This window comes from Oryctolagus cuniculus, chromosome 5 (genome assembly GCF_051225735.1).
Source record: "Oryctolagus cuniculus isolate XC-2025 breed Fujian yellow rabbit chromosome 5, ASM5122573v1, whole genome shotgun sequence".
In the NCBI taxonomy this organism is placed as follows: Eukaryota; Metazoa; Chordata; class Mammalia; order Lagomorpha; family Leporidae; genus Oryctolagus; species Oryctolagus cuniculus.
Window position 1 is genome coordinate 131989792 of NC_142871.1, and position 121896 is coordinate 132111687.

At 53.4% G+C, this 121896-nt stretch overlaps 2 protein-coding genes across 5 annotated transcripts; one reads left to right on the forward strand and one right to left on the reverse strand.

The window, feature by feature from the left end:
- The first annotated feature begins 52871 nt into the window (after window positions 1-52871).
- Window positions 52872-67738, forward strand: CCDC167 (coiled-coil domain containing 167). 2 transcript variants are annotated; one of them, XM_008262861.5, is made up of 5 exons: window positions 52872-53020; window positions 65143-65237; window positions 65330-65382; window positions 66326-66425; window positions 67358-67738. In XM_008262861.5, the coding sequence occupies exons 1-5, from the start codon at window positions 52979-52981 to the stop codon at window positions 67368-67370; spliced, it is 303 nt and encodes a 100-aa protein (XP_008261083.3). In that variant the 5' UTR covers window positions 52872-52978; the 3' UTR covers window positions 67371-67738. The 2 variants fall into 2 exon arrangements, with proteins under 2 accessions (XP_008261083.3, XP_089189385.1); XM_089333259.1 differs by lacking the exon at window positions 67358-67738 and having other exon boundaries at window positions 66326-66628.
- Window positions 67717-117380, reverse strand: CMTR1 (cap methyltransferase 1). Of its 3 annotated transcripts, XM_051854781.3 has the most exons (24): window positions 117173-117380; window positions 114885-115019; window positions 106053-106204; window positions 103821-103979; window positions 101460-101552; window positions 100057-100128; window positions 98854-98948; window positions 98682-98754; window positions 91637-91835; window positions 90785-90903; window positions 86942-87038; window positions 86110-86242; window positions 85207-85386; window positions 76937-76993; window positions 76139-76196; window positions 75296-75364; window positions 74274-74405; window positions 73299-73421; window positions 72596-72687; window positions 71974-72042; window positions 70707-70754; window positions 69899-70011; window positions 69451-69559; window positions 67717-68922 (listed from the first exon to the last, which is right to left on the reverse strand). In XM_051854781.3, the coding sequence occupies exons 2-24, from the start codon at window positions 115012-115014 to the stop codon at window positions 68790-68792; spliced, it is 2505 nt and encodes an 834-aa protein (XP_051710741.1). In that variant the 5' UTR covers window positions 115015-115019; window positions 117173-117380; the 3' UTR covers window positions 67717-68789. The 3 variants fall into 3 exon arrangements, 2 of the variants coding, with proteins under 2 accessions (XP_051710741.1, XP_089189384.1); XM_089333258.1 differs by lacking the exon at window positions 85207-85386; XR_016234104.1 differs by lacking the exons at window positions 67717-68922; window positions 69451-69559; window positions 69899-70011; ... (3 more) ...; window positions 73299-73421; window positions 74274-74405 and having other exon boundaries at window positions 85207-85644.
- Window positions 117381-121896: the final 4516 nt, after the last annotated feature.

Below are 121896 nucleotides of genomic sequence, written 5' to 3' on the forward strand. Positions count from 1 at the left end.
AGGTGGGACTTCAGGTATCTCCTGGCTGTGACCCCTCTGCCTCCCCTCTCTCTATTTTTTTTTTTAAATAGAGGGAAATCTCCTGTCCAGAACAGAGCACGAGACAAATTGTCCATTAGTCACTTGTTTCAAAGCTATCCCCCAGGCAACCCCTACGCCAGCCAGGGCTGAGCACACCACCAGCCCCCGGACCTCGCTTGTCCAGCGGGGTCCCGGCCAGCCCTTCCCACGTCTCAGGGTCCGTTTGTGCGCTCCCTAGGTGCTGTGCTTTGGTCTGGCCGGTTTCTGAACGTTTTAGAACTAGAGTCACGTGTGTCCAGCTCCTTGGGGCAGACCCAGTGGTGCACATGGGGGGCTCATCGTGGGGCGGGCGTGGTGGCAGTTCAGTCACTCAGCGTCCTGGAGAGCTGCCACTGTCAGCCGCCCCAGCGTCCCTCTCCCCAGCACTGGGGGCACGAGCTACAGCCCCTCAGGGCTTCTGGCCACCTGAGCCCCAGGGTTGGGGCTGATCCTGCCTGCCGGGGGGGGGGGGTCCCCTCACGTCTCCCCTCTGGCGCCTCACCCCTGCATTGCTGGTCTGCTGTCTCTGATAAAGCCAAGTGCGAGCTTTTAAAAGGCAGTTCTCAACCCACGCCGCGCTTCCTAATACAGTCATGGAACGAGATGGTCTTGTGGGCATCCTGTTCTGAGCGTTTTGCATTTTTAACCCCTTTAACCTTCGCCACCAGCTCTGAAGTAGGCACTAGTATTATTCCCATTTTATAGACACAGGAGCTGAGAAATTAAGGGACATATCCAAGGTAGGGTTGCCAGATAAAATACAGAATGAGCAGTTCAATTTGAATTTCAGATTCAAGGAATTTTTAAAAATATAAATATATCCCAAATGTTGCGTGCTGCATTCAAATGGGCATCGGGTATTTTTGATTCCCCAAGTCTGGAGAGCCTAGTCGAAGGTCACATGGCAAGTAGAAAGAGTCGGGGTGAACCCAGCTCCCACCTCACAGCCCTGTGCCCATAGCCACTGGCCTCCTGCTACACCTGGGGGCTGCTGGGTTGGGGGTGGGGAGCAGATGGGTTTGAGACTGTTTAGTAAATCCGAGCGGCAAGGCTGGGAAACAGATTTGATGTGGAGGCTGGGGAGGGGGTAACATAAGCTCTCAGTTCCTGGGTCCAGGGGACGAGATTCCGAGAGGAAGCTCCTTGCTGGGAACTGCTCAGCTCAGCGGTAGCTGTGTGGAGGCCAAGGTCAGGCCACCTGGGCCCTAACTTTTCAATCCCCATCCTCCCGGTCACCCACGGGTTCAGCACAGGCACCTCGGTCCATCCGTCTGTCCCACGGCTCTGATTCCTAGCTTTATAGCTCATAGACAGGGTGGACGTGTGCCTCAGGGCTAAACTGCTGCCTGGAATGCCCACGTCCCAGAGCTGAGGGCCTGGGTTCGAGCCCCTGATCTGCTCTCCATTCGCCCTGCTAGTTAGGCCCCTACCACCAGCATGGGAGGTCCGGATGGAGTTCTAGCTCCTGGCTTCAGCCTGGCCCAGCCCTGCCCACTGCAGGTATTTGGACAATGAACCAGTAGATGGAAGATTCTCTCTCTCTCTCTCTCTCTCTCTCTCTCTCTCTCTCTCTCTCCCCCCTTTCTTCCTCCTCCTCTGCCTTTCAGATAAATGGAATTAAAAATTCTTTAAAACCTGATCCAATGGCCATTATCTCCCCGAGGCTGTCCTGGGATCTCTCGGGAGCCCCTGCCCAGGGCTAGCCGCCTTCTTTAGATGGGACACAAAGTTCCCCTACGGCAAAGGTTGCACAAACGAACAGGCTGGTGCGCACACGGACTTGGGCTGTTATTTTGCACGGACTGACTTCCGCAAAGGGAAGCCTGTTTTGCAGACTGAAGGCAATGCTAATAATAGCGCTTTGCACCCAGGGCCTCACAGGCAGAGGCAGAGCAGCGAGCGCGTCCCGGTTCTGTTGGCAACAACTTGAAAGCTTCCGCGAACACTCGCACCTCCTTCCTCCAGAGGCAGAGGGGACTGTGAGGAAATGCGGCGGGTTCTCACTGTTAACTCGCTACCTTGATCCTCTGCAGCTGTCAGCCGTGGACCCCAGAGAGACGGGGTAGGGAGAGCGTGCAGGTGGGGGCACACCTCCTCTCTTCCCTTCTTCTACCCTTCCTCCCATGGTGTTGGGGGGGCCAGAGGGAGCGCCCCCAGGATCACGCCTGCCCTGGCTGAGCCTCAGTTTTGCCGAGGTGGGCAAATTGTGCTCCAGGTCCGGGCCTTGGTTCTATCCTGCGTGTCGGGCACGTGCCTTAACTGCCCTGAACCTCATCTGTGAAATGGGCTCAGCATGACAGACAGGTTATGCACACGGGCACGGGGCAGCGCTGATGTGAGCAAACCTGCATGCCCTCGGCCACAGCAGGAGCAGGCACAGCTCCCTGAGCACTGAGAGGTTTGGGCCAGACCGAAGGCCGAGGAGGTCAGAGCGTGGGGAGCCTGGGCGGGAGACTGTAGGGAAAGGAGCAACCTGCAGCACACTTGGGCCACCCTAAGTCAAATGGACATTTTTCTCCAAGACCAACAAAACAGGTCTATGGGCCTCACATAGCTCCAGCGCCATCACTTTCAGCTGCCGGAGCCCTTATGGTTCCTTCCTGCATTAAAAATCCTTGATTTTTTTTAATGTATGTATGTATTTTATTTGAGAGACAAACAGGTCTCCCATCTGCTGGTTCACTCCCCAAATGCCTGCAACAGCCAGGAGCTCGGTCCAGGTCTCCCACATGGGTGGCAGAGATCCAGGCATTGGAACTGTCACCTGCTGCCTCCCAGGGTGCACATTAGCAGGAAGCCGGAACCGGAAGCAGAGCTGGACTTGAACCCAGGCGCCGTGGTGAAGGGCTGGGCATCCGAACTGCTGTGCCCGACGCCTGCCCCTAAATGTCTTTGTGATTTGAATCCAGGATCTCCCACTCAAATGCAGACCCAGAGGTGACTCGGAGCCCTTCAAGTCAAACCAACTCTTCGGCCATTTTACAGACAACAAAACTGAGACCTAGAAAGGGCAACTGTCCTTTGAGTCGTGTCCGTCCCGGGACTCCAGCCCCAGCAGTCTGCCACCCAAGCAGGGCACCACATCGTCTTGGCTTGCTACCACTGTACCTCCCTAGGGTTTGTTTTACTTTCCATGTAGGAAAAAAGTGACAAAAGGTCACTTATTGCTGACTACAGCCCTAGGGGGTGAGTCCTGTTATTATCCCCAATTTACAGATGAGGGAACTGAGGCCCTCAGAGGTGGAGCCACAGGCCCAAGGCCGTGCGCCTCTCAGGCTTGTCTCGGGAGGATTCAAGTCCACTGCATAGCCCAGCGCCCTGCAGGTGGTAGACTGGGTGCCCCAGGGTCCCTTCCAGGACTGTCTACCCCCTGCTCCCAGCCACTGCCCACCCCCAGCCGCCAGGAGGCCTTGTATGCACCATATGGCTGTGGAATGAATAAAGTATTGTAACCAAAGATTGGAAACGAGATCGGGGGCTCTGCTCCTGGCGTGGAGCTATTAAAAAGGAAAGCAGCCGCTCAGCTCTTCTACGGAGGGGCAAGAATAGGGCCCAGGCCTCCTCTTAATGCCGGACAAACACGAGGCGAGGGAACACCCCCAATCAGCGACATGGCTGTCTCAGCCATAATGGCTGGGCTTATTGGCACTGCGGTCATGGGAGAACCAGGAGGCACAAAATGACCTCTTTGGAGGCAGCTAAGGAGGCAGGTTTATTACCCTCCGCAAAGAGGGTAGCCCAGGGCGGGAGCCAGTCTCACCTGCAGAGGGCAGGCTGAGAAAGCCACGCAGGGCTCTCAGGGGCTGCCACCCCTGCCCATCACTGGCGCAGGCCGTGGGGAGGGGGACACTTCCCAGGGCCTTTGCTCCACCTGGGCCTGCTGAAGACAAGGGCAGAGGCCACAGTAAGCTCTTCGACTTTGGAGGTCCCATGTTGTCGCCAACCATCCTGTTCACACTCCGTCTGCCTGGTGCCTGACGTCTGTTGACGGCCTGGAATCTGATCCTGGCTCAGCCACTTCCTGACTGGGATGTGAACCTTGGGAAAATCATGTCACCTTTCTGGGCCCCAGTGTCACCATTTGCGCAATGGGGATGCTAACAGAAGCCACTCAGGCTGTTAGTGCAGGGCTCCAAAGACAGCTTGTCACCCTCGGCCCCGGGCTGTGATACCCAGGAAGTCAGCAATAGTTGTGCATTTAATGTTTATTTATTTATTTTAAAGGCAGTGTGATGGAGAGAGATAAAGAGAGAGAGAGAGAGAGAGAGAGAGAGAGAGAGAGAGAATCTTCCACCTGCTCGGGTGGAACAAAGACAAACAAAGGGAAAGCATCCAGGACCACGCGGCAGAGCTGGAATGTGACCCAGGGCCCAGGCGCTGTGGCATCTGAGGAAGCCACAACCAATCCCGGGGTTTGGGGGGGAGGTGGGGAGCAGGGAGCAGAGCCGGACGAAAAGAGCTCTGTTTCTCCTTGGGAATTGCAGGCTCCGAGTAGACATTGAGGAAAAGCCCAAGCGTGTGGGCCAGCTTGGCGGGGTCGCAAGGCGCAGATATCGGTCAAGGGCGCTGGCTCTGTGGCCTTGAACAAGGGACGGTAGCGAAACTGTAATTACAACCGTCTCCCCGACCCAGGGCTGGCATGAGGACTCCCTGAACTGCTGCCTGCGTCCTGGCGTGGGTGGGCAGGAGCTGTCTGGGGCAGTGAGGCTTTAGCCCCCCGCAGGCTCAGCCATGCTGAGGGCGCTGAGGGCCTGTCCGGGTGGTCCACTCCTCCTGGCTCACCTCAGGCCAGCTGGAAGCCAGCACAACTCACTGGCCCCTCTGGAGAGTGGACAGAGGGGAGGCTGACCCCGCTCACAAGCAGCTGAGCCAGAGCTGATGGAGCTTCCTGCCCCGACACGGGCTGCCCACTGTGCGGGGCTGGACAGACCAGCCAGTGTCACTTTGAGGGCCCTGTGGCTTCCTGTCCCACCCCAGCCTCTAAGCAGAAGGGACGGGGAGCAAATCAGAATCAAGTTCCAGCTGAACTCCTTCCCTCCTAGGGCTCGCCAGAGAACCGGCGCACAGGAGAGACCCACTTCTGTCAACTCACGTTCCCTAGGTCTACACCCTGGGACAGGCCAGGTGGTGAGTGGCAAGGGAGGGGCTCTGCAGCCAGCTGCCTGGCTCCCCCTGCTGGTGCCGCCCAGCTCTGCAGCCTGGCACAGGTGCTCACACTCCACCTGTCCCAGTCTCCTCGTCTCTGATTGGAGGCTGCCACCTGTGCTGTTGCTAGGATGGCTGTGAACAAGGCCACAGGTGGTGAGGGCTGGTCACCATTATCAGCCGGGGCTCACCTGGCTTCCAGAAGGCCCGAGGGGCAGGGCTCTGGGTGTTAAAAGCCACTGAGGCCACTGAAGTCCTCCCTGGGGGGAGGAGAGGGTAGAGGGAGAAGGGCTGCAGGGGTGGTGGGGGAAGGCAGCTACAGAAGTCTGGGGAGCCTGGGGCGGGGGGGACTTGACTGTCTGGTGGAGTCAGGCTGCCCTGTCTGCCTCTCCCACCTCCCTTCCCCCACACTTCTCTTCCTTCCTCCGTGGCTGATGGAGACGCCCAGGTTGAGAGAACTCAGCTGCAGGTAGGCTTCTCCGTGCTCACAGGGCTGCCCACCAGCCTGTCCTTGAGGGCCAATCGCCACCCCCTCCTGCACCCCATGGGCCGGCCCGGGGTCCCATGGGCACAGGGATGGCGCTGCTGTGGAGGGCAGGGAAGGGTGAGGAGGCTCCGTGACCCCACAGGGCCGTCTGCTCTGGCCTGGGTGTTAGCTGGGACCATGAGGGTCTGCCCCAGAGGCCCCTGTTAAAGGTTTGCTCCCCAAAGTCCTCTGTTCAGGGCACTAAGAGGGTGGGAACTTAGCTGTGGCATTGTGTGGGGTGGGGGCTTTGGGAGGTGGCTCGTGAGGGTGGAGCCCCTTGCAAGAGGCCACCGGACAGAGACAGGCACTCCCTCTAGCCTGGGGTGTCCTCTGCGCCACCCCCACTCTGCCACCAGGGGCAGAACCAGCCGGCAGCCCCATCAGGGACTGCGCACCCCCAGGGCCGTCAGCCCAAAGAAAGCTTTCCCTCTGTGAAGTTAGGCTGCCCAGGCACCAGCGTGCAAAAGCTGGCTAAGGCTCCTCGCCTCACTCCTCAGCTTCTGAGGAAAGTGTCGCCATATCTGTCCCTTCTTTCGGGGGCCTACACCACCAACTGGAATCATCCTTTAGGACAGGGCTGTGCCTCCCCCCTCAGGCTGGGGCTCCCTGGGGATGGGGGCTGTGCCTCCCCCTTCAGACTGGGCTCCCTGAGGGTGGGGCTGTGCCTCCCCCCTCAGACTGGGGCTCCCTGGGGATGGGGACTGTGCCTCCCCCTTCAGACTGGGCTCCCTGAGGACAGGGCTGTGCCTCCCCCCTCAGACTGGGGCTCCCTGGAGATGGGGGCTGTGTCTCCCCCTTCAGACTGGGGCTCCCTGGGGATGGGGGCTGTGTCTCCCCCCTCAGACTGGGGTCCCCTGAGCATGGGGCTGTGTCTCCCCCCTCAGACTGGGGCTCCCTGAGGACAGGGCTGTGTCTCCTTACTTGGTATCAGCTCAGTCTTTTCCTGAAAAATGATTTTGGCCTCTTGGCACTCTAAGAGAGAGCAAAAAATGTTCCAATTGTCTAAAAATTCCCTGAAGCAGGGGAGGGGGACGGGTGGGCACCAGGACAGGTGCTGGCAGGAAGCCAAAAGCCCTGGGGAGGGCAGTGGCGTCCCTGCTCTATGGTGGGAGCTGGGGGCGGCCGGGCCCCTGCCGGCGGCTGCAGGGGAAGCGGGGTGTGGGTGGCTCCCCGACACCCAGCTCTCCCCGCAGCCCATGAGGGAAGCTCCTTGCTGCGGGAGCCGGAAAGGCCATCTCTGCACTGAACCACAGGGTCTGCTTGAGCACAGGCCTGGCCCAAGTCGTGTCTGTTGAGTGACTATTCACCCAACCTGGACCATTCCCACCTCCGGCAGCCTCCGTCTTTGCAAATCCTCCAGCATCAAACCATGCTCCCCAGCCAGCCCCGCCGCACCCTCCCCACCTGCTCTGACACCCCGTGCACGCAGGCCAGCCCTGACCTGGGCACTGGCCACAGTCCCGGGGCCACCACCAGAGGCTCACCCAATCAGCAGGGAGCAGGGGCTCCGTTCTGTCTCTAGATCAGGCACCTGCACGGGCCTGGTTCCTAGCAGCCACTCAGTGTTAGTGGTGGCTTGTGGTGGCTGCCTGCCAGCCGGCCAGCCCCCGCCTGGAGGGAGCTGCAAGCCCACTCCTCTGCCGCAGGTCGGGCTGTGACGGAGAGCTCAGCTCCGCCGACTAGCACACCGGGTTCACATTCGCCCACTCCTCAGCCTTGGGTGAACTGAGCCTCAGTTTCCCCATCTGTAAATGGGGTTCCCAGCAGCCCCGACCACTGAGTGCTTTTGAGGATAGAGAACACATATCCATGAGAGTACTTCAAAAAGTCTGCAGAAAATGGAATGCAAAAATAAACTTATTTAGGTGCAAAAAAAAGTTGAAATCCATGCATACAAATGGTCTTCAAAAAGTTCATGAAAAATGTGTATTATGAAAAAACTGCATGTACTGTGACTTTTTTGCACCAAAATAAACTCCTCTTTTAATTCCATTTTCCATGAGCTTTAAAAGGTTTTTAAATTTATTTTCAGCTATTTGAAAGGCAGAGCCACAGAGCGATAGACAAAGAAAATGACACAAAGAGATTTGCCAGTTTCTGGTTCACTCCCCATGGCCGAAACAGCCAGGGTGGGGCCACGTCAAGACCAGGAGCCCAGAATTCCATCAGGACGTCCACACCGCTGTCAGGAGCCCGGGTACTGGAGCCGTCCCCTGCTGCCTCCCAGGTGTGCCCGAGCAGGAAGCTGGCTGGGAAGCAGAGCAGGACTCCATCCCAGGCGCTCAGGTCAGGGATGCGGGTGTCCGAGCAGCGCCTTACCCGCTGTGCTGCAAAGCCACTCGGTGCACTTTTTCAAGCATCCTCGTGTAAAGGCTTGGCTCAGGTGGTCTCGGTTAACCGAGTCTTGACAGGAAACAGGTGGTTCCTCCAAAACCCTGAGGGGCATTGATCTAAGGGAGACGGGGCAGGGCTGAGGGAAGTGAGGGGTGGTGCAGAAGCCGGGGCTGGCTGCACGGGGGGAGCACGGGGGAGCATGTTGGGAGAGGTCCCCGGAACCCAGGGACAGGGCTGTGCTGTGGGAGAGGGGCTGTGACAGACACCGTGAACCCGGACGCAGCAGCCATTGCCATCCCAAAATATCTCCTGGCCTCCCGTTGGGCAGCACCACCCAGAGGATGGCCCGAAGCCTGGGGTGCAGGCTGTGCAGGTTAGCTCGGCGGGCACGGTGCAGGGTGGAGAGGGCAGAGAGTGGGTCTGGGAGGCACTGCTGCGAGGCTCCCAGCCCGTGACATACCCAGAGTGGGCCTGGGCCTGGGTCCAGGCCCCAGTCTTCAGCAGGTGCCCTGCACACATGGGAGGGCGGAAGGACCCGGCCCTTGCAGCACAGCGCGTCTCCACGTGCAGCCACGGGGCGCAGCATGCCTGGCTAGCCCTCCGAAAGGCTTCGCTATACAGACTTCATTGAGATGGAAGTGCACTGCTCCGGTATGCAGATGGGGCCACTTTATTATTTTTTAATTTGTTTACAGAGAGCCCCCTGGTTGGTGTGCACCATCTTTGCAAATAGTAACACATGGGCACGTTTGCTGCCCCCCAAAGCTGCGGGGTCCCTGGGTAAGTAGGCCAAACCCACATGTGAACGCTGCTCTCACCTTTTTTTCTTAAGATTTATGTATTTTATCTGAAAGGCAGCAGCAGCAGCAGCAGCAGAGAGAGAGAGAGAGAGAGGTCTTCCATCCGCTGGTTCACTCCCCAGATGGCCACAATGGCCTGAGCTGCACCTATCCAGGAGCCAGGAGCTTCTTCTGGGTCTCCCACATGGGTGCAGGGGCCCAAGGACCTGGGCCATCTTCCACTGCTTTCCTAGGCCATAGCAGAGAGCTGGATCAGAAGTGGAGTAGCCAGGACTCGAACTGGCGTCCATAAGGGATGCTGGCACTGCAGGGGGTGGCTTAACCCACTATGCCACAGTGCCAGTTCCACCAAATGCCTTGTGAAAATGGTCACGTTGAATGAAGAATGCTTAACGAGCGTAGCTATGTGAGTGGCCGTTCAAATATTCAAGCACAGTGCAGTCCCTAAGAGCAACAGTGGGGACCCTTGGGGCTCAGTGTCACTCCCTGCTGGTTGGGCAGGTTCCTTAAGGTCCCTGTCTCAGTCTCACCCGGTAAATGGGGGTGCATTAGCTTTTTGTTACTACAGGGAATACCTGAGGCAGCTAGGGGAAGGAGGTTCCCAGCCCCAGACCCGACAGGCCCCCCTGCTGGGTGTTCTGGCCGGCAGAATGCAGACATGGTGCAGAGTGTCGCAGGGCAAGAGGGAGTGTGTCTCTGTCTACATCCACATGGTTTCCTAGAAGCCACCGGGATTGTGGGGGCTCCACCCTCGTGACCCAATCCCATCCCGTTACCAGCAAAGCCCCCCCGCCCAGTCCCAACACCAGGACTCAGTTCCCACCCTCTTAGTGTCCTGCACAGAGCCCTGGAGGACCAAGCCTTTGGGACAGTCCACGTCCAGACCGGCATCCGAGCCATAGCATGGAGTAGTAGGGTAGTGGTACCCCTGCCCCCGGGGTTGCTGGGGCTCATTCAACAGGGTGTGGCACTGTTAACCACTGTCATTATTATGTGTGGCAGCAGTGGGCTTTTTTTTCATTTTAATTTTTCTTATTTATTTTTTTGAAAGTCCAAGTTACAGAGGGAGAAACAGAGATCTTCCAGCCGCTTGTTTGCTCCCCAAATAGCCACAACAGCCAGGGCTGGGACAGGTGAAGCCAGGTTCTTCTGGGTCTCCCAAGTAGATGAAGGGGCCCAAGCACTTGGGCCATCCTCCATTGCTTTTCCAGGAGCATTAGCAGGGAGCTGGATCGGAAGCAGAGCAGCCAGGACCCAAACTGGCATCCATATGGGATACTGGCACTGCAGATGGCAGCTTTACCTGCTATGCCACAGCACCGGCTCCTGAAGTACTGGCATCCCATATGGATGCCGGTTCCAGTCCCAGCTGCTCCACTTCCTATCCAGCTCTCTGCTGTGGCCTGGGAAAGCAGTGGAGGATGGCCCAAGTCCTTGGGCCCCTGCACCCGCCTGGGAAACTCAGAAGAAGCTCCTGGCTCTTGGCTTCGGATTGGCGCAGCTCCAGACGTTGTGGCCATCTGGGGAGTGAACCAGCGGATGGAAGACCTCTCTCCCTGTCTCTCCATCTCTCTCTCTCTCTCTCTCTCTCTCTCTCTCTCTCTCTCTAACTCTGCCTTTCAAAGACACAGTGCACTCTGCTCTCCTCTGTTCTCCTTTTATAAACAAAACACCAGAGGCCCAGAGAGGTCAAGTGAGTTGCCAGAGGTCACAGAGCAAGTTGTCAGGAACTCCAGCCGATTAGGTCTAATGAATAGAACCGAGTTATGTTCTCTGCGTAGAAGCCAGGGCAGGAGCCCACGGCCAACTCATCAGCCAGCTCCACCCCTTCCACAGCCCCAGTCGTGGCCCAGGGCAATTTTCTGCCTAAGTGCAGCTGCTGCTGTGGGGTAGTCACTTAGAGAGTTTTAGCCCTTGGTTCTCCTCCAGAGAGGAAAAAGCAAAGGCCAGCCGCCTACTGGTCCTTTTGTTTGGGGGCCAATAAATCCCTTCCACCCCTCAGAAATGTCTAAATAACCCTCTTCCTTCCAGTAATTCTAGGAGAATGAAAATCCACGCCCACCTGCTTCTCCTACCACCATTTAAGCTAATGGCCCGGGGAGAGGGCCAGGGACGGCTTCTTTGTGTGCCTGGCCTCCCCCTTCCTCTCCTCCCCTCACACCCCAGGTCAGTGCCTGCGGTGGGGGTGGGGGCTGTCCTGCAGGGGAGCTGCCGCCAGGTGGCCAGGAGGAAGGCCAAGCCCCTGCGAGGGTCCACTGTGGCTACAGCGGCTTATTCCAGCTCATTCCGGTCCCTCGCGGGAGCCCCGGATCCACAGGGTGCGCGCAGCATATTTGTGTACCTGGCACTCTCAGCTCCGTCCCCTTGGGGACCATAAGAGCCGCCGAGGAAAGAAACAACATGGTCTTCCATAATTCCAAAGTCAGCGCTAGAGTTAATAATAAATTAAGAGCAGGGCATGGCGGAGGATTGGAGGCAGACACGGAACAGGGAGCCCTGTAGCCTGCGGCGCCCAGCCCAGGGTGGCCAGGCCTAGAGCTGGGCAGGGCCCAGGAGACCCTCTCCCCTTTCTTCTCTTTCTCCTTCTGCCCCCCGGCAGGCCCCAGCCCCCATGGGAGCATGGGTCACCCTGCACCCCGAGGAAGACTGTGCAGATACCTGGAAGACCTGAGACCCCCCCCCCCCCGCCCCCCGGCCTCCAAGGAGGTTTTCACACCAGGGCAGCAGCCACACCGGCTGGAAACTCAACAGCCCAATTCCCGCGCAGCCCAAATACCCATGGCATTTTGTTCTTTCCTCTCCTTTTGATCTCCCAGACAGGGAGCTCCCCGCAAACCAGGGCTCTGCCATCAGACTGAAAACTCCATCAGTGCCTGTCGGAGACGAGATCCGATGGGGCTGGGAGGCAGCGGGGGAGGACTGAGCCCCTGGGACCAGGCAAAGGGGCCATATGGAGTCCATTCTCCGGGGGCTGCTCCCAAGAAGGGGGGGAGGGGGAGGAGAGCTGGGAGCACTGGGAGGTGATACAGGGACTTGACTGGCTCTAGGAAAGAATGAATTTTCCAAGGGTGCGCTCAGCAGGAGGTGGTGAGGAGGCTGCTGCCAGGGTGGGGGTGGTGGCCACTTAGAGCTTTCCTGGCAGGAAAGGCGGTTTGTACGCGGCTATGACGCTGCTTGGGACACGTGCATCCCACGTCCGAGTGCCTGGGTTGAGCCCTGGCTTCTCCACTTCTGACTCCAGCTTCCTGTCAACACGCACCCTGGGAGGCAGCAGGCAATGGTCAAGTACTTGGGCCCCTGCCACCCACATGGGAGATCTGGATGGAGTTCCTGGCTCGTGGCTTCAGCCTGGCCCAGCCCTGGCTGATATAGGCATTTGGAAGTGAACCAATGGATGGAAGATTCTCTACCCCCACCCTGTCCCACCCCGTGTGTTTGTGTGTGTATTTCTTTTTAAAAATTTATTTATTTGAAACTCAGAGTTACAGAGAGAGAGGAGAGGCAGAGAGAGAGAGAGAGAGAGAGAGAGCAGTTGGTTCACTCCCCAGATGGCCATAACAGCTGGAGCTGCACCGATCAGGAGCCAGGAGCCAGGAGCTTCTTCCAGGTCTCCCACATAGGTGCAGGGGCCCAAGGACTTGGGCCATCTTCTACTACTTTCCCAGGCCATAGCAGAGAGCTGGATTGGAAGAGGAGCAGCTAGGATTCAAACTGGTTCCCATATGGGATGCCAGCACTGCAGGCAGCGGCTTTACTCACTAAGCCCCAGCATCAGCCCCAGTGCCTTTCAAATAAATTTTTAAAATAAGCTAAAAGATCCTCTCCAGTCCCAGAAGTCAGCCAGTGATGGGCAGAGGTTCCAGTCCCATCTACCCCGACTGGGCTGCCAGAGACCAATGTGCAGGCAGACGCAGAAACCCGGCCCCAGCCAGGGAGGCCACCAAACACCTACAGGCAGAGGGTGAACACAGCCCCCGCCCCACCTCCAACCCCTGGCTAGTGTACGCCTCTCCCTGCCCCGCCCCCACCCCACACGGCCTGGAAGATAGGCCCACTGCCTGCTGGCTGAACAGACAAATCAATAGGAAAATCTCCCTGGCTGAGCAGGGTGGGGATCTGTGCTCACCATTGCCTGGGAGTGAGGCCTCGCTGGCCCTGCACAAGGCAGGGGCCCCACTCCCTCTTCACAGGGGCACCTGGGGCGCAGCAGCCTGCCCACAGCCACGTGGCTCCAAAGGGGCAGGGGTAGGTGAGGACCCAGGGCTCCCACCTGGAAGCCGCTGTCTCTTCTCCCGCCCTTGGCTGCCCCCACAGCACCGACTGCTCCCGCTGCTACTGGGATTCCTTCCGGAAGTCCCGAGGTGGACAGGAAGATGAGGCACCTGTCTTTTGCTGGCCCAGGGAGAGCAGGAGAGTCTGACATTTCTGGGACAGCAGGGAATGCGCCAGACTCTGCTCTCCAAGCCAAGGGGCGGGGCGGTGCAGTGCGTGTGTCATCTTCACCTTCCAGGAGCCCTCCACACCCGCCCCTCCGCTGCTGCTGGTGAGCTGCTGCACACTCACAGGGCTGCCCCTCCCTGGAAGAGGCTCCACTGGACAGGGAGGCTTAACCCGGAGCCCAGTCCCGGGCACTGAGGATGATGGTTTCTGAGCTGCTGCTCCTTCGGCTGCTCCCTGGCTGGAGAGGCAGGTTGCGGTGAAGTGGGGACATCATCCAGGAGGGGGCAGTTCAGGACTGGCCCCAGCCCCGGGTGTCCTACAGGGACCAATTCCCTCTCCCTGACAGTTAATTAATCCTGAAGAACAGGAACTAGTTCTAGAACTATCCTGTGTCTGCGCAGACCAACCCAGACCCCTCTCTCCCCAGCTCAGTCCCCTCTACCAGCTCATCCCCACGCCCTGGGGGTGGGGGTGGGGCACTGGATGCAGTGGCTGCGGGGGGTCTCAGGTGGAGGTTTCCAGCTCCATCAATCCTGGGGCAGAGTGGATTGGCTGTCTGGGATCCCTGAGATCACCAGCGGCCGGAGCTCGGGAGCTCCACTGTTCACAGGCTGGAGAGCTGGAGAGCGGGCAGGTGGCTTGTCGCCCCTCCCCCTCCCGGGCCCAGGGCAATTTCCCCAGAAGTGTGCTCACGCTGCGCCCTCCAAGCCTCAGCGCCAATTGACTGGATTTCAATCAGAAATCCATCTCCCTTAAGGACCGCTTTGGATAAAAGCAGAAGTAACCTGCAATCTAGATGCTGACGCCGGGGCAGTAACAGGGGGTTGGGGGGGCTGGTGGGAGCCTAGCCAGGGTGACACCAGGCCTCAGCTGGGGCAGGCTCAACTTCTGCCACTGGCCCCCTGGCCAAGTGCCCCCCCCCCCGGGCTGGCACAAGCTCAGAGCCAGCCCTTGGGCAGCAGCCGGGAGCCTGGGCGCGCCCTTTGTGCAGTTCTAGGGCTGCAGGACAAGGGCTCTTAAGGGCCAGGAGAGTCAGGGGAATCCTTCAGGGCCACAAAGAATTGCGGGCTTCTCCCCACCCGCATCCCCAGCTCAAGGCCAGTTGCCACTTCTGCCACCCACCGGTTCCTGTCTGGACCTTTGCTGCGGTCAAGAGAGGGTCACTCCGAGGGAGCGAGGCAGCTCCGGTTCGCCCCTCCCCCAGGCCCCGCACCGCGGGCGGGGGAAGGGCTGCAGGGTCCAGAGGGACCCCGCGTAGCGCTGGCGGCCGCGGTGCCCAGCGCAGGCAGCCTCCCTGGTAAATAATGCACGTCTCCCGGGCCGCTCTGTAGCAGGTAGTGTATCAAAGTAATATCGCGCCGCGAATTGCAGTGTAATCGCCATAATTTAGGGCCCCAGGGGTGAGACTGTTTGGGAAAGGCTGCACACCCGGCCCCGCAAGGTGACTGGAGCCTCTGCGCCGGCTTTGACCTCTGGATTTCCTCCAAGCTAAGTGAGGCCATAAAAAATTCAGAAGCCCAGCCTGTCTCCGGGCAAATGGGGTGTGGGCAGAAAGATTGTGTTATCTATCCAGACCCTGCGAGATGGCTGCACGGGCCCGCGGGAGAGCGGTGTTCCTGCGCGCACAGCCGCACTCTGGGTGTGGGCGCACGGCGCCCAGCCTCTCCCAGGTGGCCCTGACGCCCGGGCTTGTGTCGGGGGCGCCCTGCCAGGAGCGAGGAGATGTTTTCATTAGGCCTTGGGCGGCCCCTGCCGCGAGCCGGCGCGTCTGTGCCTCGCGCGGGCTGCTCCGCCACCGTCTTCCGGGCCCTCCCAGGATCAGCGCGGGCTGCGGCCGCCGCTCCTCCCTCCTGCGCCGGGAAGTCGCGGGCATTAATATTCCTGTCCAGGCCCTCCTGAGGGGCCCGCGGCTTGCCTCCCCTCCCCCAGCCCCGCCAGGGAAAGCCGTTCTGGGGTGGAGAGATGATAACAGGAAATGTATTCGCAGGCTCCCTTCTAACTTCTAGATGGGAGCCGGCTGGAAGCGCAGGAGCAGCGTGGTCCCTGCGCGCTCCGCTCCCCGTGACCTAGAAGGTGATAATGATGAGCTCCTCTCAGGAAAGACAAAGAAATGGAAACACTTATCAGGCGCTGCAGCCCTGCCACGTGGCGTCAGCAGAGCTCCGGGGCCAGGGTGCCCGGGTGCCCTGTGTGCGTCTACTCCCTCCTCAATATCGGGACCCAGGAGTACCCGCGGCCTCCTCCCACCTCCTGGTCATCTCGGGAGACGCAGCGGGCAGCAGGCTTTCCCAACTGACCGTGGGCAGCGAGCCTCCAGCTCCCGCCCCTGCCTTGCTTCTCTCTCCCGGGGCAGTGGGTTGGGGAGCCAGCGGGACCGGGACGTCAGCAGTTGTGGTTAAACACGCAGTGGTGCATCGGTGCAGCAGAGCGTTCTTCCGCTACAAAAACCAGGGAGATTTGCGTGTGAGTGTGCGCGTGTGTGTGCCTGCGCGCGTGTGTGTGTGTGCGTGGACGTGGAGCGATGTCTGGGATGTATTGTTATACAGAAAAAGGCAAGTTGTGGAATTAACATGTAAAGAATGGTCTCATTGGTGTTACATTTTAAATAAAAGCTATATATACTCATGCTTGCATATGCATAGAAGATGTCTGGAAAGATTAAAAAAAAAAGCTGTTAATGATCGTCCCACAGGGTAAGGAGGAGAAAGGGACTTTAACCTCTCATTCTAATATTCTTGTACTGTTAAATTTTTTCAACAAATAATTGCATTACATTCATAATTTAAACGTAAATCTCTCTCTCTCAAAAAAAAAAAAGAAAGAATAAAAGAAATCTCCCAGCTCAGCCCCCTCGCGGGGAATGGTGGCCCAGAGAGAGAAAGGGCACAGCGCCCCCAGCCCAGCTTCAGCCTCCCCCTTGCCCTCTCTGAGCACCAGGATCAAAGGGAATTGTGCCCCACCCCCTCTTCCCAGAGCAGGAAGGGCCCCTGGCAGCTTCCGTACCTGATTGGAGGGAGCAGTGGCACAAAGGCAGGGACTCAGAGTTGGTCGCAGGTGTGGAGTCCGGGCTGGGTGGCCTGCCTCACCACCCCCCCACCGCCCCATCTTACACAGCTGGCTTCGGCCGGTGCAACCTTAACCGAAGTGGGGACTTGCAGGCCCACAGCTAGGGTGGCCGACATCTTGATTTGTCCAGAACAGAGAGGGTTCCCAGGAGGCAGGACTTTCACGAGGCACACTGGGGACAAGCTGGTCACCTTGTCTTGGCCGACATGTCTACAGCAACCCGCTGAGTTTGGTGTAGTGGTTAAGCTGCTGCTTGGGACTCCTGCACCCTCTGTCAGAGTGCCTGGGTTCGGGGCCTGGCTCCACTTCTGATCCAGCTGCCTGCTGTTGCACACCCCGGGAGGCAGCAGGGTATGGCCCAAGTAGTTGGGCCCCTGCCACCGACGTGAGAGCCGTGGATGGACTCCCGGGTTCCTGACTTCCAGGTCTCAGCCCTGGCTGTTTCAGACATTTGTAGAGTGAACCAGCCAATAAGAGCTTTATCTCGTGTGTGTGTGTGTGTGTGTGTGTGTCTACCTGCCTTTCAAATAAAATGAGTAAACATTAAAAAAAAAAAAAAGAATTAAAGGACAACTTTGGCAATTCAAGGGTGAAGATTCTAGAAGGTTGTCTCCACATGAAGAGAGCCAGCCCCTGCTCTGGCTTTTCTGAGAAATATGAGCTGTAGGAGTTAATTTATATCTTGTCACAGCCGTTCTTAGCCCTCGGTCCAAGCACACACACACACACACACACAGCCTCCCTACCTTCCCTGGTCCCCTTAGTCTATTGAGACACATCAGCTGGGGTCCAGCTGGACCACCCGGAGCCCATCGGGCCTCTTTGAGTGACATAATCCTCAAGAAATTCTAGAGCCTTTAATTACACACACGGTGCATCACAATTTCTCATCTCTCCCTCCCCACCCCAGGAGACAAAAAGGAAATTTCACACCCTAGTGAACCCAGCTCGTCTTTTCGTCTTTGATGCCAGCCCGGGGTTAAAAAGCAGGGACAGGCAACGCGTGCCTCCTCTGAGTCCCGATTCCTTTGCTGATTTTGAGATTCAAAGCATGCATCTTAAAGATGATAATCTGATTGTGCCATGCCCGCCTTCCCAGCGGAGTAATGCCCCCACGCCCAGCCTCTGCACTGCGGCACCCAGGGTTCTGCAGAAAGCCACCGCCTACCTCGTCCCCACCAGGCCTGCTAAGCCAGGGGAGAAAAGGCAAAGTTTAAACGGGGAGAGGGGGGTGTCAGAAAAAGAGCAGGGGAACCAAGTTCAAGTCCTGATCCCTTCACTAGCTAGCTGTGTGATGTTAGGTAGATTGTTTTCCTTCTCTGGTCTTGTTTTCTCATTCATAAAACGAAAGGGTGGGGCCTGCATTGCAGCTCAGCCAATTAAGCAGATGAGCAGCCAGTCTGAGTCCCAGCTGCTCCACTTCCCATCCAGCTCCCTGCTAATGGCCTGGGAAAACAGCGGAGGATGGCCCAACCCAGGTGGAGTTCCAGGCTCTTGGCTTTGGCCTGTCCCAGCTCCGGCTATTGCAGCCATTTGAGGAATGAATCAGCAGATGGAAGAGTTTCTCTCTCTCTCTCTCTCTCTCTCTCTCTCTCTAATTCTGTCTTCAAATTAAATGAATAAATCTTAAAAAAAAAAAAAAAAGGTGGGGTGGGGTTATCTTAGGTGGTGTGCAGGGCCCGTTAGGCCTTATAAACTAGACTGTCAGTTACAATCCTGGCCCCTCCTTCCAGCTGGGTGAACTTGGGCAAGTTACCTAACCTTTCTTCGCCTCAGTGTCATTCTCTAGCTGACTGTGTTGTAGTAAGGCTTAAGTGAGTTAATATTTGTGAAGCACTTAAATCCCGGCCTGGCACTCTCCCACATACCCCGGCACCGCCAGGCCCATGTGTGGCCCATGAACTCCAAGAACCTGCGGTCTGCCGGCTGGGGTTCTTTCTCTTAAAAAAAAAAAATAGTGATTTGAAAGGCAGAGAGAGAGAGAGAATGCTCCCATCTGCTGGTTCACTCTCCATACCCCTGAAACGATCAGGACTGGGCCAGGCTGAAGCTGGGAGCCGGGGACTCAGCCCTGGTCTCCCAGTCGGGTGCAGGAACCCAGTTACTTGGGTCATCCCCTGCTGTCTCAAGGGGCTGCATTGGCAGGGAGCTGGCGTCAGGGGCTGGGGCTGGGGCTGGGGGTCCAAGCCAGGTGCTCAGACATGGGCTGCAGGAGTCTTAACCAGTGACTGCTGGTTTCTTGGACTCCCCCACCCCCAGCCTGCTCACTCTGAGCTCCAGGCAGGGTACAAGAGTTGAGTTAGCCCTCAAGCTGATGACTGTGGCGTCCGTGTGCACACACCCCAGCTGTCCCTCTGCTGGCTTCACACTGAGGCCTGTTCTGCACACACTAGCAGACGGCCAGGGGACTGAGCCCCATATCCAGGGTGGCAACTGCTGGTTAGCACAGCCTTCCTGTTTCCTGTCAGTCTCCCTCACTCAGTGCTTCCCGGGACCACGCTCCCAATAAACAACTTGTGCGCAAATCCTTGTTATAAAGCCCTTCGCAAACACCACCTTCCCTTCTTCACAGCCATGAAATGGGTGCACTTGTCCTCATGCCACAGATATGAAAACTGAGGCCTACTGGGCTGAAATACCTTTGCCTGCCCAAGACAGCAGCTCAGGGGTGTGGCCCTGCTGGGACTCGAACCCAAGCTGTCCGAGTCTCCACCTCCACCGCCCTTCCTCTTTGCCCTCTGAGAGGCCAGACCCTGCTGCAGGATGGACCCCCAGCCGTTCCTGTGCGCCAGACAGGGAGAAGGGGCAGAGAGGTGGGGCTGTCTGTGAGAGCTCCACCTTTTCCAGTCATGTGGACAGATGGAGACCCCGTGGGTGGCACCGTCTCAGGCAAAGCAACCCAGCACTTGGCACCACAGGCGTAGTTTAAGTGCAAACATATTGGGGATCCTTGGGGGGCAAACGGTCTGAGTGACTGCCTGCCCAAGGCGGGCGCAGCACCTCCCGGCCCCAGCCGAGCCCTCCTCCTGGCCCCTTGAAGCGTGCGCTGCTGGCGAGGGCGGTGGACCATCTGCCGGAGACCCAGAGAGCTCCGCCTCCCATCGCCTCTCCAGCATGGAGGCCTGCCTTGCGATCGGGGCCGATTGCAGTTCCTGGTGTCTTGCACGAGGCTTTGTACCTACCCATAGCTTTTATGTGCACAGGGTCCCAAGTGCACAAATGCCTTGCTTCCCTGCTCCCTGGAGACCCCAGCTGCTGCTGCCTTCTATGGAATCTTCCAGACACATAGACAAGCACATACATGTCACCCTTCCAAGTACCCTCTTTTCTCCAAGCCGTTGTCTTGGAAATCCTTCCGCCTGACCACAAAGAGAATGTGCCCATTCCTTTTTACAGCTCTGTAGTGCTCCAGTGTCTCTGTGCCCTGTGATTGATTGAACTAGTTCCCAAGGGATGATTAATTTGAGATCTGTACATATGTTATTTTGCACACTTGGCAGTTTATCTATGGAAAAAATAACTACAGACAGAATTGAGACAACAGGTGTGTGCACTTGTGATTTTCAAAATTTTATTGAACAATTTGAGAGTCAGAGAGAGACAGAGCTCCCGTCTGTGGTTCACTCTCCAAATACCTGCACTGGCTGGGGCTGGACTGAAGGCTAAGCCAGAAGCTTAGCCTTAAGACCAGCCAGGAATGCAACCCAGGTCTCCCACGTGTGTAGCAGGAAGCCAAGGACTTGTGCCACCACAGCTAACTGCCGGGGGGGTGGGGGTCTGCTTTGGCGGGAGGCTGGAGTCAGGAGCTGGGCATTGAACCCAGGTGCTCCAGTGGGGGTCGTGGACATCATAACCTCTAGGCTGACCACCCAGAAGATGCTGCCAAGCTGACCGCCAAAGACCATGAATCATTACACTGCCGCCATTCCTGTACCGACTGAGAGCCTGCTCTTTGCCTAGCGAGGATGTCTCCCAGCTCTCCTGGGAGGGGGGCACCGGCGTCCCCATGTGATGAGATCACATTCTGTTTTGCACAGGATGACCCAATAAGCTGTTTATTGGGCCTTTCATTACTCTGTGCTCAGTGCTTCCTTTGCTGTCTTCTCTAACCTCCCAACAGCCCCAGGAGGCAGGTGCTCTTACCATCAAGGCTCATTTTGCAGCTGAGCCCAGCATTGGAGTTTGGAGCGGTTAAGCAGGCTGTTCCCAGCCTCACACAGCTTGGGAGTGGCAGAGCTGGGTGTGGAATTTCTCAGCGTGGCTCTCTGCTTGCTGCCTTGTGTTCCCAAACTCCTCCAGGCACTGTGGGAAGGCGCAAAAGCCGGGTCCCCTGTCAGAGCGAGGAATGTAACTGAGGAGTCGGAGATGGGTAGAAGGTCGGAGCTGGAGAGGATCAGCAAAACACCCCTGGAAAGGGACTCCCTGCCGCCAGCAGGGAGGAGAGGGCTGCAAAGAGGGGGCGCCGTCTGGCTGTCTCCGTGCCTGGGTTGGGGGTGCCAGTGGGATGCCAGACTGCCTCTCCTTGGGGGAGATGGTCTCACGCAACAAAGGACTGTTCCCCAGAGCACGACTGCCAAGGAGAAACTCTGGGACTGTTTCATTCTGTAGATGAAGACACATGACAGGGACGCCCTCTGGGGAAGGGACCGGTGTGTGGTGGGTCGCAGGCCAAGCCAGGGTTGGATATCTCACTGCTGACTTCCAGACCAGTGCTCTGAACTCTGCCCGGCACTGCCTCCAGCACACACTTGAAACAAAGAGCGCTGTACTGAGTGGCTCAGGGCGTGTTGGCACAGGAGACGGATCACTTATTAAGCCCTTGCTGTATACGCATAATCATTTAAGTTCCAAGATAACCCTGTCAACTTCCAGAAGGGGAGAGAGGCTCTCAACACCCCAGCTAAAGAAGGGGGAACGGTGCTCGAGCTGGCAGGCATGGGGTAAGTGGAGGCAGATTTTGGGAGAAGCCTGGAACCAAGGCAGAGGGCTTTGTAGGGACTATTTCCGCAATGCCAGTGAACAAACAGGCCTGACTCTTGAGCCAGGACCTGAATTCACGACCTGGTCCAGTTCCTGTTTTGGGTCCAGTTCATGAATTCATCACCTCGTGGCATGTTCTGCATCTGCTCTTCTCCTGCTTGCAATGTCTTTCCCAGGCTTGGACACCCCAAGAACTGGCACCCAAGGCTCTGTCTGTGGCATTCCTGGGAAGCTTTTCCCCTGATGGAGTGCAGCTCCGCCCCTCGACGAGACAGAGGTCCCCTGAAGGCGGAGGCTGAGCCTTACCTTTGCGTCCCCAAGCTGGGGTCCAGTGTCAGGCACACAGTGGGAGCTCACCAGATGTTTACACAGCGAATGGCATGAAGAAGGCATGACAGGCTGAGGTAGCGGCAGCCCGAAAGACAAGGAAACACAAAGGTGAGTGGAAGGAAGATGCACAGGGCCTCTTGACTGCTTAGATGTGATGAGAACAGCACACACTTATATATACACTTACTGTATACCAGCACTTACTGTATACCAGCCCCCATAAGGGAGTGCGATTATTATTTACATTTGACAGATGGGGAAGTCAAGGCTTGGAGAGATTACCCAGCTCTTGTCCTCTGGTCTGCCTTTAGAACTCAAGCGTTGGGGGCTGGCACTGTGGCATAGTGGGCTAGGCCTCCACCTGCAGTGCCACCATCCCATACGAGTGCCGGTTCGAGTCCCAGCTGCTCCTCTTCCAATCCAGCTCTCTGCTATGGCCTGGGAGAGCAGTGGAGGATGGCCCAAGTGCTTGGGCCCCTGTACCCACATGGGAGACCCGGAAGAAGCTCCTGGCTCCTGGCTTCGGATCGGCCCAGTTCCAGCCATTACGGCCATTTGGAGAGTAAACCAGCAGATGGAAGACCTCTCTCTCTGTCTCTGTCTGTAACTCTGCCTCTCAAATAAATCTTAAAAGAAAAAAAAAAGAATTCACAAGGACTGAAACAGGTGAATGCGGTCAAAGTCATCCGTCCGTCCTTGGCAGACGGGGACGCGATGCAGAGGTCCAGATCTGCCCGCTCAACTCCTTCCCATTCATCACCTCCTTGAACCTGACGTCCCACACACTGGGCAGCCAGGATGAAGGCGCAGAGCCCTCCTCTCCTGAGCGGTGCCAACACAGGGGCCGGGAGAATGTGGGGGGGCGCGCCCCCAGGCCCCGCCCGCTTTGGCCTTGCCCGGGTGGACTCTGGGCAGGAAGCCAGTCCAGGCTGTGGTGCCCTCTCTCTGCTGTGCCTCCTCCCTCACCCAAGTCACACTCCACACGCTCAGGCTCCTTTGTGGTGGGTGTTTTGATTAATTTTATTCTAATTAATTCAGTAATCTCAAGCTGTTTGCAAAATCTGCACCAAGCGCTGCTCTGTGATGGATGTGCAGAAGGCGCGCCGCGTTTCCCCGCCGGCGCTATATATATATCCGCGGCGGGAGCGGGCGGGCTGGGGGCCGGCGCGGACGCGCTGCCTCCTGCCTGCCGGCTTCTCACTGTCCTTTCCCGCGTGCCCTCGGCGTGCCTGGGCAGGGGCTTGGCGGCTGTGTTTGCAGGACGGAGACCCGGAGGTCTTCTGGCAGGTGGCTATTGCGCTTTGTATCCCCACTTCTCTCCACCTCTTTTTGGGGAGCCTTGGGTGCTTTGCCTAACCAACCTCAGCATGCACACTTAGAAAACCGAGATGAAATGCCTGCCCTGGCCACCCCGCGGGCACTCACGACCAGCTGGAGTGTGGCACAGGCTTGAGAAAGCGGAAGGCTCCTCGGGAGCCGATGACACTGTCAGAGAGCTGGTGGGGTGTGACGCTGAAGACTCGACCGGATTTCCTGGGCTTCACGTCCGCCTCAGCCTCTCACGGGCTGCGAACCTGGGAGCTATCGCTTCATCTCGCGGTGCCTGCTTTCACATCTACACCATGGGGGTGGGAAAGCACTCACTGCACAGAGGGTTAAAGCCCCGGCCTGCAGTGCCGGCATCCCATATAGGCACCTATTCAAGTTCTGGCTGCTCCACTTCTGAACCATGTCCCTGCTAATGTTCCTGGGAAAGCAGTGGAAGATGGCCCAAGTCCTTGGGCCCCTGCACCCACGTGGGAGACCCAGAAGAAGCTTCTGGCTCCTGGCTTTGGCTTGGCCCGGCCCCAGCTGTTGCCATTTGGGAAGTGAACCAGCAGGTGGAAAATTCTCTCTCTCTCTCTCTCTCTCTCTCTCTCTCTTTCTGACACTCTGCCTTTCAAATAAATACAATAAATCTTTAAAAGGGAGAGAGAAAGAAGAAGGAGGAGGAGGGAAGGAAGAAAAGGCTGGGTTTGCTAAGTATACATGATGATTTTACCGAAAATCTAAATAATTGCAGGAAGATTTATAAAAATCTACTTGTCTATAGGAAGGGTTGGCTTTGGCTTATGTGGAGGGACATTGAGAGACACAAATGGAAACAGAGCGAGGGCATCCCCCAAAGGTCACCCCTGGGTCTGCATTAGCTACGTGAGGGGGAACCCGCCAACCAGGGAATGGAGAGGGGTGGTGGTGCCACTTCCCGTGGAGGCACAGAGAAGGCCTCCCTGAAGAGGTCTCCTTTAATCCAAGCCGCGGGAAACCGGAGGAAGCCAACCGTGTTGCCATCTGGGTAAAGAGGTCTCCAGATGGAGGACACAGCCACACAGAGGCTTGGGGCGGGAACGAGCTGGGGGCAGCTAGGAGACAGGGAGCAGCGAGTGAGGGGGACAGCAGGACAGTTCCGAGTGGCAAGCCACAAGGTCCAGAGCATAAGGCTTTGTAGGTTGTGGTAGGGGCCTGGCATCCACCCTCCGTGCAGTGGGAGCCCTTGGAGAATTTTAAGCAAGAAAGTGACCGGTTCTCGCTTATGTTTTTGGAAGACAGTTTTGGCTGCCCCCAGAGCATTCGTCCATCCATCCTTGCGCCCACTCATCACCAAGATGTACTGCATGTGCACCTGCTGTGTGGCAGTCTGCGCCAGACACTAGCAGTTAAGAGCTGACATTGCCACCACCCCACCCTTAACCACCATGGAGCTTGGCCCTGATGAGAAAGCAAACTCCTGATGATTTCAGAAGTGGGCGGTTGAGTGCTGTGTCCTGGGCGTGCACGGTGGAGGAAAAGCTGCTAGAGCAGTGGTTGTCCGTTCTGTGAGGGTTGGTGAAGACAGCAGTGCTCACTGTGCCCCCCGCCCTGCCGGCCGCAGGGATTTAGTGAGTCTGCCGTAGGCCCCCTTTGGCCCTTGTAGCGCGTTTCACGGTGCTGCTAATAATGTTCCTGGTCCCGGGGCTGCACCTGGAGAACCTCGGCGGTAGGAGGCGCTCAACATCCGTGGACCAGCAAGAGTTCGTCTCAGCACCCGGGGATGGACAGGCGCCCCCACAGCTCTGGGCTGCAGCTGAGACAGGGAGCCCGCTGAAGACAGCACTTCCCAACACCTCCCCCACCCTGCCATGTGGGGAGCAACTCGGACTATACTGTTACTGGAATTAAGACTTATTCTATACATCTGCTCTCCCACAATGGGAGAGGAGCAAACAGCTTCTACCCAGCTGCCTCTCACCAACTTGACAAGCTGCAGGACCTGCTCCTGATTGGAGGAGAGCAGCGTACTCGGCATGTGGGTAGCAGAGTTGGGGTTGGTGGAAGAGAACTATAAAGGAGGAGAGAGACAACATGCACCGGGAACATCTATCCGAATAACACCTGTGCAGCCCCCGAGAGAGCCGGCCGGCGGTGTGCCGCTCCCCCACGGAAGTGGGGAAAGTGGCAGGGGGAACCGCCCTTCCACGGAGGTGGAAGGGTCAGTAGCCAACCCGGGAAGAACCAGCAGCAAACCCGGGGAGGGCCGAGCAGACAAAAGAACAGCGCGGGGTCCTGTGTCGTTCCTCCACGAAGAGGGGGAGCGACACCGCCGGGTGGAGGCCGCCCCGCCCCCTGCCCGGGAGGCACGCCCTCAACCTTCCCTCTCACCCTCCACTGATTCCCTTCCAAAGGCACAAAGCGTCGGTTAACCTCTGTCCCTGGCTCCCGGCCAGCTGACAGCCCCTACAAGTCCCTTCCCTAGAACTGTGCGCGAGACTAGCTCTGTCCTCTGCCTGCCCCAGACCTGACCCATTTCATGTCCAAGTGGTCAGAATCTCCCCACCCCTCCTCCTCCTGCCTTTCTCTGAACACTGAGTGCCCCCTTCTCCCGGACCTTGCATCGTTAGGCTCTCTCCTCCTTACACCTCTGCTCCGCCCACCTATGCTCAATTGGCAAGTTCTCCCATGAAAACCTAAAGTAAGGAGTCCCTGGTAACCTTGGCTCTCAAAGACACCGGGCTCAAGTTTCCAACGTCACTCAGTACCTGAATTTCAGCATTTAGAAAAATTCCCCAACTCTCCTCCAAGACCAGAACCTCCCTTGGGTTTCTCAGTGGGCAGCGGAGCCCGAACCCTCTCTCTCTTCTGCCAGATCATAATCTCCCTGAGAATAAGGAGCTCAGTGCTCCACTCGGCCACACTCTTCCCAGCACGGTGCCCGGCACCCGGCTCCTGAGCAGCCACTTGGTTGTCGATAGGATCTGACTGCATTGCTGTCATCAGTGCCGGCTGCTCTCCTCATACCTTGCCCGGTGCGCTGCACACAGTGAGGTCTCAGTAAGGTCCTCCAGGCACGCAGGTGACTCACTGGTGGGGCCACCCGTCCCATTCGCCTATAACACTTTTCCTTCCTTTGCATTTTTTTATTTTTTTAAGTTGCAACATTTGAGTGATTTTTTGTGCAATGACTTCCCACCCCACGCCAGTTCTTGGGGGCCTGGGAGATTAGTGTCAGGAGACTGTGGGGGTAATGGGTTCTGGGCAGTAGAAAGTGGCCCCATTGTAGAGGTACAGTGACATGGGTTACACTTCCCTGGGTTCCCACACGGCCAGGGACCCGCACCTGGAGTCAGCACGGTGCATGGGACCACGTTACGTGGAATAGTCTCCACTTGCGCTAAGGCTGCTGACAAATATATATGAAATGAGATGGTTTCCTTTTCTTTTTTTTCCCCCCTTCTTTTTGTTAGCCAAACACTGCGGGCCCTTGTGAGTCACAAAAGTTTCGAGATATTACTCAGGAATATAGAAGGAAAACTCCATATTTCCCCCTGTCAAAGGTTTGGTTTTCTTATTTATTTACGAGCGTGCCAGTGGGTAAATTGAACCCTGAACAACATTAAAAGGAAATAAACATATCTGTCAGCAGCTCACGGATGCAGCACTCACCAGGGAGCCGGGTTATCAGCGAGCCTCGCCAGGCCAGCCAGGGACAGAGTCGCAGCCTCAATGGGGGTGTCTGTGCACCTGCTGCTCCCCCCGGCACTCTGGCACATCCTGGCTCCCACGCCACTCGCCAGCCTCCAGGACCCACGACTTGGAACATGCCCACACACGGCCCTCCTCCGCTGCGGCTCCTAGATGACAGACTAACTCCCTCTCTATCCGCCCCAGTCAAGTCCCTCTCCTCTCACCGTGCCAACGTGCACACACCTGGCCATGCCGAGCGGCACCCAGCCACAGGGGGATGCCATCTCAGAGTAGGAGGGGCAGGGCTGGGCTCTGACGGTGGGAAGCCTGAACACATTCTCACGGCCACTGAGAACTGATTCTGACTCTCGGGAAAGGGACAACACACACACACACACACACATCTGTGTGGATGGATAGCTCCCACTCGCCCTGAAAACCATGACAGATGAGCTTTGCTTGGTCTCTATGCATTTGAAAGGTGCATTTGAACTCATGAAATGGACCGGAGGCCATGGCACCCACCCCCGCCCTGGCCTCTCTCTCCTTTGGCTGGGGGGGGGGGGGGGGGGGAGGGCAGCTGAGCAGCTCCTCATTTGGAATTCAGTCTTGCCTGAGTGGTGTGATGGTTGCTCCCTCCTTGTCCGGTTTCCCTGGTGCAGGAAGCCTGGCCCTCTCCTCCGTCCCGGAGGCCTGGGCCAGGTGGGTTTATAGGGTGAAGACAGAGACCCCACTGCATGTGCTCAAGGCCAATGGGGCCAGGGCAAGTGGTTCCCCATCCCCCATTCCAGGTGTGCCAAACCTGCTCTGACACTTGGTCGCAGCTCAAGAACCTGCAGTGGCTCCCAATTACCCACAGCAAGTAAATTCCCTCTACTGACAAACCACGGGCGAGGCCGCCTGCAACTCTGGCTTCAAAAGGTCTCCGGGGCCTCAGGCGGGTTCTGCAAGGAGAGTGCAGTTACGAAACTTGCCACACCTGCCACGGATGGAGGAGGGGAGAACAGAGGCATCCATGATGGGTGTCTGTCTTCCCCGGATTCCAGAACTAAGTCCAAGTACCCCCGTGGCTAAGTCCTCAGGCAGCACTTGCTGCAGTGCCGCCCAACCCAGCTCGCCAAGAAGGGCAGAGGCTTTCAGCGCTTTTTAAAGCATTTTTGTGTATTTGTTTTCACTTTGCTCAAAAGACAGAGAGACAGAGAAAGCCAGAGACACACAGAGAACTTCCATCTGCTGCTTCACTCCCCGAATGCCTGGAACAGCCAGGGCTGGGACCAAGCCAAAGCCAGGAGCCTAGAATTCCATCTGGGCCTCCCATGTGGATGGCAGGGATCCAAGGACTTGAGCCATCACCTGCTGCCTCCCTGAGCGCGCACTAGTGGGAAGCTGGATCAGAAGCCGAAGAATCAATAGGTGAACCCGGGTGCTTCAATATGGCATGCAGTTGTCCCAAGCCACATCCTAACAGCTGCATCCATTGCCTGGCCCTGCTTCCATCTCTTTTATTCCCTGCTTTTTATCCCGGCATCTGCACGGACACCCAGCACCAAGGGGGCACAAATAGCTGTTGACTGAGCGATCCCACGAATGGGGCGGCCTCTTCAAGATGGCAGGAGGTGTGGAGAGGGGGACGAATGTGCCACACCTGAGACATATGCTGGGAGTTTGGGGTGCTCTAGGGAGACAGAGGAGAAGAAAGAAACTTTGTCCAAGAAAGGCTTTCCAGAGTGGGCAGAGCCAGGCTCCGAAAGCTGACAGACATTGTGAGGCCGTGGCTGGGAGGAAGGGCACTCGCCAAGGAGCAGTGGAGGCAAAGGCAGAGAGGCTGTGACCCGGGCTGGCACATGCGATGCTGGATCCTATATGGGAGCGCTGGCTGCTCTGTTTCAGATCCAGCTCCCTGCTAATGTGCTTGGGGAAGCAGTGGAAGATGGCTGAGGTACATGAGCCCCTGCACCCTCGTGGGAGACCTGGATGGAGCTCCAGGCTCCTGGCTTCAGCTGGGCTCAGCCGCAACCGTAGCAGCCATCTGGAGAGTGAACCAGTGGATGGAAGATCTCTTTATCTCTGCCTCTCCCTCTCTCTGTCATTGTGCCTTTCAAATAAATAAAATAAATCCCAGGAAAAAAGATTAAAATGTCATTACTAGCTGGTGGGCAGCCCAGGGGACCGAGTAGGAATAGTGGAAGATGTGGCAGAAGGCCGGGAGCCTTGCACCTGGCGCTGTAAGTGTGTGGTGTGCATTCACTCATGCTCACAGCATAAGCTGAGCACATGCAGAGCCGGGCACAGGGAGATGAGACCACCTGCTCACGGCTGCACAGCAGTGCCAGGCGGCTCTGAGATTGGAGCCTAGCGGTGGACTCCTCAGCCTGTGTGCTCCCCTGAACCCCTAGCTGGTCTCATGGGGCCACGGGCTTCCCGGGGGACACCCTCTGCCCTGTCTGCCCCTCCATGTGGCCCGACGACCAGCATCCTCTGAGGATGTTAGTACAGCACCAACTCACAGCAATACCAGGAGACACTGACCTTGGTCCTGGAGGGAAACAGCTCCAGGAAGGCGGGGGCGGGGAGGAGCCTGCAGCAGACAAGGAGAAAGCAACGCTGCAAAGGGAGGCCCCTGGATTTATTCCGAGTGCTCCCTCCTCCGTGTCAGGGCTGAGGTCCACAGGGATCTTGCCTGTATGAGAAGGGGTAAAGGCCACTTACAGGCTGAAGCATCCTGCATTATCGCATTGATAGCTCCCTGGTGACTCCTATGAGGCCCACATGCCTGCCCTCGTTTTACAGATGAGATGAGGCACAGAGAGGGCACGTGACTTCCCTGAGGTCATCCGGCTTCTGCACGCTGGAGCTGGGACTGACCCCGGGTCTGGGAGACCCCTGGCCCTCCCTGCAGCCGCCTCCCTCTTGCAAGCCCACTGGGATCTTTCTGTCTCTGTGGCAGGAGTCTGTTCTGACGCTGCTGCCTCCCCACCCCCCATCCTGCTGCCACAATCTGCAGTCAACATATGCCTCAAAAAGGCAACGAAGCCACAGATGTCCTCAAGGGGGGTTTAAAACGCAGTGTTATTATGCAAGAGCTGAGAGCGTCTTGCCGGAAACTCCCCTCGCCTTACTTAATCCTGGCACGTTGGAAAACCGTCCTAAGACAGCAATCTGAGCGCCTTCGGGCACTGAAGACCTTGGCTGCTTCTCTGCTCCAGCCCCAGCCGCTGGGAAGGAGGCCTCTGAAATCCGAGTGAGCCAGAGATGTGAGCGCTCGCCTCCCTGGGGCTCCCACAGAGCTCCCCAGGGAGAGACCCAAGCCGGCATGGCTGCACAGCACAACCCCGGGGGGCGGCTCCTGAGGGCGCAGCCTGTGCCTGGAGCAGCGTCAGTCAGCAGCCTCCTTCCTCCCCAGCTGTCCCAGGCCTCCTGTGCCCCCAGCACCCAGCCCGGAAGTCCTTCGGGCATCTTAAGCCCAGGCCCGCGTCTGACTGATGGCTGGGTGCTGGGCAGCCCACGCGGCTGGACTGCTTCCCGGGAGAAGCCCCAACTACAGCCCAGTAAATCAATAAACAAATTAATAAGCAAATACTGCTGTCTGCTGAGCCCAACTGGGACTCCGGGGCGAGCAGATTTAAAATCAACAACAGACGGCCACAGGGCATGCCGGGAAGTAGGGCACCATTTCGGCTGGAATTTGCAAGCCCCGGTGGCTCCCTGGATTAGAAGCCAGGATGGTGGGAGGTGGGGGGGGGGGGGAGTACGCCCTCCGATGTGGGCGGCAGCGGGGAGCCAGGCTGTGGTCCTGAGCCTCCTCTTTTATCCTCACTTGCTCCCCTCTGCTGTTTCCTGGGAGCATAGCTGGTTGGCGGCCTTTGATCTGCACCACCGGTGATGATGACGTGGGGGACAGACGTGGGGAACAGCGGAGCCCCATGGGCGCAGATGTGGGAGACAGCACAGCCCCGACGAGCCGCAGATGGCCCTTTATTGGTGGCTCCCAGCTCCCAGGGCACAGAGAGGGAGGGAGGCCTGGAGGAGGCAGGGGCCTGTGGAAAGGGGCTGGCCCCATTTGCGATCGCGTGGGCAAATAGGGTGGGCTCCAGCTCTGGGCAGCCAGCACCTCCTGGCAGAAACCTGTTGCCCACCCCCTCCCCCGAAGGTGTGTGGGAGACGTCCCCCTCCCCGGCAGTGCCCAGGAGGCGCCCCCCACCCCCCCGGGCCCGGAGCAGACAGAAAGGTCTGGGCGGCTGAAATAGACTCCAGCGACCTCTGGGGATCTCCTTTCCTGAAAGAGTCTCTTCAATGCCGGCGGCCGCTCCTTTGTGCTCACAAATGCCACCGAGCGCGGGAGGCGCGCCCGCTGGGTAATAAGGCAGCGGCAGTGTCTGCCTGGGGCGCTGGCCTCTGGGCCGGCTGCCAGGGCTGTCAGGCCGCCTGGACTTCAATGCCGACAGAACGCGGGGACAAGAGAACAGCTCCCCGCAAGGCCTGGGAGCGGCGGGGAGGGAGGCAGCCTGTGTTGTTTGGCAGAGACCCGTCCACCCGAGGCCTTGGACTAGAGGCTGGGGCGGGCAGCCCTGAGCGGGAGCTCCTGGGTTGCGGGGGAGCCCCCCACCCCGGGCTTGTGGGTGAGGTCTGGCAGCAGGTGCAGCTCTGAGCAGGCCCCCTCCGGGACAGAGGGAAGGGGCAGGTGCCCAGGTGGGGAGACTCCTGGCCCTGAAACACAGTGCCGGAAGCCCCAGCCCCCTGTGCTGGCCTGCAGAGCGATGTCCACGCCCTTGGCACGGCCCAACCTTCCTGCTCTAACAGGCAATGGCACCTGCTATGACTCAAGGAGCTCTGGGGAAAAGGACCAGGTGGGGACTGTGAGAAGATGACGGGGCTCCTCCCCACTGCGGGAGCCAGGCTCTCAGAGCCAGAGGGTGAGCTGGGCCCGGTGGGACACTCAGTGTCTCCAGGGACACAGGGAGTTAGTTCCCTGGGTCTGGAAAGCCAGGGAGCATCTGGATGGGCTGGGCACAGGAGCCCCTTGCAGACAGTGGGGTGGGTGGTGGTAAAAGGGCACAGGTTGGGGGGACCCCACAGCCAGGGAAAAAGAAGAAGCCAGTCTGGGCTCAGCAGCTGGGTGAGGGGTGTCTTGGAAATCAGAATTAGGGACAGAAGAGATCCCTGCAGAGGGACGTGGCCCCAGGGAAGCCCAGAGCAGCTGAGGAGCTGGGGTCAGAGCACAGCCCCCGGGCTGCTCCTACCGTGTGGCTTTGGGTCAGTCACTTCCCCTCTCTGTGCCTCGGTTTGCTTGTCTGTAAGATTCAGGTAGACACAGGACCACAGTGCATGGGGTTGCTGTGGCACAGTGCGTAGAGCCGCTATCTGCAACGCCCGCATCCCACTCCACTTCCGATCCAGCTCCCTGCTGATGCACCTGGGAAAGCAGCAGAAGATGGTACAAGTGCTTGAGCCCCTGCACCCACACCTGGCTCCTGGCTTCAGCCTGGTCCAGCCCCTGCCATTGCCACCATTTGGGGAGTACATCAGCAGCTAGAAGATTCTCTCTCTCTCTCTCTCTCTCTCTCTCTGCCTTTCAAATGAAAATTTTTAAAAAAAAATTTTTTGAGGGGCTGGTGCTGTAGCATAGCTGGTAAAGATGGAGCCTACAGCACTGACATCCCATATGGGCGCTGGTTCAAGTCCCTGCTGCTCCACTTCTGATTCAGCTTTTTGCTCTGGCCTGGGAAAGCAGTAGAAGATAGCCCAAGTCCTTGGGCCTCTGCACCCACATGGGAGACTCGGAAGAAGCTCCTGGCTTCAGATTGGCTCAGCTCTGGCTGTTACGGCTCTCTGGGGAGTGAACCAGCAGATGAAAGACCTCTCTCTCTGTCTCTCCCTCTGCCTCTCCTTCTCTGTAATTCTGCTTTTCAAAGAAACAAATAAATCTTTAAAAATTTTTTTTGAAAAAGAATTAAATGAGTTAGTGCCCATTTAGCACCTAGAGCTGCTCTCAGCACATAGTAAGCGCTGTGTGTGACGCATTGTACTCTGAAACAACAGGTGGCTGGGATTGCTTCCCCTGGGGGACGACCCTGGGCCTGGCCACTGTGCAGTGTAGGGGAGGGAGAGGGAGGGTGAGGAGAAAGAGAGAGTCAGCCCTCGAACTGCTGACTGCTCCAGGCTCCTGGGTGGACAGCAGAAGGAAGGAGGGACCCCCGTGCCCCGGCATGTGTGTGTGTGTGCGTGTGTGTGTGTGTGTGTGTGAGAGAGAGAGAGAGAGCTCACACACACTAATCCTAGGTGCACACAGGTGTGCAGTCCTAAATCACCACTCAGGTCAACATAACATTGCCAGCATCCAGAATGTTCCACTAGGGACATTGGCCTTTTATTTCTTGAGAGGCAGACAGAGAGTGTTCTGGTTGTCTCCAAATGCTCCCAATACCTGGGGCTGGGCCCAGACAAAGCTGGGAACCTGGAAGACAATCCAGGTCTCGCACTTGGGTGGCAGGGACCCAAGTACTAGAGCCATCACCTGCTGCCTGTCAGGGTGCACATCAGCAGGAAGCTGGAATCAGACCAAGGAGGGCACCCAGGTCCTCTGATACAGCCCTCGGGCATCCCAGCCAGCGTCCTGTCTGCCCAGTCAAACGTGGGGCACTGGCCATGTGGACAGTGTTCATCGAAGCGGGGTGCACACACCCTGCTCCTGGGCACCAGAGCAGTGTAAGAGAACGGTTCCTTCTACTGACCTTGTCTCGCCCTTTCTGTCCCCCTTGTGGGGACTCTAACTACAGAATGTGTCAGCGCAGTCTCACACGCTTAGGCTACTGCTGTATAAACACACAATTGCTAGGGCTCCAAGCTCAAGGTCCTGCCTGCCCCTGCAGACACTGTCACCTTGGCCCCTGCTCAGAACCTGCCTGGTCTCCTCACTGGGGCTCTCTCGGGCGTCAGGTATCAGCCTGACAGGAGGCCCTGGGAGGAGATGGGAGCGCAGGAGGGGCGGCCAGCCAGGGAACTGACTCCACCTGCTCCCTCCTGGTCCTGGCAAGCTCCTTGCAGAGGGGCCAGGCCTTTGGGGGTTTTGGTAAGCACTCCCCCTCCCCAGCCCAGCCCCAGAGTCACAGCCCCACAGGCCCTGATCACAACTGGCTGTGGGGTGCCTGGCTGTTAAGCAGTGCTTCGTAAATAAATCTTCAGCATTGCTCTAATTTAAATGTGGCATCTGCTTCCTGCTGGGGCCCTGACAGAGTCACAGCACACCCCCAGGGGAATGCCACCAAGCTACTTAGAGATCTCTGTTCACGTACAGCACAGTGCCCATCGGAGCGCCAGGGAGGACCTCCTCTGCCTGGGGACCAGCAAAGGGAGCTGCTGGGGGTCCCTGCCTTCTGTGTGGGGCTCGCGAGGGGCTCCTCAGCTCCAGGAGGCTGTTGGCCAGGGAGTGGCAGCCCTCTGGGGCCGGCCCTCTCAGCCTGTCTCCTGTCTGGGGACCCTGCACTCTTTCCCAAGTAGCAGGTGCTTGGTTCAGGCAGGATGCTGGGAGCGGCAAGGCGGCAGCCTCCCCCCAGACACGGTGAGGACAGGTCAGTAAGGGGCTCCTCACAGCTGGAGCAGGGCTTAGGGAAACCGGCAGCAGCGCCTGGAGCTAGCAAGAGTGGGGAGCACTCCCTGCAAGAGAGTAGCTGCCAACTGCAGCCACCACAGTGGGCAGGGGGCACAGCCAACCAGGGGACCTTGCAGGAGGGAGGCGGGGTGGTAAGCTCCCCATCCTCATTCTGCTCCTTTCCTCCAAACCCCGCCCTCGGCGGCCAGGCAGGGAGGTCAGCAGGGTGGAGCGGGTGTGGACAGGCTGAATGTGAGACACAGGGAAGGCTTCTGCCCAGCACAGCAGTGCCCTGGCGCCTACCCCCAGGGTAGCTCCTCGCCCCCCAGGCCTCACTGGTGGCGGTGGTGCAGGGCTGTGGATGCGGGCACCCCCTCCACACGGCCCCTACAGGAACAGGAGGGCAGCAGGCACTGAGTGGTGAGAAACAGGCTGGAGGATCAAGGCCTCTTCCAGTGCCAGGTGACCTTGGAGCTCACCCTGCAGCCCGGGTAGCACAAGGAGGCTAAGTGGTCATCCGGCTAAAGCCAGGCCCCAGCCAGCACCCTTGTCCGCAGTGCAGGGGAATCCAGGCGGGAGGAGGGCTCTGTCTCTGTTATTTCTTACCAAGCTCCAAGACCAGAGGTGCAGGGTAGAGGGGTGGTGAGAGTGGGGGAAGCTGGAGGCTGGGGACAAGAACGCTGGAGCCCCCAGCAGGATGCTTTGGCCTTCGGTCATGGCCATGCACAGGGCTCCGGCCCAGGGGCCCAGAGGGACCTGGTGTTTAAGGCTCAGAACCAGCCAGGAAGAGGCGCCTGGCCTCTGGGGGACTCAGGCCTGGCCCTGCCTGCTCCAGGCAGGTCCCTGCATTGCTCCAGGCCACCAAGCACGGTCATCTGGAAGGTGACACCAGAGGCCTGCTTCCTGGTGTCCTGGTGACCCCAGGTGGGGAGCACAGGGCGGGCAGCAGAGCTGCTTTCTGGGAAGCCTAAGGGACTGCCCCTCGCTTCAGTGTCTGCAGGGAACAGAGCCTTTCCCCGCCCACGAGAGTGAGTTGACTGTGTCTGTGCTGTGCAGAGGAGCTGGAGGGCCCCCCGGGGGTACCCTGGCACTCAGGGTCTCAGAGAGGATGGGGGGGTACATGGGACAGAGGGAGACCTCGAAAGGCGGCCAAGGGAGGGGATGGACCAGCGTGTGCTACAGTGGGAAATCAGAGGGGGAAATTGGCCAGAGGAGGCAGGGGGTGTGGGGAAAGGCTGAGAGACCGTGGTGAGCGGAGGCCCCCGGTGGAAGCCTGGAGCAGGGGCGTCTCCAGCAGGGAGGCAGGCCTCGCTGAGTGCAGGCTGGGAGGGGCCGGAGTCCTGCCCTGGGATCCAGGCTCTTGCAGCCCACAGCGCGCCCGGTGAGCCCAGGCACAGCCACCTTCCCTGCTGGCTTCCTCAGTCCCCTCTGAGCAGAGCCCCAGCTCCGAGTCTGCTTTCCCTCTCCCAGCTGCTGAGGTCAGCAGAGAAAATGACCCCTTCTTCTCAGTCCCCGGGCTTCTGCAAACCCAGGCACTCATTCCAGCACTGACCGCTATCACCCACTAAATCCCTGGGGATACATCAGTGAATGAAACGGAGCTACGCTGGTGCAGGAAGAAAGATAAACGAAACAAATGACAAAATACGTGGCAACTGCTAGGGAGGAAAGGGAAGGGGCACAAGGGAAACTCAGAAGGGATTCAATCGATTTTTTAAAGTGTCTTTTCTTATTTTTTATCTGCTTGAAAGAGAAAGAGACAGACACATCTTCCATCCTCCGGTTCACTTCCTGAATGGCCACAACAGCCGGATCTGGGCCAGGCAGAAGCCAGGAGCCAGGAACTCCATCCGGGTCTCCCACGTGGGTGGCAGGAGCCCAAGTACAGCTTTCCCAGGTGCCTCAGCAGGGAGCTGGATTGGAAGCGAAGCAGCCAGGGCTCAAACCAAGCACCCTGATGTGGACTGCAGCTTAACCCGCTGCGCCACAGCTCCCGCCCCCAGATTCGATCTGAAGAGAGAAGGAGAGGGGGCCTCACTGAGAAGCTACGTCAGTCCGAGAGCCCTGAAGGAGGTGAGGGGAGGAAGAACCCGCCAGGGAGCAGGCACAGCAGCAGAGGCGGGGATGGGAGCAGGAGTGCGAGTGGGCGTGGCCCTCACCTGTCTGAGCACCCGCAAGAGGCCTTGTAGCTGGGGTGAAGTGCATGACGTCACAGAGGTGGGGGAGCCAGCCTCAGAGAGCCCCCTGGGCTACTGGGAGACCCTTTTTCTCAACCAGGCCCTTGACACTGTGTTGGGCTTCCCTCTGCAATGATTCCCAGAATCCCTTGTTCCGTTAGTGTGGTTTGGCTGCCAGTAACAGAAACACCAAGGAGCGGGGGACCAAACCATAAGGACAGGCATCTGGAGGGGGTGGGCCCAGGGGTTAAACAGCTCACTGACGTCCTCAAGGAGCTGGGATCTTCTCGCCTTTTAACTCAGTCTCCAAGCCTCACACGGCCCTCCCGACAGCTTCCCCAGTGGAGAGGAAGGGGTCCTGGAGAGAAAACACGTGTGTGGAGACAGAAGACTTTCCCCTCACGCTGCTCTCCAGGAAGCACTTTCCAAGACCCTGCAGACATCCCTGACATCTCATTGGCCAGAATGGGGTCACGTGTCTCCTCCTAAGCCAATCACTGGCTGAGAGAATGGAGCATCATCACTGATTCCTACCAATCATGATGCATCTCAGGGCTGGGCACATTGACCCTTAACGAAAACTTGGGCTCTCTTGGCAAGGGAAGAAGGAGGCCACACCCATCCTAACTCCCCTGCTTCCCTTCCTGGGGGGCAAAGACCTTGCGGCCAGAACTTCTTCAACTGCCCACCTGGTGCTAACAGGCGCACCCTGGAGCCTAAACCTCAGGGGACACTTCATCCAGTGTCTCCTCCTACTCAGCTCATCCACTGCCATGCAACAAACCACCCGACTCTCAGTGTCTTATACAGCCACTAGTTTGCTCTGCTCACAGATTCTGTGGATCAAGAGTTCGGCGGTGGGGGTGGCACTGTGGCGTAGCGGGCACCGCCACCGCCACCTGCAGTGCTGGCATCCCAAATAAGTGCCAGTTTGAGTCCGGCTGTGCCACTTCTGATCCAGCTCTCTACTGTGGCCTGGGAAAGCAGTAGAAGATGGCCCAGGTCCTTGGGCATCTGCATCCCTGTGAGAGACTCGGAAGAAGCTATTGGCTCCTGGCTTTGGGTCATCACAGCTCGGGCCATTGCAGTCATCTGGGGAGTGAACCAGTGGATGGAAGAACTCTCTCTCTCTCTCTCTCTCTCTATTTCTCTTTCTGTCTCTACCTCTCTGTAACTCTGCCTTTCAAATAAGTAAATAAATCTTAAAATGAGAGGGAGAGAGGGTGGGGGGAGAGAGTTCACAGGGGCCAAACATTTGGCCTGGAAGGTAAGACACAGGCATCTCATCTCGGAGTGCCCTGGGTCCTGACGTTACTGGAGAAAAGAGCTGTGGAAGCTGTGTGGGTCTTGTCTTCACACAAGAAAGAATTCAGGCGTGAGACAGAGAGCTAAGCAATAAGGTTTTATTGGGGATAGGGCATACGTCAGAATGGAAGGGACAGATAGAAAGTGCCCAGTCCCTCAGACTAAGGGAGGGCGAGTTTACATGGTTGGATGGAGAGAATACACCTGGGCAGGCCAGATGGGCAGCTCAGCAGAGAGCAGAGGATTTAGACTCCCTGGTTTTTTGTTTGTTTGTTTGTTTTGTTTTGTTTTTGACAAGCAGAGTTAGACAGTGAAGAGAGAGACAGAGAGAAAGGTCTTCCTTCCATTGGTTCACCCATCCAAATGGCCGCTACGGCCGGCATGCTGTGCCAATCCGAAGCCAGGAGCCAGGTGCTTCCTCCTGGTCTCCTATGCGGGTGCAAGGCCCAAGTACTTGGGCCATCCTCCACTGCACTCCTGGGCTACAGCAGAGAGCTGGACAGGAAGAAGAGCAACCGGGACAGAATCCGGCGCCCCAACCGGGACTAGAACCCGGTGTGCCGGCATCACAGGCGGAGGATTAGCCTAGTGAGCTGCGGCACCAGCCACGACTCCCTGTTTTTAAGGGAGTCTCTTTACACCCCTCCCTCTTCTCTTCCAGGACGAAGGATGGGGAGCCCTGGTAGAAGGGTTTGTTGGATAAAAATACAAAAACATTCCTCTCCAAGTTTACCACTGAGGTTGTCAGACAGGGGAAGCCTTGCTGGTGTTGGCCAAGGGGCTTCTCTCCTGGGTGGAATGTTTATCAGGCCAGGTGGAGGGGCCAGGCGCCTGGAAGGGTACCAGGGTCTGGGCAGGACTTTGAAAGTCAGGTGCTGGACAGCTGTGGACGTCAGTTTCTTCAGGCCCTCCTCACACACATATGCTGATTTCTAACTTCCTACCTAACCCTGATACCAGCCTCTTGCTAATGCACTCCCTGGGAGACGCTGGTGATGGCTCAAGCAGTTGGGTCTCTGCGTCCACGTGGGGGACCTGCACTGAGCTCCTAACTCCTGGCTTTGCAGCTGTTGTGGACATTGGGGAGGGGGCGTCAGACTCCTCCTCCCGTAGGCGGAGACACCAGGCTGTGTGAGAGGCGCCGGGCGGTGCCCATGTTTGGAAACCTAGCTGCCGCGCCCCTAAACCAGGGCTTCCACCGCGCCCGTGTTCGTCCCCCTGCCCTCTGCCAGCATGCACACCAGCCTTCTTAGGCACCTGTGCCCTAAGGCGCGGTCCTTTCCCAGCCAGACTTCTGGCTTCTGTTCGGCCCCAGCCAGCCCCCCTCTTTCAGACAGTGCGCCCCTGGTTTCTGAGTCCCCGCTGGCTTCCAGCCGTCCTCTTGCTTGAGTGGCGCCCCTCTCAGTCTGTCTCGCGGGCCCTCCCCCTACCCTCGCCTGAGTCCAGTCCTGGCTCCGCGCTCTCCCCACTCTTCACTGCCCAGAAAACGTGAGCCCTCCCAGCTGCTGTGTGCATCTGGCTCCCGGACCTCTCTTTCCAAGCCAATCCCTTGAGCCCTAGACATGTGTACCCACAAGTCCCCTGGCCATCTCAGATCCAGTGCGGCTGAAGCCAGAGTTGCTATCACGCTTCCTAAATCGGCCCTTCTGCCGGCTTCCCTGTCGCAGCCAATGGCAGCCCCATGCATTTGTCCAAGCCTGGAAAGCTGGGAGGCTTTGTGGGCTCTCCACGCCCCTCTTGAATCACCTGCTTCTCATCGCCTCCAGCTGTCCCCCCTCTCCCCTCCGCCACTGCTTTGGCTCGGGCCCTGCATCCCTGCCCCCAGCATCAGTGCTTGCGACGGTGGCTAGGAGCATTGTCAGGGGAGCGAGGCACTTTGGGGGCCACTGGCTGGGTCGTGTTGTGGCACTGCTCCCACCACCCTCCCTGCTGCAGCCGGCTGACCCTTGTAGACACACAGCGCCGCTGAAGCTCAGAGCTGCCAGGGGATCCCTTCCGGCTTGGCATGAGACCGAACTCCTTAGAAGGATCTCAGGACCCCACCTGCCTTCCCAGCGTCCTCTCCCATCTCCTTCCTCCCTGTGTATTTCATGCTCCAGCCATTCTGGTTGGCAAAGCATCCCTCCCCCTCAACCCCACTCCCTCCATCTAGGTCCTGGTCCTGGAACCACTACCTGTACAGCAGCAGCCGTCTCCCCATTCCTGGAGCCATCGCCACCTGCCTTTTAAGTTCACTGTTTGTACAGCAGATGTTGAAACAGCTGAGCAGGATACAGTATTGTTTGGGGGATTTTGAATATTTTCAAGCTTTAGGTTTGCATTGCCTGTGACACAAACGGTGCTTGTGAGGTGTCTGCATGTGGGTGGGCGGATGTCAGGCTGCTTTCCAGGCAAGGGACAGATAATCAATACTTTAAGCTTTGTGAGCCCAGTAGTCTGTTGTGACCACTCAACTCTGCCATTTTAGTGAGAAAGCAGACACTGACAGTACACTACAAGTGCGTGTAGCTGGGGTCCCATACAACTCCGTTTATAGAAATAGGGGTGAGCTGGGTTTGGCCCACAGACAATAGTTTGCTTATCTACACCATTTATTTTCATTGCTGTATAATATTTCACTGTATGATGCCACAATTTTTTAAAAAGATGTATTTCTTTGAAAAGCAGAGCTAGAAAAAGAGAGAGAGAGAGAGAGAGAGAGAGAGAGACTATCTTCTATCTGCTAGTTCATTTCCCAAATGGCCACAATGGCTGGGGGTGGGCAGAGCTGAAGCCAGGAACTCCATCCAGGTCTCACACGTCGGGGACAGGGATCCAAGGTGCATCAGCAAGGAGCTGGATAGGAAGTAGAGCAGCCAGAACCCGAACCAGTGCTCACATGGTATGCCGGCATTGCAGGTGGAGGCTTAACTCGCTGTACCACAATGTCAACCCTTGATACTACAGCTTATTGATTCATTCTCCTAATGATGGAATGGGTGAAAAAATTATTGTTCTCAAGTCTTTACTCCAATACTATATAGGACTATCCCATATTCATACTCTGGGACCCATACAGTGAATTTAGCATTCATTCCTATTCTGTTAACTTTGGGTTTGGCCTAAAAGATTTTAACTGACTGAATGCGATGCAAACAAGAACAAGTATTCGTATTGTGTAGCTTGGCCGCCCACAGTCCTGTCGTTTCCTATGAGAAGGGCATGCTTCCAGAAAGCTCTGTCCTCTTCAACCCAAGTTCCTGAGTGAGCTATGTGGAACCAGTGGGAACCTGACGGTCCTGTGGGCAAGCGGTAACCTCTGTTGCAAGCCCCTGAGACTGTATGGGGACTATTATACAGCATTACTGCATCAGTTACAAACACAGTGGACATTTAAGTTGTTTCCAATTCTTCGCTGTGGCCACAAAGTATATTCTGGTGTATGTCAACTATGCACAGTGCGTCTTCAACTTGAAGTTGCTTTCCAAAGTTCTGTGTCAATTACACTCCACCAGCAATGGCTCAGAGTTTTCCTGGCTCCAGGTCCTTGTCAACACTTGGTTGTGTCGGATGTCTGCCGCTCTGATGGGTGTGAAATTACATTGCCAGGCATAGCCCTTACTCACTCTCTCTTCCTCTGAGTCTCCTTCCCTGACGCCCTGGTCTCAGCTGGGTCAGGTCCCACGCTCACCGCAGCCATAGCTCCTTAGGCTTCCTCTTTCATAGTACTGGCAGCTGGGCAGCGCATTTACCTCCTGGACTGTTAGCAGCCAGAGAGCCCCTGCCCTGCGGCCACTGTACAGAGCTTAGCTGGTGAGCAGTGAAGAGTTACATGAAGATTGGGTGGGGCCCTTCGGTCAGTCCACCAGCTCCTGCCTTGGGGAGTGTCCAGCTCAGGTATCCACTGCACCAGACGCACAGCGCACACACCAAGCTCTGTCGAGGCGCGGAGTCTGATTGCTCTTCAGCTGCTTATTACACTCGGGCTTTGACTACAACTGGCTTTTATGCTAAAAGTGTGATCAGGCCCAGGCAGGTCTTGGAGGACTGCAATGGCTGGAGAGATGTGCAGGCAAATAAGCCTTAAGGGACTGGGAAGGCTTTGTTGGAAATTCTACCAAAAAAAAAAAAAAAAAAAAAGCAGCATAGTCACAGAGCACAAAGCAAGCACCTGTTTCCCAGCGGTCTCAGTGAGGGGGAAGCCTCACTGCAACTTAGGGGACAGAGCCAAGGAGGAAGCCGAGACAGATGACCTTGCCCATGGTACACAGCTGTGATGGGGAGGATATGCAATGATTTGAACTCAGGCAGCCCGGCTCCAGAGCCTGAAGTCTTGGCCCCCACCCTCAGCTGCTCGTTCTAGAAACCTTCACACCCCACATCCCCCAGCTCAGAGCAAACTGCATCAGAGGTCACAAAAGCCGAGTACCCCCACCTCCCGGATCCCCTTCCCTAAGCACCGAGAACCCCTTGGCATGATGGCCTAAGTTGGTGGAAGCAAGGTCATATCCAATGGCTGGGGTTCTGAGAGATCTTTGGGGAGGTTAGCTTTGCTGCCAGATGGAGTGGTGGAAAAACAAAGGTCTGGAAGTCACAAGACTCAGATGCTAACCCCAAACCCAGCCACAGTCGCTTCTCGGCCTTTTGGCTAAGATCAAGTGTAAAACTCAGCCACCGCAACCTTAATTTAGAGTTTGTTTTATTTTTGCAAGAAAAAGAATCAATAGCTTCAACAACCCCCTCCTGCATTGCAAAAGTGAGATGTATTATATGGGATGGGTGGTACTGGTGGGGCACCCAAGGATGGATCCAGGATTGGGCAGTGGTTCTGTCTCCTTCCTATCTGGGCCAAGACCAGTAGCTCACCAGGGGCAAATTCCAATCAGCTGTGACCAGGAAGGCATGCTCACATACACTTCATGAAACCTGGCCCTGGTGAGCCACGCAGGAACTGTCCAGAAAGTGCCTGACAAAGCAACTGCTTCCCTGCACGCCTTCAGGAAGCCGTCTTCCATCCCGGGGCTCATCTGTAAAATCAGGGACTCGGGGCCAGCACTGTGGCGTAGCAGATAAAGCCACCGCCTGCAGTGCCGGCATCTCATAGGGGTGACAGTTCAAGTCCCAGCTGCTCCACTATGATCCAGTTCTCTGCTGTGGCCTGGAAAAGCAGTAGAAGATGGCCCAAGTCCTTGGGCCCCTGCACCCACATGGGAGACCCAGAAAAAGCTCCTGGCTCCTGGCTTCGGATCTGCACAGCTCTGGTCATTGTGGCCATCTGGGGAGTGAACCATCGGATGGAAGACCTCTCTCTCTCTCTCTCTGCCTCTCTGTAACTCTGCCTTTCAAATAAAATAAATGAATCTTTTAAAAAAATCAGGGACATGAGGCCGGCGCCGCGGCTCACTAGGCTAATCCTCCGCCTAGCGGCGCCGGCACACCGGGTTCTAGTCCCGGTCGGGGCGCCGGATTCTGTCCCGGTTGCCCCTCTTCCAGGCCAGCTCTCTGCTGTGGCCAGGGAGTGCAGTGGAGGATGGCCCAGGTGCTTGGGCCCTGCACCCCATGGGAGACCAGGAAAAGCACCTGGCTCCTGGCTCCTGCCATCGGATCAGCGCGGTGCGCCAGCCGCGGCGGCCATTGGAGGGTGAACCAACGGCAAAGGAAGACCTTTCTCTCTGTCTCTCTTTCTCACTGTCCACTCTGCCTGTCAAAAAAAAAAAAAAAAAAATCAGGGACATGATTTACCTCTGGTTTACCACTTCATTTACCACTTCATTTATACCACTACGCCTGACACATAGTAGATGTTTAATAAATGTTGGTTGAAGGGACCCACATTGTACCAAAGCAAATTAAGCAGCTGCCTGAGACACCAGCATTCCATATGGGCACCGGTTCGAGTCCTGGCTGCTCCACTTCCGATCCAGCTCTCTGCCGTGGCCTGGGAAAGCAGTAGAAGATGGCCCAAGTCCTTGGGCCCCTGCACCCACATGGGAGACCTGGAGAAAGCTCCTGGGCTTTGGACTAGCCCAACTCCAGTGCTTGTGGTCATTTGGGGAGTGAAGCAGTGGGTAGAAGATTTCTCTCTCTGTTTCTTCCTCTCTCTCTCTCTCTCTCTGTAACTCTGCCTTTCAAATAAATGAAACATAAAATAATAAGATAAACGTTAGTTGAAATGGATGAAATGTTAGTTGAAACGGATGAGTGAGTTAGAGCGATCTCTATCTTTGCTTTGGTTCTGACGATCTGTCTTCTGGAATTCTGAGATGCGTGAGTGCTGGGAGCTGGCAGTGAAGACAAAGGGGAGGAGGAGGCTGGAGGCGTCCAGGAGCCGGCTTAGCAGTTTTTCCTCTGGGCATCCTTTCCAGGAGCCGTGCTGCATCCTCACCAAACAGCCTCGTGGCTAGAATTTGGCTTCTCTAATGGGTTTTGTCCCTGTCCCTGGAGGAATAGTGCCCTTGGCCTGACAACACCAGCACTGTGCCATTGGAGAAGCACTGCTGGGTTGGAGTGCAATGCTGGGAACCCAGACTCTTCAGTTTGCGAGGTGACCTGAACGATCGCCTAGCTCCTCTGAATTTCATGCCCTTCACTGGACAAATACATATAAGAGTGTTTGCTTGGCCTCATCCACAGGCGTGTTTGAGAGAGGTAGCATATAAAGCTGCCCAAGCCATCGAACGACATCTCTGGCATGCTAGGTGCTGGCAGAGCAGTATGTGCTAAAATGGATTATTTTATATACAAAGGGACTCAAAAAGTTCATGGGAAAAATGTTTATTTTGGCACAAAAATTTTTTGAAATCTGTGCATAGCTTTTTCATAATACACATTGCCCATGAACTGTTTTTATTGAAAAAAACTGTGCATGGATTTCAAAACTTTTTTGCACCCAAAATAAACACATTGAATTCCACTTTCCATGAACTTCTGTTTTTGTAAGATTTATTTTATTTATTGGCAAGGCAGAGTGACAGAAAGAAAGAGATTGTCCCCCTGCTGTTCCACTCCCCAGATGGCTGCAACTGTCCAAAGTCAGGAGCCAGGAACTCCATCAGGGTCCCCCATGTGGGTGGTAAGAGCCCAAGTATTTGGGCCCTCTTCTGCTACTTTCCCAGGCACATTAGCAAGAAGCTAGATCAGAAGTGGAGTAGGCAGGACTCGAACCAGTGCTCCGATATGGGACGCTGGCACTGCAGTGGCAGCTTAACCCACCGTGCCACACCAGCAGCCCTTTCATGAACTTTCTGAAATACCTTTGAATTTTCACAAGAACCTTATGAGGTAGCTACTGTCGTTATCCCCATTTCACAGAAGATGAACTGAGGCCCAGTGGTTAAATCACTCGCCCACAGGCACACAGGGGCAGGGGTCACACTCTGAACTACTGACTTCTACCACCTTTTTGAAAAAACACTCCAGGTCTAGAAAGACACAGGATGGTGTGGGGAGGACGCTGGCGATTGCTTCTCAGGGTCTCAGCCCCTTTCAGCAAGCTTGGTGATCAAGTTCTAAACCCGTGGAGCAGGGAGAGCAGAACGTGGACCCGGACAAGCACCCGTCAGGGTTTATCGCCTCTGAAAACAGACGTCTACACGAATCAAGACATCTCGGGGCCGGCGCCACGGCTCAACAGGCTAATCCTCTGCCTAGCGGCGCCGGCACACCCGGTTCTAGTCCCGGTCAGGGCGCTGGATTCTGTCCCAGTTGCCCCTCTTCCAGGCCAGCTCTCTGCTGTGGCCAGGGAGTGCAGTGGAGGATGGCCCAAGTGCTTGGGCCCTGCACCCCATGGGAGACCAGGAGAAGTACCTGGCTCCTGCCTTCAGATCAGTGCGGTGCGCCGGCTGAAGCGCACCAGCCACGGCGGCCATTGGAGGGTGAACCAACAGCAAAGAGAAAGACCTTTCTCTCTGTCTCTCTCTCTCACTGTCCACTCTGCCTGAAAAAAAAAAAAAGAGAGAAAAAAGAAAAAAAAAGAAAAAAAGACATCTCGGCTGCAAAGGAGAGAATCCCAGCACAAATTAGTTTCTTTGGAAAAGGGAAGCTATTGGGCTCTATTCTGGGAGGAGCAAGGATAAGGCTCCAGCCTAAGTTTCTCTCTTTTTTTAATTAGATACTTATTTCAGGGGAGGAGGGAGGGAGGCAGAGAGAGAGAGAGAGCAGGAGCCCCCAACCCCCCCCATCTGCTGGTTCACTTCCCATATGCCCACAAGGGCCTGGCCAGCCAGGGATGAAGCCTTCAGCTCGGAATGCAATCCAAGTCTCCCAAATGGGTGGCAGGGACCCAACTGCCTGGCCCGTCACCTGCCGCCTGCCTCCCAGAGTCCAAGTTAGCAGGAAGCCGGAACTGGGAACCAGAACCGGGAGCCCAACCCAGTTACTCTGCTGGGGGACGCAGATGTTTTCACTGAAGGCTCAGAGCCCGCCCCCGGAGCCCAGGGCACCGCCTGGTGTCATCTCTCTGAACCACCGCCCCGGGCATGCTGCCTGCCTTCTCTCGTGCTCCACAGACGGGAACCGTGCTGGGCAGTTCCCAGATCACATCTCGGCAGCTCTGCAACCTGGGCTGAGCTGCGATCTCATTTCCCAGCTGCAGGTGGAAACGCTCAGGGAAGGACTCGTACTGACCCAGGCCAGGTCGTGCGTCCTTCTCTCTGAAGCTCTCTATGGCCAGGAGTTTGTGGTGCTGTGATTGGCTGCCCAGTTTGGATCAGGGGCCACCCACGTGCCCAGTGGGAGTGGGCCTCTTATCAGAGATGTGGACTCTGGGGCAGCCCCCCAAGTCAGTGGCACCCTGATGCATGTCCTCTCCAAATGGCATGCCCTCCTTGCTTTCTTCCTTATCAGAAGTCCCCTGGGGGGTGCCACCATCACCTCCTTGTCTCCTCCAGAGAGGCTCTCGGGGCTGCTACAGAGGAGGCAGGATGGGTCTGTCCTCTGCTGCAAGGCCCTCGCTCAGGGATGTACCTCAGCTTCCCTACCTTCCTGGCGGATGCCTACAAGGAAGGACCCACAGAGCTAATGATACGAGCAAACCAGAAAGAACTGTTGCTTAAGGACAAAGTGCCACATTTACACACGCAGGGTGTGTTTATTGATTTATTCATGGTCCTTTGTGTTCCAAAAAAGGATTTGCAGTAGCTTACCAAAACTGCACACAATGCGGGAGGCTAAAACTAGATCATGTGTCTGAGCAGCGGGAAAGGGGGAGAGAAAGAAAACAAAGCCAGGCAAAATCCCCCAACGTGTTTGGATCTGCGCTTCCCCCTGAGCAAAGGCAACTGATGGGAGGCACGGTCAGCCTCAGAAGGCACAGTGGCCATGCGCTCATAGCAGGTCAGGTGGGCCTCTGGCTAGAGCCCCAGCCCGCACTGGAGCCCCTGGGTGTGATGCCCGGCTCTGGCTCCTGACTCCAGCCTCCTGCTGATGCAGACCCTGGGGCGATGGCTCAGTGACTGGGTTCCTGCCAGTCATGTAGGAGACCTGGATTGTGTTGCCTGGCCCAGCCCTGGCTGTTGTGGGAATTTGGGGAACTCCCTTTCTCTCTCTGCCTCTCAAATAAATAAAAAACTTTAAAAAGCATATCGGGACACCAGACAAGGCCACGGAGTTTATCCTGCCACTGATGTCTGGTAAATGGGACACTTACATATGCAACAGAATTTAGAGCCCTGATCTTTTGTATTCGTGATATTGCTACTGGAGAAGGCAGGATTCTTGTCAGAATTCAGGCATGAGACAGAGAGCAGTGGAAAGTAAAATAGCAAGGTTTATTAGGGCAGGGACATCCGTAAGAACAGATGGGCACCTCTCCAGACAGAACCTGAGAGAGAGTGCCCAGTCGTTCAGATTAGGGGAGAGCGGGGGTTACATGGTTGAGTGGCGAGAACACACCTGGGCAGGCCAGGCATGTGGCTCAGCAGAGAGGCAGAGGGCTGAGCATGTAGTCCGGTTGAGGCCAGGGGGTATTTAAGGGGATCAGTCTTGCCTCCCCACTTCTCCTCCTGGAACAAAGGACTTTTTGGATGTAAATACGAAAAGTTCCTATCTGAGTTTTCCCCCTGAAGTTATCAGACAGGGGGAAGCCTGGCTGGCATCGCCCGCCTTAGAGGAGCCTTAGAGGAAGGATGGTTATCAGGCAGAAGGGGCAGGGCATTTGAAGTACAGATACTGGGCTGCACCTGGGTTATTGGGATGACTTTCAGATGCGGATGCTGGACCTAAATGTCAACTCTTTAGGGCCTTTGTCACACACACATAAGCTCATTTCTGACTTCCTACCTAACAATATCACTTGGTATCTATCTTTTTTTAAAGATTTTATTTATTTATTTGAGAGGCAGAGTTACAGACAGTGAGCAGAGAGACACAGAGAGAGGTCCTTCATCTGCTGGTTCACTTCTCAGATGGCCGCAATAGCCAGAGCTGAGCCTATCCAAAGCCAGGAGCCAGGAGCTTCTTCCAGGTCTCCCATGTGGGTGCAAGGGTCCAAGCATTTGGGCCATCTTCTGCTGCTTTCCCAGGCCACAGCAGAGAGCTAGATTGGAAGTGGAGCACCCAGGACTAGAACCGGTGCCCATAGGGGATGCCAGTGCTGCAGGCAGAGGATTAACCTACTTCGCCACAGCACCAGCCCCTGGTATCTACTTTAGAGTCTCATTTGGATTCACTGTTTATGATTTGGCTTAATTTAATTAAATGCTGGACACCAACGAACAAGTAAAAACATTCTTTTCTTCAATTTTGCTCTTCATTTGTAAAATGAGGTTGGGTGCAAGGAGGGGTACACGAGCTCACCCCAGTGAAGTACAATGAAAAAAAAGTTTGAGTGTCTTGGCTGAGCTGAAACATAAAAATCCCCAAGACATAAAACCGATCCAAGGAGCCCATAAAGACCCCAATGCCTTTGCCTTGGAACTTGGGCTATAATCTGCTGCCCTGGAACAAAATTCAAACATAAATCAGCTTGCACTGTATTTTTAACCACCTGCAAAATTCCTCATTTCCTGCCTGAAATGCTTCTGACGGTGAACAGTGCTTTTCTCCCTCACCCCTGCTCTGCAAAGACTCCCTGAGGGTGGAGGTGGGGACCTGGGGCTGGGCCCTGTTAGCTCAGCAAGCCCAGGACCAGGCAAGGGGTCTCCAGGACGAATCAGCCAGGGCTGGGACTCCATGGTGCTTTTGTGCATTCTCAGCCCCGCAGGGTTCCCACCTGGAATGCCTTCTCCCCCACCTCCAGGCCTCCATAACCCACAGCCTCCCCAAAGCACTCCCCAGTACTCACAGCATTCTCATAATTTGTGAGCTCTTAATGCAGCCACAGTAAGTAGCAAACAGCTGGCATTTAATTATATGATGTCTGGCATTCACTATTTCATGCTGTCAGTCTGTCTCTCTAACTAGATTAAAGATGTTGTCAGGGTAATGATTAGTTTTTTAAAAGATTTATTTATTTATTTAAAAGACAGAGAAACAGAGAGAAGGAAAGAGAGACAGAGACAGAGAGAGAGGGCAAGATCTTCCATGTGTTGGTTCACTCCCTGAATGGCCTCATTGGCCTGGGGCTGGGCCAGGCAGAAGCCAGGAGCTTTTTCTGGTTCTCCCATGTGGGTGCAGGGACCCAAGGACTTGGGCCATCTTCACTGCTATCCCAGGTGCATTAGCAGAGAGCTGGATCAGAAGTAGAGCAGCAGGGACTTGAACCGGCGCCCATATGGGATGTGGGCACTGTAGGCAAAGGCTTAACCCTCTACACCACAGTGCCAGCCCCATATAGTCCTTATATAGCTACCTTACAGCCAGTAATGCTGCCTTGTGACTGAGCACCTCACAAATGACAAGGTCATGAAAAATGGAATCCTGGGATATCTAAGTTCTCTAGCTCTCTCCTCTGTGCCTGTGTCACAGACAAGGAATCAGAGCCAAAGAGGAGGCTTGACCCGTCCAAGGTCACACAGCGAGAGCACCGCCTAGCGGGGAACACCCCCAGTTCTGCCCACCAAATGACCCAATATTTCCCTTAAGCATGGAGCTCTAAATCCTCCAAAAGAGATGGCTCAGAGCCACAGCTCACTGGGAAACAAAGACAGACAGACAGACATCTGGCCCTCAGGAAGCCATCTGCTTCAGCATGAAGACCGGCCAAGCTGCAAGCAGCCCCATGGGAGTCGAAGCCGGGTCTGTGTGCATCAGCTCCAAAGGTGGTCACTGCAGACTCCCCAGTGCCACCTGCAGCGGCTGCCATGCGGAACCCGCGATCCGAGGACATGGACAGTGGTGGAGAGGGTGTCTCCTCTCTCCCCAGAGATGCCTGTGTGCCCAGGGCCTTCAAAAACTTCATGGAAAATGTGTTTGATGAAAAACCGATACATGAATTTCAACATCTTTTTGCACCAAAATCAACTTCTCTTTTAATTTCATTTTCCATGAACTTTTAAAAGCACCCTCATCTGTTGGGGGCTGCCTCTGCAGTGCCTAATGCGCCCCCAATAGCTCAGGAAACAAGCGAAGGATGTGTCCCAAACTCATAGCAACAGATACTCTACAATAGCGTCAAAGCTGTTGAAAACCAGTATCAAAACAATGACAAAAATTACCAATGGTGACAACTGCTAGGTGAAGCCCGGCAGCGACAAGCTGGCGGCAGGTTCCTGAGCCCTGCTGCCTCTCCTCATCATCCAAGCCACATAGTCATTCTCACCTCAACCCTGCGAGTCTGGTGTCGTAAGCCCATTTAACAGATGTGGAAACTGAGGTTCAGCCAGCTGAAGGATCTTGCCCCGCATCAACCACTGATAGGTGGCAGAACTGGGATTGGAATCCAGGTCGGTCTCTAAAAAGGCCACGCGCTTTCATGACAACTCACCCAGGCTCTCTACCAGCCCCATTTCTGCTATTTGGTTCCATGATCAGGCCGTGGGGGCAAGACAAGATTGAGAAAATCCATGGCTGTTCAGAGAGAAAGACAGCAGCTTGCCCATCACTTCCCAGGGACTTGGGAAAAAGAGACAAGGGGCCGACAGCAGGCACACCCAGATCTCCATGGCTTTTTCTGGTGCCAAACAAACACAGAAGGAACCACTTCGAAAAGAACACGGCGTTTTCCCCCTCCTGTCTCCTGTCCTCTAGGCCAGTGCCTGTGCTGATTGGGAAGCCCAGAGTCTGTTTTTTCTGGGACTGGGACCAATAGTGTGAGGAGTGTTCTGAGAACGAACAGTCGGAGTGACAGTTGACGGACAGTGTTCTTGAGCAAGTTTTTCCTGGGCTGAGACCAACAGCTGCTCAGCAGCCTGCTCCCTGTTCAGAAAGAATTTACGACATTTCCCCTCCGTGGGCCTCGGCCAAGCGGCCAGGCAAGATGGTATCTCGGGCACCTTCCGGCTCCATCACTCAACGACTCTATCAAGGGGAGAACGCAGGTCTGAAAGCATTTTCTTCTCCAAACACCGAGTCGGGGTTATTATTCACATGGAGAGGCACAGGTCCAACAGAGAGATAACTGCGGAGGAAACGGGCAGCTTTGATTCTGGTCTCACGCTTGTCGGCCCCGTAATTCCACTTTTGTGAATTGATCTTGCAGGAAGGATCCAGGAAGGACAGAGCTCTGTCCACAAAGATGTTTGCTTTCGCTTGCACACTGTTTGGAAGGACTGCTCAATTCAAGCAAGCAATGCATTCCCTACCAGATGATGAGCTGAAGGGCATGAGAAATGTCTACGGCTGATTTTCAAGTTGAAGTCCACGCTCCACTAATGGGTCATGGAATAAACGGAATAGGTCTCCTGCCAACTTTTTTTTTTTTTTTTTAATTAGGCTGAAATAGAAAATAGCTGACTGCATCACAGGTGCTTGAAGTACTTATTGTGAAACTTTGTACTCAGTTATACGGGCAACCAAGCCAAGATATAAAATGTACTTAGTATTGTGGGGTCACTATCAAAACACTTCAGGTCTCCAGGGCACGGTACAATAGAATCACTACTGTATAAAATGCTCCTACTATGTGCGAGCCCAAGCCTGAAAGGGACCACACAGAAAGGAAGACAGGCACTTGTAAGATGGTTAGGATAAAGGATGCTGCTTCTCCATTTACAAGTTGTATCTCATGTTCTAACCATACGACGAGTAAGAATTCAAGATGAGAGTCCAGCGCTATGGCTCAGTGGGTTAAAGTCCTGGCCTGCAGAGCCAACATCCCATATGTGTGCCAATTTGAGTTCCCGCTGCTCCATTTCTGATCCAGCTCCCTGTTAACGTGCCTGGGAAAGCAGCGGAAGATGACCCCAGTGCTTGGGCCCCTGCAGCCATGTGAGGGACCTGGAAGAAGCTCCTGGCTCCTGATGGGCTCAGCTCTGGGTGTTGTAGCCATTTGGGGGTGGGGTGTGAACCAGCAGATGGAAGACCCCCATCTCTACCTCTGTAACTCTTTCAAACAAATTAAAAAAAAATTTTTTTTGATAGGCAGAGTGGATAGTGAGAGAGAGAGACAGAGAGAAAGGTCTTCCTTTGCCATTGGTTCACCCTCCAATGGCCGCCACAGCTGGCGCACTGCGGCCGGCACACTGCGCTGATCCGAAGGCAGGAGCCAGGTGCTTCTCCTGGTCTCCCATGGGGTGCAGGGCCCAAGCACTTGAGCCATCCTCCACTGCACTCCCTGGCCACAGCAGAGAGCTGGCCTGGAAGAGGGGCAACCGGGACAGAATCCGGCGCCCCGACTGGGACTAGAACCTGGTGCGCCGGCGCCGCTAGGTGGAGGATTAGCCTAGTGAGCCGCGGCGCCGGCCTCAAATAAATAAAATCTTTAAAAAAAATTTTTTCAAGACAAAAGGAGGAATAGCAATAGAAGGCTATTATCAGATCCCAAAGGGCCCAGGGGCCAAGGCGGGGCCTCCAAGGATGTGAAGTTTGAATACGGGAAAGGCAAGGTTGGCATAAAATTGGGTAGGGTGGTCGCTGAAGGGGAAGGGCTCAGAAAACGAGGTTAAGACTTTCAGCGTTGTAAGGCGGCCTCGAACTGGGCAAGAAATGGGCAGCCCCTCCTCTCTGGGCAGATTTAGCCTCTCCCCAGCCCTGGGCTGAGGCCTCAAACGGAAGCTGCCCCTCACAAACATGGCTGTACCTAGGCGGCCGTGCCCCTCAACAAGATGGCGACCACGTGGCCCCACCTCCTGCGGCCTCGGCGGCCAATGAGGAAGCAGCACGAATACTTGCGCCTGCGTGGTGCTACTCAGTGGGCGAGTCCAGTAATGACCGGGAGATCCCGGCAAGTAACATGACGAAAAAGAAGCGGGAGAATCTGGGCGTCGCACTGGAGGTGAGCGGGCAGGTGGGAGTTGGGTCGCACGATGAGGCAGTACCCCTGCCTGGCCGCGGGGTACTGGGGGCGCCCTGGCTGCAGGTTTTGAAGGAGGGAGGGAGGAAGTGAGCGCGACCCGGGTTCTGGGAGAGGGAGGCTTGGGGTGAGGGGGCCGGGCGGGGTGGCCGGAGGTCCGAGACTGCTCGGGGCTCCAGGCGAGGGGGCAGCGGGAGGCCAGGAGGTGAAGGGGAGCCCCAAAGGAGGCGGGACACAGGAGGGAGGGGGCTCACGGCGCGGCGGGGGAGTGGCTTGTGGAGCGATGGGGGGGCTCCAGCGGGACCGGGAGCAAAGCGTGAGGGGGCCACGCAGCTTGGCGGGAGGCTGCTCCCAAAGTTCGTGGGAAAATGGAGTTAAAACTTTTATCTTGGCGCAAAACCTAGCTTGAAAGCCATGCGTAGCTTTTCAGCAGTAGACACTTGTCGTGAACTTGTTGATGCACCTTTGAATGGGATTGGTGATTCACACGTCCTGCGAGATGGGTCGTCTTTCCTCTGGGGTATCAGCCCTGCAGCGTGAAATGACCTCGGGAACCTTTGGGAATCCGTAAGGAAAATTCTGGAGATGGCGAGGCTAGCAGAGGGCTTGAAATGACTTGCTGCATGTATGCGCAAGGGAAGGAAAAGAGACACACATTGAGCAACTGCTGTATGCTGCTGTCGCGTGTGAGACTTGCCCAGGTGAGGAACGTGAGGTTGCAGGTAGCACCAGGTGGAGGTGGTGGCGTGGAGCAGATCAGCCTAGGTGGGCTTCCTGGAAGTGCCTCTTCCTTTTCGGCTCCTTTAGACTCCTCCCCACCCCCAGGGTTAGCAGACAGGTGCAGGGTGGCAGTCTGATTCAGCCCTACTGCGTCCTTCACTGGTTCTCAAGCTTAAGAACCCATAGAATCACTTACAAAGCCTGCTGAAAAATGGAGACTCGAACTCTTTCCCCATCCCGTGTGGCTTGCTGCAGCTGCGCTCAACCCGCGTTGCTTGCGTGCCCGGTGGCTGCGGCGTATCTGTAGCCCCCAGGTTAATACCCAGAGCGCCTTTGCACTCACTCTGGGCCAATTCAAAGCCGCAGAAGAAACGAGAGTGGCCTAAGGTCCGTGTTCCCACCTCGGGTCCGGTTTCGGCTCTCCTGCTTTATCATCCAGTGAGTTCTTCCCTGGTCTAGTTAGTGCCCGTTTGTTTGTGGCATTTTTGTGCATTTTGGTGATTTCGCTGTGTAAGGTGGCCCTGAGTGTAGTGTTGAAATGCTGCGAGATGTTGCCAAGTGCAGGAAGGGCGTGCTGTACCTTGCAGAGAAAATAGGTTAGATAAAGCTTGTTCACGCATGAGCTGATCCGTGTAACTCCGTACTGTCAATGTTAATGGACGCACAATATGTGTTAAATAAGGTCTCTAAACAGAAACGCACATAAAGCAAGGTTTTGCATGGACCCCTTGATGAAAATGTACTCACAGGCACCTAACCTGATTCAGCAGCTGCTAATTCAATGTTGGCATCGGTTACATAGAGCAACTGTACATAGATAGGCTGTCTTAAGGCACAAACAGCCACAGACAGTATGTAAATGAGTGGGTGTGGCAATGTAAAAACAGTTACCAACACTGGCGGTAGACCGGGTGAGGCCCACAGGCCATAGTTTGCCAGCTCCAGGACGCTGGTGGCTCTGTGGTTCCCCGGGGCCTTCACTGATGTGTCCGCTGGCTGAGAGTCGAGGAAGCACACCCACTGTCTTAGGGATCCAGGCTGCCCACTTCCACAGGCGAGAGCTGACCTCTGAGGTCCCATCTAGCTGCAGGGGAGGCTGGGCAAGGCCCTTGTCAGCCCCAAGGCCACGGGCCAGGCTGCAGTTCCGTCCCTGAGAGAGAGAAGGGGCCGGCGTGTTTCAAGGGAAGGCCCTGCAGTTGCCACTGCGGATTGCAGCCCGCCTCTGTGGCTGAGGATGGAACGAGACGCCTGGCCGGCCCTGGCACTGTGCACCAGCCAGAAGTGGCAGCTCTTCCTGTTGGCTCCTTTTCTTTCTTTTGCATTCTTCCTCTGTGGCTCAGTCCACCCTCTTATTTGGGCTTCAGTTTTCTCTTCTGTAGCAGAAGCACTTGAACTTCACAGAGGTACAGGCTCACTGTGGGCCAAATACAAATTACAGGTGTCTTTTGTTTGGCTGACACAGATTTTTAAAGTGTTTTGGATTCGATGAGGCATTAGTTCTAGGGCCTTATATGGAGCAGTTCCCGCTCCCCACACCCCCCTTTTTTTGAGAGACAGAGGGCGCTCTTATCCACTGGCTCACTCCTCAAATGCCTGCAGTGGCTGGGCCGGCCAGGCTGAGGCCAAGACTGGGAGTGTAATCCAGGTCTTCCATGTGGGTGGCAGGAGCCCACTTACTTGAGCCATCATTGCTACCTCCCAGAGTCTGCACTGGCAGGAAGCTGGACTCAGATGCTTGGAACCAAACCCAGGCACTCCAGTGTCAAATAGGCATCTTCCCCACCGGGCTGACTCCCACTCCATATGTTTTAACCTCTTGATCGCGTAAGAGGTATCAATATATGTAATAAGGTAGAGATATTTGGCATCTTGGTCTCGGTAAAATTTCTTTTTGCTTGAATATTCAAAGATTTGAGATCTGGGGGCCGGCGTTGTGGCGTAGCAGGTAAAGCTACCAGCTTGCTGCCTGCGACACAGCTCCCCGTACCAGCGCTGGTTCATGTCCTGGCTGCTCCACTTCTGCACCAGCTCCCTGTTAATGGCCTGGGAAAAGCAGCAGAAGATGGCCCAAGTACATCCCTGCACCCATGTGGGAGACTCAGATGGAGTTCCAGGCTCCTGGCTTCAGCCTGACCCAGCCCTGGTCATTGCGGCCATTTGGGGAGTGAACCAGCAAATAGAGGATCTCTCTCTCTCTCTCTCTTCTCTCTCTCTCTCTCTCTCTCTCTCTCTCTCTGTCTCTCTCTCTGTCTCTCTCTGTCCCTGCCTCTTTCTCTCTAACTCTTTCAAATACATAAATGAACTTAACGTGAGATCCATAACTTGTGCCTTGGAAAACGCCTGGCATCTGGCGTCTCCCCTCACTCCCCTGGCCCCCAGCAGGTCTGAGGACCAAACGCGCGCTGAGGCTCAGCAGCAGTAGACATTGTCCTCTTATTAAAAGTCGTGCGCTCTGAGCCAATGAAGTGGTGATTTAATCAGAAATGTTTGTTAATCTGACAAGTGCAATAAACCCCCACCAGTGAGCTCGCTCGCACCTGCAGACGTCTCCACTTGTTGTAATGAAGCAATTACCACGCAGGCGACACTCACCCCGGGGGCTGGCGCAGGCCGGCTGCACCGGGCAGTCACCGCCTGGGAGAGCCAAGGCCCCCGCCAGCCCCCCGACTCATGCTTCCTTTTGAAGCCTTTTTATCCAAGTCATTTGCCACCTTGTGAGGTCTCAGAGTTTTAGTTGCTGAGAGTTTGTTCTGAATAACAAGAGAAAATGTTTGTTCGGATGAGACATCCCCAGACCTAGCGCTGGTTGTAGTGTTGTATGGGAGGAGAGGGAAGTTGTATTTCAGTCCAACTGGTGGGAGGATTTGGGCAGAGGGAAGGGACGCACTTCCGTCTACACCGCGGGGATCAGGCTGCTGGGAAGCCTGGTTGTGTTTTTCGCTTTCCCGTAGGAACGAGCTGTCCCTGTTACTGCTTGTTTCTCTTGTAGCTGGTCTGTTTAGCCTGGTGGCTTTAGTGGCTTTGATGGCCATTTGTTCTTCACAGAGATGTGGGCTGCTAGCTGACGTCATCAAGGGGCGTTCCCTTGGTGGGATGTGGTAACTAGTACGAGAGTCCTGAGTGTGGAAAGCTTTTGGGTACCGGTTACAGAGATGACCTTGTCCACGTCACTGAATAGGAGTGTACTTTCTCTCCCCCTGGAAGTTTGTGGGCAGGTGGCTGCTGGCACTTGCTGAAAAGCTCAGCTGTGCGGGGCTAGCATTTCTTCATTCTCGGCTGTTTTCTCGTAGTCACAGAAGAGCTGCCACAGTTCCAGTCACCATAGTCAGCTCTAAGTCGGGAAGGAAAAAGGATCAACACTGTTTGCCCGTTAGCAGCAAAACCAAAGCTGTCCCAGCAGGCTCCCGGCTGATTTCTGGAACAGCTCGTTGGACAGAACCAAGTCAGGACCACAGCGAGGCTATGGAAGCACCTGTTGAGCTTTTCCAACTCCTGTAGGCGAGGAGGGGTGGGGAGCCAGTGTTGGGCTGGCCAGTGACCAGAGTGGGCTGTACAGAACGGATGGGGCTTGTCCAAAACTCACCAGAGTCCCTCCCAGAGAGAGGGCAGAGTCCCTGACCATGAAGGAGAGGGGCCGGCGGCTGAGGGGAAACATGGCCCAGGCCGGGGTCAGCAGCAGGAGGAAAGGGGCCTCGACACTTGGCACTGATTCTGTTGTTGTTGTTTAATTTTACTTATTTATTTGAGACGTAGAGTTACAGAGAGAGGGAGAGACAGAGGTCTTCCATCCCCAAATGGCTGCAATGGCTAGAGCTGTGCTGATCCGAAGCCAGGAGCTCCTTTCGGGTCTCCCATGTGGGTACAGGGGCCCAAGGACCTGGGCCATCTTCTACTGCTTTCCCAGGCCACAGCAGAGAGCTGGATCGGAAGAGGAGCAGCCGGGAATTGAACTGGCAGCATAGGCGGAGGCTTAGCTCACTACACTGCGGCGCCGGCTCCTGTACTTATTTTTCATCAGCCACTGCCGTAAGCTCCCTGAGGACAAGGAGGGATGGAGGCACTGTGCCCGAGAGGGGCGGTGCCCAAGGCTGCAGGGAGCCTGCCTGGCCAGAGGCAGCTCAGAGGCCCTTCCATAAATAGTTGCTGAATTGGCCTGAGGGACAGGACCTTCCTCTCTGGCGTCTGTCTCACCAGTGCACTGCCGGGGGCCGGGACGTGTGCAGGGCCCGCGAGGGCTGCTGACCATTAAGTGAACCTCACCTGCTGCAGGGGGCGCACCGGGTCGCCGTCGGGCAGGTGCTTCTGCCCGGCAGACTGTGTCTGGCTCCGCTCCACTTGACGGGGTCAGGAGACTAAAACCTCATTACCTAGCGCGGCTGGCTGTCAGCATGTGTGGGGTGGCTGTTTGCCAGCATCTTAATTAATGGATTCATAAGGCCTGGGGTGGATGCCAGTTCTTGAAAAGTGCTTTGAGCCTTTCAACGATGAAGAAGCTCTTGCTAATTTATCAAAAAAAAATTTTATATATATATGTATACACACGTATGGGGGCGGGAAGAGAAAACAAACCCTGAACCCCGCTGTGGCTCGGGAGACGGCTGCAGGCTGCAGGCAGGGGCCGCCCTGGCACTGTCGTCACCGGGCCGCTTCGACCCTGCTTGTAGGGCCAGGGGCCGTGGGATCCCACAGGGCCGAGCAGGGCCCCTGGCTTCCTGGCCCAGGGTGGGGGGCGGGGGGAGTGTCCAGAGAGCCGTTCACTGCTGAGCAGCGGGAGGGTTTGCCTCCTGATCTCCAGCTGGGAGTGCAGCGGCCCTCCAGGAGCCATGGGCCCCCGGGGAGCTGCCTCCACAGAAAAGCGTCCTCTGGGTGGTGGTGGGTAATCAGCCCTTTGGGGTTTGAGGCTGGTCACCTGGGGGACCGAGGCCTGTGACCCCCATGTGACCTGGCTGTGTGACTGGGAGGCCCCGGGATGGAAAGGCCACTCGCTGTTGCCAGAGACCGTCTGGGCGAGCACTCGGGCCTCTGCACGGTGCAGTAAATGTCCTGGGGCCTCCGACATGTGCAAGCGCATGGGTTTCCTGAAATCCAGTCCCCAGGCTGCTGTCGCCCGCTGTGCGTTAACCCTTGGGGAGACGGGCTCCTCGGCCTCTCTCCTCTGCCTTTTTCGTCTCCAAACTGGATGTCGCGTGTGACATTGGGAGGATGCTTTGCCAGTGTGGGCGAGGAGGGCGCCTGGGATGTGTGGGCAGCCGGGAGCTGGCTCAGCATGAGGACAGACCTGGGCTCCAGGCACACAGATTTCACTTGGGTCCGCCGCTCACGCAGTGAATGTGGTGTGGACAGAGACCAAGCCCCGCTGGCCAGACGCTCCCCAGAGCCGCTGCCTAACCAGAGCAGAGCCAGGCCCTGCGGGCGCCCGCTGCCCCCTCTCAGAAGCAGCTCTGGCTCAGGTGCAGGGCCGCCTCCGGGCTGGTTCGCTCACCGCGGGAAGCTTGGCCCCCTTCTGCAGGAGGAGCGCGGGGGCCAGTGGGCACGCGCAGGCCCTGGCCTGGCCTGTGTGCTTGAGCGGTTAGCCACGCGGGAGCCGGAGCCACCACATTCAGGGGCTTGCACTCCTCAGAAGCTGCCTCGCGGGGATTTCTGGTGAGTTTTACAATTTCCCTTAGCACAGTGGTTTTATGGCATATCGGCCCCCAAGGAGACTTCCCTAAAGCTGTGGAATAAGGTGCCCCCCCCAAGGCTGCCTGGGGCTGCTGAGCCGCCAGCTGTGTGAGGGGTCCCTGCCCTGCTCTCTGGAAATCAAACCCTGGCTTCCCGTGACACCTGGCAGCAGGCACACGGCCCTGTGGAGCCGGGACCTTGTCCCCAGCACCCCGTGACCCACCCTGCCGCCTCCGGTGCCGAGCCTGCTACGGAGCTCCTGTGGGGCGGCGCGCCCTCCCCTGCTCCTCTGCCCACCAGCCTGATTCCCCCACCCCCAGTCGCGGCTCGCTGGCGAGGGCCTCGGTTCTCATCCTGACGGGTGGCGGCACCCGTGGGGGTGTTTATGTTAGCGTGCAGACTTCCTGGATCCCGGCCCCCGGGCCCTCCCCCGGGCCCCCAGTGTCCTTGTGGAGGGGGGCCCCTTCCCTGCCTTAGATGCCTCTTCTCTCCTTGCTGCTCCCCGCCTCGCTGACTCCCCAGCAGACCCCATGGGCAGCTTTTGGACCCTGCTGGTCTCTGGGGCCTGAGTGGACTTTGCATGCGATACCCTGCACGCTCACCCACCCAGCTGCTTCCCGCTCCCCTGAACTGCTTGTGCAGGACACCACGACCAAGTCTGTGCCTGTGTGGGGTGCTGACCAGGGGAGCCTGCGCCCCCTGCAGATGGCAGCTCCGCTTTGCCTGCTGATGCGTGTCTTGGACTCTGCTCTTTTTCCCAGTGTAACAATTGACCTGGGTTTTTATTTTTTAAGATTTATTTGAATGGCAGAGTGACAGAGACGGAGGGAGGAACAGTTAGATCTTCTGTCTGCTACGTCGCTCTCCGAATGCCTGCAGCAGCCAGAGTTGAGTTGGGCCAAAGCCAGGAGCCAGGAGCTTCATCCAGTTCTCCCCCAGGGGTGGCAGGGGCCCATATGGGCCACCACCCACTGCCTTCTCAGGCACGTTAGCAGGAAGCTGGTTGGAAGCGGAGGAGCTGGGACTGGACCCAACACCCTGATATGGGATGCAGGTGTCCACATTGCCCACCCCAGGACCTGGGTTATCTGAGTGTAGGCTCTCTTGTTGTCATGCCCCTCACCCCTGCCCCCACACCGTGCCTGGCTGGCTGAGGGCTTTGGATGTCCCCACCTTGGTTGTGTGACTTTGCCTCTCCCATTCACAGCTGGCAGCACACCCCTGCCATGCTTCCAGGCCCATCCTAGCCCGAGCCGGTCGTGGGCTGGCCTCTCGCTGCTGGTCGGCTGTCCTGCCTGCAGGAAGGGAGCCCTGGGAGTCTCCGAGGCCCTCGGAGTGCACCTCCTCGCCCCGCTGGAGTTGCTGTCATCCCTTTGGGACTTTTACTGCCCGAGGGTCTGCTCCACCTGGGATGAAACTCCAGTCCTCTCATCCTTGGGTTCTGCCAGGCCCAGCCTCTGCAGCTCGGTGCCGGCTCCGGTGCCCCACCCCAGATCCATCCCCGGCAAGGCCCTGCACCAGCTGGGTAGGTGGCCTGTGCAGGTGCCACGGTCCTCACCTTCCACATCACAGGCCCCTCCCTGCTGAGCCCCTTGTTGGAATCAGAGAACTGCCCAGATCCGGGCCCCAGGGGCTTCTGCCAGCCAGCAAGCAGAGGGGATGTCTCTGCGCCTCGCACCCCCACTTCTGTCGCCTTCGCTTACCTCGCTGCAGATTAACTTACGTACTTTTTATTCCCCAAAGAGCCCGTGAGAACCATCCTGTGGTGGTAGCGACGGCGTGCTGCGGAGCACCTTATGCTGTCACAGCTGCCCGGGGCCCTTCGGCCTCGGCTAGTGCGGCAGAGTGCCCGCTGGCCAGCTCCCCGGGCCCGCCCGGAGCTGGAGAGCCGGCAGCGTCGCGTCGCAGGGTGGCTTCGTGGCCGGCTCGAGGGCCTCCTGACCATCACGGCCTCCCTCTCAGCCCGCATCAAGCGGCTGGGTTCCGTAGAAGGGGAGCTTGCTGTTTAGAAGGGAATCAGAGAGCTGTCAGCAGGACATAAATATTCATAGAGGGAGGTTAGAACTTGAGTCCCTAAAACCTTGATTTGTGTTCACCCGTTTAAGCCTCATTAAAAAGTGGCAAATGGAAGCGGGGATATTGAGGGGAACTGCAGATGAACTGGGCTTGTTCCGACGAAGGCCCCTGCCTGTGAGCTCCTCAGGCGCTGTCCGGAGGTCAGGGCAGAATGGCGCGGCCACTTGGGGTTTGCCAGCCTCAGTTTGAAGGTCTTGCTTAGCATGACTTCCTGGCCTTGCTCTGGGCGATCACCACTTGTTTGGGCACCTGGTAGCCTCCCGGAGGCGTTTGGGGATGGACATCCCCAGCCTGCTCCCTCCCCAGAGTGACCTGTCCACTGCGGGGAGGGCGCTGTGGTGGCAGGACCAAGGCGTGTGCTGGGCAGGCAGCACCTCGCATGATCCGTGCGCATTATGTGCACGTGTCGTTGCTTCTCCTGCCAGCTTCTATGGGCACGAAGGGAGGGTTTCTGACTCCAGCTGTGACATGAGACCTGAACTTCCCAGCCCCTCGGTCCCCCCAGTCCCACCTGCTCACTGCAGCTGCAGACACGAGGATTGCAGCGGCCAGGAACTAGGTGGCCACCAGGCCTTCCAGGATGGGAGCCACCAGTGCAGGCGCCCTTGGGGGCCAGGCAGGTCACAGACACGAGTGGAACGGGCCAGCCTAGGGGCTCGTGGGGTTTGGAAACACAGGAGAAGCAATGACAAGAATGCTCAGCTTCATCCAAGGACCTGTTGCATCGTTAGGGAAGAGAAGAGCAACGAGACATCAGCTTTCTTTGGGGCTGCTGTGGAAGTGGGTGCCCCGGTTGTAGTTTTTACATCGTGGGATGGAAATGGTGTCTCTGGGTCCCGGGGCTGGGCTGGGCCTGCTGGGGAGTGTTGCTGTGAGGACGGACAGCGTGGTGGCCGGAAGCACCAGCATCAGGCTGAGGCTCTCCCAAGCTTGCTCCTCGGCATGCATTTCCCTGCGGCGTGGCTCCGGGGTGCCGTCGGCCTCTCCAGGCACAGCCCTGTCTCCCGGCTGGGCCGCTTCCCAGGGCAGTCTTTCCTTTGCCCATTAGCAGAGAGGGACACAGTTACCCAGGCAGTTAACTCCAGACCCTGTTCCTGGACTTGGCCGTGGCCAGGCCAGCAGGGGTGGGGGTGGATGTGTCATTTGGGCCAGTCATCAGCAGAGGGCCAGTGGCTGACCCAGTGTTGGCCAGGGCGAGGGCGGATGGCTCTCCTGCCACCTGCTCTGGACTCTCACCAGCCTTCCTGGGAGCAGGGATTCATACCTGCCTACTGTGCCTGCAAGGGGAAGCTCCCGACAGGAACGAGCAGAGAACCAAGTCAGAAGGGATGACATTCCACTTGGGGACCCCTTTTACCACTTGTCACATGGAGATCATGTTTGCTAGCCCTCCCAGGGATGTGATGAGAATGAGTGAAATCAGAGAGGAGAAGTGGAGCATTACAGGACCAGCAGGCACTACTGTAGGCCCGCTGTGTGTGACAGAGCCCACCCACCGAGATCTAGGCTCCTGCCAGTAGGGATGCAGAACTGGCCTGGCCCCCGAGAAGCGACCAATAAGACTTAGACTTTTTTGTTTTTTTGAAGGTTTATTTCTGTAAAAGGCAGAGTGACAGAGAGAGGGTCAGAGATCTTCCATCTGCTGGTTCACTTCCCAAATGGCCACAACAGCTGGGGGTGGGCCAGGATGAAGCCAAGAGCCTGGCACCCTATCCAGGTCCCTCATATGGGTGGCAGGGGCCCAAGCTTTTGGGCCATCTTCTCCTTCCTTCCCAGGTGCATGAGCAAGGAGCTGGACTGAAAGCAGAGCAGCTGGCACTCCAGTGTGGATGTCGGTGTCACAGGCTGTGGCTGAACCTGCTGTGCCATGCCGTGCCCTGGACGTGGACTTTCCATGCCGGCTGCATGATGCAGGACCCAGATTTGGAAAACCCAGGCCAATATTTTTTCAAAACATTCTTGCACTAAAATATTCCAAGAACACATCTTGGAAACTGCTCAAACAGTACCTTTGGCAAGCAACTTTTCAGCAGCTTAATTATTTTTTTTAAAACATTTTTATTGTATTTATTTATTTGAAAGAGTTACAGGGAGAGGGAGACAGATCTTCCATGGGCTGGTTCACTCCCCAGATGGCCACAACAGCCAGGGGCTGGGCCAGGCTGAAGCCTGGAGCCAGGAGCTTCCTCTGGGTCTTCCATGCAAGTGCAGGAGCCCAAACACTTAGGCCATCTTCTTCTGCTTTCCCAGGCCACAGCAGAGAGCTGGATCAGAAGTGGAGCAGCCAGAACATGAACTGGCACCCATATGGGATGCTGGTATCACAGGTGGTAGCTTAACCTGCTATACCACAGCACTGGCCTCAGGAGCTTACTTTTTTTCCCACCCAACTTAGAGCTACTTGATGGGGTCTTTGTACAAGAACCAAGTCAAGAAATGGAAGCGTTTTTGAGTTGTGCTGTTTTTCACCTGACTTTTATTCTCATATGAAAGTGTATATATATATATATATATTTTTTTTTTTAAGAGATTTTGACAGGTAGAGTTACAGACAGACCGAAAGAAAGGTCTTCCATCCATTGGATCACTCCTTAAATGGCCGCAATGGCCAGAGCTACGCCGACCTGAAGCCAGGAGCTTCTTCCTGGTCTTCTATGCAAGTGCAGGGGCCCAAGCACCTGGGCCATCTTTTACTGCTTTCCCAGGCCACAGCAGAGAGCTGGACTGGGAGAGGAACAACCGGGACTAGAACTGGTGCCCATATGGGATGCTAGTGCCGCAGGCGGAGGATTAACCAAGTGAGCCACGGTGCCAGCCCCAAAAGTGTATATTCTGAAGTCTGCATTATTGGGGGCCAGCACTATGGCGCAGCAGGTTAACGCCCTGGCCTGAAGTGCCGGCATCCCTTATGGGCACTGGTCAAGTCCTGGCTGATCCAGCTCTCTGCTCTGGCCTGGGAGAGCAGTGGAGGATGGCCCAAGTCCTTGGGCCCCTGCAGCTGCCTGGGTGACCCGGAAGCAGCTCCTGGCTTCAGATCAGTGTAGCCATCTTGGGAGTGAACCAGTGGATGGAAGACCTCTCTCTCTCTCTCTCTCTCTCTCTCTGCCTCTCCTCTGTGTAACTCTTTCAAATAAATAAATGAATCTTTAAAAGACTGCATTATTTATTGAGATGAAGTATGTCTGTGAGAAAAACACCCTCTGCTCGGCCCCTGCGTGTCTGATCACACGTCCCGGAGCGAGGAGTGTTTCAGAAGTCAGGGCCGTCTCCAGGTCTCCTTCCCCTCTAGACGTGCCTCTGGCACGGGTGCTGCACTCAGGGCTCTGCTTGCCCCTGCTGTGGGCCAGCTGGGTTCCGGAGGCGAGAGACAGCTGGGGGCTCCTCTCCACCCCAGCCCGCGCTGCACACACAGGTTCGGGGGAGCTGTGGACCTGTTCCCCGTGGGGTGTGGGCTGCTGTCTGAAGCAGTGGTGGTAGAGGGTGGCTCCGCAAGGACACGGCAGGCGGGCGGGCCGGAGTGCATGCCCAGCAGATTGATGTGAAAATCTGGAGGCTGTGTCCACTGCAAACGTGGAGAGGGTCCCTCCACCCAGTGCCCCTGCTGCCAGCCAGAGGCTCTGAGCGCATCCTCGCCTGTGGTGTTTCAGATCGACGGGCTGGAGGAAAAGCTCTCCCAGTGTCGGCGAGACCTGGAGGCCGTGAACGCCAGGCTCCACAGGGCGGAGCTGAGCCCGGAGGCCAGGTAACGCTCCTGTCCAGCCAGCCCCCGACCTACCTGCCCCCGTGCCGGCTGCCCCTCAGGGCTTCAGCCCAAAAACTCCTTCTCCTCTACAGAAGATCTCTGGAGAAGGAGAAGAACAGCCTGATGAGCAAAGCCTCCAGCTACGGTGAGAAATTCCGCAGTCACCAGCTGCACCTCCAGTGCCCAGGGCACGCAGGGTCAGGGGGCCCGACACGGTGGCAGGACAGAGGGATTCTTGGAGCCAGCTGGGGGCACACAGCGGATTTGTTCCTTTGTTCAAAGGAGGACGGGGGACCGGCTATGACTGTCATCTCTTGGACTGGAGCCAGGTCCAGAAGGGACCTGGGAGGTCTGCTTGCTCCCCTCCCCCCCCAGACTCCACGCTGTCCCAGGAGAATCGTGGATGGGAGGGGGTGGTAGAGGAAAACCACCTTACTCTTGGGAGAAGAGCCCTGCGGGTGGAGCGATGCTGCCATCTTCTGGGCGCCAGGCACAGAGCCAGGGTGGGGGGCTGGAGGCAGTGGCCGGGCACCCAAGGCCAGGGAGGCTCCTCAGACTTGCGTGTTTAGTTCTCCCCTGGGGGGCCAGTGCTGCTGGCAAGGCCACCCCAGAAGGACCTGTCGAGGTCAACACGGTAGCAGCACACCGACGCTCCCTCCCCGGGCCTGTCCGGCCTGCCTGGAGTGGGCTAAGTGATTTTCACATCCAGGTGGCACAGCCTGGCCGCCCAGCCTGCAGAGGCCCAGCCGCTGGCCGGCCTGTGGCATGGAGGGAGTTAGGGTGAGGGCCTGGCCGCCTTGGAGCGCCCTCATTCCGCTAGCCCGGGGAGGGCAGCAGAGGACTCATCTGGAGGGTCACACACCCTGCTCCCCAGCCTGGCTTTCAGATGCGGCCTTTTTGGTGAGCCCTCAGGCCCCTGGCACAGCCGATCAGCACTGGCGCGGGGACTTGACCGGACTGGCAGTGAAAGGTTGAGAGGCTCCAGGTAGAGGACAGGGTCCTTGTTAGCGTTAAGGAAGCGGCTGGTGTCCCCTCCACCTTCAGCAACAGACAGGCTTCAACTCTGTCCTACCCCGTGTTCCCCGCAGAGAAGGAGCTGAAGCTGCTGCGGCAGGAAAACCGAAAGAACACGCTGCTCTCGGTGGCCATCTTCGTCCTCCTGGCCCTCATCTACACCTGCTGGGCCATGTGAGTCTGGGAGCCGCGGCGGCCAGCACAGCCTTCCCCTCGGAAGACGCAGGGGCCAGGGCCTCACGCCCCTGCCCAGAGCCTGAGCACGGCCTCCTGGTGGCCCAGGCCCCCTTGCCGCCCTGGCCTAGGGGCTGCTGGCTCCTCCCGAAGCCCAAGGGGAGGCAATAAAGAACACGGGCTGCTCCCGCCTGCCGAGTACAGTCACGGTCCCACTGCAGCCAGGGCGGGGGCACGGGAAAGAGGTCTCGGCTTAGAACTCAGAGGGGAGGCACGTCCCCAGCCTAAGCGGGGAACTAGCAGACAGCAGTTTCCAAGCTGAAACTGCCACTTGTCTGTCCCCAGACCATCCTGCCCTCAATCATGGCAGAAAAAATGCAGCCTTTGCAGCAGAGGGCGGCGTGGGGACTTGAAGTGGCCATGTGGAGGTCCCTGGGGAGCGTGGAGTTAATCCATCTTCGAAAGGCAGGCAGGGCTGGTGAGGCCCCAAAGAGGAGTGGGCAGCAAGAGCCATGGTAATGATCAGACTTACGGTGACAGTGGCCAGTAAATCAGGCGTGGTTTGCAGTGAGAAGTGGCAGGGGTGGGGGCGAACAGAGACATCACCATGGCCTCTGTGCATGTGCCCCTCCCAGCATGGGGCAGAGGGGAGGAGGCTGGGAAGCGGCGCTTGGGCAGCTGAGATGAAACCAATTAAATAAATAGAAATGGGGGAAGGAGTTGGCCAGGGACCTAAGGCTGTGAGACTCCAAGGCAGGCCCCTGGAGTCCAGCAAGGTAGACGCAGGATTAGGAAGGACCACAGCCATGGGAGGGGTCCCCCAGTGGTGACAGTGGCCTTTTTGGTGGGGAGGCTGGCCAGGGTCAGCAAGACCATCTCTCCCTCCTCCTTGTCTGGTGACATTAATTGGTCTGACACCTCTGTTATTTTAGTCACACAGGCTGATCCTGGATTGTCACAGTGCCACTGCCGAGTGAGCTGTGTGATTTATGTAAAGGGGAACGGTGCCTCCTGCCCTCCTGGGGCTGTCAGTTCATCTCCGCTCCTGTTCGTGTTTCTGCTGGGAGCTGCAGACTTTTTCCCACTGTTCTGGGCCTCTTCTCTGGCATCAAGCAGAGGCCTTGGGAGCCCTGCGGGGGCCCAGGAGCTTGGACTGGCTCCCATTAAACAAGTGCTGTTTTCTCTGAGTACAGCTTCCTCCCCCTTCACCTCCAGCCGTTTCATCCAAGCCAGTCCTAGACCACAAAGCACAGAGGACTAAGCACAGCCCCAGCACAGAGCCACACAGCCATTAAAAATATGTTTATCTTTAATGATCCGAGATTCTGTGGGATTCACTGGAAGACCCAGAACTGGGTGGAACACAGCATCTCAGCAGTGCCGCCTCAGCCTCGGGGCTGGATGCAGGACCCCATGCTGGAGTCTCAGTGCCCCATCTCCATGGAAACCAGTCTGCCACTGGGATGGGGCTCCAGGGAGCCCACTTGAACATGAGAGGTATTTCCCATTAACAACCACCACAGGTGCCCTCCCCCACCCAAAGCTACTGCCCAGCTTCCCCTTCTGCCTCTGCCAAGATACAGGAAATGGAGTGACCACATGTTTGAACGAAAGCAGCCCATGCCTCCTTGGGGGAAAACACGAGGAAGGGTAGCAAGGAGCTACGCTCCCCCACCCCCCGGAAAGTGCCAAGACAGCTGTGTGACAGCCAGAGGGCAACAGCTGCTGCTGGCAGGGAGAGAGAGGCTGATGCCTGCCCTTTTAGAGTTGCCCAAGGCTTGAGTCGAGGGTGTGGGCCCAGGGAGGCGCCACGATGCTGGGAGGCAGTCACACCCAGTACCAAGGGGGAGGACCTACACTCTTCCTTCCCGGCCTGCCGGGACTGTCAGAGGTTCAGGCTGGGAAGGCCGGGACGGGCTAGGGGAGGAGACAAAAAGTCTCCCACTTGGCATCAAAACTGCAAGTTTAAAAAACAAAACCTTGATTTGTAGAGCAGCTGCTCCTGGCCTCTACCCACTCACGTGGGCAAAGCGGGGACACGGCCACCCTCGTGCATGGGACTCAGAAAAGTGAGTCCACAGGATCTGGCAGAGCGCGGCCGCGCCCTCTGCCATGGCCCCGCCTGCCCCGCACACCTTGGGCAGTGACCTCACACCTGCCTCAGCAGGAGAGGGCTCCGCGAGGAACGTGTGCAGTCTTCTGGAGGCCCTGACGGACCCTCGGGGCCAGGCTGAGGGCTCCAGTCTCTTTCCAAGAGGGGGAAGAAACAGTGCTGTGGGCCCCAGGTCCTGAGCACCCTGCCCTGCTCTGTCTTGGGAAGCGATAGGGCACTAGGCTGCGGCAGGGTGGGGCGGCCCACGGCCCTCAGGCGCTGTGCATCTGGATGAAGGAGAGGACGTCCTCCTTAGACAACTTGTCCGGGTCCTGGGGCTTCTGGGAGTCGTGCACACGGATGCCATCCCCCCACTCCCAGAAGAGCCGGCCGTAGTGGCAGATGCTGGGAAGGGCAAGGGGAAAAAGGTCAGAGGGCTGCAGCCAGGCGGCACAGGCCGAAGACCACCACACCCGTAAGAGTGACGCTGGGGAAGGGAGGGGAGACCTTTCAGTGTCCCCTGTAGGCCCCAGCTTTCCCCAACAAGCAGCTGTGGCTGCTAAGATGACCCAACTGGATTCCTATCGCTGACAGTCCTGGGCTCGCCCACCACTATTACTGTGGTGCCAGGGGCAAGTGTCGGACTGATTACAGGCACAGGAGGGACCTGGCCAGTGGACGCTGGGCTCCCGGGGGACCTGGGACCTCAAGTCCCAAAGGGCCAGGCTGCAGACCTTAGCACACTGCCACTGCCAGGCCAGTGTCAGGTCACACAAGCAGCCCCTCAGACTCGGGACCCCCAGCCATCACAGCAGGCTGGCATCACTCTGCTCCCAGCTTTTAGGGGGCCCTGCTGTGCCACTGGATGCCAGGCTGTCATCCTGGCAACAGTACTGGGGCTGTCGAGCACAGGCTTCGAGAGGGGCTACTCACTGAAATGGGGCAATGGAGTCTGCGGGGAGGTCAAAGGTCGACTTCTTGGTTTTCTTGTTGTAGAAGAACTTCCTCTTAAAGCTTTTGCTGAATCCCATGGTCCACGGCTCTGCCGAGAACAAAGGACACTTAGCAAGGACACAGGACCTGTAGGGGCGGGTCCAGCTGGCAGGGGCACTCCTGCCTCTCTCCAGGAGCAGGGAGGGCCACCCATGAGGATACAGCCTCCCTCCCCAAGCCACCAGGCTTGCCATTCTGGGTCCACTATTGGCCATCACAAAGGCCCTTCTGCCACGGAGCCACCTTGTTCTACCTGCAGTCCTGGCTCCCAGGACCTAGAACAGCAGGAGAGGCTCGAGATGCCATCCCCCTAAGGGACCAGTGGAGCTCAGCAGGGCAGCCTGTCTGTCCCCCACTCTGGCTTGCAGTGGGAGAAGGGGGCACCCACCATTCACCGTCCTGACGATGTAGAGGCCCGTGGGTACAAAGTGCCGGTCATCCCGCCCTGTGTAGCTGAGCCTGGGGGTGCCACTGGAACCCTTGATGATCTTCATTTCCAACCTGGCTCCCCAGGCAGGAAGAATGAGACAGAAAAGCCCCAGCATTAGCCTCTGGGTAGTATCAAGGTCCTACCAGCCACAGTGTTTCATCCTGGTTCAACTTCAGGAGGTGGCAACTCCCAACCAAACAATGGAGGTGGAGCAGTCACAGGTGAGCCTGCCGTGTTACTGCTTTTTGGGGGCTCCAAGGTGACCGCGACAATGGGGAGACAAGACCACAGGTGCCAGTGGGTCTTCAGTTCCCCTCTTGGCATCACTGGCCACTGAGTTTAGAGTGAGCACCTCCAGGGCACTAAGATTCAGCCTGCTGGCTCCCAGGATGAGACACCCACAGCCTGCCCACCACAAAGAATATAAGGAGGCATTTATGCCCCCGCTACCCCTCCAGGCTCAAGCTCAGTCTCAGCATGGGGAGCTGGGATTTAGTGTTTCAGGCCCCTCACAGGGACAGCCGTTAATGAGTACAGCATCAACGAGCCTGTATTTCCGCCTGACACACCTACCCTGCTCCTCTCCTAACAGGGGAGCTCTAACAATCAGCTCGCAGCCAGGGGGCTCCTGGCTACAGGTAGGTGGGGCATGGAGGGAGCCACTAGGGCCTACTTGCCACCCTACCCCCAACCCACCTGGGCAGAGGGAACAGAACCTGGACAAGGCTGCGCCTCCCACCCTGCTCCCCACGGGTGAGGCACTCACCTGACAAAAATCTTCTCCATTTCCTCCAGCCTGTACACCTCCTTCACCCTGCAGGTAGAGGGGGAGAGGACACGCTTTCTGGGCCATTCTGCGGGAAGCAGCTGGCAGGCAGGAGGCAGCACCCACCCTTGCCTGTGCGCCAGGCCTTCCCCGCAACCGCCCGGCCTGGGGCACTGCTGTCCTACCCTGACAAACCTTACGTTTCCAGCGCTGCCAAGCAGCTCCTCGGGCCTGCCTAGAGTGACTGAGGAGTGCAACTGTGGGCCCTGGAGGACAGGTCTGGCCTACAAAGATGTCTGCCAGCATTCCCAGCCCCAGGTCACTTGCGCCGTCAACAGAGGCCAGAAAACCAAAGGTCAGGCTCTTGCCTACTTCGGTCAACTTGGATTTTTGGCCTTCTTACCATCCCAATACCCATACTGGATAGGGGACTCCTACCCAGATGTAGGACACCACCCCTGGGGGCCCTGACCAACTGTTCCTGGCTAAGGAGGCCCAGCAGGCAGACCTCCGGCTACTGCGCAGTTCCTGGCTGGCAGGACATCTGAAAACAGAAGTTGCTTTCAGACTTTGACATGGCATCTGTAGTGCACCCTCCCTTCCGGAGGTAATTCACTGAAGAAATCTACATTAAAAGGGAGATGAAAATGGATTCAATAAAGTGTAAACGGACCCGTCTACTGCCAGTGAAGCCCCGAGGAGCAGAGCCCTTTTGGTGATAACCTCAGGCCCCAGCTACCCTAGCAAGCTTTTTCTGCATCTGTCCTCCTCCTCTCCCCTTCAGGGGCCTGGAACCTTCACATCTAACAGGGAAACAAAGCCCAAGCACTGAGGACACCACTCCCTTACACTCCTATTCCCTAAGTACTCTTCTTTCTGGGAGGAAAAAAATAAATAAAAATAAAAAAGGCCAGGTGATAGGCTAATGACACCCAGGTGTAGAGGTGACAGGTGATAGGCTAATGACAAGCAGGTGTAGAGGTGACAGCTGGGCGTCAGTGCTCAGAAGCACACACGTGTGCCATGAGGACACCTTAGCCTCCACCTGTGGCAGCTTGCCCACTGCCGGGCAGGATGGGGGCTACACTGGGGCACAGGGACCACCTGCCCAGCACCCTGAAACACGGCTTGACAAAGGCAGTCTTCTCTCAAACTCCAACTGCCCAGTCCCCTCTGCTGAGCCCTCCCCTCCCTCATGGGACAGGAGAAGCCAACACTGGCCAGAGCAGCAACAGGGAAGAGGAGTGAGAGAGGGCGCCGTGCTCACCTGATGGGATTCATGTCAGGCCGACTGGGCTTGGACACCGCTTTCACAAACTTCTCAGCCAGCTGAATTCTGCAACCCAGACAGTCGGGCACACAACGGTGACTCCACCAGCACCCCTGCCCCAGGGTGTCTTCACAGCACCAGTGGCAAAGCCACTCAGCAAGGCAGCCCACCCCGCCTTTGAGGCCATCCGCACCCACGCCCTCCCTCACGTTTCCCTGTGTCTTGCTGGCTTTCCCAAAGGGTGCTCAGTGCCCTGAGCTGAACTTTCTGCATCTGTGCCAAGACCCCAAAGCAGGGCAGCCACTCCAGTGAGCCAGCTTAAATGGGGTGCCCTGAGCAAGGACGTGTTCTTTCGAGAAGACCCTCCTCCCCCCAAGGTCGCCCTCTTGTTCAGCCACAGTCTGGGCATCTTGCTGGCACATACGACAACCAAGGCCCAAGCCCCCGCATCCTCTGGAGCCGGTACCAATTTCACCCTCTGCCCTTGGGACTGGCCCATGGGCAGGGCGGGGCAAGCCTCGGGATGTACGTGTAGCAGATCAGGCCCAGGTGAGAGGCCGAGCTCCGACAGCCGCCTGCCCACCCCCCACCCCACCCCGGCCTGGGGCCCAGGTCAGACCGCTGGTTGAAGTGCTGCTCCCGAACATCACTGCCGTTCAGCACAAGGACGTCGAGGATGTGGATGGCACTGATCTTCCGCTGGGCCTTCCCCTGGAAGGACAAGTACACTGTCCGCTCTGCCCACCACAGCGTGCTGGCCTGCTGCCACCTAGGCTGGGGAAGGGTGGGAAGCTAAACGCAGGGTGCTTCTCTTGCCTCCCTCTCAGCACCAGACCGGCCAGGGCTTGTCAGGTGAAAAGCCAAGGCTCTGGATGATGGGCCCCCTTAAGCCCCAACCCCAGTGGGCAGCAGGCTGCTGCCACCATGGGCCTCCCACGGCCAGCCAGGACTGGGCTCCCAGCCTTTGCCACTTCTCTCGCTGCCTACTGTTCTGAATGTCATTGTATAGTAGTTAACACTGCTCCTGGGGAATGACAAGTCCCTTCCCGAGGGATTCTTGGTCAAACTAAACCCGCTGCCTGAAAGCATCCCCAAGGCCCTCACTGCAGAGATGACAGAGGGCCCCTCTGACACACACACGACCGCTCCTTCATACCTGAACGCCCTGTGGCCTGGAGCCACTGCTCAGGGAAAGGAACAGTTAGAAACCCTTCCTAGCCAGGGCCCTGTCAGCCACCACACCAAGCCAGCAAGTTAGCTCGGGCTTGGCAGAGGCCCGTTCCCCAGCTGTGGGGCCGACAGGGGGCAGAACCACCTCTGACCTCCCCTTTCAGCTCATGCACAATTTCCACAGAGAGCAGGGTGTCCCGGGGCAGCTCTGTCTTCAGGTCCAGCTTCACCCAGCGGTCTGACTGGCGGCCATCCCATGTGTAGATCTGGGACTTCTACAGGCAGAGAGAAAGGGGAATCAGAAAGGCACGGAGGCCGAGGAGTGAGAGACCTGGTTCTCCAAAGGCCTTTGGGTTGGCAGCTACTAGCGAAGGGGGTTGGGACACGTCAGAGAACAATGTCTAGGAGAGGGGACGTTTGTTGTGCTAGTTTTCTGCTGCCTCAGCAGAGGGAAGCAGAGATCTGGCTTCGTCCTGTTGCCAGGGAACAGGGCAGGGGATCTTTCAAAAGACCTAAGTCATGATTAGTGGCCCTCAAGAAAGCTCCGGCTGGGAGTATGTGGGGGGAGGGGGGCTGGTGAAGGACAAGGAGTGAGAAGTACAAAGAGAAAAGGACAAAGTGTGAAGGCACCAAAGTAGTAACTGAAGAAGGGATCACATTAAACAGACAAGTCAGAGCTGAAAGAAACAGCAATAATTTTACTCAATTAAGTAAGATAAAGAATTTGCCAAGGCTCTCCCTCACCTCATTTTCGATTCCAAGGGCCCCAGAGAAAGGACAGGGGATGTCTTTGCAAGCCAGGGGATGACAGGGTGAGGGCGGTGATGGCAAAGAATGGCTGCAGGCGCTCAAGCCAGATGAGCCCACTGACCATGCTGCTAGGCAGGGAAGCTCTGCATCACAGGAAAAGGGGAGTGTTCCCTTCAGAGCACGCAGAGTTGAAGAAATAAATACACGAAGACACAAGAGAATGAATGAAAGGCACAAGGGAAACTCAGGAAGAAAGGAAACGAAGCTTCAAGCACCTGCGCCAGGGTCTGAGTGCCAGCTCCTTGGCGCCGAGAGAACGTGCGCAGACTCGAGGCGCTCCCGCCTGAGCGCGGGCAGGAAGCCCGCTGCAGACTCACCCCGAGGCCGATGAGGAACTTCTGCTCGCTGCCAGACACCATGCAGCGGTAGTCCAGCACGGGGCGGATCTTCTCCAGGGTCTTGGAGGTGAGCAGCGTGGGTTTGTAGCTGAAGATGTCAATCTCGGTGCCCTGCAGCCGTGGGTCAGAGGAAACACTGCTGGTTCGGGGGAAGGGACAGGCACTCAGCATGGTGCCTGGAGGGGGTGGGCCAGGCTGGGAGAGGCAGGGACAGGAAGCACTTGCTCTGGAACCACGCTCCCTGCGGCGTCTTCTCTAGCTAACCATGCACTAAATGGGATCTATTTCCATCTGCCTGGAGTGCTCCTGCAGGACCTATTAGGAAAGGCTGGGGAAGAAAGAACCCCGAGGCCCCTAGTAGAGATGGATTTACCAGAGCTGTAAGGAAATGTCACCAGGATATAGAAGCTGCCCTTCAATAAAACTGAAGGCAAGGATTCTCCAGCGGTTGGCTGGATAACAATTAAGTGATCTCTACTCCATTCAGAAAAATGTACATGCTACTCTTGAGGCTACCTCCTTCAGTCCCTGACCCTCACAAATCAGCACCCTGGTCCAGGATCTAGGCCAGACTTAAATGAGAAAAGCTGGAGGTAGAAAAAACATGGAAGAACTCACAGCACCCGTCCACCACAAGCAGGACAGAGAAGCTGAGGTTGGACCAGCCCCACTGTGGGCTCCCCAGCAGCTCCATGGCCCTCTGTCCAGGATTCCACACCTCCTCAGCAGGCTAATCCCGCAGAACCCTGAGCTTGCCAGGCTCCCATGGCCAGCACCACCCTTGAGTGGCGTGAGTGCTGGGCACAAGCACATCAGGATGTGCTAGGAACTCAACACCATGTGTCCAATGTCCTTGCCTGTGGTGGCCTCCGCCCAGCCCCTCAGGGCTTGGCAGTGGCACCTCCCAAGCCTACAGGAGGCCAGGGCTCTGGGGCCTCAGTGACTCCTTCCACATCTAGAGTTAGGCCACCGCCTGTTTCCACCACAGATGTCAGACTTACCTGAATTAGCTCAAAGAATTTAGATTTCGGGTCAGAGGAAGAAGGCGCGACTCGAGCCTGGTCTGGGATCTGAAAGGAGAGCGAGGAGAGCCCCGTCACGAGCCCTGCTGACCAAGGCTGTGTGTGAGCAGGTGCAGGCAAGGGGCCTGTTCAGACTGCAGCAGAGGAAATGGAACACAAGAAAGGGAGCTGGACTGGGCTGGCAGCGTGGCGTGGGGGGTAAGGCTGCCGCCTGCAGTGCCGCCATCCCATGGGGTGCCAGTTCGTGTCCTGGGGCTTCACCTCCGATCCAGCTCCCTGCTAGTGGCTTGGGGAAAACAGATGCAGATGGCCCCTGCACCCATGGAAGAAGCTCCTGGTTTCAGCCTGGCCCAGACCCAGCCATTGTGGCCATCTGGGGACTGAACCAGCAGATAGAAGACTCTCTGAAGCTCTTTCAAATAAATAAATAAATCTTGAAAAGGAAGGAAGGAAGGGAGGGAGGGAGAAAGGGAGAAAAGAGAAAAAGAAGGAAGCTGGAAAGTGGGCGAGGGAGTTGGGCGATTCCAGACCTGTGGTCGCACACTTCTCTCTGGGGCGCTTTGTGGGCAGGGACCACCAGTAGCAAAATGAAGCCTGTCCACCTCCCACCCCATCCCTTCTGACCCACCTACTGACAAACTGGCAGTGCCAGGCCGAGGAGGCAGCGCCCTGCAGCGCCCAGAAGCCAGCTCTGCGGTACTGTTAGAGGCAGCCACTTTCCAGGTTGGGTGGGCGGGGATCCGCAACTGACAGGGCTCGGGGCAGCCCTGCTCTCCAGAGCCTCTCGGCCCGACAGTGACAACGGGCCCGGGAGACACTCACCCCCCAGAGCTGCAGGCACTCTTTGCGGATCTCTGCCTGCCGAGGTTCACTCAGGGTCCTGAGAAAACGAAGCCAGGAAATGGTTAAATCCTCCGAAAGCACAGGGGCAAGCTCCCTGTGTGCCCCTCACAACCCACAACCCAGAGGAGGCCGACACCGGAACGCACGTGCACACACAAAGGCTGTGCCCCGCGGCCAGGTGCTCACTGCACTCAGGGCCGCTCCTCCTGACGACAGGCGTACGTGGAATGGGATTACCATCCCTTCCACCGCGGGACACCTGCTCTCTGTGGAAAGGGGAGGTCAGAGGTGGTTCTGCTCACTGTTGGCCCCACAGAAGGAAGGTGACTACCCCCCTAACACACACACCTATGCCGGGGCCCCCACACAGCCCTCTTCCGATCACCCTTCAGCACGTCCTGGGTCCTCCTCTGTGACACGCCACAGAAGACCCGTCAGCAGAGGTCCACACACCTCGTGCAGCTGCCACAACTCCTGGTCACCCCCACCGGAGGTTCTCCCTGCCCACCCCTTACTCTGTCGCCTGAACACTGTGTTTCACTTGTGCCATGCTGCTGACTCTGAGGCACTGCTAGGAACTCTTCCTGTCTCCTTTTCCTGGTTATTTGCCCAATGGCGACTTATAGTCTCTGAGGACCAGTTCACACCATAGGCTTCTGTGACATCCTTCACAGTCCACGTGTGTGTTGTTGCAATGAAATAAATAAAGAGCTTTGGGGAGGAGCAAACAAATCTTCCCTTGAAATAGGTGAATTCAGAAAAGGAGGCAACACTTACGTGTCTTGAACAAAGGCGTGGATTTTGGCCAGAGCTTTGATCTGCAGACTACAATGGCTAGTAGAGAAAGAAATGGTTTGATCTCAGAAGGATTTCCACACAAGACAGCCACATGACATCAGGACATAGCCAGAGCTACGGCCATCTATATTTAGGGAATAGGCTGAGTGGTTGAGAGAGGGCCACTCCAAGGTGCAGTTCTATGGAGCCCACCGGAGGCTAAGGGCAGAGGGAAAGAATCATGTCGAACCCTCTAGACACTCAATCCCAAGTCCTACTGAAGAGAAAGCTTTTGATTCTACCTTTACATAATTTGAAATCAGGGGCCGGCACGGTGGTGCAGCAGGTTAAAGCCCTGGCCTGAAGCGCCAACATCCCATATGGGTGCTGGTTCTAGTCCCAGCTGCTCCTCTTCCAATCTAGCTCTCTGCTATGACCTGGGATGGCAGTAGAAGATGGCCCAAGTCCTTGGGCCCCTGCACCCACATGGAGACCCGGAAGAGGCTCCTGGCTTCGGATTAGCACAGCTCCGGCTGTTGCGACCTTCTGGAGAGTGAACCACTGGATGGAAGACCTCTCTCTCTCTCTCCCTCTCTCTGTAACTCTTTCAAATAAATAAAGTAAATCTTTAAAATAATAATAATTTGAAACCAGTGACAAATATTGTAATTAAAGCAACAACAAATCCTAGTTGCAGTTCAATTACATACTAAGCTGGCTGAACCCATTCATATTGATAGCTGCCCTTTCTTTTTTACTCTTCCCTATTACACATAACATCTTGCATTGAATAAAAAGTTAGGAGGCATACAAAGCAAGAAAATGTGACACAATGATGGCGGCAAACGGCCCAATAGAACAAGACCCAGAGATGGCTGAAACACTGAAAGTCTGGATGGGGCCTTTAGATAGTGATAAACATGTTAAAAGATCTACTGGAAAAGGCAGGCAATACACACAAAAAGATGGAGAATTTGAGCAAAGATAAAGTAACTTCTGTTTTACTTAAAGATTTTTATTTTTCTTTGAAAGGTAGAGCAATAGAGAGAGAAACAGATTTTCCATCCTCTGGTTCACTCCCCAAATAGTCACAAAAATGGCTGGTGCTAGGCCAGGCTGAAGCCAGGAGCCCGGAGCTCCAGCGAGGTCTCCCAAGTGAGTGCAGGGGTCCAAGCACTTGGGCCATCATCTGCTGCTTTCCCTGGCAAGTTAGCAGCGAGCTGGATCAGAAGCAGATATAAGGTGGAACCCAAACTGATGATCCACTATGAGATGCTGGGATCACAAGCATAGCTCAACCCACTGTGCCACAACACCAGCCCCAGTACCTGTATTTTTTTTTTAAATATTTTATTTGAAAGGTAGAGTAAAAGATAGAGAGAGAGAGAATCTTTCATCTACTGGTTCACTCCTGAGATGGCTGCAATGGCTAGGGCTGGGCAAGGCCAAAGTTAGGAGGCCTGGAGCTCCATCTGTGTCTCCCACATGGGTGGCAGGGGCCCAAGTGCTGGATCATCTGCTGCGGCCCTCCCAGGCTGCCATCGAGCACGCAGCCGAGACTTGCACCAGGCACTCTGATGTGAGATGTGGTGTCCCAAGCAGTGTCTAAACCGCTGTGCCAAATATCTACCCCAAGACATTGAATTTTAAAATTTCTCAAAACAGAAACTCCAGGCTCAAATGGCTCCACTATCAATGATTTAAAAAATATTAACTGCCGGCCGGCGCCGCGGCTCACTAGGCTAATCCTCCGCCTAGCAGCGCCGGCACACCAGGTTCTAGTCCTGGTCGGGGCGCCGGATTCTGTCCCGGTTGCCCCTCTTCCAGGCCAGCCCTCTGCTGTGGCCAGGGAGTGCAGTGGAGGATGGCCCAGGTGCTTGGGCCCTGCACCCCATGGGAGACCAGGAAAAGCACCTGGCTCCTGGCTCCTGCCATCGGATCAGCGCGGTGCGCCGGCCGCGGCGGCCATTGGAGGGTGAACCAACGGCAAAGGAAGACCTTCCTCTCTGTCTCTCTCTCTCACTGTCCACTCTGCCTGTCAAAAAAAAAAAAAATATATATTAACTGCCAATCTTATATAAATTGTTTCAGAAAATAAAAATAGGAAACACTTTCTAAATCATTTTATAAAAACAGCCTAACCCTGATACTACAACCAAAGACTTCAGATGAATATAGAATTAGGAACTAACATCCTACATGATTAAATTTCTGGGCCTGGCGCTGTGGCTCAGCAGGTTAAAGCTGCTGCCTGCCATGCGGAGTCCCTTATGGGCACCGGATTGAGTCCCAGCTGCTCTATTTCCGATCTAGATCTCTGCTGATGGCCTGGGAAAGCAACAGAGGATGGTCCAGGTGCTTGGACTCCTGCACCCACGTGGGAGTCCCAGAGGAAGCTCCTGGCTTTGGCCTGATCCAGTCCAGGCTTTTGAGGTCATCTGGGAAGTAAACCAGCTGATAGAAGATCACTCTCTCTCTGTCTCTCCTTCTGTCTCTCTCTCTATAACTGTGCCTTTCAAATAAATAAATAAATCTCTAAAAAAGAAAATTTCTATAGATACAACAGAAATATTTAACAAGGTTAAACATCTATTCATGATCAAAAATTTCCAGCAAACTAGGAATAAAAGAAAAGTTGTCTTGATAAAGGACATCCACAAAAAACTATATAGCTAGCATAATACTTCATGGTTGAACATGCACACTAAAAAATGAGGAGTAAGGGCCGGCACCGCGGCTCAATAGGCTAATCCTCCACCTGTGGCACCAGCACCCTGGGTTCTAATCCCGGTCGGAGCACGGGATTCTGTCCCAGTTGCTCCTCTTCCAGTCCAGCTCTCTGCTGTGGCCTGGAGTGAAGTGGAGGCTGGCCCAAGTGCTTGGGCCCTGCACCTGCATGGGAGACCAGGATGAGGCACCTGGCTCCTGGCTTCGGATCCGCGCAGCGCGCCAGCCGCAGCACGCCAGCCACAACAGCCACTTGGGGGGTAAACCAACGGAAAAAGGAAGACCTTTCTTTCTTTCTCTCTCTTTCTCTCTCTCGCTCTCTGTCTACCTCTGCCTGTCAAAAAATAAAAAAATAAATTAAAAAAAAGAGGAACAAGGCAAGATGGTTGATGTCATCAACTCAGTATTATACTGGAGGAACAATCAGTGCCATAAGACAAGAAAAGAAAGGCAAGACAAAGAAATTGGAAAGAAAAGAGTGAACTATCTTTTTCTTCATGATTCGGCATGTAAAAAATCTTAAGGAACCTGCCAACATCTACTAGCATTTATAAGTAAATCAAGCATTCTCACAGGATACAGGCAATATACAAAACTCAACTGTATGGGGCTGGTACTGTGGCATAGTGGGTAAAGCCGCCGCCTGCAGTGCCGGCATCCCATATGGGCGCTGGTTCTAGTCCCTGCTGTTCCAGTCCCAGTAGAAGATGGCCCAAGTCCTCAGGCCCCAGCACCCGCGTGGGAGACCCGGAGGAGGCTCCTGGCTCTTGGCTCCTGGCTCCGGCCACTGCGGCCAACTAGGGCATTAACCACTGGATGGAAGACTTTCTCTCTGCGTCTCCTTCTCTCTGTGTAACTCTGACTTTCAAATAAATACATAAATCTTTAAAAAAAAAAAAAAAAGTCAATTGTAGGGGCTGGCACTGTGGCGCAGCAAGTTAAAGCCCTGGCCTGCAGTACCGGCATCCCATACAGGCATCGGTTCAAGTCCCAAGTACTTCACTTCTGATCTAGCTCTCTGCTAATGGGCCAGGAAAAGCAGTGAAGACTGTCCAAGTCCTTGGGCCCCTCCCGCCATGTGGGAGACCTGAAAGAAGTTCCTGGCTCCAGATAGGCGCAGCTCTGGCCGTTGCAGCCAACTGGGGAGTGAACCAGCGAATGGAAGACCTCTGTCTCTCTGCCGCTCCTCTCACTGTGTAACTCTGACTTTCAAGTAAAATTACATTAACAAAAAGAAAAGGATAAAATACTTATGGATCAATTGAACCAAGGATGTGAAAGACTTGTAACTGAAAACCAGAAAACACTGCTTGAAAGAAGGAAGACATAAATAAATGGAAACACCCAGTGTTCAGAAACTGGAAGACTCATTAAGATGACAATACAAGGGACTGGCATTGTGGCATAGCGGGTAAAGCCGCCGCCTGCAATGTGCCCACTGCATATGGCCCATCCCAAATGGGCGCCAGTTCAAGTTCCAGCTGTTCCACTTCCAATCCAGCTCCCTGCTAATGCACCTGGGAAAGCAGCAGAAGATGGCCCAAGTGCTTGGGCCCCCGCACCCATGTAGGAGACCTGGAGGGAGCTGCTCCCTCCCCCACCAAAAAAAGATGACAATACTGTCTAAAGTAACATACATTTTAATCTATGAAATTCCAAAAGTGGTTTTTGCAAAAAACAGAAAAATCCAGCCTATAATTCATATGGAATCTCAGCGGACCCCAAATAGCCAAAAGAACACTGAAAATGACAAGTAAAGTTGAAGGATCCATACTTTTCAATTTCAGAACTTACTACAAAGCTATAGTAAACAAAGCAGTGTGACCTTAGCCAATGGAACAGAGAGCCCAGAAAGACTCTTATGCATATGGTCAAATGATTTTCATTAAAGGTGCAGGACCATTCAGTGGAGAAAGGACAGTCTTTTCAACAAAAAGTGCTGGAAAAACTGGATATTCATATGCAGAAGCGTGAAGTTGGATCTAATCCAATACACAAAAGTTAACTCAAAATGGATCGAAACATAAATGTAAGAGCTCAAACTATAGAACTCTTAGAATATAATATAAGGGAAAAGCTTTATGACATAGTAATGATTTCATGGATATGACACCAAAAGCTCAAGCAATAACAAAAAATAGGTAAACTGGACCACATCAAAACTGAAAACTTCTGTGTGCAGCAAAGGACACAATAAACAGTGAAAAAAATCACAGAGAGTTAATATTTTGAAATTTAAATCTGATAAGGAGTAATATCCAGAAAGCATAATGAACTACCATTACTCAATGCAATATTAAAAAATGGACAAAAGATTTGAATACACATTTCTCCAAAGAGATACAAATGGCCCATAATCACATGAACAGATGCTCAGTATCACTAGTCAGAGAAATGCAAATCAAAACCTCAATTAGATACTACTTCATATATATTAGGATGTCTATCATAAAAATTGGAAAATAACAAATGTCAGAGTGTACAGAAATATGAACTCTAAAAAAAGCAGGATTTTATTTATTTGAACGGCAGAGTGGACCAGCACCGCGGCTCACTTGGCTAATCCTCCGCCTGCAGCACCGGCACCCGGGTTCTAGTCCTGGTTGGGGCGCCAGGTTCTGTCCCGGCTGCTCTTCTTCCAGTCCAGCTCTCTGCTGTGGCCTGGGAAGGCAGTGGAGGATGGCCCGGGTGCTTGGGCCCTGCACCCGCATGGGAGACGAGAAGGAAGCGCCTGGTTCCTAGCTTCGGATCAGCACAGCGTGCCAGCGGTAGTGGCCATTTTGGGGGGTGAACCAACGGAAAAGGAAGACCTTTCTCTCTGCCCCTCTCTCTAACTCTGCCTGTCCAAAAAAAAAAGTGACAGAAAAAGAGAGGAAGACACAGAAAGAGACCTGCCATCCACTGGTTCACTCCCCAAATGCCTGCAACAGCTGGGCCTGGGACAGGCAGAAGCCAGGAGCCCAGAACTCCATCTAGATCTCCTATGTGGGCGGAAGGGGGCTCAAGTACTTGGGCCATCGTCCACTGCCTTCCCAGGCACATTAGTACAGAGCTGGAGTGGAAGCAGAGCAGCTGGGACTCAAACTAGTGCTCATATGGGATGCTGGAACTGCAGGGGTGGCTTAACCCACTGCTCCACAACACTGGCCCCTGAAATTTGAACCCTTGTGTATTACTGCTGCTGCAGTCACTGTGGAAAATACAGTGGTTCCTAAAAAACAATAAAGCTACATGATCCAGGAATTCCACTTCTAGATATACCTCAACAGAACTGAAAACAGGAACTCAAGCAGGTATTTACACACCATTGTTCACAGCACTATTATTCACAACAGCTGTAAGGTGAAAACCAACCTAAACATCCATCAATAGGGGGCTGGCGCCGTGGCTCACTTGGTTAATCCCCTGCCTGCGGCGCCAGCATCCCATATGGGCGCTGGTTCTAGTCCCAACTGCTCCTCTTCCAATCCAGCTCTCTGCTATCTTCTGGGAAAGCAGAAGATGGCCCAACTCCTTGGGCCCCTGCACCCACATGGGAGACCAGGAAGAAGCTCCTGGCTCCTGGCTTCGGATTGGCGCAGCTCAGGCCGTTGTGGCCATTTAGGGAGTGAACCAATGGAAGGAAGACCTTTCTCTTTCTCTCTCTCTCTCTCTCTCTCTCTCTCTCTCTCTCACTGTCTGTAACTCTACCTTTCAAATAAAGAAATAAACCCTTTAAAAAAAAAATCAATGGATAAGCAAAATGCAGCACATATACACACAATGAAATATTATTCACTTTTAAAAAGGAATAGAATTATAATTGCTACAGCATGATTTATCTGCTAAATATAAGCTAAATACAATAGTAAAATTACTGTAAGATTCTTTTATATGAGAGAATAAGCAAATTCAAACACAGAAAGTCCAAAAGAGGTAAGCAGGGTCTGGGAGAAGGGGAAATTGGAGAATCACTGCTTAATTGGCAGAGTTCCTGTTTAAGATGATGAAAGCATTATGGAAATAGTGTTGATGGCTATACAACGCGAACATCCTTAGTGTCACTGAACCTGGGAAGCAGCAGGTTATGGCTCAAGTGCTAGGGCCCCTGCCACCCACATGGGAGACCCAGATGAAATTCCTGGCTCCTGGTTTTGGCTTGGTCCAAATGGCCTGGCTGTTGTGGCCATTTGGGGGAGTGAACCAGCAGATGGAAGACCCCTCCCTCCTTCCCCCCACCTCCCTCTTTCTCTCTCTCTCTCTCAACTCTGCCTTTCACATAAATCAATCTTAAAAAAAAGTTTAGTTCTGCCATACATCCATGTGCATCTGTAGCAGATGCCTGGTTCAGCAAAACGAGTACATGGTCCCACTGTGCTGCAAAGCCCTACCTTTGTGGATTCTAGGCTGCTCCCTGGCTAGTCTCCTTACCTGTAACATGCTAAAACTGAGTGTCTGCTGCACCTTGGTACCTAGCATTACTAACAAGATGAGAGAGTTTATGAAACAGTTCTGAGGAAAGTTAAAATACTATGGGATGCTGGAATACCAGGGAAAAGCAAGCATTGTGGCACAGCGGGCTAAGCTGCCACCTGCAATGCCACCATCCCAAATAAGCACCAGCTTGAGTTCCAGCTGCTCCACTTCTGATCCCGATCTCTGCTAATGTGCCTGAGAAAGCAGTAAAAGATGGCCCAAGTACTTGGGCCCCTACCACCCATGTGGGAGACCTGGATGGAATTCCTGATTCTTGGCTTCAACCTGGCCTAGCCCCGGCTGTCGTGGCCATTTGGGGAGTGAACCAAAGGATGGAGATCTGTCTCTTCGTCTCTGCTTTTCAATTAAAAAAAAAAAAAAAATTTCCTCTCCTTCTACCATTCCTCCAGGGCCACCTACACGTCCCAACTTCTCCAGGAGACTTGTGATTGGCCTTTTGAACACCCTGTTCGGTACTGATTCATTACCACCATACAACCCTCCATCTTTCTAAGGCCTGCTCACTGAGAACTGAATCAACTGTCACAACTTTAAATTACTGCCACTAATGGGTGAGCGGAAGGGGAAGACAAACAAATTGAAGAAGGTAATAAAAACCAATATCCAGATTATCCATCTGAAGGAACTCGTGAACTGGTAAAAGCTTTGTCACTTCAAAAGCATGTCTGTACACCTGCTATCCAGCCCTCTTCTGCATCCAAAGAGGGCACCTTTCACAAAGCAACAACCGCGGTGGTCTTTTACAAACAGCACCAATTAAATGGACATCGCTATGCCTCCAGGGAACAAGCTGTTGGGGGTTTTCACAGTCATATTCAGATGCCTTTGGGCAGGCCTACAACGCCTTCCCCAGCCAGAAACCCACCTATAGGCCTTATGACAGGACATGGGAGCAAGATGAGAACCCCAAAGGTCTTCAAATTCCTGGGGAGCCCTGGACCAAACCCAGTAACCGATTTTCAGGGTTGACAAAGTAATAGCAAGAACCAGTCACTGTATTTAGTCCTTAATGCTCTGGTCTTCCTTGGTGCCCCAGGGGGCCCTGCACAAACAGCTGGTTGGCTTACCTCTCATTAGACCGTATCATGTAGTCAGTAAATTCATGATCTCCTTTGATCACCTCCAAGGGGACCACAAGGTTGACATCGGAATCGGTGTTTCGCAGCTGGTTGAGCTTAATATTCACCGAGAAGAGGTAATCCCGAACGTCATCTATGCCCACCTTCAGGCCCTTACACACCACATACCTGGCAGGAGACACCGTCACTCCGCTAAGCAAGGGCTTCCTCACCACACCACACATGCCTTTCCTCCCAACCCCTGCCGAGTCACAAAGCTAACAGCTTCCCTGTTCAACTCTCAGTCTGAGCACAAAGAACAGCATACACAGACTCTGTGCTGCCAAAGTTGACCTCAAACCCTTCCCTTTTATGTCAGGCTGTGTTTCTACTCTCTGAGGCAGTGGCTTCCAACACGCTGCACCAGACAGGCTGCATCCTTGTCACCTAGGGAGGCAAATTGTTCAGTTACAGCCCTAGTGACTCAGACTCCCCAAGTGCAAAGCCCAGCAATCTGTTTTTACAAGCCATCTGGCAATTCTGATTGGCTGTACTTTCATCTCATGTGTAGGTACTGGGTCCACCTGGGATGCCAGCAGTGCCTCTGGATGGCAGTTCTCTTGCCCCTTCCTCATTCCTGTCCCTCCAAGTGTCCTTATTATTGGTCACCTTTCCTCAGGGCAATCTAAAAATCCCCCAAATACGCATGCAGATAAGGCTTGTGGAGGAGGTGAGGATGAGCTGGCACATCACAGGACTACTGAGAGCCAAGTATCCTGACTCTCTCTCTCTCTCATCACTTCTTTAAGGTGAAACGTTTCAGTGTAGAGTTCATGCCAGGGAGATGCACCAGGGCTTGCTGTCCTGACACACAGCTAACTATCCTGGCTGAAAGACAAAGGAGGGCCTCACCTCTCTGAGTTGGCAGGACGGCTAGTAACGGGTTTGAAGAGGCACACTCGTTCAAAGCAGCAGTACAGCAGGTAGATGAGCCCCACGCTAAATGGTGTGAACAGGTCAAAGGTTTTACAGATGAAGTGGCCGCCTGGATTAGAGAGAAAACATCAAGAACAGTCAGTGAGACTCTCCAAGGAGCTGACTGAGCCAGTCTCAGGGAGGTAATAGGACAAAGTCAAGAAACCAGCACCTGGGCCGGCGCCGCGGCTCACTATGCTAATCCTCCGCCTAGCGGCGCCGGCACACCGGGTTCTAGTCCCGGTCGGGGCGCCGGATTCTGTCCCGGTTGCCCCTCTTCCAGGCTAGCTCTCTGCTGTGGCCAGGGAGTGCAGTGGAGGATGGCCCAGGTGCTTGGGCCCTGCACCCCATGGGAGACCAGGAAAAGCACCTGGCTCCTGGCTCCTGGCTCCTGCCATCGGATCAGCACGGTGAGCCGGCCGCAGCGCGCCAGCCGCGGCGGCCATTGGAGGGTGAACCAACGGCAAAGGAAGACCTTCCTCTCTGTCTCTCTCTCTCACTGTCCACTCTGCCTGTCAAAAAATAAAAAAGAAAAAAAAGAAAAAAAAAAAGAAACCAGCACCTGGGTTTATTAGAAGTCAGAACAGGGAGAATCACCCTGGGAGAACATTCTGGAGATTCCATAAACCTTTCTTCCCTAAATTCCTTATTTAGACACCTGATCTAAGAAGATTTCTTTTTCTTTTTTTTTAACTTCCCAGCCAACCCCTGAACATGCTCTTGTCCAGCAGGGCCTCTAAGGGTCCTGCAGAGGGGGCGGACACGGCACCTGTGCGGACCACGGACAGTGCCATCAGGAACTGGCACAGCAGCAGCTGCTTGCTGAGGATCTCCTGCAGGTTCTCCTGGCCCTCCACCGAGAAACCCTGAAATGAGAGCACAAGTGTTGGGGTGAGAAGGAGAAGTGGTAAGCAAAGCACCCCCGGCTCATCTCCATCAGGAGTTCCTGAAGTATTCTCCTGACCTCTACCAGCTGACCAGCACACAGCTTCGCAGGGCAGCTCTTCCGGCAGTGTCACACGGCTCAACAGGTTCCGAGGCCCCGGCCCACTACTGGCCCAGGGCTACTTCTCTGCTCTGTCCCTCCCAGGGGAAGGAACCAAGTCTGCTTTTCCAAAGAGATGCTCATGAGCATTTTTAAATTCACGGAGACATCCAGGACAGAGTAAGGCAGAACTCAGGTAAACACTGGCTATTCCTGGGCCAGCCACAGGACAGGACTTAAAATGCCCTGAATACAGTGGAAATATTCTGCTCGGGCTCACTAAGTACTGCACATACCGCTGACAGGCCCCAATCTGAAAACAGGAGAAAAGTGAACACAGCTCTGACAGCCACAGTTACCTCCCTCTCTGACAGCCAAGGATGTACTTATGACACCCCCTTCCCTGTCCTAAGACCAGGAAGCCTCTTTCCTCCAGCTGGCAGCCTCTCTGGCCAGGGTGTTTTCTCAAAGAATGTCTGAGCTGCTATACCTAGAGTGGTCTCTGTCCTTGTGAGATTCCAACACGGAGAAGACAGCCGATGGTCGAGCTTACATAGAAGCAAAGGAGGCCCAGAAATCTGAATATAGACCTACCATATGACCCAGCCATCCCACTCCTGGGAATTTACCCAAGGGAAATGAATCAGCAAATAAAAGTTATCTGCACCCCCATGTTTACTGCAGCTCAATTCACAATAGCTAATGCCTGTCAACTGGGCCGGCGCCACGGCTCAGTAGGCTAATCCTCCGCCTTGCGGAGCCGGCACACCAGGTTCTAGTCCCGGTCAGGGCACCAGATTCTGTCCCAGTTGCCCCTCTTCCAGGCCAGCTCTCTGCTGTGGCCAGGGAGTGCAGTGGAGGATGGCCCAAATGCTTGGGCCCTGCACCCCATGGGAGACCAGGATAAGCACCTGGCTCCTGCCTTCGGATAGGTGCGATGCGCCGGCCACAGCGGCCATTGGAGGGTGAACCAACAGCAAAGGAAGACCTTTCTCTCTGTCTCTCTCACTGTCCACTCTGCCTGTCAAAAAAAAAAAAAAAAAAAAAAAAAAAAAGCCTGTCAACTGAAGACTGGATAAAGAAATCATGGGATTTGTACTCTATGGAATACTACACAGTGGTAAAAAAAAAATGAAATCCAATTATTTACAACAAAATGGATGAATCTGGAAAACAGCATACTTAGTGAAATAAGCCAGTTCCAAAGAGACAAATACCATAGGTTCTCCCTGATCTGTGATAACTAATAGAGCACCTAAAAGGAAATCTGTAGAAGTGAAATGAACATTTTGAGAAGCAATGACTTGAACAGCACTTGTCTTGACTGTTGAAGAACAGGTTTTTTTTTTTCTTAATGGAGAATGGGACTGGGTATGGGAGAGGGTGGGGGAAGTGGGGTGGGAGTAGGAATGAGGATGCATATGATGGGAAGAATCACTATATTCCTAAAGTTATACTTATGAAATTTGTACTCATTAAATAAATGGTTTCTTTGGGAAAAAAGAAAAAGGAGTAAAGGAGGCCAGGGGATTGCAAAGGGGCAGGGAGTTGTTCAACGGGTATAGAGCTTCAGTTCTGCAAAAAATAAAAAAAAGCACCAAACAATAACAACCCTGGAGAACTGCTGCACAACAATGTGCACAGACTTAACACTACTGCAGTGTGCACTTAAAAACTGTTAGGGGACAGTGTTTGCTTAGCAATTAAGATGTTGCTTGGAACACCCACATCCCACAGTGGAGTCCTGGGATCAAGTCATGATCCCATTTCTGATTCTAGATGCGTGCTAATGTGTACCCCGGAAAGAAGCAGATAATGGGTCAGGTAACTGGGACCTTGCCATCTACACAGGAGATCTGGATTGAGTTACCAGCTCCTGGCTTCAGCTTGGCTCAACTCTGGCTGTTACATGCATTTGGGGAGTGAATCAGTGCATGGGAGTTCTCTTTATCTGCATCTCAAAGAGACAAAAAATTTAAAAAGAAAACTTAAAGTGGCATAGCAGTTACTTGTGATGCCAGATCCCATATTGCAGTGCCAATTCAAGTCTCCACTGCTCCACTTCCAATCCAGCTTCCTGCTAATGTGCCTGGGAAGGCAACAGAAGATGGTCCAAGTGATGGGGCCCTTGGCACCCATGTGGGAGACCAGGCTTCAGCCTGGCCTAGACCTGGCTGTTATAGCTATATGGGGAGTGAACCAGTGAACAGAATGTATCTCTCTCTCTGTTTCTCCCCATCTCTCTATTGCTCTGCCATTCAAATAAATAAACAAATCTTAAAAAAAAAAAAAAAAACTTTAAAAATGATTAAGATAGGGGCCGGTGCTGTGGCGTAGCAGGTAAAGCCATTGCCTGCAGTGCCGGCATCCCATACGGGCACCAATTTGAGTCCCGGATACTCCAATTCCAATCCCGCTCTCTGCTATGGTCTAGGAAAGCAGCAGAAGATGGCCCAACTCCTTGGACCCCTGCACCTGTGTGGGAGACCTGGAAGAAGCTCCTCACTCCAGGCTTTGGATCGGCCCAGCTCCAGCCATTGCGGCCATCTGGGGAGTGAACCAGTGGTTAAAAGACCTCTCTCTCTCTGCCTCTAGCTCTGCCTTTCAAATAAATAATCTTTTAAAAAAATGATTAACTTAATAAATTTTGTTATGTGTTTTTTACAATTAAAAAACAAACTAAAAATGGAGGCTAGTCTTCATTAAGCTGACCCTAGCCAGGTCAAATCTTCCTGGCTCAGTCCTACAAAAGTAGAGCTAACTCAGAATTAAAAATGTTTAGCAATGTCTTTCAGACTTACAGACACTTCCCCAAATGCATGTCTGTTCCTAAGTTAAAAATAAAAAGCAGCCCAGGTGAGCAATCCTCCACAGGGTCAAAGCAGGGCAACCCAGACTGCAAGGGCATCTCACAAGTACTGAGATCCCCTTCTACTCGGCAGGAGCAGCCTTCCCTTCCAGCCGGCCCGAGCCTGGCTCCCTGCTGTCTGCTGCTCTGCACACTGCTCTGGGGAGCCAGGGCACCTTCCGATCCTGGGCCACCATCCTGACCCCCTTCCTTCACCCGCTGCCTGAGAGGCCACCCAACAAGCTCCAGGGGCTTTTCTCTCCTGCAGCCACATAACCCTGGAGCAACAGCCACACTCTCTGTCCTTTCTGTAAGGAATGCAGGAAGCATTGCCTCCGGTGTCAGATTACTGGGTGCCTCAAGCAGCATAGCCCAGCCACTGACAGAGTTTGGGGATGCCTCTGAGTTGCCTGTTGAGCCTCTGCCAGGCTTAGGAGTGGCCACACATAGACAGCTCTCACCACGAGCAACACCAAGGAACTAAAGCTTCTTCAGCTTTGCCTGTAGTTGGTTTTGGTAATGGTCCTTGTCTCATCATTCCTCATGGCCAAAAAAGCCCTTTGATGAAGTGAGCTAAGAAGTTCCACCCTGTTCCAAGCAAAAGAATCCACAACATCACAGTCTTTACAAAATTATCATAGAAAATATGTAGAAAAAGAATAGAAATGTAAATCCTACCTTTCTGAATAGTGAGCTATCTTCTTTGGGTGTAGCTAAAAGACCCAACCAAAAACAATTCCCAAACCTCTGAAATAACAAATCTCTCATAGGTCACCTACCCCATCAGCCATCAGAAAGTGGACACCTTTCCGATCTGTATTATCCAGGACAAAATTCCGAAAAGCACTGATGTTCTCTGGGCGGGTGATATCTCCATCTCCATCGATCCCATGCTCACCTGGTAGGACACAAGTGTCACAAGGCACTTACCTGCCTTGTAGTCCCAGAAGCTGGGACACAAGCTCTGTGGGACAATGACCAGAGGTACTACGGGACTCTTGAGACACGGCACCCATCCTATACAGCTGACTGAAGAGTGATTGGCCAGGAGGAAGAACAAGGCCTGCTGTATTAGGCCAGATCCAAAAGTTGACCAGCTAACGGTTAGCAACTGAAACAGAGGGCCTTCCTCTTCAAGACCCAGTTGTGTTTAATGAACCTACACTTGAGAATCAACATCCATTTTTTACTGAAGACTGTTAAGGAAGGACCCAGGATTTGCAGATAAATCACAACAATCAAGATAGAGAAGAGCCGCTGAGCTCTGTACCCAGGGCATTCTGCACCCGTGACAGGGCTGGAGATGGGCATGGGGTGTGTATTTGTTAATAACCTTGCCAGTTCTCAGCCAGGGATCAGGCAGTTTCATTATCTCCTGTCACCACAAAAGAATGCTCCTGGAAGGAGGGATTAATATGGCTTCAATGAGAGTAAGCCTAGTGGAGTGTTTAACCTGTATTCTGCAAACCCAGGACAGTCTAGAGGGAACCAGCTCTCACAACAGGGTCAATGAAGCCTGGACCCAGGGCCTGAGGGAAGAAAACATGGCATGTGGGTAACAGCTGCTTCCAACCTGCAGCGCCCCACAGGGCCACCCTCATACCACCAAGTGCTCTCCTCAGTGTCCCTACCGTAGTAGGGCTCGAAGAGTTCACTGGAGGCCGAGTAGAAGTCCTCCAGCTTGAAGTCATTAGGGCCCTTCAGAGTCATCCCAAAGCCCTTTGCGTGCCACTTCTTCCTCCACAGCACATACTCCGAGAAGCCACCTGGGCCCGCACAGACATCAGCAAAGTATAGGAGATCAGGGTCCCGGTCCTTTACCAGAGGCTTCTGCAAAGGCAAGCAGGAAATGGGGAAGAAGGGAAGAAGATGGTCTAATGAGAAATAGGAAGAAGAGGCAGTGGGAGTCTAATAGTCCTTTAAACAAGTATGACGCACACTTCCTGCCAGGACCACAAAAAACGTAACCCTCCGCCCAACCCACCCCCTAAACACACCAGGCTGAGCTCAGACTCCTAATAAAAACATCACTGTGAGTGTTTAAGCGTGCTTTATTTTTCAAAGTCTTTTCCTTGCAAGCTTCTGCTCTTCTACAGAGCAGAATAGATGCTGTATGCCCCATATTACGGATAGGGAAAAAGAGGCACCAGGACCCGAGATAACCTGTTTCCAGTAAGTCTGCAACAAGGCAACGTCAGAATCCAGGCGGCCTGACTGCTAGACTCAGGTCTTCCCGTGTGGCTGGGGCTTCAACACCATCCCTCCAGCCACCCGAACCTGCCTTTCCACATCAGTCTCCGCTTTTCTCCTCTGCCTCTTGGCTCACCTACCTTTTATTTCCAATTGATTTTCTATTTTGGATAAATTTTAAAATAAAAGTTGCCAGGATAGTATAGAGTTCCTGTATCCTTCATCCAGTTTCCAGTTTTGTTAACACCTTGCACAACCCTGGTGGCTATCAAAACTAGAAACCATCAGTGTTAAAATGAAACTCCAGGGGTTGGCACTGTGGCATGGCAGGTGGGGCCACCGCCTGTACCGGCATTCCATATGGTCACCGGTTCAAGACCCAGCTGCTCCACTTCTGATCCAGCTCTCTGCTGTGGCCTGGGAAAGCAGCTAAAGATGGCCTAGACCCTTGGACCCCTGCACCCGCATGGGAGGACCCAGAGGACGCTCCTGGCTCCTGGCTTCAGATCAGCGCTGTGGGGAGCAGCCCGGACTGGACTGAGTTACTGGAATTAAGACTTATTCTATGCATCTGCTCTCCCACAATATGGCGCTGGGAGAGAAGTAAACAGCTTCCGCACAGCTGCCTCCAGTTCAGCCAATAAACTGTAGGACTTGCTCCTGATTGGAGGAGAGCAGCGTACTCGGCGTGTGGGCAGCCGAGTTGGGATTGGCGGAGGAGGACTATAAAGGAGGAGAGAGACGGCATGCACCGGGAACATCTATGGGGAACATCTAGCTGAAGGAACACCTGTGCAGCCCCCAGAGAGCCGGCCGGCGGTGTGCCGCTCCCCTGCGGAAGTGGGGAATGTGGCCAGGGGGAACTGCCCTTCCACGGAGGTGGAAGTGATAGTAGCCAACCCGGGAAGAACCAGCAGCAAACCCGGGGAGGGCCGAGCAGACGAAAGAACAGCGCAGGGTCCTGTGTCGTTCCTCCACGAAGAGGGGGAGCGACAAGCGCAGCTCCAGCCATTGTGGTGAACTGGGGAGTGAACCAGCAGATGGAAGACCTCTCTCTCTCCCCCTCTGCCTCTCCTTCTCTGTGTAACTCTTTCAAAGTCAATAAATAAATCTTAAAAAAAAAAAAAATAATGGTTCCGGCGCCATGGTGCAGTGGGTTTATCCGCTGCCTGTGGTGCCGGCATCCCATATGGGTGCTAGTTCTAGTCCCTGTTGCTCCTCTTCCAATCAGACTCTCTGCTATGGCCTGGGAGAGCAGTGGAGGATGGCCCAAGACCTTGGGCCCATGCACCCACGTGGGAGACCGGGAGGAAGCGCCTGGCTCCTGGCTCCTATCAGTGCAGTTCCAGCCGTTGCAGCCATTTGAAGAGTGAACCAACGGAAGGAAGACCTTTCTCTCTCTCTCCCTCTCACTGTCTATAACTCTACTTCTCAAATAAAATAAATAAAATCTTAAAAAAAAAAAAAAAAAAGAGAGAGAGACTCCAGCACCCAACCACTCCCAAACTGACTAGATGACAATAACCATTTGAATTTTTTAAAAGATTTATTTATTTGAAAAGCAGATTTACAGCAGGGGAGGGAATCTTCTATCCACTGGTTCACTCTCTAAATGGCTACAATGGCCAGAGCTGGGCTAATCCAAAGCCAGAAGTTTCTTCAGGGTCTCCCATGTGGGCGAAGGGGCCCAAGCACTTGGGCCATCTTCCTCTGCTTTCTTGGATACATTACCAGGGATCTGGATCAGAAGTGGAGCAGCAGGGACTTGAACTAGTGCCCACATGGTATGCTGGTGCTGCAGGCAGTGACTTTACCCACTACATCACAGTGCCAGCCCCAACCATTTGAATTTGACTTGATTCTATTTTAGCTTTATCCTCAACCTCAAATGCACGCTAAACACAGCACTGGCCCAGTGCGTGTGTTTATACTTCTCACTTAAGCAAATGCTAGGGGTGGCTGTGCCCTGCGAGGGCTGCTACTGGCCCTCCACAGTGGAGAGGACTAAGTGTCTGCGCTGCTGACAACGAGAGGATGTGCTCTCAGCTGCCCTGGACCCTTGATGAATCTGCAGGAAGGGGCTCAAGGATCTCAGCCTTCCCTCATTACAGATCTGGTTGGCTGAGCGCTTGTCTGCAACTGTGGGATAAAGGTCAGAAAGCTTTAGGAGAAACACTTTTAAGAAAGAAAGAGACCTATTGGGCCCAGCACTGTGGCACAGCAGGTTAAAACCCTGGCCTGATGTGCCGGCACCCTATATGGGCACCAGTTCTAGTCCCAGCTGCTCCTCTTCCGATCCAGCTCTCTGTTGTGGCTTGGGATGGCCCAGGTCCTTGGGCCCCTGCACCCACGTGGGAAACCTGGAAGAGGGTCCTGGCTCCTGGCTTCGGATCTGTGCAGCTCTGGCTGTTGTGGCCATCTAGGGAGTGAACCAGTGAATGGAGGACCTCTCTCTCTGTCTCTACCTCTCTCTGTAACTCTGTCTTTCAAATAAATAAAATAAATCTAAAAAAAAAAGAAGAAAAAAAGGAAGAGACATACTAAGGTTCACAACACAATCACTTCTAGGTACCATTGGCCTCTGATGATAGCTATCTAGCTTTATAAAACAGTGAAAAAGCCTCTGGAGAAAGTGAATTTAGCTAAAAATAAATCTCATTATCCAGTTACAAGCCTAGACCAGGCAGGTTGGGGTCTATCATCAGTTGTTTCTCAATACTCCGCCCCATCATTTTTTGTTCCTGACATGGCAGTTGTTTGTGCTTCTGGATTATGTTAATTTGCATGTAAAAGAAGGATCTAATGGGGGCTGGTGCTGTGGCATGTTGGGTTAACCTGCCGCCTGCAACACCAGCATCCTATATGGGTGTCAATTAGAGTCCCAGCTGCTCCACTTCCATTTCAGCTCCTTGCTAATGGCCTAGGAAAGCAGTGGAAGATGGTCCCAAGTGCTCGGGCCCTTCCACCCACATGGAAGATCCAAATGAAGCCCCTGGCTCCGGCCTAGCCCAGCCCTGGCCGCTGCAGCCATCTGGGGAGTGAACCAGTGGATGGAAGATCTCTCTGTTTCTGTCTCTCTCTTTCAAATAAGTAAACCCTAAAAAAAGATGACAACGATGACCTAATGACATTCACCAAGAACATCACGTAGTGTTTTCCAGTCAGCACAGCAGTGATGAGGCGGGGGTCGTGAGTTTAAGCCCTGTGCTCACTATGAAGAGGGGACATGTGTTCCTCAGCCCCGCCATGCCTTCACCCCAGGCTCCAGCCTCTGTGGCTGAACCGCTGATCCAAAGGAAAACTAGGGGAAGGAAGGAACTGAATCAATGAGAATCTGACCGAGTGAAGAGGCATAAACAGAATAGCATTCTATGACTGCAAGACATGTAGCCTTCACAGCCTTGGCCAGGAGGTCTTTCACAGAAAGGACAGCTGAGGTCTGCAGCTCTGCGGCTTGCTGGCAGTGCAGTCAAGGGCAAGCACAAAATTTAAGTCTTCAAGCTCAAGCTTCCCCAACTGTAAATGGAGACAAATGCAGGTATTTCTCAAGGCTGATGTGGGATTAAACAAATATCCTATGGCAAAGGTCTTTCTATATCGTGAAGCATCAAAAAATTCTAGGATGATATTATGTTCAAAACTCATCCTTTTCATCTTTTTCTCTTTCCAATGCCAAGTACACTACTGTACATGCATGCAGTGCACACTGTAAATGCCATCTAATTTTCTCCAAATTAGGTCTGAAACTTAAAGATCCACATTCTGCTTTTATCTTCTTATACTTCACAATGTTTTCTTAGCTCAACAACATCCTCAGGCACACAAATCCCTCACACAATGTAACAGTTATAATATTCCCCCATGTATCTCAAGGATCTAAATTCCCTTCCTTCCCTGTCTCTTCCAATTTTTGTTGGCAATCTCTTTCTTTTCCTGCTTTGGTCCTTCTTCTCTTATCACAACCTGCAGCACCAGAGACCTATTTAAGAACCCCAGGGTCTCCCTTCCCACTCCCACCCTCTGCATACTCCTCTAAGCTTCAAGGTTTTCTGCTCTTAGTCTGTAATTTATCCGATCCAAGAGCCACTAAGACCCTAGCAAACCTGAGCATATGCCTGGGCTTTGACCACTCCCACCTCTGCTGGGACTGCTCTAGCATCTCTGCTTGCTTGAAAAACACACGAAGCCTTCTGGGCTTGGCTGTCATTCTGGTCCTCAGGGGAAAACAAGGAGATGAAAAGAGAGAAGAAAGCACTATGGGCTCGAGAGAAATCACTTTTCAGAGTGGAGTATAGGGAAACATCTCTGATAGGCAATTCTTCGTGGCCACTAACAATCAATTCAGGTCAAGAAGCTGCCTGAAGCATTACAAACACACTGCCTTTTCCTATGTAACTAACATCTCTACCCTCAACCCGAGTGGTATAACCCTGGTGCCTACTTCATTTTCAGAACAGCAAAAGACAATAATCAGATAGCAGCTGCTGGAGGCATTTACATTCAAAAGCCCAGAATGACGCTGTGACTTCCCGTCAGTTTAACAGAGCTCCTCTGCCAAGCAGGTTTAAAGGAAATCATTTGGAGCACAGAAAATTTAATCAACATCATATCAACCTAATTTTCTCAAGATGCTAATTCTAAGAGCCCTTCTGTGCTGTGTTGCCTGCTGGTACTGGAAAATGGGGAGGGAGACCTGGGAGAGAAAAATGAGTGAAAACTGGAAGGGTCCATACGCAGGTCTGCCAGCATGGGAGAAGCAGTTAGGCAGGTGGGGCTGCAACAGGAAGAGCTGGGAAAGTAAGCTGCTTTAAAAGGTAGATAATCAGAGGGTCTGGCTGACGAGAGGGAGTGAGGCAGAAACAGGTTTGGGGGTAGCTGACTCCTTGCCCAGTCACTGTTAGAGAAAACAACTTCCTAAGATTGGGTAAAATGCTTTAAAGCCCTGAAGGGAATTCTAGAATGCAATGTCCCCTTCATTCTCCACGATGACAGAAGGTCTGTGTTCAGAGAACCGAGATACAGCAGAGTAGACCATCATTTCCCCCCACCACTTCTGGAGAAAGACCAAAGCTTCTTAATCGTGATCCTACACAAAGCTGGTCCAGAGAAGCAGAGGGAAAGCAGCCCTGTCTAAAATCCTGATCGTGGAGCTGGAACAGATCTCCAGAGCTTTCTGGTTCTAGCCCAGACCTCTGGCAGCTTAGCATGGCTTATTTCAAAATGAGGCAGTGAAGGCCCAAAGTATGATCTTAAATGATGCTAGCAGCTTCCTAAGTGCTGTGTTCCTTCCCCTTACAGCCCGACAAGAGATACTAGACTTCCGGACATGATACCGATTTTAATGAAATAGACTAGGGAAAATGTGCCTTGAAATGCCCACATTTCATTCAGCATTCAAATCCCACTTCCCAGAGCACTCCCATCTCATAACAGAAACACCAAAATCCAATGTCGCAAGTTTCAAAATCGAAAATAAGCTTGCTTTAAAGACTACACTTGAAGCCGGCGCCGCGGCTCACTAGGCTAATCCTCCGCCTTGCGGCGCCGGCACACCGGGTTCTAGTCCCAGTCAGGGCGCTGGATTCTGTCCCGGTTGCCCCTCTTCCAGGCCAGCTCTCTGCTGTGGCCCGGGAAGGCAGTGGAGGATGGCCCAAGTGCTTGGGCCCTGCACCCCATGGGAGACCAGAAGAAGCACCTGGCTCCTGGCTTCAGATCAGTGCGGTGCGCCGGCCGCAGCGTGCCAGCCATGGCGGCCACTGAAGGGTGAACCAACAGCAAAAGAAGACCTTTCTCCCTGTCTCTCTCTCTCACTGTCCACTCTGCCTGTCACACACACACACACACACACAAAGACTACAAGGACTACACTTGTCCTTTTGCCCTTCCTCATTCATGGTAGGAAGGAAGAAGCCTGAAGCTTCTTGGTGACAGGTGAACTCCAAATTCCCATGAGCAAAAGAGGATTTACATACAACCAGCCCTGCACCCCTTCTAGCTCTCAAATTCACCAGAACATCTAGACTAAGTGCCATAAGGAGAGGGATCACATCTACCTAACTGTAAATGATACAGGCAGTGTCTGGCACAAAGCAGGGACTGGATAAATAAATGTATGTTTAACAAAGGCAGGAGGGTGGCCAGGTTCTAACTCTTGGCCTCACTTCTCTGCTCCCTCGGCCTGCAGGTGCTAGGGCCCTAGATTCTGTCTAGGAATGTCCTTTCTCCACTGCTGTAGGCCCCATCTACCTTCAGCCACAGTGAGCAACAAGATCTATGCATCAGGGACTGGGACTCTGGGCCGGCAGCGCTGGGGACAGCTCCTAACTGGGGCATTCCTGGAACCACAGGAGCACTGTGGAACCCCTTCTGAGAAGCTGTCTCTACCACCTGCCACCATTCCCCCAGTACTGAACCAACAGCAATTTCTGAGTCACTGAAACATAAGTCCACTCAACACTGAATTCAGAAGTAGAATCTCATTCTCACCCCATTAGAGTCCCGTGGATTTGTAAACATGCAATCAAACACAAAATCCATGTTAGCCATCTTCATCGCAGCCCTGAAACAAAGCAAGACAGGAGAGCGAGACTCAGTAGGAGACGTATGGAAAGCTGTGGTGAAGCGGCGCACGTCAGGAGAGAAGGAGAGGCCAGCAAACCTGTTCAGGAAGAAGACTCCTCGGATCATCTCGTAGGGATTGGCCCGGGTGCGAGCTCGCCTCATCTCCTCCCCGTCCAAGTCGTCAAACACACTCTGCCCAGAGAGAGTCAGAGCCAGGTGATGTGAATGTGGGGTCACACCAGATCCTCTGGGATGGGACAGGGGTCTTACAGGCTGCTGGTGCCCAAACCACAGCACTCCCAGGGGCATCTCAGCTCTGAAGTGACTTAGCTGTGTGATCTGAGACAAGCTGCTCAATCACTCTGATCTTCAACTATCTCAACTATAAAATGGTTAAAAAAAAGCTGGTGCCTGGCACATGATAAACAGTTAGAAAACAGCACCTTCTGCTATACAGAGCCACCTCTGGGTGTGGCTAATCCTCACAGCAACTCAGTCTCCACACCAGCAGCAACTCTCCAAGGGACCAGAGGTCAGATACAAGACTCACTTGGCTGCGGTCACTCAGAGAAGGGGAAGCAAAGCGAGACCAGGGTTTTCTGATGGCACTTACCACACAGTGATGATTCCTTTCCTACCTCTGTTCCCTTGCTGGAAAAATAAATCCTCACTTCACCTGATTTCCCTTCACCGTACGGATATTTCCAACTCTATGTCTGCCAAAAATAACCCTGGGAGGCCAGGCTGAGGCTTTCATACTTCACTGGCCCGTTTCTCCTCAGTTTCCCTGGCTCATTGGGCCCAGGCCATGTGTTTCCAGACCCGCAATCAAACCAAAAATTATCAAGGGAAGGCTAACATTCAGCCAGGCACTTCATACCCACTATTTCATTCAATTCTACATCTTCCCAAGGAAGTATTCTGTCCCCATTCTATAGATGAAGAAACCTGGAATAGCAAAACTGGCCCAAGGTCACACAGCAATTAAGTTTTAGGAACTAGGATCTGAATCCAGATCCATCTGATGCTAAAAATTATTCCAAACTTCTTCCTACACCAGGCCCCACAGGAGTACAATGAACCAGCCCACTGAGGTTAAATGAATTCTCTGCTGGCTACTGACCATGGGATAGTACAACATACACCACAAGGCACAACAGTCACCAGGAAAATGACACCTCAGAGGTCTGTAGGAAACATCTTCATCTTCCCCCAACCGATGCAAATGAAGAATTGGGAAAGCCCCAGCAAATCACCTCACGTGAGGTCTTCAAGTCCAGCTGCAGCCCCAAGGCCTTACCTTACACTGCAACACACTATGAAGCAGCTCTTCCCCACAAAATTCTGTTTCATCTTCAATCATCAACTTCCTCTACAGGGAGAAGAAAACAGTAAATAATGACCACCTGTGACTGCACTCGGGGGCTGAATTGAGAAATCCAGGTTCCAAGAGAGCAGAGTAAAGAGTTTGAGTTCCTGCCAAGAACATCGATCCCTGAGGAATGGGAAAGAGAATCCTAAACCCCTCCGGCTCTCCTCCAGATGGCTGTGAGATGAAGCAGTCCCCCGGGAGCTCGGAGTAGCACACCATATGGATACAAGACTCACAAATGCTGAGGCTGGGAAAAGCAAACAGGAAGGTGCCATTGGAGCCGTCTGCCCGGAGTGCCTCATCTCTCATCCAGAATGCCTCTCATCCTGTGATGAGTACAAGGGCATGGGACCAGGCACCGACTGGCAGTGCTATAGAAAACAAGGGCTGAAAGGGGCCTTGGAGATGTCAAGTCCAGGCCCCACCTGAATGGGGATACTGTTAAATCAACAATGTTTAAACTTGTGGTCTCAGGTTTTCTACCCTTAAAAAACACCAAGACCCCAAAGAGGTTCTGTTTTTGTGGATATATAGATAGAAAGAGGTTAATATTGTTAGAAATTAAAACAGAGGCTTGGGGCTGGCGTAGTGGGTAAAGCCGCTGCCTACAGTGCTGGCATCCCATATGGGTGCCGGTTCAAGTCCCAGCTGCTCCACTTCCGATCCAGCTCTCTGCTATGGCCTAGGAAAGCAGTGAAAGATGGCCCTAAGTGCTTGGGCCCCTGCACCCGAGTGGGAGACCTGGAAGAAGCTCCTGGCTCCTGGCTTTGGATCAGCTCAGCTCCGGCCATTGCGGCCATCTGGGGAGTGAACCAGCAGATGGAAAATTTCTCTTTGCCTCTACATCTCTGTAACTCTGCCTTTCAAATAAATCTTCAAAAAAAAAAAAAAGGCAAAACAGGCTTAAAAATGTTCCTTAATTCAGTTTAAAATAACAATTTTACATTAACATAGTTTTATTAAAATACTCATTTCCCATCAAGAAATTTGAGTGGTACCATTTCCCACCTTTGCAAATCTGTTCAATGCCTGACTTCATATAAGGCTAGACTCTCCTCTCTGCTTTTGTATTTAATCAATTGTAATACCACATGTCATGGCTTCTGGAAAAATCCACTGGACACTCATGTTAAAGTATGAATGTGAAAAGGGCAAATAACTTTTCACCACTGTTATGAAGCCCATGCATTGCATTTTCATAATATACATTTTCCATAAACTTTCTGAAGACCCCTCGTACTCGCTAAGTTGCAAGGGTACATACATACCAGAGTCAAGGAGGAAAATCGGGAGAGTGCCAAGAAGTCAGGGCACAATTTCCTGAATCCTACCTTTCCCACAACCATCCAGTCGCCCATTTCCTGAGTGTCAGGAATCTCCGTGGTACATTCTGGGAACCATGACACTTGCTCACAGGCACTGGGCTATAAAGAGAAGAGACGCAAGTAAGTCAGGTAAGAATGACCCTCACGCTTAGGACTATGCCCCAAATTCATGAGGGCTTCCCCAAAACAAACAGGCTCAGACAGACTGAGAAGGGTCAAGGTTGCTGAGGCCGACTGTAGTGGTCAAATATGAGAAGTGAGAGCCAGGATTCTAACTTTTGAAGGCTGTTTCCAATTCTGGTTTCAATTCTTAGAAGTGTCCCAAATCTCCATTTCTTTCATTTGTCCAGTATTATTTGATGAATACCTACTACATGCCAAGTGCTCAGGATGCAGTTATGTAAGACAGGTCCTTGACCCAAGGGGTTTAAAATCAGAGCATCAGGGACACAGAGAAGAAAATGGATGGTTATCACATGTATTTTAGGTTTACAATAAGGTAACTGCACTAGGAAGACTTAGTGGCAACAAGTCTCTCCTGATGCCTTTCCAAGTATTATTGACAAAACAACTCAGAACCTGGAAATTAGCATTCCTCCTCCATTCAGTTCAAGACAGGATAGAAACCAGCCTCTCTCACAGCTGCTCTCTCTTAATTTTCCAGTTACTTTGCCTATCAGGCTAAAACACTGGTTCCCACCCTGGCTGTATGTTAGGATCAGGTCAGCACTTTAAAAAGGGCGAATACCCTGCCTACACTCTCCTACCTCTCTCCCCGCAACAAGAGTATATGATTCTCTTGGCCTGAGGTGGGGATGGCACATAAGTACATTTTTAAAGTCTCCGTATAATTCTACTGTGCAGCCAGGACTAAGTACCACTGGGCTAGAGAAATGGGGATTATAAAATCTAAACAGGTGGCTAACCTGCATAGCCGCTTCACAGATTGAGTCTCAAGCAAGTGTGGAGAAAAGATTCACCATTGCAAATCGAAGCAATGTGATTAAAGGTAATATTACATGCTCTGAAAGGCATAAAATGGTATCACAATGCAAGGTCTTGAGGGCAAGCCAACCATGATCAACAGAGAAAAAGTTGAAAAGGAAAATTACTGAAGTCTTTTGTCCATGAATCTGGCAGTGTATGGTGGCTTCTCCTCCTGGTCAAACCCATCACCTCTAGGCATAATGGCTGTAAATTTTAAACTCCAGAAAAGAGCTCGTATATACTTTGGATGCTCCTTTAAAAGAAAAGGCAGGCTTCATCTCCCTAGGGAAGTCTGAACATTAAAGCTGCTATGTGGTAGACTGTGTCCCAAGGGTCAGTGGCTGCAGTGGCCACTGAGCACTTTCCCTGCAGTGACCCAGGACTGGACACCCAGCCTCATCTGCCTTAAAGAAGTAGCTACCAACTGACAGCTGAGCCAAACTCTCACTCATGAGGCATCTTTTGTAAGAGGAAAAACTGAAGTATGATAAACGGCGAATTTTTACAGGCACATTTCAGATTCTGAGTTGAGCAACGTTAGTCCAAATTCTACCCACTGAAAGGACTGGAAGCCTTCACTTGTTTTCACATGAATGATGACAACAGAGAGCACCAGGTATTTCTGAGGGGAAAGCCTTTATCTGACAGCCAGTTACAGTGCCTTCCTATTCAACACCGTCCCATCTGCTATTCTGCCGACTGACCTTGGCTCCTCACAAGGATAAGGCAACACAGGGAAACCACCACAGAACCCACCAACTCCTGGCTTATCAGAATCTTATTTTGAACCATATTAAGTTTTTATCATATATGACTTCCCAAGAATTCCTTTCTGGACTGCAGCCATCAAAGAGATAAAGTATCCAGAGTTCAGAGCCAAACCTGAAGCTCAACCACAGCAACTGTGTGTAAGGCTAGATTTTGATGTACTATTTTCTTTCTGTAATGCTAATATCTCACTGTTCTTTTAGATGCTTTTATTGTACCTATCTTTTATTGTACCTATCTTTTGCGGAATAAGGCAGAACATAAATAAAACCTGTGCCATAATCTGTGCCACAAAAAGGAATGTTAAAGAGTCTTGTCTGGTCTCCTGGATTCAAAGAAAGTGGTACCCAAACAGATAAATGGACTAAACCCACGGGAGACATCCATTTAGCATAAACAAACTCCTATTTCGAAGCTTAATGGTGTAGACTCTCTCAGTCTTGTTTTCCATTCTGGACATCCCCAAAAACTTCCATGTAAGAAGCCAATCACAACCCCACTTGGTACCTTCCTCACACTACCTCGAGACTTCTGGTCTGTTACTATGGCTTCTTAAAACCATGCAACCAAAAACACAAGGATTTCTCCTCTCCTCCTCCCCACACCAGTTACCTCTGGCTCATCTCGCCAGTCCACGTTCAGCTCCTGGTCAAAGCCCCGAAGTGTCAGACCCAAGCCTCTTCGACCTTTCTGACTAGAGGCCTCAACGATGTCCTTCCGACCCTGGCTGTATTTACCCAGTCCTTCACCTTCCCTGAAGCCCATCTTGGCCTGAAAAAGAGAGGGAAGAGAGCACATTAATTCAGCGCAACAACATTCATTTAGCCTCCACCACTTGTCCAACTTTACGCTAAGCCATGAGAAATATGGATGAGTAAGCCTAAAGTTAGGCCTTCTAGCCTTATGAAGAAAAAGCAGCGTAAGTAAGTAACTGTGGTAACGATGGGCCCAGTCTGTATCTAGAGGTGAAAGTCTAGGGCAACCAGAAGTTGGACAAATGAGAATGGACCTCATAGCTATAACTAAAAGCATCAAGAGTGCTTAATGAATCTCACTGGACATTTGCACAACTTACCCTTCCAGCTAATTTGACTGAGTAAGCAAGAAGTAGATCAAAATACAGCTGATATCACTTCAAGCAGTAGCTTCTACTTTATGTTTAGCCAAACAGCCTTACTTAGTGAGGACAATGAGGGCCTGTATTAGGTCACTTAAATCAAGAAACTAGCCGAAAACCTGCTTCATGTAAAATGAGGTATGGAAGCAACAATAAAATCCCAGGACAGAAACATTTTTTAAATGTCACAACTGTCTGTCTATAAGCTCACACCAAATTCTAGTTGTTGAGCTCATGTGCATACCTCAAAGATCCAAGCCCAGAGACTCTCACTTAATAAAAGAATTCCAATAATTAGACGATCTAATTCCCCAGGAGGGTCTATATTCTCTTTGAAAATAGCTTCCTAGCTCAGGAGCTGCAGGGCATCTTACAGTAGCCACAAATCCTTCCCCAGCTCAAAAGGTTGACTGAGACATCACAAGCCTCTCCATCTTCCACTTCTCCAAAGTTTGTGGCCCCCTAACTACAACCCCAACTTCAATAGTGGCAGTTCTCATCCTTCAGTGAGCCCAACAGGAAATGATGGAGTCAACTATGATATTCCTGAAGCCAGATGAAGGCAATTTGATTTCCTGACAACCTTTGCACACACAGTAAATTCTGCTGTTTTTAATTTGAGGGGGGCTGAGGGACAGAATGCATGTTTCCCCATATGCTGATTTACTCCTTAAATACCCAAAATAGCCAGAGATGGGCCAGGCAGAGACTGGGAACTGGGAACTCAATCCAGGTCAACCACAAAGGTGGCAGGGACCCAAGTACTTGAACCATCACTGCACAGCCACGGTCTGCACAGTTAGGAGCTGGAACTGGGACCTGAACCCAGGCACTATGATACGGGATGCAGATGTCCTAGCCACAAGGTCTAACACCCCTGGTAGACACTAAATTTGGATGAGGAAAAGAGCAATCTTCCTGTTCACCTCCATTCTTGTGATGCATCAACAGGGCATGAAAGCTGGGAAAGAGAACTGGATCTTCTTTTGGAAAAAGGCTGTGCTACTTCTATTTATTTTACTTCCTGGGGATGAACAGGATTTCAGTAACTTCTTTTGAGATCACCCTCTAGAGCAACTCCTCACAGCAGCCTCTTTATCCACTAGTACCCATCCATGTTTAGGAAAATGTACTCCTGTGTGCTTCTAACAAGAATTATTACAAATATGAAAAGGTGATCCAGTTCTGTCCAGAAACAGGCCTAAGCAGTCACTCCGATGGATGATTCAAATGTGACAGATTTGAAGAATTAAGAAGGGGGCCCCGTTTTCTTTATTAAATTTCAGTAGCTAGGGCAGGTGTTATGGCAGTGTGTTAAGTCACCACTTGGGACACCTGCATCCCATACTGGACTGCCAGTTTGAGTCCCAGCTACTCCATTTCCGATTCCACTTCCTACTAATGCACCTGGGGAGCAGATTACAGTTCAAGTACTTGAGTTCCTGCCACCCACATGGGAGACCAGGATGCAGCTCCTGGCTTCAGCCTGGCCCAGGTAGAGCCTTACAGTCATGTGGAGACTGAGTCAGCACCTGGAAGATCTCTCCATCTCTCTTGCTCTGTCACTGTTTTCAAATACATACATACATAAATTTTTTAAAAATTCAGTAGCTGGAAAGCAGAGGAAAACCCTATTCCTAACCTTCCCTTCTTTTCACACGGGTGCAAACTGCCCTCCTTTCACTTTGCCGGGGGAGTTTGTGAATACCAAACCAAACGCTACATACCATGAGCTTCTGGGACACACTATTGTACATGGAGTAACGAGAGGACGTTCCCTCCACAAGGGAGTCCGCTTTGAACGCATCATGGAAAGAGTCGGAGCTGTGCTGCTTCCCCTCATTCTCACTGTCAGACTCACTTAAGCTTGTGGCAGATGCTGGAAAAAGGAAAATGTTCACATGAGTCTATGGCACAAAATAGTCTCTAGAAATCCAAGTATCATTTATTCAACTGGTGTTCACTGTATATACTACACACATGAAGTTCATTAAATGACCAGGGTCAAATCTATTCTCTAGGTCTCACTAGCTGTGTAATCTCAGACAAGTCTCTGAAAGTTTCTGGTAGTACTTGTCACAATGGTGATCAAAAGTAAGTTTTCCTTCTCCACGCTTTTAATTTCTTCCACCAAAGTAGGATGGTAATACTTACATTGTGGCTGTTTAAAAATTAAATGAAATAGCATATCTGAAAGTATACTGTCAAATATAAAGTATATATTGAAGATATATTGTTAATTCTGTTGCCACTGTTTCTTATTCAAACATCAATTTCTAAATATTGATGCCTGGTTCTATTTTCACCAATTCTGTCATCAGACTAGCAGCTTTGGATTGTTTAATCTCCCACTTATCTTTGTTTTCAGTCCTTTAAACTTACAGATAAGAAGCTGCATCCATAACACAGCTCAGAGAAGAGCTGGCTCACAGGGAGATGAGTGGGAGAAGAACAAAGGAGGAGAGGAAGGGAAGGGAGGAAGAAAAAAAACAAAAGGAGGGACCCTGCCACCCATGTGGGAGACACATTTGAAGTTCCTGGCTCTTGGCTTCAATTTGGCCCAGCCCTGGCTGATTGTGGCCATTTGGAGAATGAATTAGCATGTGGAAGATCTTCCCCCCCCCCCACCGCATCACTCTTTAAAATAAATAAATAAATAAATCTTTAAAAAATAATTATGGTTAAAGATAAAACAATTTTTTCCAATTTATATGTATTAGTCTTTCAAATGCCTATTAGCTAGTTGTTAGGACACAAATGTGTAGCATTCAGACCTAAATAAATATTTGATTCTTAATAAACTGGACATAGTAAAAAAAAAAAAAAAAGGATCACATTGAGAGTACCAAGAATCAACAAAGTCTGAGAACCTATGCTCTATGGATTGAGAAAGATGAACCACCAAGACACCCTATCAGAAGAGCAACAGAGCGAGACCATGGACTTCAGCACAACATCCTAACTCTTGTGTACCAAAGAGGGAAAAGAATGCTATATGCCTTGCCTATAATTGCATAAGTTTTTAGATGGAAAAATATACAAGACCAATAAAAGTGATTATCCACTCATGCAGGGGCTAATGCATGGACAGAAAATATCAACCTGGAGGTGACTGTTTGTCCTGGTAGTTAAGATGCCTACACTCCATAATGGAATGCCTAGGTTTAGTACCCAGATCTGGTTCCTGTCTCAAGCTTCCTGCTAATGCCAATCCTGAAAGCAGCAATGACAGTCCAAGTGATTGGGTTCCTGCCACCTGCAGAAGAGACCTGGATTGAGTTTCTGGCTCTCAGCTTCAGGCTAGGGGGCTGCTGCAGGCATCTGGAGAGTGAACCAGCAGGAAGGACCTCTCTCCCTTCTCAAATGGTCTCTTTCTAATGTAAAACAAAATTTTTTTAAATATTTTATTTACTTGAAAGAGTTGCAGAGAGAGGTAGAGATGAAGAGAGAGGTCCTCTATCTGCTGGTCCACTCCCCAGATGGCCACAACGGCCAGGAGCCAGGAGCTTCTTCCAGGTCTCCCACGTGGGTGCAGGGTCCAGGGACTTGGGCTATCTTGTACTGCCTTCCCAGGACACAGCAGAGAGCTGGACCAGAAGAGGAGCAGCCGGGACCAGAACTGGCGCCCATATGGGATGCCAGCACTTCCAGTCAGGGCTTTAACTCGCTGTGCCACAGTGCCGGCCCCACAAATTTTTAATAAATAAAAAAAGAATGCTAAAATGATCACTCAGAACAAGTAAAAGTGAAAGAAGTGAAATCTGATTCACATTTTTATGTGAGAGTTTACACTGATCTTTTAAAAAATACTTTGACTTACAAACCTATAATTACCCGTTAATATTTAAAATAAATATAAAAAATCTGACTTAGCAAAGTGGCATAGTTCCTTTGAGGAAAAATTGTTGAGGAAAGATGCTGGGTCAAAACCCAGCTGCTGGCTGGCATCGCTCACTAGGTAAATCTTCCACCTACGGCACCAGCACCCAGGTTCTAGTCCCAGTTGGGGCGCCGGATTCTGTCCCAGTTGCTCCTCTTCCAGTCCAGCTCTCTGCTGTGGCCCAGGAAGGAGGTGGAGGATGGCCCAAGTCCTTGGGCCCTGCACCCGCATGGGAGACCGGGGAAGCACCTGGCTCCTGGCTTCGGATCAGCGCAGCGCATTGGCCATAGCAGCCATTTGGGGGGTGAACCAATGGAAGGAAGACCTTTCTCTGTCTCTGTCTCTAACTCCACCTATCAAAAAAAAAAAAAAAAAAAAAAAGCCCAGCTGCTTTCTCTTTCTCTAACTCTGCCTGTCAAAAAAAAATTTTAGAAAAAAAAGAAAAAAGAAAAAGAAAACCCAGCTGCTGTAACCAGGAGGTACTGAGGAAAGGTGCTGAAGCAGCTGTGTGAGACAATTCTTTACACACCCGAGGTGGTCACTCTTCAGGCATTCCTAACCTGAAGAGGACATCGTAATTCTGAAGTGTACATGCACTGTGTACATGCATTTCCCTTCTAGCACACAAACTTGCAGCACCAGGAGTCACCGAGCAGCACAGCACGCACCACACTGCCTTACCGCCAGTCAGCATTTGCTGTAAGCCGTCCCCACAGGACGAGGTCTCACAGAGAAGGAGCTGTGTGCACTCAACCTGGCAGCCCTGACACCTGGACTGAGGCTTTCCATTTATCAGAAACTAAACACTCATCATGGTGAATTTAGATATCTGTCGGCCCAGTGTCACCTCTCCTGAAGACGTACTTAGAATAGGGCTCCTCTTAACACCTCCTACAAGCAGTGCAACATGTTCAGACCTTACTAGTTTAAGCATGAGGATGGAATTCTCATATCCTAAAAGAGAACTGGGCCCTCCCTGGACCATGATTTAGCCCCTGAAGCCCCAATAGGTTAAAATAGGACATATGTCAGCATTTAGAAGGTTAATATTGTTTAAAAGAGCAGACAATTACTGTGATTCAGAAACTGCCCCATAAAAGGTCCATGCTATATACAGTAGGCTACTGTGCAAAATAAGAACACTCAGAGAACATAAAAATCTAACAGAAAACATAAAAACGCTTTAAAAAAAATAAAAAAGGAGGGGGCCTGGGAGATGGGAGAGAATCTTCCATCTGCTGGTTCTCTCCTGAAAAGTCCACAAAAAATTCACAGCAGCCAGGGCTGGACCAGGCTGATGCCAGGAGCCTGGAACTCCATCTGGTCTCCCACATTGGTGACAAGGACCCAAGTGCATACGTTACTACCTGCTGTGCCACTTCCCCACCCCGGGGCACACATTAGCAGGAAGCTGGACTCTGAAGTAGAGCCAGGACTCAAACGCAAGCAGTCTGTTATGGCATGTGAGCACCCCAGGTGGAACCTCAACTACTATGTCAAATGTTTGCCCCGAAATATGCATCTTTAAAAGATACAACATTTTTGCAAAAGAACAAACAGCAGGTGAATATGTGAAATATTTCTATAAATAAAAATAAAATGTTAATTTATAAAATAAAACATCAGAATAAAATACTGCCTCCTGATCAGCTGGCAAGGAGGAATTATGACTGTGCAGCCCCTGTGTGGGAAGCACGGAATCTGCCCCTTCTCTTGTGGTGGTTGTCCAATTCTCCTAATAAGCAGTGGATATTCGTACATAGACCAGTGCAGCATACATCAGAGTGCCAGAGAGTGCCACTCAGAAGGAAAGACCCAGAACATTAACAATGAGTAACCATGGAAACTGAGAGGTGAGGTGATATTTATTTTCCATTTTGCACTTTTCTGTGCTTTCTGCATTTGTGAGAAACAAGAATATATTAGGTTTTTTTTTTTTTTTAAAGTAAAAATAAAGCCATGAATAAATAAATTGCCATTCCAAGCCTTGGGAAGAGGTTGGTTCCTTTCTATAGAAATCTTCTGAGAGCAGATCTGAGGGGAAAAGGCTCTGGGTGGCTCAAGACTACCTGCGCTTGGCCCTTCGCCTGTCGTCTCCATGTGGAGGAGAGCACCCTTGCACTCAAAAACAGCACTCCCAACGGTGCAGAAAGAGGCAGTGCCAGGAACCTGGCAGGTCCCCAGGTACAGCCCTATCACTCCTTCTGGGCAGCCCCCAGGTCCAGGGTCCTGACTGATCAGAAGCTGCAAAGTTAAATTATTCCCTTCACCAGCTACCTGGACATTACAGTTTTACAAGGCTAACAAATCCAGTATTCTGCTCAAAGAACAAGGTGCCTTGCTCCAGCGCTGGGGAGCTGCTGGGCATTTGCCTGCAGACCCAAAAATGAGCGCTGCAGCAGATGAATACCATTCCTGGGCACGCAGGGTTCCTGCCCGCTGCAGCTCGCAGGGAGGTAGCTTTTGTTTCCTTTTGTCTCCACCACACCTTTGGGCATTTGGATAGGGAGAACCAAATGTGGTGGAAGGCTCACTAGGCAAATCGGTGGTGCAAAACTCCAACCCCATACTCTGGCACAAAGACCCGTCCTCTCTGTCCTGCCAAGGTGTAACCTACTGTACACTGTCCTTTCCAGCTTCTCAGAGTGAGCATGATGGGAGCTACAATGTTAGCCTGCTAGACAGATAAGCAAATAAGCCTTACTTATCTCTTTCATTCATGTGGTATGTGAAACCAGTTCTTAGTTTGATGTTATTTAGGACCAAGTTCTGCAGATCAGTCCTGCTATCTGCAGACTGCCACAGTCTCCACTTAACTTTTACTCCTGGTCATTGGGGCCACTCTTTTCAAATAACTGCCATGGCTGCAGCAGAAACTAAAGAGGAGGTTTAGCTTCCTAAGACTGATAAGAATGTAGCAAACATTGAACAGGCAATTTTGTAATGAGGATATAAATTACCAGGAGTAATAAGGTCGGTCTATTAAAATCATTAGTTTCATTAAGAACTTGCCAAAGCTAGGTGGCATTCCCATTTACCTCCCTGGGAGTACCCCTTCTGAAACACACCACCGAGCCCAAAGCATTATTTAGGATTGTCACTTACAATTGCTTCTCTACATGACAGAAATCATTATTAAGGCGTTTTAAAGAAGAAAGGTTCATTTACAGAGGAACCAGAGGTTTCCCAGAGTTGGCAAAATTTTTCACATCATGATGTAGCAGTAGGGCAAACCACAAAGATTAAAAATGACAGAGACAACACACAAGGAGGGACAGCTCCAGCTGCTAATGGCCAAGGTGAGCAGCACATAGAGGAGAATAAATTATGGATTTTAATAAACATCACCTCTTGCCTAACAATGGCTATGGAATACTCTTATTCTTGCTTAAAGACTCAATTTCCCCTTCATGCTAGACAAATGGTAACTCGTTAAAGCAATTTAAACAGATACCGATAAAGGAAGTTTTTGATTAAGGTCATGAATCTGGGCTGACAGGAAAGCAATGGTGTTTCAGGGCAAATAGCCTGTTTAGGAAAGAATTAAACCTGGTGGAGGGGAAGGCGCTTAGAGTGTGGTGCTGGAGAAGCAGGAATCCAACTAGGTGCACAGCTAACGGGAGAAAGAAATCCTGCTGGGGCCTAGACTGCAGTTTAGCTTTAAGAACAGGCCAACAAGGTGTCCTGTCTGCCTCTCCTTACTTCAAAAGGGTGTTGATTTGATAGCAAATAGGCAAAGGCTTTACACCTGAAAATGCCTTCAAACACATTTTCTTCTAATCTATTAGAAAGGTAGAGTTAGAGAAATCCTTCATCTACTAGTTCACTCCCCAAATGGCTGCAATGGCCAGAGCTAGGCAGATCTGAAGCCAGGAGCCAGGAGCCAGGAGCTTCTTCCAGGTCTTCCATGCAGGTACAGGGGCCCAAGCACTTGGGCCATCTTCCACTGCTTTCCCAGGCCATAGCAGAGAGCTGGATAGGAAGAGGAGCAGCCGGGACTCAAACCGGCGCCCATACAGGATGTTGACGCCACGGTTGACGCCACGGGCAGTGGCTTCACCCACTGCACCATAGCACCAGCTCCTAAATGCCTCTTAACAATACTAAGAACACAATGCAACATTGTTCATGACAACATCCTTTCCCTTCTTAAGTCAAAAGGCAGTCTCTGACCACCTTGTGAATAATGTAAACTAAACAAACTTATCAAATAGTAACATTAGTGAGTCATTGCACTGATCTAGCAGAGGAAGAAAACACAGGGCCCCAGCAGACAGAAATAGTAACTCTGGCTTTTGTTTTTCTCACTGCCCTTCCATCATAATGGAACAGCATGTCCAGGTGGAACTGGTTGGAGCAAACAGAAACACCGTGCTTTGAAACAAGTATCTGGATAGAACAGCTGCATTTACATATGAGGCACATGAAGTCCTGGCAAGACACCAGAGCCAGGTGCCAGGTCTCAGGAATGTGAGGTGATATAAACACTAAGTACTTAACAGAATGTTAGTACTCTGCAGACCACAGGAAGGATGGGCAAAAGGAAAAAGGTGAAGCGTTTTAAGCTTCTTGGAGGATCCTATAGTTGCCTTGTAACAGCTCACTCAGGGAATGTTTACTGAGCATTACTCCCTGCAGGCCTGGGTAGAGGCGAGCATTGTGAAGAGTGTAGCTGAGGAAGACAACTACCTCTAGCCCTCAGCTGTCCTGGCAATGTGGAGCTGCTGCTTCCTAAAATAAGATACCATGGGGTGATGGAGCAAAGCTGGTTTGCCTCTGCCTCTGCCTCATTTTCTGCAAATGAAAGAGACTGGCCTATTGCCAGACACATACAAGGGCCTGGCCACCTCTGGACTTCCATTCTGTGCACACAACAGCAGTGATCAGCCCTGACTGAGTCAAATGGTGCTACTTCTAGAAAAGGTTAAAGCTATTTCATAAAATTAGGGGGCTTGTGTGTAAGAACAGGAAGGGAAAAATCTCAATTCACAGTCACATTTTTAAAAGCTTGAAATTTAAACTAGACTGGTTTCCCTGAAAGATCCTCAACTACTATGCACTTAGCTTCCTTTACCTGAGAGTCCTCCTCTCCTTCCTGGAGGTATATGTCCCCAAGAGGCCCCCAGAACTAGACATCTTCACCACCCGAGCACCACTGATTCCCCAGGCATGCTCCCCCCTTTCCCGTGGAGGCCACCTCTCCCCGTGCCCCAGAGCCCTACCTGAAGAGCCTCTGCCTCCCCCAAGCTGTTCAAATCCCAGGTGCGAAGATCCCCTTCCCTCAGCAGTCCGAGAACTACTGCAGCCAGTACGCTCTTACCTCCCGAGGTCCACTCTCACCCAGCCTGGAATCCAAGACGACTTTAAAGGCGGGCGAACCTCCACACACAGGTTTATGAGTCTCTCCTCTAGCCTGGCCCACAGCCGCACCAAATGCTCCATTAGCTGCACCACCTGTCAAGCTTCTCTCTGAACCAGTTTCTTAGTAACAGCTGATGAGTAACTGCCCTTCAGTTAGCCTGTCATTGTGCACAAACTGTATTTCCTACCACCCTCAAAGGATGCTTCACACCCTTTCAGTCACCAATCTGTTACCTAATTTCATTCCAGTTTACCAACAATCCAACAGAAGATCCCCAATCCAAGCATGCTGGTGTACTGGGTTAGATACAATGCCCCATCCCCCACCCCCAAATCTTGTCCATCCAGAACTTGTACTGAATGTAGCCTTATTTGGAAACAAGGTCTTTGCTGATGTTATCAAATCAAGATGAGGTAATACTCCATGGGGCGGGGGGAGGGGGAGCCCTAATCCAATGGCAGATATTCTTAAAGAGGGAAATCGGAACACACACACAGGGAAAGCAGAGGCAGAAACCGGAGTTGTGCTGCCACAGCCAAGGTACACCAGGACAGTGGCAACTACCAAAAGCTAGAAGTAAAGAAAGTCTTCCCAAGAGCCTTTGGAGGGGGTATGGACCTGCTCACAACCCAATTTTAGACTTCAAGCCCCATAACAGAGTGAATACATTTCTGTTGCTTTAAGCAACCCAGTTTGTGTTCATTTGTTACAGCAGCCTTAGGATACTGATACAGCTGGCAAGTCAAGGTAAATGCAAACAGAGCTACTTCTTGGCACTGGAGGCAAACTCCTAGACACTTCACATTTCTCAGAGAGCATCTGTGGAAACTGTGAATGTCCACAACCTTTAAAAAGTGCTACTTTCAGCCAGATCAGTGAAATCTTTGGGCTTAATATAAACAGTAAACACAGCAACACTCCAATACAGTTGGTGAGAAAGCAACATGCAAAAACCTGAGGAGGACTGGACCAGACAGGCGCAGTGGCAGGCCCCTCCTGCATCAGAGAGTCCTAGGGTCGCTCACAGCTATTAAGGGCACACGAGCAGCCCATCACGCTCCAACTGGTGTAAGGCAGCAGAAGGGTGCCACCTACTGAAGTACCTGCTACGGAACCCAGGGACTTCTAGAAAAATCCCAATTTTTATTTCAACAAGTCTCCCGCTTGTGGCAGAAGGGAAGATCTAGGGCCGACATCTCTCCAGAGAATCTGCCCAGCTGTCCCCAAGGGCCAGCGGACTGTGTTATGCTCAGCTCAAGCACCCGGGATGCAAACCTCCAGATCCTTGGCAGCCTCACACCACACAGGCAAGCATACCTTTCACTGCGTGATTGACAGAGGGAGGATCATCGTCGGACGTGGAGCTGAGGTTCAGGCCAAGCTCTGCAACTCTTTTTTTCTGTTTCTTGATGGGGGCAGTGCGTTCTGGGTCAGTTCTCCTCTTCATTGTGACTGTAACCATAAATCCAGAGGGTCAGCTGCCCTCGGGTGAGTCCCATGGGACCAGAGCACGGTTCCCAAAGCATAAATCATCAGTGGGATGAATCGGGCAGCTCGGAACATCTTCCAGCACGAGCATTTCAACAGCATCCTCCTCAGATGACAGGCAGGGAGGGTGCCAGCAAAGCCGGGCTTCAGTGATAGGTGGTAGTTTTACTTGAAAATGCAATGTTCTCAGACCTGGAGCCCCACAGCCCACTGGTGTCAGGTATCAAAAGGCCATGCATCAACATCATAGGCCACACAGGGGAAAAAAAGACCTCGGGTATTTGTTATTCAATACTTTTGATGCACTATTGGCTGTGCATGACAGACAATGTACACTGGAAATGAGTTCTGAAGCCAGTAAGTATCAACCAATATCTCCATGGTGAAAGGATCATCTAGAATGAGCAATCCATCACCATCATTTTACCAAGACAATTAAGAGATTACGTAATATTAAATACTGGGTTTTGGCTTCATGATGTTTGGAAATATGAAAGAACAACGGGGAAAGTTTTTATCCAGAGTAAAAGGTGGAAGCAATGGTTGGTTAGGACTGAAGAAAAAGAACAGTAGACAAGTTACTACAACTGATGATAGCTGGATCATTGGCCTGAGATACAAAAAAAAAAGTAACTTAAGTTCAGCAACCCACCTCCACAAAAAAAAAAAAAAAAAAAAAGTAGGTAGCCTGACACCATCATCCAAGCCCAGGGGTACGTAAGCATGAGAAGGAAAAAAAAAAGAAAGAAAGAAAAAGAAAAAGAAAGAAGAAGAAATGGACTAAAGTGATTATAAGACCCTGAAATCTTAAGGAGTAATTAAGTTAATGAACAAGCAAGAGAAGTAGTAAATGCAGCACAGCTTACACACCACTGAATGGCTGTAGAGAGCTCAGAAAAGAGAACGGACTCAAAACAGGAGTAAAGGGGCCAGTACCGTGGCATAGTGGGAAAAGCCACTGCCTGCAGTGCCAACATCCCATATGGGCGCCGGTTTGAGTCCCAGCTGCTCCACTTCCAGTCCATCTTTCTGCCATGGCCTGGGGAGTGAACCAGCGGATAGAAGACCTTTCTCTCTGCCTCTGCCTTTCAAATAATAAATCTTAAAAATAAATAAATAAATAAATAAAAGGAGTAATAAGAGTAGGTGACCAGCTGTGCTGCGAAACTCGGGGCTGGGAAGCATGTTCAGGGGCACATGAGTGGCCTTATGTCATGACCACAGCAGCCACAGCAAGAAAGTGTCACTGACCCCCTAACTTCACGAAACCCTGGATCCCACGTTCCCCTTCTCTCACCTCCTTCTCTGGGAGGCAGCCCCTAACTGCCACAGGCAGAGGCTACCGGGGAGGCAGGATGAACGGGAGACACTGAGCAATCAGACTTCTATCCCCCGTGAAAGGTTCTCGAGGTGAGCCATGGGAAAACCCATCACTGAGCCTACTTCTAACCACTGCAAACTCAAAAGCACCGGTCTGAGTTGTAGGGAGAGATCAGAAACACGGGACACTCAATGCGTGTTGTGTTGGGATCGGTGGGTGCAAGAAAATAGTTGTGTGAAAGTCAGGAGATGCTGATGCTCCTCCCCCAAACATATCACTTTAGACTGGGGCCTTCTAAATGACCGAATCCCACCGTCTCCGTTTGCACGGGAGACTGAGGCCCGAGAGAAGGCGGCCCCGCAGCTACCCAGTGCCCAAGTGAACTACACGTGCCAGAGTGTGTTCTGATGGGGAGCTTCCAAACGGAAGGCGGGAGGCATGGTTCTACCTGCTGCTTCCCCCACGTAAGGGGCTCAAATCCCCTCTGCAGTCTGCCCTCCGTGGGCCTCGGTTTCGCATGCCGCCCTCTCTCCGTAGAGGTAAGACCTGAGCTCCCACCTCCCCGGGCTAGTCTTCTCATTGGAAGACGGCGCAGGGTGTGTGAATGTGTGCACACAGATGTCAGCGGTAGCTCCAGGAAACGGGCGTAGGCAGGGGGTAGGAGGGGGAGAGAGAAGCCGCCAGAAGGCGCGGAGAGTCACGACTGCGGGTGGGGGCCGAGGCGGCGGTGGAGAGAAGGATGCCGAGCCCGCGCGCCCGCCCGCTCGCTCCCCCCGGGCCGCGCGTCGGCACTCACGCTCAGGGGACAGGGCGAGCTGCCAGGGAGCGGAGACGGGGGTCAGGCCCACGCTGTCGCCACCACCGCTGCCGCCGCCGGGCCTGGCCCTGCCGCTGCCAGAGCCTCTGCCGCCTCCCTCACTTTCGTTTCCCCACAAGCCAGCCTAGGTCCGCCGGTCGCGCCGTCGCGCTCAGGTCCCGCCCTGCGGGCCGCGCAGCCTAATGACGTCACGGAACAGCCGGCCCCGCCTCCACCAGGCCGCGTCCTGGCCCTGGGAAAGGGCCGCTTAGGTTCCGGCCCGCCCCGCCCACCAGCCCGGGGAGGTACAGGGCGCCTGCGCAGAAGAGCCGCCTGCCACAGGATGCAAAAGTCGCGGAACTTAAGTGGCCAGCGTAGAGGACACCCTCCACAGGCGACGGACAGTCCCAGCTCCCTCCAGGTTTTCAGACCAGCGTGGCCAGAAGTCTGTTGGATATCCTCAGTCCCTACAAGCCCCGCAAATTCAGAATTCGCCGTATGTCCTCGTGCTTAGGGAACTACCGCCCATCTTCTTGGCCCAGCTAGAGACCTAAGGGGGCCTCCCTCTCATTCTCAGAGCCTCCACTACGCTGAATTGAGTATGACTGTCTCTCAGAGGGGTCCATTCACCCTCTCTGCGTTACCACAACCCCTGCACCCATTCTCCTTCGGTAACGTTAGTCTAGGAAGCACCACACCAACCCGCCTGCCTCCAGTCGCCATCCCGCTACTGCATTCCCCACAAAACCACACTTACTCTTATTTCAACTTAAATCTCGTCCTGTCACAACCCATCGATGATTAAAACCACTCAGTGGCCTCCAAGACCCTCCAGTCTGGCCTCTTCCGCAGTTGTGACTTGCCCTGCTGTTTCCTGAGTTTTCCACATCCAGGTCTTTGTTTCTTTTCTCAAACCTGCCATGTCCCTTAGGGGCTCAAGCCCCCACCCCGCCTGGATGAGTGTTCTCATTTGCTGGACTCATGGCCTCGGTTCCCTGGGATCCTAGTGTAGTGTCCTTAAAGCTGCAAACCTTCAGGTCGGGACTGGCAGCCCCCATCTCCCGTAGCACTGCCTTCCCCTACCAAAGCGTGTACCGCAATGTGTGTAACGGCCTCTACACTCACCTGCCTCCCCTGCTCAGCCATACACTCTGTCCAGGAAAGGGTATGGCTGTCTGTGTGTGCTTAAATATATATATACATATACATATACATATACATATACATTTACATTTACATTTACATTTACATTTACATATACATATTTGGAAGGCAGAATGACAGAGAGAGGTCTTTCATCTGCTGTGGATCAACCCCTTAAAGACTACAAGCCACGGAAATTTACCAAAGAAGAAGCAGGTAACCTAAATAGCTGTGTGTCTGGGGCCGGTGCCATGGCACAGTAGGTTAATCCTCTGCCTGCGGTGCTGGCATCCCATATAGGCTCCGGTTCTAGTCTCGGCTTCTCCTCTTCCAATCTAGCTCTCTGCTATGGCCTGGAAAAGCAGTAGAAGATGGCCCAAGTGCCTGGGCCCCTACCACCCATGTGGGAGACCCTGATGAAACTCCTGGCTCCTGGCTTCGGATCAGCCTGACTCTGGTGATTGTGGTCATTTGGGGAGTGAACCAGCGGACGGAAGATCTCTCTCCATGTATCTCCCTGTCTATATATAACTCTGACTTTCAAATCAATCACTTAATCTTTTTAAAAAGATCAATTAATGCAATCTGTCATATCAATATATTTGAGAATCAAAACCCTATGATCATATTAACCCATGCAGAAAAAGCATTCGACAAAATTCAACCTCAATTCATGTTTAAAAGCTAGTAGTACATAATGTATACATGTATCAAGACATCAAACAGTATGCCATAGGTATTTATGGCTTTTATAGTCAATTAAAAATTAAAACTGGTAATAAAAGGGAACTTCTATCACCTGATAAAGGATAAAAGTCTATATTCATATCATATTTGTATCTCTTTCATATTTATATTTAATGGTGAAAGACAATGTTTGCCTACTAAAATTAGGAATAAAGCAAGATGAACACTCTGACACTCCTGTTCAAATCCTCCTGGAAGCCCACATCAGTGCAAAAAAGCAGAGGGAGAAAGGCACATAATTGGAAAGGAAAAGAGTCACACATGACATGACGTCTGCACAGAAAATCCCAAATACAAATTCATGAATTTTAAAAAGTTATTTTTAAAAGTTCCTAGAATTAATAAATGAGTTAAAAAAGTTTGCAAGATACAAAAAAAGGCCTTCCTTTTCTGTTGGTTCACCCTCCAATGGCCGCTGCGGCTGGCGCACCACACTGATCCGAAGCCAGGAGCCAGGTACTTATCCTGGTCTCCCATGGGGTGCAGGGCCCAAGTACTTGGGCCATCCTCCACTACACTCCCTGGCCACAGCAGAGAGCTGGCCTGGAAGAGGAGCAACCGGGACAGAATCCGGCGCCCCGACTGGGACTAGAACCCGGTGTGCCGGCGCCACAAGGCGGAGGATTAGCATGGTGAGCCGCGGCGCCAGCCTGGAAATTGAACTTTCAAAGACTAAATTTATAATAACTTAAAGAAAATGATGTATACTTAAAAAAAAAAAAAAAACTACAAGAGGCCAGAGCTGTGGTTCAGCAGGTTAAGCCACTATCTGCCATGTCAGCATCCCATGTGGAACCCAGTTAGAGTCCTGGCTGCTCCACTTCTGATCCAGCTCCCTGCTAATGTGCCTGGGAAAGCAGCAGAAGATGGCCCAAGTGCTTGGGCCCCTTGCACCCGCCTGGCCCAGACCCAGCCATTGCAGTTGTTTGGGAGTGAACCACGGACTGGAAGATCTCTCCCTCTCTTTGTCTATCCCTCTGTGTAACTCTGGCTTTCAAATAAACAAGTCTTTAGAGAAAAAAAAAAAAAAAAACTGCAAAGTGTTGCTAAAATCAACCAAAACAACCTATAGAGAGGCACATAGCTCAGTCATGGAATACAGAATTCAATACGGTTAAGATGACAATTATCTCTATATTATCTATTGATTTGGTGCGATTCCAATAAAAATCCCAGAAGGAATTTGTGCAGACACAAACACACTGAGTGTATTGTTTACCTGGGAGAGGCCTGTATTGTGATTCAGCAGGTTTAGCTGCCGTTTGCGATGTGGCGTCCCAGAACTGAGCACCTGTTCAAGTTCTGGCTGCCTGGCTTCTGATCCAGCTCCCTGCTAATGTGCTGGGAAGGCAGTGAATGATGGCCCAAGCACTTCGGCCCTTGCCACCCATGTGGGAGACCAGGATGGAGTTGCAGCTTCCTGTCTTTAGCCTGTCCCAGATCTTGCTGTTATGGCCATCTGGTGAGTGAACCAATGGATGGAAGACTCTCTTTCTCTCTCTCGCATTCTGCCTTTCAAATAAATGAATAAATCTTTTTAGGAAATAAAGTTTATGTGGGGAGACAAAGGAAGGTAGCCAGAACAATTTGAAAGAATATGGATGGGGACATGCCTAGCAGTTAAGATTCCTGCGTCCTGTATCAGAGTACCTATGCTCAATTTCCAGCTCCAGCTCCAGCCCCTGACTCCAGCTTCCTGCTCATGTACGTGCTGGGATGCAGCTGTGACAACTCACAACTCCTACCAATTATGTGGGAAACCTGGATTGAACTCCTGCCTGGCCCCTGGCCTTGTCACAGCCCTTATGAACATTTGGGGAGTGAAACTAGCAAAAGCTCTCTTTCTTTCAAATATATTTGAAAATTTTAATTAAGTTATTTATTCAAAAAAAGCAGGGAAACAGAAACAGACAGGCAGAAAGAGATCTCCCATCACTCCCCAAATGCCTGCAGCAGCTGGAACAGGGTCAGGCCAAAGCCATGAGCTGAGAATTCAACCAGGGTGTCCCATGTGGGTGGCAGGGACCCAAGTACTTGAGCAATCACCTGCTGCCTCCCAGGGTGTGTTTAGCAGGAAGCTGGAATCGGAAGCAGAGCCAAGACTCAAACCTAGGCACTCTGATATAGGATGTGGGTGTTTCAAGTTGGCTCATAACTGCTGTTCCAGAAATCTGCCCCCAAATAATTTTTTTAATTTAGAAAGAAAAAGAATTAGTCTGGAATGTTCATACTAGTTGCTTTTAAGGGTCCCTATAAAGCTACAGTAATCAAAGTGGTATCATACCAGTAGAGTAACAGATAAACAAGTAATGCAACTGAGCCCAAAATCCAGAAATAGTGCTGGAACAACTGAACATCCCTAGGCAAAAAAAAAAAAAAAAAAAAGCTACACTGAGCCCTATACAAAAATAGTAAAATTACAAAACTGTTAGAAGAAAACAAGAGATAATCTTCTTGACCTTGGGGTAGGCAAAGATTTCTTAAATATGACACCTAAATCATCCTTTGAAAAACAATGGTAGGGGCTGGCACTGTGGCATAGCTGGTAAATCTACTGCATGCAATGCCAGCATCCCATATGGGCTCTGGTTCGAGTCCCAGCTGCTCCACTTCTGATCCAGCTCTCTGCTATGGCCTGGGATAGCAGTAGAAGATGGCCCAAGTCCTTGGGCCCCTGCACCCATGTGGGAGACCTGGAAGAAGCTCCTGGCTCCTGGCTTCGGATCAGCTCAGCTCCAGCTGTTGCAGCCATCTGGGGAGTGAACCAACAGATGGAAGAAGACCTTTCTCTCTTTCTCTGCCTCTCTATAACTGCCTTTCAAATAAATAAATAA

Coding starts and splice junctions, on each gene's coding strand:
- CCDC167 (XM_008262861.5), top strand. CDS start 52,979: ATGACGAAAAAGAAGCGGGAGAATCTGGGCGTCGCACTGGAG. Junction 53,021..65,142: donor ATCTGGGCGTCGCACTGGAG/GTGAGCGGGCAG, acceptor GTGGTGTTTCAG/ATCGACGGGCTGGAGGAAAA. Junction 65,238..65,329: donor GAGCTGAGCCCGGAGGCCAG/GTAACGCTCCTG, acceptor TCTCCTCTACAG/AAGATCTCTGGAGAAGGAGA.
- CMTR1 (XM_051854781.3), bottom strand. CDS start 115,014: ATGAAGAGGAGAACTGACCCAGAACGCACTGCCCCCATCAAGAAACAG. Junction 106,205..114,884: donor TGTCAATCACGCAGTGAAAG/GTATGCTTGCCT, acceptor TCCTTTTTCCAG/CATCTGCCACAAGCTTAAGT. Junction 70,012..70,706: donor ATGGAGAAGATTTTTGTCAG/GTGAGTGCCTCA, acceptor CTGGGGAGCCAG/GTTGGAAATGAAGATCATCA.